The 144,179-nt window shown below is 34.8% G+C and overlaps 3 protein-coding genes across 7 annotated transcripts; 1 reads left to right on the forward strand and 2 right to left on the reverse strand.

The window, feature by feature from the left end:
• Positions 1-10,843: 10,843 nt before the first annotated feature.
• LOC125225877 lies at positions 10,844-37,805 on the reverse strand. 4 transcript variants are annotated; one of them, XM_048129756.1, is made up of 5 exons: positions 37,292-37,805; positions 35,711-36,482; positions 16,503-16,619; positions 13,767-13,891; positions 10,844-10,965 (listed from the first exon to the last, which is right to left on the reverse strand). In XM_048129756.1, exons 2-5 carry the CDS (start codon positions 35,771-35,773, stop codon positions 10,959-10,961), a joined length of 312 nt encoding a protein of 103 aa, XP_047985713.1. In that variant the 5' UTR covers positions 35,774-36,482; positions 37,292-37,805; the 3' UTR covers positions 10,844-10,958. The 4 variants fall into 4 exon arrangements, with proteins under 4 accessions (XP_047985713.1, XP_047985712.1, XP_047985711.1 ...); XM_048129755.1 differs by lacking the exons at positions 10,844-10,965; positions 13,767-13,891; positions 16,503-16,619; positions 37,292-37,805 and adding exons at positions 30,880-31,289; positions 36,619-36,702; XM_048129754.1 differs by lacking the exons at positions 10,844-10,965; positions 13,767-13,891; positions 16,503-16,619 and having other exon boundaries at positions 32,547-36,482.
• A 797-nt stretch (positions 37,806-38,602) lies between these two features.
• Positions 38,603-56,867, reverse strand: LOC125225807 (vegetative cell wall protein gp1). Its single transcript, XM_048129661.1, has 3 exons — positions 56,658-56,867; positions 40,538-40,741; positions 38,603-40,415 (listed from the first exon to the last, which is right to left on the reverse strand). Exons 1-3 carry the CDS (start codon positions 56,682-56,684, stop codon positions 39,801-39,803), a joined length of 846 nt encoding a protein of 281 aa, XP_047985618.1. The 5' UTR covers positions 56,685-56,867; the 3' UTR covers positions 38,603-39,800.
• A 21,151-nt stretch (positions 56,868-78,018) lies between these two features.
• LOC125225784 (dynein regulatory complex subunit 5) lies at positions 78,019-81,189 on the forward strand. Of its 2 annotated transcripts, none has more exons than XM_048129634.1 (6): positions 78,019-78,358; positions 78,446-78,613; positions 78,697-79,249; positions 79,348-79,475; positions 79,665-79,806; positions 80,933-81,189. In XM_048129634.1, the coding sequence occupies exons 1-6, from the start codon at positions 78,074-78,076 to the stop codon at positions 81,127-81,129; spliced, it is 1,473 nt and encodes a 490-aa protein (XP_047985591.1). In that variant the 5' UTR covers positions 78,019-78,073; the 3' UTR covers positions 81,130-81,189. The 2 variants fall into 2 exon arrangements, with proteins under 2 accessions (XP_047985591.1, XP_047985592.1); XM_048129635.1 differs by having other exon boundaries at positions 78,191-78,363.
• Positions 81,190-144,179: the final 62,990 nt, after the last annotated feature.

Genomic DNA, 144,179 nt, shown 5'->3' on the forward strand with positions numbered 1-144,179 from the left:
AAACCTTTGTCTTAAGACCTATGGTTTAGATCCCGCTCATTATTATACTGCTCCAGGATTAAGTTGGGATGCAATGTTATTTACTACAAAAATAAAATTAGAACTCCTAACTGATATAGATAAAATATCATTCATTGCAAAAAATATTCGAGGTGGCATATCGCAATGTAGTAACAGATATGCGAAAGCTAATAATAAATTTATGGATGATTTTGATTCAAACATACCATCGTCCTATCTTATGTATTTTGATGCAAACAACCTTTACGGATGGGCTATGTCTCAATGTCTCCCTACAGGTAAATTTGAATGGGTTCATGTAGATACAGACTTCAATATAGCCGATGACGCTGATCATGGTTTCATATTAGAAGTTGACCTCGAATACCCTAACGAAATTCATGACTCACATTCAGATTTACCATTCTGTCCTGAAAACGTTTGTTTGGGTAATTGTAAAGAAAAAAACTGATTCCTAATTTAAATAGAAAAACTAATTATGTAATTCATTATCGAAATCTAAAACAGTGTTTGAAGAATGGTTTGGTATTAAGTAAAATACATCGCATTCTTAAATTTCAGCAGTCTATGTGGTTAAAAAGTTACATAGATTTAAATACCCACATGAGATCGCTGGCATCATCTGATTTTGAAAAAGATTTTTTTAAACTAATGAACAATTCAGTGTTCGGTAAGACTATGGAAAATGTTGCAAAACGTGTAAACGTCAAATTATTAAATCACTGGGAAAATCGAGGGAAATCGCAAGGGGTTCAGTCTTTGATAGCTAGACCTGAGTTCCACAGTCTATCCATATTCTCAGAGAATTTAGTAGCTGTTCAATTGAAAAAAACTAAAGTCTTTTATAATAAACCGATTTATTTGGGGTTTTGTGTATTAGATATATCAAAAACTTTAATGTATGACTTTCACTACAACTACATGAAAATCAAATATCCTAACAAACTCAAACTTCTTTATACAGATACAGATAGTTTAATTTATCAAATTTTCACTAAAAATTTTTATGCAGATATAAAACAAGATCTTAATTTCTATTTTGATACATCTGACTATCCTCCTATCAATAAATATAATTTCCCACTTATAAATAAAAAGCGATTAGGATTTTTCAAAGATGAAAATAATGGTAGAATTTTAAAAGAGTTCGTTGGTCTAAAATCTAAAATGTATGCCTTAGATGTTGAAAAGTATGATGAGAATGATGACAAAAAAGGTAAATATGGTGTTTTATCAAAAGCTAAAGGAGTCAATGTATGTGTTACAAAGAAATTTACTCTAAATAATTTCAAAACATGTTTATTTAATAAAAATGTGCAACGTGCTCAAATGCTAAGATTTAAATCTATAAAACATGTAATATTCACTCAAAAAATTAATAAAATATCATTATCTCATGATGATACAAAACGTTACTTATTAGAAAACACTTGTGACACCCTTGCGTGGGGACATTGTAAAATAAAAAAATAATTTAAATTTTGTCATGTAAATGACAGAACATTCAAATTCGAATTATTGTTTGTAATATATATTTTTTATGTAAATTTGAATAGTTAACTTAAATTTAATTGTAAATTATATTTTAATTAATTGTCTAATTTAACATTTGTTCGTGTTTTGGCATAAGAATATTGTAAACATAGATTTATTGTTTTTTATGTTTAAATTTAAATTGGTGGTTGGGTATATAAAATGTAACAATAGATTATAAAGAAAAGTGTTAATATCAAAATAAATATACATATTTTTTATCAGGTTTTTTTTTTTTTTTTTTTTACTCTACTTTAGTTTAAATAGTAATATGTTTATTGAATAGCACCATTTAATGTCTATCCGCATTCATATCAACACTGTTAAACATATTACAGCATTCAAAGATGATTCATTTTTATCATCCTTTCACTACCATTGTCGCAGGTCCCAGTGGGTGTGGCAAAACTCAATTTGTTACAAATTTTTTGAATAATACTAAAGAGATATGTAACATAGAATTTGATGAAATTATTTGGTGTTATGATGAAATGCAACCTCTTTATAATCTAGAAAATGTAAATTATAGTCAAGGAATACCAGATTTTTCAATTTTCGATGGGAAAAAACCTAAACTTCTAATAATAGATGATTTAATGAGAGAATCAGATGGACGAGTTGTTGATATTTTTACTAAAGGAAGTCATCATAGAAATTTAAGTGTTTTTTATATAACACAAAACATATTTCATCAAGGAAGAGGTCAACGTGATATTTCACTGAACACAAGCTACATTGTATTTTTTAAGAACCCTAGAGATAAAACTCAAATACGATACCTGTCACGACAAGTTTGTCCTGAAAACTCAAAATTCGTGGATGAAGCCTACAAAGATGCTACAAAGGATGCTCATGGTTACCTTATGATTGATCTGAAACAAAATACAAATGACATATGTCGTTTTAAAACAAAAATATTTCCATTTGATGGACATTGCACAGTGTATGTACCCAAAAAAGGATTTAAATATGATAAAAATCAACAAATTTTAGTCAGTTCTACATGATGCATGCAAGAGTAAACACATATAAACATTTATTAGAAGCATTGCACTTGCTTAAACCCAAATATCGTACTGCATTACTTAAATCTTGTGATGATGAAGAGATCAACATTATATGCGAGTGCATTTATAATGTTCTGAATGGGAAAATTCCTTTAGAAAAAAAGGAAAAAACAAAGTTAAAAAAGTACAAAGACATATTAAGGAAATTAGTTTCAAAAGGTAAACATAAATTAAGAAAAACGGTTATAATTCAAAAAGGAGGTGCCTTTTTACCTATTATTTTAGGAGCAGTTCTAAGTGCCTTAGTTAACTCTTTATCATAAATAAACAAAATGGAAAACACGAAAAAAATGTTATTAGTTGAATCGGACTTTATTGAAAAGTTGAAACGCAATGAGAACCCTCCTGAAAATTCCTCATCTCGGCTAGATGAAGAAATGCAAAAAATTCTCAAAAGTAAAATGAACGATCGTGAAAAATGGATGCTTTATTCTCAAGCATTGCAGCGGTTTCTACATTTTATTGAAACAGATCGAAAACCGTTTAAGATACCTATAGTAATGGAGGGGTTCGATCAATTCAACAAAGAAAGTAATGATATCATAAATTCAAAGATACCCAAAAAGGAGGAGACAGAATATAAGGAATCAGCGAAAGGTGATGTAACTGAGATAGCTGCACCATCTTTGTTTAACACGACACCTGGTGAAATAAATCAAGAATCAATGCCGATCAGTCCATCAAAAATAATAGAGATATTACCTAAATCTTATGAAAAAAAGCTAGAACGCTATTAGATTACATTGTTTTAAGTAAACCTAAAATTTGGTGGAAGCAGACTGGTGAAGTTGTTATAAACAACCAGACTATTCAAAATAGCAATATTACCGATTTGGTGAGCGACACGGTTAGATGTCTTAAACGTCCTAAACCAATTGGGTGGGAAGTGTTTGCTTTACTTTTAAAAGATATCAAAGTTCCTAAGTCATGCATTGGTAATCCTACAAATTTAGCATTTATTAATGACACTCCTTTGATTGAGCCCTTTACCCCCTCTACTTCTATAAGAACACGAGCCTCGTTAGATAAAGAAAACAACACATCTACTCCTCTTACTACACGAGTACAAAAATCATCTGCAAAAACTATAAATTGGGAAAGATGGACTCCTTATTAGATATTAACAGAATCTACTATGATATCTCTCATCCCGCTGGTTATAGCAGTTTAAATAATTTAACAAAGGAAATGAAAGGTCAAATGAATAAAGAAGATGTAAAAAAATGGTTACAATCTCAAGACACGTATACACTACATAAACCTGTTCACAGGCGGTTTACTAGAAATAGATACATTCTATCTAACTTTAATGAACTTTGGCAAGCTGATTTGAGTGACATGAGTACATATAGTCAATTTAATGATGGTTACAAATATATTCTTTGTGTTATCGATGTATTCAGTAAATATGCTTTTGCAAGAGCCATGAAGAAGAAGGATTCAGCAACAGTTAAACATTGTTTTGAAAGCATATTTACTGAAGCCAACTCAGTTCCTCGTCATATCCAATCTGATAAAGGTACGGAATTCGTTTCAAAGGTGGTAAGAGATTATTTCAAAAGTAAAAATATTAATTATTATACCACTAATAACCCTGATATTAAAGCAAGTATAGTAGAAAGGTTCCAGAGAACTCTTAAAACGAAAATGTGGCGTTACTTCACTCATAAGAATACATATAATTACATAAATGTTCTACAAGATCTTCTTTATTCTTACAACCACAGCTATCATTCAAGCATAAAAATGTGTCCAGTTGATGTTAACTCTAATAATATTATGACTGTTTGGTGTAATTTATATGATCGCAATACAGATAGACAAATCTCACTAGAAACTGCAAAACTAAACGTAGGAGATCATGTTAGAATCACTAAATACAAACATATATTTCAAAAAGGTTACGAAAGTAATTGGAGTGATGAAATATTTATAATTAATTCAATTATTAAAAGATCTCCTCGGATTGTTTATACACTAAGGGATTTGGAAGGCGAACGCATAATTGGGACGTTCTATTCAAAAGAATTACAAAAAGTAACTTACCTCCCCTCCAACGAGTATAAAATTGATAAAATATTACGTTCACGTCGAGTTGCTGGCAGAAAGGAAATACTAGTGAAGTGGCAAGGTTATCCTAATAAATTTAATTCTTGGATACCTGAATCAAGCTTAAAGAAAATATGAGTGATAATAGCTTTTATTTAACTTTGTTAAGTAATAGTTCATCCGATTATTACACAGATAATACGACTGCACATTTTTTAACAAAATTACCAAAGACCATTAAATTGGATGGAGAATGGGTAGTTGGTTTGGTGGAATTTCAATACCCTTGTTCTATGTATAATGTACAAGAGCATGAAAACATAATTTATATAAAGAAAAAAGTGTTTTCGCCTGCTGACAAGACTTCAAAAATTGTGGATATAAAAACTCATATACCAGCCACTACTTACGATAATATAGATCACTTTCTTCAAGCGTTTAATGAAAACCCTCAGTTAAAAAATAATGTAAAATTTCGTTATGATGAACTAACAAAAATGATAGGAGTAACAACATCAAATAAAGATATCACTTCTATCATAACAACCCCAATACTAAGTCTTCAAATGGGTTTTAAACCAAGAACAAATTTGAAACAAATCACATTGGGAAAAAACCCAGCAAATTTATATTTAGGTTTACCATCTCAAATATTTGTTTATACAGATATCATTCATCCACAAGTAGTTGGAGATGTTATAACATCGTTACTTAGAATAATACCTTTAGATCCAACTAAGTTCATTTATGGAGCTTATAAAACACATATTTTCTCACCTGCTCACTATGTACCAGTTTTACGAAGAGAGTTTGATACAATTGAAATAGATATAAGAACAACAACCGGTGTTAGAGTACCATTTCAATTTGGGTCTTCTTGCGTGAAACTACACTTTCAACGTGTAAAATGATGTATAACAGATCATCAACCTCTTGTCCTTACGAACATTATTATTCACACCAAGCCGGCTCTGGTGTAGGAATTGTCTATAAGGGAGTTCCATATCAAAGAGGACATGGTATAGGCAGTTTTTTGGGAGGCCTATTTAGATCCGTACTCCCTTTATTATCTAGTGGTTTAAGAACCATTGGAAAAGAAACTTTAGGAGCAGGAGTTGGACTCTTATCTGATATGGTAAATGCTCGCCCTATAGACAGTTCCATACGATCACGATTCAAGGAAGCAAGTGCAAACCTGAAAAGAAAGGCCGATGAAAAAATTGATTCCCTTATGTCAGGATCTGGGTATAAAATGTCCAATAAAAGAAGGGAACCGCTCATTGCTCTAAAAGCATCGCGACGAAGAGGAAGTAAAAAAATAAAAAAGATATAAATAACGATATATTTTCAAACTAAATAATGTCATTTTTACATAATCATTCATGTGAGTGTGCGAAATCTGAATTAGATATATTTGCCCTTCCATCAACTCAAACAAGCATTGAAAGCGGACAGTGGATTCATTATAAACCAATTTCATCTTTAAGCGATGACGGTCCAATCGAATTTCAAGTACCTGGATCAGGTGATGACTACATAGATCTATCACACACAATGATACACATTACTGCTAAAGTGTTGAACCAAGATGGTACTAAATTAAAAGCAGATGCTGCAGTTGGACCCACCAATAACTGGTTACATTCTCTTTTAATCAACTTGATGTATATTTAAATCAAAAACTCATATCACCACCAAACAATACATATGCCTACCGTGCTTATATGGAAAATCTTCTCAACTACGGACCAGCAGCCAAAACAACTCATCTTACTTGTGGATTGTGGTATGAAGATACGCCGGGCTATATGGATACTGTTGACGTTAACAACAAAGGGTTTAACAAAAGGCTGGAATTTATCAAGGAGAGTAAGGAAGTAGAAATGATTGGTCATTTACATGGTGATATATTTAATCAAGAGAAATTCTTAATAAATGGTGTAGAACTACGTATTAAGTTAGTTCGCTCAAAAGAATCATTCAATCTTATTTGCCACCAAGATAAAAAATTCAAAGTACAAATAATGGATGCCAGCCTCATTGTAAGGAGAACGAGAATCAATCCTAGTGTTTTGTTAGCCCATCAAAAAGTATTAGCCACAACAACTGCGAAGTACCCCATTACGAGGGCAGAAGTTAAGGTTCTCACAATACCGACGGGGGTTCAGGGTAAAACATTAGATAATATATTTCTCGGACAAATTCCTAAAAGATGTATTATTGGATTTGTATCAAATTCAGGTTTTAATGGTAATTTAGCATTAAATCCGTTTAATTTTCAACATTATAATATGAATTCATTTAGTTTGTTCGTAGATGGTCATGAAGTTCCTTCTAAAACATTACAACCTTCATTTAGTTCTGGTACAATAGCAGCAGCATATCACACTCTATTTTCTGGAACTGGTATTCATTTCCATAACGAGGGTAATGGAATAAGCAGAACAGATTTTGGTCAAGGTTATTGTTTATTGTGTTTTGATTTAACTCCTGATTTATCTGCTAATTCAACTTCACACTGGAATCTTGTTAGACATGGTAGCGTTCGGATAGAAGTACGTTTTGATTCCGCTCTAACTAGTACCATTAACTGTATTGTGTATGCAGAATTTGATAATATAATTGAAATAAATAAAAATCGTGATGTATCTGTAGATTACAATAGTTAAGAAACATATAAATACCCCGCTCTCTTTAATTTATTTTATTTGGAATTCATCATTGTTTGCATGATCATCAATAATTTGTATATGTTACTTAACTATGGATACTAAAGAAATTCAATTTTGTATGAGGAAACTAAACCCATTGTTTAATTCAAATGTTTTTGCTGCCAACAAAATACCTATTCGGGTTAATCTACCTACCTTTATTGTCAGTAATTTGGACCCTGATTCAAAACCGGGTTCCCATTGGGTTGCTATACACATTGATGTAAATGGTGTAGGTGAATATTTTGACTCCTTTGACAGGAAACCTTTCGGTTATCATAAGTCATTTCTAGATAGAAATACGAGACGGTGGTTTTACAATAATAAATCACTTCAAAACCATTTCACTTCTGTTTGTGGTGAATATTGTTTAGTTTATTTGTATTTTAAGTTTCATGGAAAATCTATGAAACATATGCTTAACTTGTTTTCTGATAATTCTTTATGTAATGATCTAGTATTACGAAATATGTTTAAGACCTTTTTTGTGAAATAAATAAAAATACGTGTACTGGTAATAATGATTTTTATTTTTAATTCTCACATAGTTACCTTTATAAAACTACAGACATTTGACACCATTTTATTTCTTATTTATTTTGTTTGGAATGTGAAACAATGCAAAAGAATATCTTACAAGGAAATTTACTTAAATCATAAAAAGGAAAGATAAGAAATGTGAAACACTTTAACACTATCCTACTGCTATCGTTAAAAATTATATTTATCACTGTTTCTTATTATCTATAAAATATTTTACACATGTGTCCTTAGAAGCTAATTGTTTTGTAATATTATATACAATATTTCGCGTATTTTGTAATTCCAAGTCGTCTTCCAACGCAAAATACTTCAGTCTGACGTCCGCGTGCTTCCAGTGTTCCGTGGGTGGGATGTTTTTGATTGTTTGCATATCATATATCTCTATTTTAATTAAGTGAGATGAATACGCCCCATCATCTTGTCCAGATGATAAATTAGCCACGCCTTCTGGCGAACTTTTGCTTACATTCGAAGACCGTTTCAAGGTTTTACACTGCTTTTTAGGTCGTTCAAAGAAGCTGTCAATATTATTTCCAGGACGTTTCTTTGCGAGGGCTTGCTTAACTTTGAAACCAGCTGTACCTTCCTCATCGGTTGAATCACCCTGATTTTCCGGGTAGTAATAGTTCTTGAAAGTATTTTCAGAGAACTGAAACAATGAAAGACAATATTTTAAACACTATTAACAATTCTATTAATTAAATACAAAGAACACTAGACGAAACAATATTATAAAAAGGCAATATGGGTTACAGTAATTTAAAAAGAAAAACATACTCACGTCCATTGTTGGATCTGTCTATAAACACTTCACTTTTAAACGCACACTCCACTTCTCTATATACCACACTAGATACAAGGAGCTCTGGTACAGAAGGCTGCCTCTACAGGAATACTTATTCAGCCTCGACTCTCTTTGGCTTTTATACTCGTAATATGGTAGAGAGCAGGGGAACGTACCATAAATCTTGTTTCAACCAGTTCATCTTATACCTGAACGCAAACAATAAACTTTTTGTCATTTTACAATACAATAAACATCTATAATAAAGCAACTAAGTTGTTACAATAAAAAATTCAAGTCACAAGAATTACCGGTGCGTTAGTCTAAAACATGTTTACACCAGTTAATGCTTTGTTAAATATGAATACAAAGTATCATGCCTTGACATGTTCGTCGAAGGATCTCTTTACCTAAAACCCGAATTATTCAAATAAACGGAAACAATAAATATATATTATCTTTAAAAATGCACAAAAGACATTTTTATTCACATAGAATTAGCCTTAAACATGTTTTAACCGGTTCTCAGTTTCTCACGTCTTAACAAGTTTATTGAAAGTATGCATTCTCTTAAACAATACACAAGTCATAAAAAATAATAATAGACATAGGTAAGTAAATTATTCAAAGAAGGTACAATAAATAAAGCAATTAAGCAAAAACGCAACTTCACAAAATTACCGAGGTTTATTCAGATACAAAACATTGAAATATATGTAAAAAAAAAAAAAAAGTTTGATAAGATGGGAAATTAACTTTTATTAAGACGTAATCAAAAATTGACTTATTAATCATATGTACAAATTTGGTAATACAACAAAGAGATGTATGATAGAAATAGGTATAAGATATCATTGGAAAGCGGTCACCGTAACCTAATATAGACGCCTGCAACTCAAGGAGTGTCACATGCGCGTTGCCAACCCATTAGAAACTTGTACACTCCCTTTTGCTGTGTTAAGTACACGTTGCCGATGACTCAAAGGACAATAGACGGAAAAAATTAGTTCCGTAGGTCCTTCCATCATCAGCACACCGCACTTACAAATAGTGCGATAGGGACGGCCTGATGTTTTATCATTTATTGCGCGACCATCCTTGCCTGCCAGGGCATTCGGCATGGGCCTTCTACTCTAGATCCGGTCCTCATTCCAGTCATTTGGGGGGTCGGCGCAGCATCTTATTGATTTACTTCGATTAAAGTGTCACAAATAGGTATTCGCCAAACATAGGTAAATAATCCAGAATGAAACAAAGGAAGCCATATAAAATGATTATTTTATTTATGTATTTTGTTTTATTTCTGCTACATACATTTACCTATACGCTTACTAGCCAAGATGACAATCGTGTGCAGAAATCGAAATTCTAAATATTAAGTACATATTTCCATATACACTTTCATCGTATGGTGCTCCCACACTGGCTGAAACATAACGGTTATACCACAGATGTCATATATACCATAGATCAAGCAAACGTATCTACTTAGCGTGTCAAATGAACTCAGTGAAATCCACTGAGTTGTCCGTCTTTAATCGCAGCTTGCAGCTTTCGGGCGTCAATTTTTGTAAGTTGAAGTCAATCAAAACATAAAAAATGCCTCGTTACGTGATATTCAATTGCAACAACACAAAAATTATGAACAATCAAGAGCCTGAGACATATTTAAAATTACAGGCAAGAAACAATTTCAGTACAAAATTTGACAAGCTCGGCCCCTATACAAATAGATGAACTTGTTTCTTCTATCTAAATAAAGTTCTGTGGGTTATACATTTAACAGGTGTGACAGGGACAGCGTAATGTCAATGCCATCGCGCTGTCTCTGTCACACTTTGTTATATAATACTTATAACAGCCAGTGTGGGAGCACCATTAGCGATTTAAATTAAAAACGACGTAGTCATTAGGTACCACACTAGCAGTACTTTTTCAAAAAAAATCCACAGACTTTCCAACGGTGAATTAGTGAGTTCGAAATTCAAAAATCGGTCCCCAATTTCTAGCCTTACAATTAAATGTATAGAGGTTGATAATACTCAAAAACGAATGTCGCTGGCATATAAAATTGGGCCATAAAGTAGAACTCGTGAATGAGTACTCGACCCACCGTCCGGGCCATCAAGTATATCACGGATCCTTGGCAGTAGTGGAACGGGATCCGCGAACGTTTGAACTGGTACTTAGCTGGCACGTACACCTTGGCTACGACACACTGCAGGCTGAATTTCCTCAAGTTCTCTGCGTCTAGGATCTGCAAGGATAGGGACTTAGTGAACATACGTTGTGCTAATTCGAGGCACGTTCTACGGATGGCATGCCGATGTAGCCAACTTATTTTGTGGAGCACTGAATATTTATACTATTGTTACCTTTGATTGTAATAATTAAATAAATAATAATATAGAGTACAGCCGGCGTAGCGGAACGGCAAACGTCGACGACAAGAATTTTATATATATCTCTGGATAGTGCGTGCCGACCAATGAGTTGAAGCCAGGTTCATTCACCTTTACTCCTATGTTCTATCTCATTCCAACACTGTGATGTATTGCCAGATAAGTTAATAAAAAAAACGTATAAAACATTCTTCAATCAAATTGACTTACTTTTCTTTGTATTATACAAAAAAAAACTCAATCAAAAACCTTATTTCTCCGGTATTTACCTCCTGCGTACTATGGGAACACTAATAATAAAAAAATATGCCCGATATGTCAGAATTGTCAAAATTCATTCACCGATTCAGAGATTTATTTTGCAAAATAAACGTTTTTCGACGATTTACTTAAGTTCTGAGCTATGTATTGCATAGTGAACCATTGTGGAAGTAAATGGAAACCGAAATCCAACGTAAAATTTCACAAGTAAGTACTTATTTTACCAAAATGTTCATAAACCTCACTGGCAATAAATTTTCTTCTATTTTGCTTGTAATCTTGGTTAGTTCTTATCATTATATTGGTTTCATTGTCTCAAATTATATCAAAATTCCCACGAATAGGTTTAGAACGATAAATATGACCTTTAAAGAAAAATAATGCTATGTGTGGTTTTACGACTAGGGTGACCAATCTTTTTTCTTGCATGGTATTTACTCTTATTGAATGGAGCTAAATCTATCAACTTGGTACGGTTTCTATGTTCATAGTTCATATCACAGTATAATAATACCAACTTTATATAATTTATGTCTTTACAATTAACATGAATAATATTAAACTTTTCAGTGTTCCAAAAGATGAAGGAAGGAGGCAGCATTGGCTGTTGGCTGTCGATTGTACCGATAAAAGGAAATGTTTCAGAGCGTTCGACAATTTGCAGATTTGCACTTTAAGCCTGAAGATTATGACACAGAAAGAAATTTTAAAAATCAGTCCAGTAACGACGGATATATCGTGGCCTAAACATTAAATTGAGATACATATATACATGCGAAGAGAATTGAAATACGTACGAATTGAGAACCACCTTCCTTGAGATTTGGGGCGGCGCTTAAAAATAAAGATACTGTTTTAAAACGTCCTAGTATTTCATTATTTCCCCATTGACAAATACTTCCCTTATATTTTTGTGGCTATTCCCACTAGTTACCACCAAGTTTTTACCTGTCCTAACTACTGGGATTTCCCCCACATTGTTAATTACCACACCGGGGGTTGATAGCTACTGGGATTAGTTTTCCCAGTAGTTACTACCAAAATATTATTGTGATGACCAAAACACTAAAATATATATTCCATTGCATGCTTTAATAAACACAGGTGTCAGTTAGTAAAAGACAAATACTTATGTAACTCCGTATAGACAGATAAAGTCTAAGAAAAAAACTTACCTCAAAACCATACAGAAAAAGGTACGGTGAGCTAGATGGCGATACACCTTTGGGGTAGGTACGCTCAGATAGATGGCGCTAATATTAATATTTGACATTTTAACACATATCAATATCATATCAAGCTGAGAATATTGTCAAAACGGAGGTTCAAAGGTTTTAAGCCTGTGTCGAGAGATGTAATACGTCAAATTCCGCGGGATATCCCTAATGTATGCTTAATCATGGACACCCTAAAGAAAGAGATGCAAGACCGGCGTGACGTAATTCAAGGTCAAATTTTCTGGCTTCAAAGTAATGTTCGGCGTGCAACATCCATTGTATATAAGATTCTTGGTCAACGACGACGCCAGGCGCCGATAGAAATGCATTCTGGCTCTGTCGCGCCAATACGCAAGATCGATAGAAATAGATAGCTATGAAGCAGATATTATCTTAAGCGTTTGCGCATTCCGCTACACACACTGGCTTTAGTACTGGCGCCTAAAATATACTCTGACCAAAAAGAGTATAAATTAAAAAGTGGGAACATTGTAGTGTCATCCCTTTCAAATCAATGTGTGAGAAAACGGGACGACATTACGACGTAGCCACTTTTTAATTTCTACTCTTTTTGGTCAGACTGCAGCTCAGTTTTCAAGCTTTACCGCTTTCAACATTTCATATAATATACATTATATATTATTTATAGATACATAGATACAATCACGCCCGTTTTCCAGAGGGGTAGGCAGAGATCACGGATTACCATTTACTACGATCCAGACAAAATACTTTCGCTTCACACACTTTCATAACGTTTCTCATACGTGCTATTCGGTTTCGAGTAGTTCTGACCTGACCTTTTTGCAATATTTCCCCGATTTGGTCGAGAAAAGTTCGCCTAGGTCTTCCACTTCCAACTGACCCTTCCACTCTTTTTTCATATACTTTCTTCGTTAATCTCCTCTCATTCATAGTATAATATATTATTAAAAGGTTACTTTCAAAGTATGTAATATTTTTTATGAATTAGAAATATTATAGAAATATATCTGGGAGTAATACCTTTTACTCTATAATTATTTTTAAAGAGTCTAAATATTAAATCTGGAAAGCTATGGGAGACCACCTGATAGCTTTGACAGCTATTACCTATGACATTTCATAGAGTTATAATTTAATGATGTAATTATTATAATGTAAATGAAGAATTAAAAAGGAAGTGATATTGAACTTACATAAACCCATTGCGTTTGGGCATCAAACCGATGGGGTATCGTGTAGTTGGTGGTTCGAAACATATTCGCGCGGTTCGTAACATCAGCCTTGCAGTAACCGAACTTGTAGACGGAATGTAAGCTATCTGTGGACATGTTGCACATTAAAATTCTACATCCTGCAAGGTTAGCACATGATTGTCGCGAGAGTATGTCGCCGCGAGATAGACTACCCGTCCTTATGTCATTAATACAACTAGAAGATGTGTGATCTATCTCGCGGCGACATACTCTCGCGGCAATCATGTGCTAGGCCTACTGGGTACGTAGCTGAATGGCACAAACGCTCACGAAACGCTCACGAAACGAAACGCTCGTAGATATCTAAATCTGATCTATCTCTATCGCTCTTGCGTTTGGCGCGACAGAGCCATACTACTTTTCGCGGCGTTTCGTTTTCGTTTCGCGTCGCAGAAATTCCATTCGGCTACGGCACCTGACCAGAAATACATGACTACTAGCTTTTGCCTGCGGCTTCTCTCGCATTAAATTCGAACTCAATACACACTTTCACCCCTATTTCAGGGAAGTGAGAATGTATAAAGAGACAAAAAGTTAGCCTATGTCACTCTCCATCCCTTCAACTATGTCCACTTAAAAAATCATGTCAATACGTCGCTCCGTTTTGCCGTGAAAGACGGACAAACAAACAGACACACACACTTACTTTCCCATTTATAATATTAGTATATATGGATTAGTATGGATACTGATTATCAAGAGGGCGCTGTTATTCTGATGTATGCGATATTTCAGTATTATGAAGAAAATATGCAGTTGTAATGAATTCTATTCTATAATAATTCTATCGATCTTGCGTATTGACGACCGGTCTGGCGCAGTCGGTAGTGACCCTGCCTGCTGCGCCGCGGTCCCGGGTTCGAATCCCGGTAAGGGTATTTATTTGTGTGATGAGCACAAATGTTTGTTCCTGAGTTATGGATGTTTTCTATGTATATAAGTATTTATATATTATATATATCGTTGTCTGAGTACCCACAACACAAGCCTTCTTGAGCTTACCGTGGGCATCAGTCAATCTGTGTAAGAATGTTCTATAATATTATTAAAAAAAAAACCGCAATATGGCGCTTAGTCGTGGAATTCTGGTCAGACTTTACATAAATTATAATTTTTCGTAGAAGTTTCCACCTAGCAATGAACCGTAGAGAAATTTCTAAAATTGCCAATGCTTTTGGAAAGTTCTTGAAGGCATTGTTTATCGCACATGTATTGCCAAGCTTGGGGGTCAATATAGCATTTGACAAGTTGATATAAATAAGCGCCAGAATGTATCTCAAACGGTTTACTGACGATTCGCCAAAAAACGTTTCCCAAAGTTTCACATCCCAAACTATTATTCCCAAATTATCATTTCCCAAATAAACGTTTGGCAAAACAACTTATCGCAAATTGACATTTAGCAAAACTTTTTTTGGCAAGTATTTGTTTCCCAAAATATTTACTTGGTCAAATTTCATTTTACCAAATATTATTTAGTCAAAGGTATTGTTTGGCAAAATTTCCATTTCCCAAATTATTGTAATTAAATGGCGCACTAGAAATTTGTTTGTTGATTTTATACTTTGTGTCCAAGATTTGTGTGAAATAATGTGTATGTCGTAGGTACTTTTTTTCCTCCTGCTGCAAATGTCAAGGATGACATTTTCACTTACATGTCCATTCATTCTATTAATAAGAAACCTTATGTTTTCAAGACCATTATATTCTATTAATTTTTAATTACTTTAAAAAGCCATTTCCGGTTTGCTTACTGTCAACCTAACACGCTCCTCCTCGCTTCGCTCGTCGTCGCACCTAAACTGACCCTGTCACACACGAGTTTTCTGTTACAATACTAATAAAATTATTACATTACATTTATGCCAATTGTAATATTTATTGTCAAACGTGGTTTTGCATGGTGTAATTTGTAGAAACATTTTTTGACAAAAAAATAATTTTGTCCAGTAATATTAATTTGACAAAAATAAAGTTGAGCAAACTTTTCGTGTCCAACTGAAGCCTTGGGAATAAAACTGAAATTATCATTTGACAATTTTTAGTTAAATTTGGCAAAAAAATCTTCGGTAAATTAAATTAATCCCGTAGAAATGAAAATGCAAATGCCAAATATTTTCGAAATTTGCGATGTGAAATTTTGACCAAACATGTTTTTGGGATATTTGTTTTGCCATTAAAAACGTTTGCGAAATAAAGTTTTGTCTAAATAAAATTTGACTAAGTAAAATTGTGCCAAATGATAATTTGACCAAACAAAATCATTGCGAAACATACCTTTGCCAAACAATACTTTGGGAAATGAAACTATTGCGATATGATTATTGGGAAATGAAATTTGACGAAACGTTTTTTGGCGAAACGGCAGGACACCATCTCAAACGTTAAATGAAGCGATCGCGTACTGCTGATAACAATGTGTAATATATTATTGTTATTTATAGGTTTCTCCGTTTTAAACTCTCGGGTCTTTTGAGCCTGGTCATTTATAAGGCGTGCGTGGATATAGATCCAACACGTATGACGCAGGAACAAATATCTGTGCTCATCACACAAGTAAATGTCCTTACCAGGATTCAGGCAGGGTCACTACGCGCTAGATCAGACGGGTGGTCATCGTCCTTTACATGTGTGTGTATTTATAGTTCCAAGTAATGTTAGACATAGCCCTCGTACCTTTAGGTAGGTCTTGTTCATAGTCCCCTTCCTCGGTATCCCCCTGTCCCTCTTGTTCTGCGCGCAGTGCGTATGAAGCTTTATGGGCTGGTACAACTCTCCAACAGTGATATGGTACTGAAAAAAATCAATAAGGTAAAGGTCCAGAAGGAGATTCGACACATCTCCCATGGACACAATATCTGAATTGGTGAGACAGTACAAGCGACATGATTGAGTGAAGGAAAAGAAGGGAGAACTTTGCACAGCAGTGGGACATTAAGGGCCCCCCCACATCAAGTGTTTCGTGGGGCCAACTGTCTGGTAAAAGACGCCGCGTTGACGCGGCGTCAGGCTTTGCCATACTGTTGCTCCGACGCTACGCTCGCGAGACGCTACATGTGGGGGCCCTTAAACAGGCGTAAAAAAAATCACAATATTGAAAATACGGTTAGAATTATTTTAATTTAAGTAGGTGAGTCAGTGTTTTTAATATTTTTTCATCACATTTGCTGTTTAAAGGTAACATTACGTCTACGTGTACTGAAGCATAATGTACTATTTTATTCCCAAGGGAATAATGGATTTAGTTTTTAAAGTGAATACAATCCGTACAATACTTCAGGCAAAGGATGTTTCAATCTGCCAAGGATTTTTATTGCACAAACAAAATTTGTCTATTAAGCTATAAAAGACATTAAATACGGTATTAAAAATGCATTTTATTTATGTTTTACAATTCTCTCAGTGTGATTTGCATTTATTTCGTAAATTTAACTGAGATAAATTGTTATAATTTATAATCTGACAACATGCTCTCTACTCGCGCTTGACCGCGTGCGTACGCGAGGCATCCACCGTTGCCTAGCAACGGAGAGTACAACAGATAAAAATATTGAACTGAATGAAAAATAAGTGAAATTTTAGTTCAATCATATGATTTATCTGCTTTTTTGAACATTGCATTTAATTTATACGCAGTATTTTCGAGTTTGTTTTCGTTCAAAAAGTGTTTGTTATCAAAAACAATGGATTTAATATGAATAATTTGATGTAAATCAAGATACACTACCGGTCGCAACGCCGCCGGTTGAAGGGTTTGCCTTATGACTGTTTCCTCTGAAAAACATTGTGTGTAACTCGGGGAGTATGAATATTACTAACTCGAGTCTTTAAATCGCTCCGGCAAGCCGTCGCGATTTAACTTACTCTCGTTAGTAATATTCAACTTCCTCCCCTTGTTGCACAATGTACTATAAACTCACGTCGATTAACTTCAAAATAAAATAATTAAGATATTCTTACCTAAACGTAACAAAAATGGCAAAATGAAAAGTGTTCGCCAATGCATTCCGCTGAATACTTCTTTTAAATTGAATTTAATAAATATTTTTTATAAATATTTTTTTCTGTTATATTTTACTTCTTCACATACTAATGAATGGCTTTATGCATGAGAGAACGCATTTTGAATCGCGCTTCAGACTTGAATACAAGAGAAATTTACTGTTTACAAATTATGTGTGTTATTGAAATTTTTCGAGTGTTTGAAATAATTGTGAGAAGTCATTCTTTTCACACGTAAACAACTAGATTACGATGGAAACAGAGTCGCATCATAAGGGTTCCTTTTGTACCTTTTGTTACGGAACCCTAAAAAAAAACATGAAATAAGTAAAACGGGAAATTTGTAACCCGGTAACGCGAATTAGTATCAAGGTGAAGTCCGATGTGGCACAAGGCATGAACTTGGTATGGGGTCTCTATTGGTTCCCATAATTTTTTTAGTCCGATTTTTACAATCCATAACGTTGTTAGTCATAATTTTTAATAGTCATAAAGTTGAATGTCAGAAATTGGAGGTCAGATTTTTGCAAGTCATCATTATTGTTAGACATAAACATTGTTTGGCATAATAATCAAATTGCATTTTGTATTATGGACATAATGTTGAAAGCAATAAACATGTTTGTCATAATTAATGTCATATATTTTCGCAAGTAATAATGATTACTGTCCACATTAACTTTAATCATAACATTCAATGGGATCTATATTATTTTTCATTAAGTTTGAAGTCATAATGTTTGTTCGTGTTCACTATCGTTAGTCATAATTTACTTTTTCAGAGAAGATACTTTTTTCGTCTTTTACATGTTATGTGTTTAATTTTTTCATGTCGCTTTTAAGAATATTGGGCCCCGCCAGCGATTCGACGGAGCCCCGCTATGCGGGGCTCCTATTTCTGCTCTGAATGACACAAGGTAACTAACGAACCTACCCGAGAAATGAAAATTCTCTCGTTGGGCTCACTGATTTTCCCGCCATTTCGTCTTTTACATGTTATGTGTTTTATTTTTTCATGTTGCTTTTAAAAGTATTAGGGCCCGCCAGCGATTCGACGGAGCCTCGCTATGCGGGGCTCCTATTTTTGCTCTGAATGACACAAGGTAACTAGCGAACCTAGCTGAGAAATGAGGATTAAAATACTCAATGAGCTCACTGATTTTCCCGCCATTTCTTCCTTTGCATGCTGATTTTTGTAGTATCCGGCTTCGTCAACGAGTAAAAGGGGGGCAGGGGTCCTATTTCCGTTCTAATGGACGCGAGGTAAATGCGGACTACCAATAAAGTCATAAGGTATAATGTATCGATTGTCCACATTTTCGTTAGTCATAATTTGGTTTTTCTCAAAAACGCGTAACTTTTCAGGATTGCCATAAAACAAACCTAACCTAACCTATCTATAGGTGACCCTAATGAAACCGTTTCAGAATTATGACTAATGATAATCTGGCTAACAAAGGGATCCGTTTTAAATGTTATATTCATCAACTTTCTTGTTTCTAAGATTATAGTATTCTATAATATGGGTTGTTAACGTTAGAACTATTTAACGTTATTCGTAACAAAGATTATGACTTATGAGGTTTATGCCTTAAAACTGTATGCAGAACAATCAGTAGGGCTTCAAAAAATATGCCTAGTAATATTTCTGGATAATTATTGTTATGCCTTTCAATTTTATACTCATCAACTTTACCTATGACTTTTAAGGTTATGGCATCCAATATTATGGGTTGTTAATGTTAGTACCATTAAGCATTATTCGTAACAAAAATTATGACTAGTGATGTTTATGACCACAAAATATATGAATAACAACTTATGACTAACGAAATTCTGACCAAAAAGTTTATGGGAAAGAAAGGGGTCCCCTTGGTATGCCTATAACTTTGACGTTTATAAACACGCCGAGGAGTTTTAAAACTTCCCCTTCACACACTTATTTCTCCCTATTTAAAATAATAAAAATAAATAAATATTGTGGCACAGCCAATAAATAGGTAAATACATATGTATACGTATATGTCGCAGTAAGATAGATAAAGCCGTTCTACTGGGGACGCTATTGCACAACACCCTGCATTTTATGATTAAGCACTGAGACTTGGCACAGATTGTTCCTTGGGTGGCCCTGAGTAGATAAAGATCGGGAGGCATCGAGAGCCCCCCTTAATTTAGGAGGGAAGAGGGGGGGAAGGCTGGCGCCGCCGCGCTTCCTTTGAAACCATATTTCTTTAAAACTATACAAAATAGGGCATGCGATATATCATTTTCGGATAAATGAAGGACGAGGAATTCATTTTTGGAACAAAAAAATGTATTTTACAACAAAAATACAAAATAAAATGGGAAAATCTGAAAACGAGATTTTTTTTTATACATATTATTGCACGTTTTATGAAAACTGTAATGGTTTTTTCTAAATAAAAAATATTATTTAATAGCTACATTTATCTAGTTTTAGAAAATGTATAATTTGTTATAGAAATATATTATAGAACGAGTGATAAAAAATAATTTACATCGCCCGATAAGGGGGTGATTTGAATGCTCATTTCAATAAGTTTTGTCAATGATTTCAGGTATAATCACTATTTTTAACACACGAAAGCCGTAATCATTGTAGTTTATGGCTATTTAGTGATTAATGTACTTAAAATAAATAAAAATATAAAAATTTTAAAAAATATTAAAAAATATTAAAAATGTGATATTTTTTTTACATTATCCTATTTTTTCTTTCTACAGAATATATATCTAAAAGCAATAAATATTAATAAAAAGCCACATTTATACAGTTTATAAAAATATATAGTTTGTTACATAAATATATTACGAAACGCGAGATAAAAAATAATGAAAATGAAAATTTTAATGTTCGGGTCAGCTTGCACTATTCGATGAGGTGAGGTAAAGGTACTACCCGCTATGCAGTGGAGTTCGTCTAGTAATACAGAAATATACTTATTCTAATAATGTTTACACATGTAGGTATATCACGACCCAGTACAGAAAATTGTAAAACTCCTATAATATAGTTTATTTTGATTGTAAAATAAAATTGCATGTGACTTATATTGCAAAAAAATGTCTTAATCACGTTCTCCTCTCCTAAAGCAGTTCTGCATGCATAGGCTTGAAGATTTTTTAGTTTACTAGCAGAATTTAGTTACTTCCTTTGGGCCCCCTTAAATCGGTTATACCCATCCATAAAAGATAAAATAAAAATCGTCATATTCTTCCTTTCAGTATCAATGATAGTTATTAATAGTGCCATAAAAAATAAACTAGATTCGTATTAGCATTAAACATTAATGATTTTTGAACTAAGACATTGCTTTTGTACAAAGTACAAAGGAGAACCTCAAAAAATGGTCTGACGAAAACATGTGTATCGGGGCTAGTACTCAAGGCTCTCAAAAAGTGTAGCTATTTTGAGTTATTCAAATAAAACAACATGAATAGTCTGAATTTAATTATGTATATATCACAACATCCACTGCATAAGCACATCAGCTCCGAACATTTAATTTAAAAAGTCTTTTTTTACGGTTGCACCTTACGCAGCACTGTTTTTTATTACACCTGCATCCGACAATTTCGAGGCATGTTTCTGCAGCAACAGGCAACGTTGCGGGCAAGTAGGCTCCCAAATCCCAATTGTTACAGACTTTCGTCCAGCCACAAGTAGCAAATAATGGCAAATTTTGAATTGGGTTTAGTTGACCCCATAAATGGACACCTTGATATACCTATAACCCTTACAAAAATGGTGCAAGGCAGCTTTTGTCGGTGAAATGCTGTTAATTTGGCGGTCTTTTTTGGTTAATAACTATTTTCGGCACTCGTTAACCAAAGTACAGGACGCAGATCTGGAATAATAAATATGTCAAGTAAGAATTATCCATAAATTATGCAAATACTACTATTTCACAAGATGTATTAGGATCAGATGTATATATCTGACCTATCATATCAATCGATCATTTCATGTAAAATAAATAGTTAAATTCAGACTATATAGGAGTATGTTGTTTAATTTGAAGTACTCTAAATAACTACACTTTTTGAGAGCTTTGAGTACCTTTACCTCACCTCATCGAATCATACAAGCTGACCCGTACCGTACATCAAGATCGCCCTGCCACGTCACTTTCATTATTTTTTATCTCGCGTTTCGTAATATATTTATATAACAAACTATATATTTTTATAAACTACATAAATGTGGTTTTTTATTAATATTTATTGCTTTTAGATATATATTGTATAGAAAGAACAAAATAGGATAATGTTATAAAAAAGTTATCACATTTTTATTTTTTTAAATTTTTGTATTTTTTTTATTTTAAGTACATTAATCACTAAAATAGCCATAAACTACAATGATTACGGCTTTCGTGTGTTAAAAATAGTGATTATACCTGAAATCATTGACAAAACTTATTGAAATGAGCATTCAAATCACCCTATCGGGCGATGTAAATTATTTTTTATCACTCGTCCTATAATATATTTCTATAACAAATTATACAGTTTCTAAAACTAGATAAATGTAGCTATTAAATAATATTTTTTATTTGGAAAAAACCATTACAGTTTTCATAAAATGTGCAATAATATGTGTAAAAAAAAATCTCGTTTTCAGATTTTCCCATTTTATTTTGTATTTTTGTTCTAAAATACATTTTTTTTGTTCCAAAAATGAATTCCTCGTCCTTCATTTATCCGAAAATGATATATCGCATGCCCAATTTTGTATAGTTTTAGAGAAATATGGTTTCAAAGGAAGCGCGAAGGCGCCAGCCTTCCCCCCCTCCTCCCTCCTAAATTAAGGGGGGCTCTCGATGCCTCCCGATCTTTATCTACTCAGGGCCACCCAATGAACAACTGTGCCAAGTCTCAGTGCTTAATCATAAAATGCAGGGTTCCCATACAAGACATAGCAATAGCGTCCCCAGTATTCTGCCGTGTCATACCTATGTCATGTAACTTGAGTTACATGATATACGCGTAACAAGTTTAATACGTGTTTTTATGAAAGTCTTTACTTACCAAGTGAAAAAAAAATCATAAATCTCTTACCAATTCCTCATACGAGCTTGTCACTAAACTCGTGTAACTCCGTTTTTGCCCTAGTGAGCTGTGGCTATCTCCCGTAACTAACAGTTACAGTAGATAGTCACGACACGCCTTTTACGCATCGAGCAATTTGGAACTCAGTTACAGTACTTAGGCACGACAGACTTAAGTCTTATATTATAGGTAGTCATAGAAGACTTTGCCTTTATAGGCAGACATAGAAGTTTTTGTGGCAAAATAAAGTGATTGAAAAAATTAAATATTGAAAAATATATTATCGATATGATAAGAAGCTAGCTACCGTAAACGGCACGCGGTTTTAGTCTCAGTGTAGTTAATAACCTAACCACAAAATTAAAATTTTGAAAAAACCCCCGACCGCGACCTAGTGGACCGATTTTCATGAAACATGGCTAAGAACACTCCCGACTAACTCAGCTTTCAGACAAAAAAAAACTAAATCAAAATCGGTTCATCCGTTCGAGCGCTACGATGCCACAGACAGACACACACACAGACAAACAGACAGACAGACAGACAGACATACATACATTCGTTTTTGCGTCGGGGGTTAAAAAGCAACTATCATGATAGTAATAAGGTTCAAATCCATAAAAAGTCATTTCGGAGATAACACGTTTTGTCATCATCTTCGAAAAAAGTTACCTGCATACTGCGAACTGCTCCATAAATTTGAACCTTATTGCTATACGGTAGTTGTTTTTTAACTACACTGAGACTTTAGCGCGTGCCGTTTAAAAGGGACTTAGCCACGTGAATAATAGAAACAAAGGCTTTTGTTTAACAGATAACGCAACAGCTTACGAGTCATTGCTCCTTTCTTTATTATCTATCCATCTCATTGTATTGTTGAATGTGGGTTACTAGGCAAGTAGTAGTAATAAGGAGGTCACTGACCCATATTTCGCTAAACAATAGTACGGATAGATAACAAAAGATTTGGGTCAACCTGCTAACAAAAAAGGTGCATTGTTTATCTACAATTTAGGTCAGTAGTACAATCCTTTGTTAAGTTTATGCCGTAATTTATAAGAACGTAATAAATATAAATTTAACATCATATTAAGGCTAGATCTAGATGTGATCTAGATTACATACCTATATAGTTATCTGATCAAACATTCAAATACTATATACAACGTGCTTTTATTGAATTCCGACAACTTTAAGGGAAGGTTTGTTTATTAGGTCAAATACATTTTTTTAAGAATCTGCTGTGTTAAGAGGGCATTCAACGAAAACGTCGTAATAATGTAAAATTGATAGTTTTAGTCGGCAAAATGCTACACTTTCCGTCATCTAAAAGACTTATTAAGTTCAGGATTCGATTAGGACATCTTCTTAACTTACATGTTGTGAGACTGGATTTTTAAAAACTAACTCACTTAATTAATTATGATTTTTTTTCTGGTGCATGTTTAGGAAAACCCGCGAAAAGTGCTGACTTAGTCCGTCTAATTTGTAAAATTTGGATAGTTTTGAATGCTTCAAGTGGTAAATTTGTATTATGTATATCCTGTACTACAATCTTCTGAGACTACTTCTTTGTTATAAGGCTTTAGAATAGAGTAAATGAGGATATGATGAATCCAATTTATTTCAGAAATCACCTCAGAATAAGTGTCAATTTCTTCGAAAACTTACGTGTTTTTGAAGTAGTTTTAATATAAAAATAATCTGCAACGCTTACTCAAACAGATTTTATGCAAAAGTTTTCTATTAATTGCAATTTAATATTTTTGACGATTTTTTAAAAATGCCTCCTTATTACCGGTTACACGCGCTTGCGATGTCAGTACCGCGGCAGAGCTTGTAGAGGCAGGACGTATGTTAGTCCGCTCCGCACGCGGCTCGATGATCGCGAAGTGATTTTGTCATTGTGTGCGGCACCCGCCGTGTCCAAAACCGGACTTGTGTGCGTGTTTGGCTGTACTGTTGCATGTATACTGCGACCGAAAACTTTGATCCTTGGGTTGACGACTTTGGTAACTAACTAATTAACTTGACTAATATTTTTAGTAAGTATTATTTATTATTGAATATCATTTTAGGTTACTGACTCGTCTCAACAAAATCTTTGACAATAGATGGTACTCATGCAGGATCTGATGATGAAGTCAGATGGTAGTCATGAGTTCTCATCAACCAGGTCTTGAAACCATTTCGTGTTTGGTCTCGTTTGATTCGCCTCAACAAGATCTTTGACAAGAGGTGATGGTACCCAGGATCTGATGATGAAGCCGGAAGGTAGTCATGAGTTCTCATCAACCAGGTCTTGAAACCATTTCGTGTTTGGGCTCGTTTGGTTCGTCTCAACAAGATCTTTGACAAGAGATGGTACCCAGGATCTGATGGTGAAGCCGGAAGGTAGTCAAGAGTATTCAACAACCAGGTCTTGAAACTCTTCTGTGTTTGGGCTCGTTTGATTCGTCTCAACAAGATCTTTGACAAGAGATGGTACCCAGGATCTGATGATGAAGCTGGAAGGTAGTCAAGAGTATTCCACGACCAGGTCTTGAAACCACTTCGTGTTTGGGTTCGTTTGATTCCTCTCAACAAGATTTTTGACAAGAGATGGTAATCACTCTTTTATACTCTGGCGCATCCACTGTCTCAGTGTGTCAACAGTCAACTAAAGCAGGTAGGCGTAGCGTAGAGTTGTATTTCCTTACAAAAAACTAATACATAGATGTGGACCTTCCTGTGCTCCATGCAATTAAAACAACATAATATTTAAAAACCGGCCGAGAGCGTGTCGGGTCACGCTCAGTGCCTACACTGAGCGTGGCCCGACACGCTCTCGGCCGGTTTTTAAAGCCGCGTTGGTAAATAGCCGCTCGGCTCTTCCGTAGTTTTCCATATTTTTCAAAAACTATAGAACCTATCAAGTTCAAAACAGTTTTCCTAGAAAGTTTATAAAGTTCTACTTTTGTGATTTTTAAATATTTTTTAAATATATGGTTAAAAAGTTAGAGGGGGGGGGACACACTTTTTTTTCCTTTAGGAGCGATTATTCCCGAAAATATTCATATTATCAAAAAACGATTTCAGTAATTAATTTTTAAATACCTATCCAACAATAAATCATACGTTAGGGTTGAAATGAAAAAAAAATCACTCCCCACTTTACGTGTGGGGGGGGGGTACCCTAATAAAACATTTTTTCCACTTTTTATTTTTGAACTTTGTCGGCGTGACTGATATACATATTGGTACCAAATTTCAGCTCTCTAGTTCTAACGGTCACTGAGATTATCCGCGGACGGACGGACGGACGGAGGGACAGACAGACAGACATGGCGAAACTATAAGGGTTCCTAGTTGACTACGAAACCCTAAAAACACATTTTAAATATAAAAAAAAACTACTTAAAATTAAAGAAAACCGATCTTAGTTCCATTATATACTCGTATATGTACCTAGAAAACATCTTCCTTGCGTTATCCCGGCATTTGCCACGGCTCATGGGAGCCTGCGGTCCACTTTGACAACTAATCCCAAGATTTGGCGTAGGCACTAGTTTTTACGAAAGCGACTGCCATCTGACCTTTCAACCCAAAGCGTAAACTAGACCTTATTGGAATAAGTCCGGTTTCCTCACGATGTTTTCCTTCACCGAAAAGAACCTAGAAAACATATCATATACAAAATGAAATAAAACCAAGAAAACGGATTATATTCATTATACGCGATATAATCTGATTCCATAAATTTATTTCATGAGTAACTATCGCGGTGACAGAAGACAATATTATATACACAATTTATTATATTATAAAAGTTTTTTAATTTATTTCTTCCAAGGCTACACACGTTTTAATAAAAAAAACTGTGATAAGTTTAATAATTAAACTAAAAGGTCAAGTATTTATGCACGAAATCATATATGGTGGTGTTTTTACGCAAGTATCAATAATGGTTAGTCCGCAACGCTACTGACGGCGTGGCGGTACCGACCATTGAATGCTATCCCTTTCGCTCTAGCCGCACGTAAGGTTGGTTCGAAGAGGATCGCACGCTATGTCTGTACCGCAGGCTACAATCGTTATGCTTCTGGTTATAGTGTGCGTCTGCACACAGGCGCACGCCAGCGCCGCCGGCGTCGAAATGCGAGCAAGCAGATTTTTTGAAAGCGCTCTTAACTCTTATTCACAAAAAATAATTAAATTACTGAACACGGGTGGTTCAACATTTACCACTTTCTAATGTTATTTGTTTTGACATGTGCCGTCAGATAATTAACACGAATTAATTAATTTATTATGTATGAAAACGAAAAAGAATTTATTTTTTATATACTGCGTGTTTTCTGTTAATGGGCCTAACTATGTGTTGAATTTAACGGGAAACGAAAAAAACACGATGTATAATTATTAATTGATTGAATTACAACATTACTACAACAATAAACTTGTATCTAAGCCAACTGAGAAAAATATTTTAGTTAACGTGTCGTGCCCAACTACTGTAACTTGAGTTACAAGACGTCGCAAAACAGACTTTGTATGGGGAGCCTGTCGTGCCTAACTACTATATAGCCTATAATCCAAAAAATATGTTTTTTTTTGTGCATCTACATCAGCATTACACTTACTACAATGTAACTGTGTAGTTTTTTCTTTATATTTCCACACCAGTATTGAATGCAGATCGAATTACCAAAAAAAACTTTAAACTGATTTTACTCAAAACTATGTTTTTCGAGTTACATGAGATAGGCGTGACACGGCAGCGTTATATAGTTATAATCCTAGGAATATAATTATAGGTACGTCGTAACATAGTTAAACGAAAGCGATTAATTGCTATCTTACTAGGAATATAACTATAATACGTTACTAGTTTAGTCATATAGTTATATGACTGGATTCAGTTTAGTGAAATGATTGTAGGCAGGAGTGCGGCGGTGCGGCGGAGGTATAGTTACAACCCTAGGGATATAATTATATGCCGTAACATATCTAAACAAAAGCGATTCATAACCATCTTACTAGGAATATAATTATAATACGGTATTTAAAAGCGGTATTTAATACGGTATTTGCAAACGGGACTTAATCGCGTATTGCTATAAGTCACTTGCACTGATAAAACTAATATATAATAACGATATCACAGAAAAAGTGGCGAAAATTCAATAAATAATTATGCACGAAAACGCAACCGTGACGTGAACGACAACTGATGCCGATCGACTGCCTTGCGGTAGCGGGTAAGCCCCCGCCCCCATCTCCACTGCACCCTCGCACTACACTGCTACAATTATACTACTGAACTTCATCCAGTAATATAACTATATTAATTACTTAACTAGAGACGTATTATAATTATATCCCTAGACTAAGTTTAATCCAGTGATATAATTATATAACTAAACTAGTAACGTATTATAATTATATTCCTATGAATGAAAGCTGGTAAGGAATCGCTTTCCTTTAGCTATGTTACGGCATATAATTATATCCCTAGGGTTATAACTATACCTCCGCCGCACCGCCGCACTCCTGCCTACAATCATTTCACTAAACTTAATCCAGTCATATAATTATATGACTAAACTAGTAACGTATTATAGTTATATTCCTAGTAAGATAGCAATTAATCGCCTTCGTTTAACTATGTTACGACATATAATTATATCCCTAGGGTTATAACGATATAACGGCTTTATCTTTCTTACTGCGACATATACATAGAAAATATCAATGACTCAGAAACAAATATCTGTACTCATCGCACAAATAAATGTTCTTACGGGGATTCGTACCCGCGGCTTAGCAGGGACGGTCACTACCCGCTAGACGAGATCGGTCTTCTCTAGTTTTAGTATTTTTTAACCTTTTTCAAAATTTTTGTTCGTTATTCGATATCTTCCTCATTACTGAACTGATTTTGATTATTAGAGTTCTGTACTAAAAAAGTACAAAAGGAACGCTTAGGTATGCACTGCGACTCTGTCCTTCTGTCCGTCTTTCTTTCATTTTACTATATATCTCGAGAATTACTTATGCTATCGCTTTGAAGTTTGGAATAATTTTGAACATCGTTAACCTCTACCACACTACATATTGAAAGTATATTTTTTTGTTTATTATACTATTGTTTTACCAAATTTGGCTATTGTTATAAATATTTATTACAGGAAAAATAAAAGCGTACACGACTCTTGTAAACTTTTTTTTTAATTTATTAAAAATCTATTAGATTTACATTTTCTATTTCAGCACCTGTCTTGTCTTGCCTACAATGAAAGACTGAAAGTACCTGTTTTTAAATAGAGGAAAAATGGTAAAAAATAGGTAATAAATAAGTATCCCATAAAATCATCTTCCGTACTTTCAGCTCGCGCACATTAGTTTACTTAATTTGCCGATAGATGTTGCTGTAAGTTGAACGCTCATTTCCTACGTCGCGTTTTTCCTGACATAATGAGGTCGGCTCAGGAGCGTCCTTACGACATGTAAACTATTGAAGTCGAATTATCTTGATTTTCTTTGGACGCTGTGTAATAATAAGATTGTATATTGAATATTACTTGTTATGTGGAATATTGAGTCTTGGAGGATTTAGTTAAGTCTGTAGAGTTATATGAATAACATTTGATGGTTCAACTATTGAAAGATTTAATTGTACGGAACCCTCGGTGGGCGACTCCGACTCGCACTTGGCCTGGTTTTTTAAATTGAATGTATGTACATATACATTGGTCCCATGTTTATCAAAACCTAGTTCTGGCAGGCAAGCATGGTCGCGTGATACAGGATATAACGTCAGGGCGGCCTTTTCGCACTAGTTGTTCATGGCGTTAGCCCGGATTGTTAAGGACGCCGGTTCGAATCCGGCCTTCGCCACTGGTGGTGTCCGTCATTTTTTCTTTAATATTCATCTTATTTTTAATTTATATATAGGAGTGTGACTACTGACTAGGTACTTAAAAAAACACAAATAAAAATATTTGTTACAAATAATTTGATTTGTTCCCATAGTTTCGTTTTGAACTTTAATTAAAAAAACCGGCCAAATGTAAGTTGGACTCGCCCACCGAGAGTTCCGTATCCGTACAAATTTTCAATAGTTAAAATAACCTCATGTTTCTCAATATACGGCGACCAGTCTGGCCTAGAGGATAGTGACCCTGCCTGCTAAGCCGCGGTCCCGGGTTCGAATCCCGGTAAGAGCATTTATTTGTGTGATAAGTACAGATATTTTCTCCTGAGTCATGGATTTTTCTACGTTCCTCAGACACGATTTTATTTTTCCTGTAATATTTAGTATGAAAACTAATATTTCCTAAATTTTTTTTTACATTTTCCTTGAAAAAAAATATTTTCAATTTGTAGACGTTAACAATGTTTATAACTATTCCAAATTTCAAGTCGATGGCATAAGTAGTTCTCGGGATATTTAGAAATGTGACAGACAGACAAACAGACGGACAGAGCGGCGCCATAAGGGTCCTTTTGTACCTTTTTGGTACGAAACCGTAAAAATGAGGCAGCCTAGGTAAAACTTACTTTTACCTATAGTTTGGTACCTACTTATACCTTATTGTAAAGTTTTCATAATAATCATTACCCAGAATTTATAAGCTATCACACAGGGGAATGTAAAAAACACACTTCTCTTTTAATTTTTTTTAATCAAAAAAGTTTCCTGTATTCATTATAATGTGGTCATCGTATGAGATAGCTACTCGTGGTGACATTATGTTCTGCTTTACATAAGTCCGTCGTGTTGCGATCAAATCTCGGTAAACAACTGTGTGATGGTTGTATCGGTACAGATTCACACCGTCAGTGTCGTTTTTACCACTCTTGCACCATCCAAACTCGTTGATTGTATGTAAGTAATCTGAAATGTTGAAAATTAAAATTCTATACACATTATACGAACATCAGTTGAACCTTTAGCATCAGAAAAAGGGACTGAATAACAATGGGGTCGACCTGCATGATTGTGTCTAACACCTTCGCTGCGGCAATGAATAAGCCGCAGCGAACGTGTTAAGGGATAAAATGTCATATTTATGAAGGGTATAATTGAATCCTGAGCACTTTAAGAGTTATTCTATAATATGTAGAATATAAGTAGTGAGTATTGAAGTGTTTTCCTAAAATTGAAATTATTTTGGCTTTAAAACTGTGTCAAATTCGATTCGTCAATTGTACCAGGTTTCAATTTTAACTTTAACTTAATTTTACCATAGGTTCTTGTTGCGTTGGGTACGTCTATCGTAATCTGAGAAAGGTTTTCTTCATAGCTGTCCACTTCGGGATCTGAGACATTTCCTTTTTCGACTGCGTATAACGCATATGAAACTTCATGGGATGGTATAACTCGCCAAGCATAACATGCAACTAAAAAAAAAAACTAGGATATACATTTATCTCTAATATGTTTATATTATATAAAATAGCTGTGAAACACCTTACCTAGTGATAAAATAAATGGTAAAATTATAAAAAGTTTGCGACAATGAAGTCTTCCATACACCATGTCTAATTTTAAGTATAGTTATATTTCTTATCGTATTGTACTTCTTTAGGTACTTAATGCACAGCTACTGAGGTGTATTTCTTGGGATAATGCTTTTTGAATCGCGTTTTATACTAGAATCACTTGATTGACTTTAAGAAAAATGTAATGTTTACAAATCATGTGTGTTTGTATGCTTACTGTGAGATTGAATATTTTAATGCTTGATAACATTGTGAGAAAGTCATTCGTAAACAGCGTGCCAATGGGGCCAGCATTCGGCTCAGGATCGCTTCGTTCCCCCCTCTCGATAGGGGAGGGGAAAGAAACGGCGAGTCCCACACATCGTGCGTAACAGCATTCCCACTCCGTCAAAAAAAAAAAAAGGATCGCTTCGTCGAAAAGTATATTCCGTCATCTGAAGATGTCTTCTTAACTTGTCATTATTGGCACACGGTCCAGTATTCTAAATCATCTCATGAATATTAGTATTTATCGTCACGTTCTTATTTTGTTCTTATCTGATAAATCGGTCACATGTCACATACTTAAACAGATTCACTAATGTCATTGAAAGTCAATTTAATAAAATACACATATTTCTTACTTATCCAGTTTTATTTAATAATATAGCTATGAATAATATAGTCTAAAACATAAATCTAATCTAAATGAATAATAAACTCGCTCAAAGCGTTTACATCTAAAACGCAAAGGGGCCCATCACGCTCGCCGCGATGAACAACCGAATGCATCAAAGAATTCAAAGACGATCCGGAGCGAGGGCATAAATAACTAAGGACCACATTTACCATCCTTTCGCAAGCGTTTCTCCACTTCCCCGTTTATGTATCTTTATATACCTATATAATAATTCAAAATCGAATATGTAAGGGACTACAAGTGAATTTATTATAAAATATTTACTGTACATAATTTGAAATAAAATTACATTTGATGCATACAATAACCCGTACGTTACAAGCTTATAACTCAGAACGAAGACGAGTTCCCCAGCCAGTTAGAGAGAGAGAGAGAACTGGAGCCGAAGCACGTTTAGGATAGTCCTCAATAATAGCGCGTAGTTCCCAGAGGGAAGCAGGGGCTATTATGTCGGAATTTGTATTCCTATGAAAAAAAAGATAGTTACCTACCTACTACTAGACAACTTAGGTCTAGCGTGATCATGTAATCATATTATACTTATTGAAATAAATCATGAAGGTTTTTTCATAGTATATTTCATTAATATTAATATTTTATAATTATACAAGGATACCCTTACGTGTTTTGTATACAATTATTACCCCCTAGTTACACTAACCGCTACTAATACTTGTAATACTTTCTCTTGGCCTGTATGTACTCATACGGTTAGGTGTCATTAGTGAAATCCACATATTTCTCGTATTTGGATCGCATACCACGAAATACACAAACAATACAAAACCTTGTAAAGTTGAAGTTAAACAGAATAAATAAGACCACAAGTAATTATTTGTAAATGATAATATACCAAATATCCAAGTTAGTCCCAACAAAAAGAATAAAATTATAGACAGTCTGAACTGAGCTCCAATAAGATCGATATCCGTAGTTCTCATTTTACCGTCAGGGCCCCTGTATATAGAATACAAAATTATAGCAAACAAAGCAATATTCGTTGCCAGTATCACGCATATAGGAACAATTACACTCATGGTTAGAATAAAACCCGTAGGATAACAAATTAGGTATCTGCCCATATCAGACTTTGTGGGTTCTGGAATATAATTATCTGTATCAATTAATAAGATTACAGTTATTGGTATTAAAGGCAGACCCCAACCTAACACCGTACATTTCATCATAAATCTTGATGGTCTGCACACTCCTAAGACTCGCACGTACCTAACAAATTGTAAAGCTGCTGTTATAAACATCCACACGAAACTTGACAAAATAGAATAGTGCAATAGAGCACCAAGTATTATACATAATACCTCCATGTGCTCTGCAACTTTATAAATACCTTGTTCGTTTACGATTATTGTTGTATCTAGATTAAATACTACCATAAATATTAAAGGCAAGGCTATTGAGCTTGATAAATGTAATAGAACCTTTGTACCTGCTTTTTGCCTCCAAGAAGAAAAAACACAAGCCGTTATCCATATTCCTACTATACCTAATAAAGAAATAAAACTTCCAACCAATGTTATAATATTCAAGACCTTTTTGTGATGTGATTGCACCTCTTTGTTGTTTGAACTACTGCCAGCATTAATTAGTTGACCAAAATGAGTTAAATGATAACATTCACATACAGTTATGCTATTGGTTGACTTGTAAGGCAAACATCCTTTCTTTCCCCAGAAGCCCGGTAAGTCTCTAAAAGAGTTTGATTCAAAATTCCAATATCCGCAGATTTTATCATCATCATAACTAGAAGTATGTACCTCTTTAAAGACCAAAGGAACAGCGTGTTCTAAATTAGTCGAGTATCCAGGAATCGAAATACCAATAACTCGACTGTTCATTTGAAATCTCTTCAATCCAATTTCTGGAAACATTGCATCGTTATAAAATACAGTTATTACAACGTACAGTTCATTATTTGTATTAGAAACATTGGACGAGGTTGTGTTATCGGAGATAGACTGCACAGACTCAAGAATCTGATCTGAAAGCCATGTAGCAACCTCTAAATTTTTTATAGCAAGCACATCACTCAAAGTAGTATTTTTGAATAAAGGTATAATAGCCATTTCCGTAAAATCATCTGTGCTGGAATTATTAATTATTGCTATACCTGTAATGTTGTTTTGTATAGGATAAGAAGTTTGAACCACAAAGTGTGGTTTAACTGCAAGAAAATAATTACTTTCCTTGCTTTTCTCTTCTTCGACTAAGTGTTCAATTATTTCATTTACTGAATCTAATATAACATTAGTTGAGTTAAGGGTTTGGGATAAGAGTAAATAACTGTGATCTACTGACATCACTCTGTCCATCACCCATGCCGCGTTATCTATGTCGCCCAGATCCACAGAGGTATTGTTTTCAGCTAAATATAACACATGCTGTAATGACATCGACAGATAATATAAATCAGCGGGTATCAAATTGTTTACATTTCCGAGTACTACTCCTAGACCATTGGTTAAAAAACTAGTTGTAACATTACTTGGTATATTACCAGTCATAAAGTCAAATAAGAATTTGGTTGTCCAAGATGGCTCATAAGTACTATCACACAGTCCTTCAACATCACCCCATATACCTCCAAATAAATAAGATCCTAAACAATGCCTTTTTACTGGCAGACCATTAGCTTGCAAACAGAATTGTTGAGGAGCAGCAATTTGACCGATACGTGTTAGATCCCATTTTAGCCCAGAAATGTCATCACTAGTAGTAGGCAAACAATAAATTGAACTGGAAATATTGACAAAAGTATAATTGTATTTAGGGAGTTCTATTTCTGCTGTTTCTTTTAATGTAAGTAACGTGTGTTTGATATTACTGGCTGTATCATCGTAAATATCAATAATTGCTACATGCAAATGCATTAAGAGTATCATACGTTCGATAGAGAAATCCAATATGTCCATTAATAAAACTTTGTTGGCATTAAATATTTCGGTAATTCTTGAAGTTAAACTGGACATGTCGGGTTCATCCGTGTCATAAGCAATATTGTACTTTTCAAGAACAATGGCAAATACATGTTCCTCATTACAGTTAGGGTTCACGATCAACTTATCAGTAGCAACTAATGTAAAGTTTTTTGTGTGGCCTTCGCACCAATATTGAGCTGCTCGGTATGTAATTGGATCAATTTCATAAACAACTTTGTCTAGGTTCCCAAAATCATTCACTTCCCTTAATTGCTTAACCTCAAAAAACGGTTTGTCGTTAAAGTCTACGATTTTGACGAATCCCTTAGCGTTAGAAAAACACTGTACTCCCTTATCGTTATCATCGGATTTCCACAAACCTGAAGGATAATAAACTGTAAGGTACATCTTATTTTCCTTATCATTGTATTCAAACATGAATTCCGTTTCACTAAAATTCATTTCTACTTCACAAGCCATGCAAGTAAACTTGGAAGTCTTATTTCTTAAACTCAATACTCCGTCTCCATTAATTACTCCTTGTGCCGATAAAGTCGTGGATTGCGGTTTTTCAATTACATCATCACTTTCAACTGGCAACATGGTTATGCTTGCAGGAGAAAATATTTGATACCAACACCATTTTGAACTATTAAAAGAATTCATCGCAGCTAGTTTTGTGAAAACATATCTTGTCAACTCACCATGGAGACCTTGATATGTACGTGGACTAGGCCTGGAACACTTTGTATTAACGAATTCATCATACGTTAAACCAGTCTCATTGTCAGATTCCTCTATTCCGTAACAAATGTTATCATCAGACATAAAACGAAATCCATAGTACCTATCAGGGCATCCCAACGGATAACGAAACTCGTTTACGGAGAAACACAAGCTGGGATATTCCAGGCTACAAGTTTCTGTTATTACGGTTCTTTGCTCAACGTTCAAAAGCAAACAGTTTTTCATCATAGGTGCCCGCATTTGTAAGAAACTATGTTTAGTGTTAGTTTCCACAGTTCGTCCCCAATTTGGGCCCGGAACATGCCATACAACTGGATTAAACACTTTGGATCTTTGAGCCGGTAGCCAAAAATATTTATGCTTAGTTGCGTTTAATGATGTCAATAAAGAAAATATTTCGCTCTCTTCTAAATCAGTTATAACGGTAGTTTTCCCACTTTTGTAGCAAGGATGATTCCAAGCAGATCGTTTGTTGATTTGATAACAGTGACCACTATTCTCTGAAATTTGGTGGTGCCCCGGAGGACATTTTGAATATCCAAAATAGTTAACTATTTGCTGACACGCCTGCAACTGTTCATAGCTGGGTTCCCAATGAGTTCCATTGCAGTTTCTTGTAATAAGGCGTTCATTTCTAAAGCACAGTGGTTGGGACGTGGCGTTTTCTGCGAGTGAACTTGAAGGCCAGGTGACTTTAAAACCACTTTGTGATTCCTCTTGTGGGCAATCCTGCAAGAAAATTATAGGAAATATTATATAGATACTATTCACTTCACAACTATTGCAATTCCTGTTCAAAGTTTTTGTCCAAATTTATATTATTACAATTATTGATAAGTAGATATATTTATTTGTAATTCAATACCTGTACACAAAATTTTATTAATGTCACAAATATTAATGAAATACAACATATACTCGTAAAGGACATGTTGGTTGACTTGCGTATGCTCTCATATACGCTTAGGGCACTGAGTGTTTCATACATTATTTTTATCAGGAGACGAGTTGATCTAAATGAAGTGTCAACACAATATATTAATATAAATATACCAGTACCTACAGATCGAGTATAGGTTGACCTAAAATAAAATCAGATAGTGTTCAATTAAAAAAAAAAAAACAAATTCTACTTAGGTGTTAGTAACTTATTATTAATCTGTGCTTAGATTTGCCATTACATACATACAACACACATACAATCACGCCTCTATCCCATAAAGGGGTAGGCAGAACACATGAAACTACTAAAGCTTCAGTGCCACTCTTGGCAAATAAGGGGTTGAAAGAAAACGAAACTGTGACATTGCAGTGACAGGTTGCCAGCCTCTCGCCCACGCCACAATTTAACCCATACCTGCCATTAACCATATTTGCTATTAATCCATTTAATACGGTTAAATAATTTGGTTTGAATTTCAATAGCCCTAACTGAACATGTTGAGCGGAACGAGGCTAAAGATCGAAGTGAAGGTAGATTTATTTTATTGGTGTATTTGGTGTCGCTTTTGGTATTTTTTTTATTTACTTAAACTTACCATAATTTTGGGTAGAATTGTTTCTTCTCAGTCCTTCTAGATAGTTCTCTCGATAGTGCTGGCAGGTTTTTTATAATGGTTCCACATTATGGTTGATCTTTGTCCTCTTTGTAATTTGTATGGTTTTGTAATAGTTTTTTAGAAATTAGCGTTATTCAGTGTCATTACCTACGTATCATTTACTAAAATGTTATTAGATGTCTATTAAACCCGAATAAAATTACTAAAACGCGACGCTACGCCATTGCTACTTCAATAGGCGTTGCGGAGGTTTCTTCTTTATCGTCAGGAGTAATTGAAAAAAAGAACAGCCTGTACAATCCGAAACGGTAGTAGGACGTCAAGATCAATGTTGATACGATATCAGTAGCAATATCAATTAGTGAGAAAGATAGTGTAATATTGACATAGATAAGCCTTTTACCAAATCACGGCTTTTTATGGGAATACAAAAGTACGCTTCGTAATTTTTTGAACACTCATATCCGCGTATTGGATTACGCGAGACAAACAAAGTCTATCGGGATATGTTCAATGATGATAGCGGTCAATGATGTCAATAGTGCTTATTTATTACAAATGTGGTTGTAGCTGACCACGAACACTGTAAAGGGTTCAAATGTCGAAATAAAATAATAAATAAATAATTAAATATTGGGGACACCTTACACAGATCAACTTAGCCCCAAACTAAGCAAAGCTTGTACTATGGGTGCTAAGCGACGATATACATGCTTAAATAGATAAATACATACCTATATACATAGAAAACATTCATGACTCAGGAACAAATATCTGTGCTCATCACACAAATAAATTCCCTTACCGGTATTCGAACCCAGGACCGCGGCTTAGCAAGCAGGGTATTATTTTAACATACATATTTCGTTATATGCGATATAATCAGTTTCCATAGTTTTATTTCATGCAGAATGAACATGTTAGACCTACTTATTTACGTATTTTCTTTTCAATGAATGAGGCTTACGATCAAAGTCTCGTACCTCGTATTTGTGAGTAGGTAGGTACCTAAATGGTCGCGCACCGTGCGGTTTCAGAGGAATTTTCACCCGCGGACGCTCTGGCTGTGGAATGAGCTCCCTGCCGTGATATTCCCGATGAACTACAATATGGGGTTCTTCAAAAAAGGAGTGTACAAGTTTCTAATGGGTCTAAAGCAACGCCCATGTGACACCCCCTAAGTTACAGGCGTCCATATGGGTTACGGTGATCGCTTTCCATTAGGCGGACCCTATACGTGTTTGCACCGACGTTGTATAAAAAAGTTAGATAAATAAAACCGTGTTAACGATTTCAATTCGTTATATTTTTCTAAATATAATATATAATAGGTAATTGTATGTAAATGACAAATATTGATATCAATAACACTTGTACAAACATTAAAAATTATATAAACACAAAAAATATCACCAGGAACTTTGTCATGCCTCATCAATATTTAGTAAAAATCGATTTTACTGTCATCATCATCACAAGGATTATACTTGTATCATATTGACCATCGTTTGTAGTAAATGAAATGAAAATGTCAATTCTAATAGTCTGTGTGGCGAACGAAAATAGAAGATGGTATATTCTAATACTAGAGATACGGTACGATGGATTCTCTTTAAAAACGTAGTCCTCATGTCTCTTCCAAGACATTGACGCTATGAAAGTATTTTTATTTAAGTTGATGTATTTTAATCATACGCCAACCTACGTTTGATTTTTCGTAAGTGGTCTTGGGACGGTCGTCCCCTTTAATCAAGATTAGTATTTCGTTTCGTTTTCTACAAACGATGAATTGGTAATCTGGCCCAGGTTTCCAGGCATATAGGCGCGGGTGTGGCACGGTGTTGCAAAAGTTATACTTAACTAAATACCTAAACCTAAATATAATACTTAATCTCAATATCACACCCATCAATTAAACGAAACTCTGCAGAGTATAGGTGTTTTCCTAATAATTATTGTTTACTGAAATAGTATGAATGTTTTGGAATGACAATCAAAAAAATTTGCGCCTCAGAATACAAATTATTTGCAAAACCGAATCAAGCTAACTTAGCACCGACATTGTCATTGTTATTATTAAGTATTTAGAAATATGACACTTGAACTCATATTAAATGAGGAGTGTCTTTTCAAAAGGACTTATTTCTATAAGTCAACAAGGGTTATATGTCTAGGAAGACATAGATAAAAATAACCTCTGTTGACTTATAGACTTAGAAATAAGTCCTTTTGAAAAGACAAATAATGTTTGCAAAGGTGTCGAACCATCGATACAAGTTAACCAAATTATTTTGCTAGGTATACCTACGTATATTTAACATTTCTACAAATAGGGAATCAATTCAAAGTCTGAAGTTGAGTTGCATGGTTTGATCCGATTCTGCTTTCCTACGCGTGGGGTACAACTGTTCACATTTTTGTTACGTCTAGGAAGGTTACTGATTTAGGATCAAAAATCCATTATGTCCATCAAGTCTGCATCTCCCAATTATTCTGTCTTATCAGTTTTTAGTCCACCGCTTGGTAGTGGAGGCGGAGGTACATTAGGTATGGCGGGGTCCTTCGACGCGTAATTGAGGAGATTCAGGTCACTCGGCTCTGAAGGAGGCGCGTCTGCACTTTGCGCAGGAGCGGGTGCTACAGGTGCAGCCCTCGCGGGGACCAGCGCAGGACCTTGCGGCACCAACGTATTGGCCAAAGGTCTATACAAAGGTGGCAAATTCGCGTACGGATTGAAGCTAAACGGATCATACGGGTCGTAGAATCTGAAGCCAGAGTACGCGTAGGGGTAGGTGAATGGGCCGACTTGTGTGAATCCATTGTAAGCTGGATTTATACGTCCCAGTGGCAAAACTTGGGATGGTAAGCCGAATTCGTTTAGCGGTATGGGGGACTCCGTGTTCGGAGGCAGCGGTGACGCTGTTGTGGGTTTGTTAGTGTCGGATTCGGGCTGCGGTTCAGGCGCCGGTGGCGGGACTTCGCTGGAGGGGGACTTGTCCTCGGGCGGGGCTTCTGAAGGCGTGGGCGGTGACTCTGGTGATGGGGCGGGAGGAGCAGGTGCCGGTTGTCCCTTGGGAGATGGCGGAGGAACCGGTATTAGACCCTGAAAGTAAATGTATAGGCCTATTTTAGATTTCTGTTAATTACGAAATAGCATACTTGGTTCGGTATTAGTTTTAATTGTGTCATGTATAATAATAAAAAATAATGGATTGGAAAACCTACATTACTGATAGGATAGTCCCCATACACGAAGGGCGAGTATGGGAAACCGAAAGGGTCGTGCAGCACAGGCTGGTATACCGGGTAGGCCTTGCTGGGTTCCAGGTTCTGGTTGGACGTGATGAGCGCGTTGTACACCTTCGGCACTCGGCCTGGCGCCGGCGCGGGCGCGGGCGCCGCGCATGCTGCTCCGAGCAGCAACGCAATCTGAAACGTAATAGGGCATTTATTAATTTCTAGTGTTAGGGATAATCATGTTTTTATTATGATATACATAGAAGGCAATCGAGCAGACGGGTCCCCTGGTGGTAAGCTATTACCGCCGGCCATAATACGGTACCTGCAATACCAGGTACGTAGCAAACGATTACCATGATTTCGTTATTGTAACTAGCTATCTCTATCGTTCTACCGAATTGGCGCAAGAGAGCTGGACTGCGCTCCGATCGGCGTCTAGCGTCAACGGTTGTCATTGCAGCTAGGCCGGCAGAAGAGTTGGAAATGCGTTACCGACTTTTAAGCCCATCTTAAAGTACGCTCTTTTCTTTTCGCCGTATTGTAATATTACTTAACTGCAACTACTACTAAGTAAGTACCTTGTTTTACAATTCTATGTTAGTTATTTCCCCTGTACAGTCACATGCAATAATATGTTATTCTAGCTCTGCTATGAATGCAGCGAAGTAACTAATTAAGAATCTGTGGCAGCGGCAAGAATCTTGTCAAAAGATTATTTTATTTGTTTGACAGGGCGTGTAACATTTAAATGTTAGTATTATGCTAGTTGTTTATGCGGCATATCATCAATTCATCATCATCTTCAATTACATCAATAACTGTAGTATTACGAACCCGGGGTTTTTCTCAAACGAATATCGTGATCAGTATTAGTCTCTAGCCACTGGTAAATACTTTTAGCCTATAATTTACCCCTAGTTATGATGGAAACTAGTTTATTGAATCTCATTAAATGCGTACAGCAATTAGGATTTGCCTTGAACACTGCGTCAACGATTATATTGCCCGTCAAGGAATAACACCAACCTACGAGCCACGTGCATTAGTAGGTACCACTGTAATCTAGATAACCTGCATTCATGCATTTCTTATATGTAATTTATACTAGACTAACGCCTGAATTGTAGCAGTAAGCATGTTTGTAGTGTTATTAGAAAAAAAAAATCCCTAAAGGTAGGGTCAAGCACAAAATGCTCAAATTTCAATGCCACTTTTAACGGTTAAGGGGTTAAATTAACGAATTTTTTATATTGCAGTTACAAATTGCTAGCCCATCGCTCTAAATACGATTGAACCCAAATCCCACAAGCGACTTCTCCGGCACCTACAGGTATGGGAGAAAAAGGGGTGATGAAAATCTTAACCCGGTCACAATAATAATTTATTATTTTGAGTTTATATTTTGAAGTTACCTAATAAAAAAATATACCCACATTTAATGGCAGTGCAGCAACTTTGAATGTCAGTATCTTTAGAATCACACCATTCAAATTAAGTTTGCAATGAACCCGCCGTGTTATGGTCACGGTAACCCGTGACTTAAAGGTTTAGAGGTAAACGTCATAATTTAAAAGAGACGTTATATAACATTTGCACCGGCGGCGGGGCTGCCAAAATCACTACCGATTGCCAGCGACTGTGGCATAACTATTATTGTTTATTTGCGTATATTCAGCTCTATACGTGCGTTTTTCTAAACGTGCATTAGAGAAAAAATCATAATTAATTTAGTGAGTTAGTTTTCAAAAATCCAGTCTTATAAAAATCAAGATAATAAGATGCTCTAACTGGAACTTGAATTAAATAAATCTATTGGATAACGGACTATTTCACCGACTAAAACTATCAATTTTACATTCTTTTGACGTTTTTTTTGAAAGCAGCCTTAAGAAGACCTTTTGTACTGAGTAACAATACGGAAATGTTTTTTTAACCGACTTCAAAAAAGGAGGAGGTTCTCAATTCGACTGATTTTTTTTTTTTTTGTATGTTACTCGATATCTCCGAGAATCGTGGACCGATTTTCAAAATTTTTTTTTTGATCGAACGGGTATAACCCCGAGATGGTCCCATTGGCACCAAGTCAGGGTCTGATGATGGGATCTTGGAGAAATCGAGGGAACTCTTCAAATGTTATAGGCACATGTAATGTTTTTGGTGTATTTTTCAAAGGTACACCAGTATTTACGCCTGACAGTAGTAATTTTATGTGGCTGAGCTGATGATGGAAGGTCAACTCCTCAATGGTTAGGAGTTAAAGGATAATTCTTTCACTACTGTACATATATTCGGACTGATACATATAATATCACTAGGAACCACTAAAAATCAACAAATAAATTAACTTTTTAACAAAAAATAAAACCGCCTTCAAAAATAAGCGCGTTACAAAACACGGAGAAACTAAAAAGCAAAAAGTAATAAACCTTTGAATTCAGATTTCTTATCGTATTGCAATAATCTAAACATCCAAATTATAAACAAATCAATTATTTTTGGAGTCGATACCAGCCTGTGTATGGTTGGGTGGGGCAAACAGGCAATAGCAAGGCGACGAACAGGTCTGGTACCGACTACAAAAATAATTGATTTGTTTATAATTTGGATGTTTAGATTATTGCAATACGATAAGAAATCTGAATTCAAAGGTTTATTATTTTTTGCTTTTTAGTTTCTCCGTGTTTTTTAATTGGCAATAACTCTGAAACTAGACGAAATCTAGAAAAGTTTATATGACATTTTAGTCTTAAAATGTGACCAAGAATACGCTGTTAAAGTTATTTGGGTTCCTCGCGAGCACCTTGTATAAAGATTATTTTCATAAATTCTGCTAGCGGAACCTATGCTTCAGAACCTTAAACCTTAAACTTATCTAAGACATCTTAAGTTGGAGAACGCGAGCTGAGCTCACTCTATCGTAGGCCACGTCTTTGCCTTTGGCTAGTCTGTGGCCAAGAGTAAGCCCATTTATAATTTAAAAAAACAAAACGCTTTTTTAACGACGTTTGGTATTTAATTAATATTTCATTGTTACAAATGAAATATTAATTAAATACCAAAAGTCGTATCGTGAACCACGCCTAGTAGGTCACATGTTAGGTATATTAATTATAACCTTGTTTTGTCTTAAAACACCATTTGGTTTAAGCGTAATAGGTGCTTAGATTAAGACCTACGCTCATATAATAGCTTATAAAGCTATTAAAGTTTTTATCACGGTTAAATACTGTTTACCTAGGTACTTAATTAGTTTGTTCTAGTATTCGAACCAGTAAAAAAAATAACAATGTTAATATAATACATTAGGCACTCCTTAAATCTCATTAAATTGTCAAAAGGGCTCTAAATATTGGCTCTTATATTTATAATATGTACTGATAGAGTGACAGACAGATAGAACAGATGGAGTTGAATAAAAGCTTGTAAAGCCGAGCATTGTTATAAATAATTTATATATTACGTGTTGCATATGGAGCAACACCTGTAAATAAATATTTATACAATTTTTGCATACCTACCCTACCATACCATACATGTCGGCTACGTGGGTATGCATTTGATTATTTAACTTATCGAATCAATCAAGGAATTTTTTGATATCAGACTCAAGGGCTCGTTGAAGAGGAATGCTGAGAATGTACCCGCCTTCTGAATGATTCTGCCTCTCCAAGTAAATATTTAAAGCCTGGCCAAATATATGTATGACTCCCATGCGATTTTATACTGGACTGACATACAAAAAAGCGTACCCCTGAAATGTATGGGCCTGGAAGTGGCCAAAATCATATTTTACCCGAATATTTTTGCGTTTTTATTTTTTATAAGAACAAATGACATATTTCTTTATTTTAAAATCATGATATCACGCCAATACACATTTTCAAAAAAAATCTTGCTACAAGTGAATGTTATTGCTAATTTGCTACACATGGCAGTCTAACATTGTTGCCCTGGTTTTTTCTATTGTGAATATTATTACTAGTTTTTCAGAGCGTGCACGCTTTTGTTGTCAGGAAGCTAATTTGATTATAATTCAATCACTTAATTGGATGACCTTATTATTGCCAATGTGTGGAGATCGGTATGATAAAGAACCTTCATGTTACAGGCATAGTTGAGATAGTTAAACTAAGGGAAGAAACGATGAGATGAGAGTCCCTCAAGTTCCGAGTACGGATGAAAAGTATTTCATTTCGAATACAAGGAAACGAAAATACGTAGACAAAGTGCAATTTTTTTAAGCAAAAATATTTTTGGGGCATATCCAACGGCTAATCCCGTTGCTAGGACATTAGATTGCTGGGACAAAAGAACAAATTTATTGTAGCCACCGTTTTAAAAACCGCAAAAGGGATCATTAAAAAACCGGCCAAGAGCGTGTCGGGCCACGCTCAGTGTAGGGTTCCGTAGTTTTCCGTATTTTTCTCAAAAACTATTGAACCTATCAAGTTCAAAACAATTTTCCTAGAAAGTCTGTATAAAGTTCTACTTTTGTAATTTTTTTCATATTTTTTAAACATATGGTTCAAAAGTTAGAGGGGGGGGACGCACTTTTTTTCCTTTAGGAGCGATTATTTCCGAAAATATTAATATTATTAAAAAAACGATCTTAGTAAACCCTTATTCATTTTTAAATACCTATCCAACAATATATCACACGTTGGGGTTGGAATAAAAAAAAAATTCAGCCCCCACTTTACATGTAGGGGGAAACATTTTTACATGAAACATTTTTTTCCATTTTTTATTTTTGCACTTTGTTGGCGTGATTGATATACATATTGGTACCCAATTTCAGCTGTCTAGTGCTAACGGTTACTGAGATTATCCGCGGACGGACGGACGGACGGACGGACGGACAGACAGACATGGCGAAACTATAAGGGTTCCTAGTAGACTACGGAACCCTAAAAAGTGCCCGCCGTAATTAGTTAGGTTTCTTAATCGACAAAAAAAGTCTGGTGCCGTAGCCGAATGGCATTTCTCCGATGCGAAACGAAAACGAAACGCCGCGTAAGGTAGTCTGGCTCTGTCGCGTCAATACGCAAGAGCGATAGAGATAGATATCTACGAGCGTTTCGTTTCGTGAGCGTTTGTGCCATTCGGCTACGTACCCTGGTCACATTATTGCCCAGCTTTTATAATTATACTGAACCCCGTCATCGTATGAATGATACACTGAGTATTTTTTGTGCTGCGTTCCATTTCTTAGACCTTGAGGGTGCGGCCAAGGCACGGCATTGTGCCGACTTCCGGATCGCAGCCGGACACGACCTGAGACTCATTCGGTCACCGATACCAAATGTACAATTAAAGGGCACGGAGTCGATCATAATGAAATTGACATCGATATTAAACGCTTCGTCTGTGCCAATGTCCTAATATGGTCCAAATAAAATAAGTCTTGCGCCAGCGGGGTTGCCAAAATTTGCTGTCAACCTAGCTTAGTATAACCAAAGAGGATCGAGTATTATAGAGAGTTACTGCCAAAGTAAAATGTGTAATCACAGTGCATAGACACCCATCTCTCGACACAAGCTTAAAACTTTTGAACCTCAGTTTTGTCAATTTGGCCCATATTCTTAATTTGATATATGTTAAAATGTCAAATATTATGAGAGCCATCTAGCCGAGCGTTCCCAAAGGTGTAACGCCATCTAGGCCACCGTACCTTTTTCTCTATGCCTTTGAGGTACGTTTTTTTCGTAGACCTTATCCGTCTATACGGACTACGGAGTTACAATATGTCTTTGGTATAACGCTACGTTTACTCGGGCTTAGCAACTCTAAACCTCAAAAAGTAATATAATTATTATATCTTGATGCCTTTCGCAAGTCATATATTCAATGAGATTTCTAAACAATGGGATCATGTGGTCACAGAGCGTCAAATATTGACCATCTGTCGTCAAGCGTACAAATATTCACGCAACTAAGTAAAGGCTAAGGTACTATGCCAACTTTAAGTACCACATTAATTAATGTCAGGCCCCGTAGCCGAATGGCATTTCTCCGACGCCAAACGAAAGCGATACGCCGCTGGCTCTGTCGCGCCAATACGCAAGCGCGATAGAGATAGATATCTACTAGCGCTTCGTTTCGTGAGCGTTTCGTGAGCGATTGTGCCATTCGGCTAGCCACCCTGTAAACTGATTATATTTCTGCGTTAAGTTACCTGCGTGCATAAACGTGTGTAGATAATATTAAGCCACGCCAACATACTTCAAATTTTGGTTTCGAAATAATTAGTCTAGATTAATGGTCCACCCACAGTTGCAGATAATCTAAGGTTTCTCTCGTAGCCTAGTATAGGCGTATGAGTCAAAGGATTAAAATATTGTCATGGCAAGTAACGACTAACGTCAAAGCTACGTTGGTAATAAGTATCAAATGAAATTGGATACCATTTATGTAAATATTGTCTCATAAAGGACGTATTGAGATACATATAATAGGACTTTTAGTCATAAAATGTATAAGATTTATACCCAAACGGGGTAATTTTAAGATACTTATATTAGGTAAGTATATACATGCAATCAAACATCGCTAAGTTTAAAATGTCAATAGCAATACGAGTAGGTATTTAATTGATAGTAACGCACATTGGTACGAGTATCTATTAGGGTGGTCCACATTTGTATGGAAGAAAAATAAATATGACTAATCCTTTCTCCACATGGTTCCCTTTGTTCTATTATGAATTAGTAGTTTATGTATCAAATTTTAACCCATTTGCTCATTATTTACAGGTCGCTTTATTATTAAAGGCAATTCTTAAAATTTTCAACAGGTGCCATACTTTTCAATAGGTTACGTTCATAATAGGTACAGACAAAAATAAGATGGAGTGAGCGACTGAGCGATATACCAGCACATTGTGCTTTTTCACAAACCGAATCAACTTTAGTATCATACCCATCTTTTTAACAGTTTTATTTAAAACAATCGACCACTCAAATGCTATAACGTACCTACTGGATCGATGTATTTAATTACTGTAGTGATGAATGGTCACATTGGCCACATTATGTGTCTAGTTTGAGTTTCGCAACGCGGCATGTGAAACCAGCGGTCGTGGGTGCGGTAAAGAACATTGTCTGGAGATAATATCTCTGTCCTAACAATTTGAGACACATTAACCCACATGTTGATGAACTTGAAGCTAAGGCGTTGACTTTGCGGGTGATTAATTGGTCTATTGTTTTGACTGATTTGACAATGACAGCGTTTACACGACTTTGGCACGATTTTGGGGAAAAACAATAGATCTAGTTCTGTTTGACCCCCAGATTTGAATGAATGCTATTATGAGTATTATTTACAATAGGTACTATTCTGATAACCTGAGAATAAGGACTTATTTTTCTGTTACCCATGAAGATGATGTAAGAAAATTCAAAATTTTGAAAATTAGTTATGAGGAACGGATCGTACTCAGCGTTGATTCCAAAACATTTCAGGGTAAGATGAAAGGATGACATAGGTAATGGAATAGAGATTTCATTAAAGCTGGAATATCGGAATTTTCGCATTTACTTACTCGAATGAAGGTTTAACAATAAGAGTGACAGAGAAAGATCCCTGTAATGGACGTAGATATTTCGATTCTCGCAGTTCGCAGTAGATATTTAGAGTCTGTCCGGAAAGAGAAGGATCGTGTACCTAATACCTATTCTGTGATATCCGTACAGAATCTATAGCCCTGTTGTTACGCTCCTCGATCTACACAATTTGTTTTGCTTTATAAATAGTGCTATTCCATTATTGTGTACAAACGTCTCCTACTCCATGACTAATTGAAATGCCAAGGTCTTATCGGTCTGTCCGTAGTTCGATGGACTCTGGGTAGGTGTACATTACAGACTGCTACGTAAAGTAGGGTGATAATAGTTAGGTACGTATAGGGTTGTAAATAGAAAAAAAACCAAATGTTTTTTTTTCAGAATTGTGAAAAAAAAAACATGAAAAAAAACCGAACATCATGGTTTTTTTTCTAAATATGGTTTTTTTTCAGATGAACAAATAATACGACAATAACGGTTCTTCGTGAGTTGTAACGTGTTTCAATAACAATAACGTAAATTTTAATTCAATTAACATTCAGTATACAAACGTTTATTGGGGAATCCCCGATGCGGCGTGCAGCGTGGAGGCGGTGGTGTTGCCAACAGTAAATAGTGATAACTACCAACTACATATTTCGTAAATGTTACTTTTATAAGACCAGAAATTAAAGTTATTTCATTAAATTCGTTTAATAGTTAACATTAAGTCTAAAAAACCGTATAAAAGTATTAACTACTTTCAAATTTTGAGATTTCGTACTTTAGAAAAAAAACATACTCCAGAAAAAAAACTGTTTTTTTTCACGGTTTTTTTTCATGTTTTTTTTTCAAGCCAGAAAAAAAAACCGTTTTTTTGCAACCCTAGGTACGTAACAAGTATAAAATAGGAACGAGAAATGTTTGCACATTAAGCACGATGCATGGATATCACGGCAAAAGAAGGTTTATTTGATTGATTTTTGTATTGAAACAAAATTCTTGTAAAAATGAATTTTCGATAGTTGATACCTACATTCACAGGTGCACATACATTATTATGTGTTAAATATACATATGTACTTAACAGTGTAAAATGACAATAAAATACCACCTTTTTTTAGAAAGTGCACCACTTTAAGTATCTTAGTATTTTCTAAATTTAGATTCATTTTGACCCTTTAAAGTATAATCAATTCATGGTCAATTATTTCAAAAATAAAGTAGGAATCTTCTCTTCTCAGTATTAATATTACATAACGTTGAAACTATTCGATCACTGGCGACTGATTGCTTTTAAACCAAACCCACAACATAGTATGAAAGGTTCGACCATAGAAGGTTTGTTGATTGACTTGCCTTAAAATATTATTTACGCAACTCAAATCACGCAGCTTCTCCACATCAAAACTCATTCCTCTTAAGAGGGCGTTCGTGTGAAAAACAGTGAAATCGCAACCGAGCGCTTGATCATACCGTGTGTGGTATCAAATTAAAGGGCTTTGCAAGTAGTTTACAAATATATATCACATTATAGGAGTTTTTCTACTTGGTCTAACAAAATATGAGAAAATGTCCAAAAGTGCAGATTAATTAAGTTTAATTTTAAGATTAATTTTTTAATTTTAAGTAAACGTTGCAGATTAATTAAGTACAAAAATTTTTTCGATGTGATGTAGATTTTCAAAGAAATTGTCACTTAATTATAAGTAATTTCTGAAAAAAATTGAATTCGTCTTAGTTTACGCTTTTTTAAAACCTTATAATCAAAATGTAGTCTGAGAAGTTTGTAGTACAGGGTATACGAATTATAAATTTACCTGTTTTAGTAATCAAAATTGTCCAAATTTTACAAATAAGATCGACTAATTCAGCTCTATACGTGAGTTTTTCTAAACGTGCATTAGAGAAAAAATCATAATTAATTTAGTGACTTGGTTTTCAAAAATCCAGTCTTATAAAAATCAAAACAATAAGATGCTCTAACTGAAATTTGAATTAAATAAATCTATTGGATAACGGAAAGTGTAGTATTTTACCGACTAAAACTATCAATTTTACATTATTTTGACGTTTTTTTTTTAAAGCAGCCTTAAGAGGCCCGCCGTCCGCCCAGTAGCGCTTTCATTGGGAAAATTGTGTTTTCTGATAAATCAATTGGTTTATTTTATATCAGTATATTACTATTGTTCTCCTACAATTGTCATATAGTTTTATCACTCGCGTTATTGCCGTTACTGCCGTTTAATAATAGACGCGAACGCACAGACTTCATAATCTCCATACATACCATAGATAGAGAAGCCAACGCATTTAAGTATTTAGCGTCCCGAATTCAATTTGAATGTCTAAGGTAAAATTTCTAAATGTTCTGTGCGCGGACGATAAGCAAAATAAGACTAGGTATTGTGATGAAAATCATAAGTGGGGGAATGTATAGGAGAACTATAGTCATTATAGTTAATTGGTTTATTAGAAAATAATGGTTCCTATCAGTGTGTCAATCGACGGCCGATGTCCTCTTAAGGTGTCGCATTACGCATCTTGATGCAAAGATGTCATAAGACAAGGTTAACATAATTTTGCATAAATAGCCAATAAAATATTGAGAAAAATTTAAAAGTTTCCATTTCATCGTCTTCCAATGAAATCTGAGTCAGTATTCTTTGAGTTTTCTTAAACTCGTTCCGCTTAAGGTGTTGCATAGCGCATCTGACGACTAAAGATGTCATAAAACAAGGTTGAAGCCACTTTTTTTGCATATATGGGCAATAAAGTATTAAGAAAATTTAAAGGTTTCCATTTAAATTCCAATGAAACCTGCGGGTATAAGAAAGATAAATGGTGTAACATTTACAACGAGGTCTGTGCATCATTGTGCATTCTCTGTTAAGGCTAGGGGTCGCTGACCCTGCGCTTGCACAGGCTGCGCAGACGTAGACTATTGAGCGCATCTAAATCACGAAGCTCCTTATTCATTAGAATAGGGGGCTTGCTTGGGGTTTTTTTAACCGACTTCTTTTAATTCGTAGTCGAATATTTTTGTGCCTATTACAAGTAAAAGAATCTTCATTTGTCTAAGATTTAAGTTTGTTTAAGTTGTTTCTTTATTGAATAACACAAGCAAGTAAATACATAATAATAATTAGCCCATGTACGTATCAACTTTGTGGAGAGAGCTTGACATAAGTGCAAAACTTAAGTGCAAGTCCTTGTGCCTATTTTCGTATAATGTTAATCATTTATATTTAAATACACATTCATGTATAATTTTAGCTATAACGATAATTTTATTACGTTGGTTTGCGTGAACAAGCGTGTAAATTCTACTTAAACTAAGTAGCCACTTATCGACACCGAGGTAAGATTACACGTTAGTGCAGACAATAGAGCATAAAAACCCATCAGACATAGTAGTGAAGAAAAACAGAAGCGGAAAGAATGTTTTATCACTTTATTATGTCCATTTTGTTTCGGTCATATATGGGTGAATCAACTATTCCTTGCCCTCGATGAAAATATTTTGCTTAAAATAAAAATAGGGAAACTTGCTGATTTTATGTGATAAACTTGTAAGAAATATATTGAATTTAGATGTGCTGACATCAGCACCGATTTATTTTACGTATTAGTGTGGTATGTATATCTTCAATGGGAAATCGACCAGGCAAAAGCTCCACTGGGTCACTACGAAATGTTTTCTCTTAATGCGAATAAAACAACATGTAATATAAAAGTAATTATGTCCATTTTGTTTCGGTCAAAGACATATATAACTTCGTATAGTATAGACAGATACTGCAGTCTAAGAAAAAACACGTAGGTACCATCGGCTGCAAAAGTGCATGGAGAAATTATGAATGTATTCATTGGTAAATTCGCCATGCACTTTTGCAGCTGATAGTACTCGGAATCGTCAAGAAAATGTATGGTCGTGGGGATGGTGGCACCTGTGGTTGATTCTCGGCTAGATGGCGCTTTAATATTTGATAATTTTCACATATATCAAGTTATGAATACCTATGGGTCAGATTGAAATTCAAATAAAGCTTCTATCTATCCATCTGTCTATGTATCTATCAAATTCCAAAGTTATAATCCTGTGCCAGGTGATGGCGGTCTACACACTGTGACTACACATTCTACATTGACAGTATAATCCATACTATAATATTATAATTGGGAAAGTGTGTGTATCTGTTTGTTTGTCCGTCTTTCACGGCAAAACGGAGCGACGAATTGATATGATTTTTTAATTGGAGATAGTGACGACGTGATCCGTCGGTCTCTTGCGTCAGTCAATGTGCCGGCCCTTTTAGAGCCGACCGGCATATCTAGGACGGACGGTAAGAGACCGGATGGGATGTCGTTGGTTCCGTGGAATATGGGACGGGTGCTGGTTTGGGACGCAACTTGCGTTGACACACTGGCCCCGTCTCATCTCCACCGAACCTCTGTGAGGGCAGCGGCAGCAGCAGAGGCGGCCGAGAAAATAAAGGTAGGAAAATACAGCGGTCTCGGCGCCGAATATATTTTTATTCCATTCCGCGTCGAGACCCTTGGTCCGTGGGGCCCTGGCGCTCTGAGTCTCTTCAAGGACTTATCGAAGAGACTAAGAGACGCCACCGGCGACCGAAGAGCTGGCAGCTTCCTCGCTCAGCGTACTAGCTTGCCAATCCAGCGAGGAAATGCTGCCAGCGTCTTCAGTACTATGCCACAGGGGCCGTTTTTAGATTTACTTTAGTTTAATTTTAGTTTTATTTAGTTTAATTTAATTTTTATTTTATTTTATTTTAAGTTTAATTTTAGATTTAATAGTTAGTTTTTTTATTGTAAGATAATTTTATGTCCCTAATGTTTTATTATGTTATATATTAAAGTATTAAGACATTGGAGATAGTTGAAGAGATGGAGAGTGACATAGGCTACTTTTTGTCTCTTTCTACCGCGAGCGAAGCCGCGGGAAAAAGCTAGTTCTCTATATACTCGATCTTCTTTGGTTTCGGGGCTATAAAGCAGATATGTGTTCAGCCTCAGGCACTAAATGCCTTGGTCACTTTTTCTTTCATATGTATAATTTATTTCGTTTTTTTTTTAACAGATATGTGTAGTGACAAAAATATAGTACATGTCCCAGTGAGTAGGGTATTATTGGGGGTTCTGGCTCACTGCCTGTTTGCCTGGTTTTTACTTTTTACTAAACACAAGCAACGGAAAAATGAAAACCAATATTTGCGTTTTTGTGCGATTGGTAAAATGAATTGATGATATTGCCACATTCTCCATACATTGGTCTAGCTCAATTGTAAAAACCAACCGCAAATAAGCAGTGAGCCAGAACCCCAAAAACACCCTACTCCAGTGTTTGACTGGCTTAATAGTTGACAAGATGCAAACTTACGTTTAAAACCAAGTTGCTTAAGCATCTATTTGAAAACATTCGTGACTAAGTATTTGTATTATGTCTCACACTAGGTACGAAATCATTATATATATATGTATGTATAATATATATTTATGTTTAATATATATTTTATTTTATTCGGAATATGTATTTATTATATGTATATGTATAAGTAGGTTTATTGCGATAAGTATGAATACTGACTTGTGTTTTCTTATTTAATTTTTAAAATCCTGCACCAAACTAAGCTTTCTGTTTAGCCCAATGGTTGACTAGTAGAGAATGCCTCAAGGCGTTAAGTCCGCCATTTGTACTCTTTTTTTGTAAATTTGTGCAATAAAGTTTAAATAAATAAATAAGATGACAAGTACTAGAACCGGGCCCGTTTATTACAATTTCCATGACAACCCATACGATTTGACAGTTCGCGCGCTTGTAATAGTTGTAATACAAGGCTTGAACCGCGCACTTTTAATAGTTTTAATACAAGGCTTGTACCTTTCGAGAAACGGGCCCCAGATCAGATCATATAGCATGTGTATTTTTAATGGCATATTCCGAGAGTTTACCTATTTGCCTAGGTGCTTGTTGTTGACGTTGAAAACATGCACCATCCGTTTATGTCAAGAAGTTAGTATAACTGTGTGGGCATGTATGCCTGTTTGCTGGGCTTCTTGAGTGTAACAATTATTTACATATATTTTGCAGTAGTACTTATACCTAGAAACATCTACAGTTTTTTCTATAATAACAGTCTGCTTTGAGTAATGATTTTTTTAAAGTCAAGAAGTAGTAAAAAAGTAAGAAAAAAAGTGTTGAAACAAAGGAAAACCGTAAAAACATTTCCATGTAAGATATTACCCAGACGAGACAAGTTATCACTGTTATCAGTTTACATGTAATCAATCAATCAATATCATTTATTGCAAACCATGGTATTACTTACATTAAAGATGTTACAATACGAAGGAGGTCGCATGGCACCCCGGTAGGGTATGGCAAGCTAAGCTTTCAACTTTAGGCGCTTACTCTACAGATACTAATTCAACTCTATAAATTCACCTTACAGTCAAAGTAAATTGTAGTTAGGTATAGCTCGACTGTTTCGTATATAAAATCAATTTTGTATATCTACCTATGTACAGAAAAGTAATGCAGCAAAACTACGCTCATGTGACGACAGCACAACATTCATTATTTTTTCATCACCCCAGCTGGTAAAGCAACTGGTACTTTGCTATTCGAAAACAGATAGCAAAATTGCATTTTATCCACAAGAGTTTAAAGTAGTTTCATACAAATTTTAACTTGATGTCTTAAGCTGCCTATAAATGATGATTTTGAATCATAAATATTGAATAAATTGATGGATTTGATTTAGTTTGATGATTTATAGTCAGTATTTTGTTCGTGTTGGTGTGGTGAAAAATATTGTGTTTTACTCGGTGGCAAAGTTTGTTTAACCTTCTTGCCTTGAAACCCTTGCAACGCTCAAGATTCCAGTTTTTGAACCACTCGCTACGCCTGCGGTTCAATATCGGAATCTTTCGCTTCCTCGGGTATCAATATGGGCACATGCGGTTAAACAACAACTTTGCCCCCTTGTAAAACAAATAACTATTACTAAAGCATATAAGAGTTTATATGATTTACCTTTTTGCATATTTATTTATGCGGTCAACTTTCCGGGCACACTTCCTAACAACCATGACCTAGGTCAAATAGGTATTTTATTGAAATAGGCTGCTGAATGGCAGCGCGTATTCATTTTGCAAAAACGTGCGGTGCGAATTATATCCAACGTGCCACACGGGACCCCGGCTAGGCAACTGTTCATTGACAGCAATATAATGACACTGACATCTCAATACTTGTATCACATGATTAAATATATTAGAAGTAACATTGAACTATTTCCAATAAAGACATTTAAAAGTTCACGTATCACACAAAAACATCAAAACATCTTACACTCAGCATGTTGTCGACTCGCGAAATCGAATAAAACGGTTCTTATTGCGGGACCAGGTATCTATAATAAACTACCCGACAACATAAAAAATATTAAAAATGAAGCCACATTCTATAGTAAATTAAGGAAATGGCTGACTATTAATGCTTTTTATGACATCTCAGAATATTATAATAATAGTGCAATTTAATGTTCAATACGATCACATACTATTATTATTTTTTTTTTTGTAATTATTGTTCAACATCTATTTCTTTTTTTAAATTAATTATTGAATTTATTTGAGAGTATTTTCTATTTTTAAAATGTAATAGTGTAGTTATCATAATTAGGGTACAACCTAATTATGATAATTTAACTTTAACTTTGACATGTAAAATTGTTAATTTTATGAATAAATGAATATGAATATATGAATATGAATATGAATATCTATATATCTTTGATTAAGTATTTTATAATGTTACCCTTCATCTGTTTTTGTTGTACCAAAAAAATAAATTATGAGCCAAATTAATTACTGTGAATACAAGCATACCTACTAAATCTAAGGCCAAAAGGCAAATAAAAGTTATTCTTATTTTAACTAATATAGGTTACCGTGAGGTTACCTAATCATTTATTATAATGTAGGTATAAGTTACTGATGGAGGTAAAGTAAGTAATAATGATAAATATTCTAAATAGTATGAATTCCATAACTCGGCTGCTCACAGCAAGAAAACGTTGTATCTTTTGTACTTTAAGTGATATCGGGTATGAACAGTTTTCGTGTTATTTGATGAGACACCGTATAAAATGGATGTTGCTAAAAAAGACCGTCCATTTATTTTTTTAAATGAAAATTTCTCAAATCCTAATGCTTGATACTGATAAGGTAAGACCCCGTGTTTCTGAGGTCAAAAATAAGGAAAACATGCCACATGTACTTATAATTATGAGCTAAGGTAAAAAAAAATAACTGTTATTTTTTTCAAAAAATAATCATTCGGATGTGTTTTCACTTAAAAAGTAATTGTTATAGACTTTTTGTGTTGACATTTAATTTTTTTCTAAATTAATTCTGAGGGATATTTTTTATATTATCTAGGTACAGGTACAAAAGGCTTTCATCTTAAAAATCATAACATTCATGACCAAACTGTAAAACAAAAGTTTAAGTGAATAATAAAGCTTGTCACTCACGTGCAAAAGCAGGGAGAGCCGCGTCATGTTGCGCGCGAGTCGGCGAGTGGTTGTCGAATGGCGGCCGGTGCGCCCGCGCAGCCGCGGGTCGCGCGCCGCTGCACGCTGGAAGAGCCTTGGACTTATCGAAGCACGGTGAGGTGCATACACGGCGATAGTAAGAGATATGTTTACGATTTGCAGTTTGCTGTCAACTTGCACATTACATGACTCGTGTACTAGGGTTTTGTTATACGAGTATTGTAAAATGCTTCACCATCACATAAACTTATGACCCACACAATACATGTGGTAACATTACTTATTTAAAAGTTTAAATATCAATTATTAATTTATTATGCACGTATTTAAAATAAAAACGTTTAGATACGTCATACATCGACCAGCTTAAGTTTTTTCCTTTAAAAGAAAATTGGTTGGAGCCCAGGAGTCAATATTTTGTACATCCTGAAACATTTTTCCACGCTACACTTTCAGGTTTACTGATTGTTTGATTGATGGTTTACTTAAGTAGGACGTAGAAGTTTAGAATATTCTCATATTACTTGCTTATTGATTGATATGATGTCTTTAAAGTTGTATGCCAAAGTTGAAATTTGTTTGAAATTACATTAAATAAATACAATACGTTCCAAACATTGACATAAAAGTTTAAATTTCATACCCATGCGCGGTAATCTCAACCAGATATAGCTAATACCCGCATCGCTGTGTAGAGCTTGGGAACTGTTTTTTTTTAACAGTGTTATGTCGAGTTGGGTGGTAGCGTTTTCCACGAGCCAAGCAAGTGTACTGTGTAAGTACAAAGAGGATCGAGTATTATAGAGAGTTACTGTCAAAGTAAAATGTGTAAGTAATCACAGTGCATAGACTGCCATCTCTCGACACAGGTTTAAAACTTTTGAACCTCAGTTTTGGAAATTTGGCCCATATTCTTATCTGGGCAATTCCACGTAACTGTAATGTAAGTGACCACTTCATTGCATGTTTTTTTATTTATGATGCAAATTGAAGTCTTAATTTATCTCTAGATAAGCCTACTTTTAATCCTTAGATATATTGATATTTAAATTAGCACCATGAATAAAAAAACATGCAAATCACTTACATTACTCTGTTACATGGAATTACCCATCTGGATATATGTTAAAATGTCAAATATTAATATTAGCGCCATTTAGCCGAGCGTCCCCCAAAGGTGTAACGCCATCAGACAGACAAACAGACAGACATACAGACAGACACACCCACAGACAGACACGTCAAACTTATAACACCCCGTCGTTTTTGCGTCGGGGGTTAAAAAGTTCGTTGTCGCTTCTAGATCTTTAGATCTGGCGGCACGTCCTTGCTGGCGAATGCAGCGGCACGCCCAGCGGCAGTGCTTTGTCCTACTAAACTGATAAGCTTCAAATTATAATTAGCCTTATTGCGAACCTTACCGTCTTGCGCTTTGGGCTGATTTAGTAATGAGTAATAAGTGTTCGTGATCTTACAGGTTGGGAATACAATTAAGTTCTAACAATGAATAAGTAATTATGAATGAAGAGGAAAGGGTACGGTCGCCAACGTAGTCCTCGTGAAAATATACATATAATATAATATATATTATGTATTAAACGTACTTAAATTTAAAATTGTCATACAACTCAAAATTATCCTAACTTTTAAAATCACAATTAAATCAAAAGTAGTTACAGCAGAACTGTGGTTGATATACAACCAATTGGGTCAAAATATTTTAACGCTGTTCAATGAGCGACAACTGATTCTTCAGAGGTGTCTGTTGAGCTGCAGTCAGGTAATTCAATAAATACTTTCATATACAAAAACTCAACTAAACGGGGTAGGTTGAGTAGATACATGAAAGTATTTAAGTTTCAGCAATATTATTCTAGGATTTATATTATACTTCGTACTAAGAATCGTACCTACCTCGATTTTTTAATTAAATACTATCATAACTACACTGATGAATGCCTACAAATTTATTTTTTTCCAAATGTGTATTGACGTGATATTATGATTTTAAAATAAAGAAATATATCATTTTTTCTTATAAAAAATAAAAAAATTAGAACACGCAAAAATATTTGGAGAAAATATGATTTTGGCCACTTTCAACTCTTTCAAGCTGCGAAACAGCGCCGTCTAATTTTAAGCCTTAAGACGCTACAGGAGCGAAAATACTAAAATGGAAAGGAGCCCACATTTCAATTTAAGAATTTCAGTTAAATATACTAGTGTTATTAACTAGATTTATCGAAAAAAAATTGTCCATTAAAAACAACTCAATTAAAAGATATTGCGAAAAAATCTTTAAAATCGAGGTTCCGCTCTCGACTGTTTCCTCCTTCAAAACAATCAATCGGAACGAAATTTGAGAATCTGAATAGCAACAAAATGATCTGTGTCGGACCGTTTAGTTTTTTTGGCTAATTGTTACCAATCTTGTGTATCACACCTTTTTTGTCTCATAATGAAAAAGGCTGTTTTTGGAAATTTTTGATTGGCTCTAGCGTCTTTAAAAATAAAAATATCAAAAAAATCAAAACGGTCTGACAAGGATAAAAATAATAATAACCTGGGTTGAAAAAATCATTGCTCTATCTTCAAAAACCAGGGAGGAAATAGTCGAGAGCGTTTGTATGGAGAATTGACCCCTCCTGTATCGTCTTAAATGCCCATACATTTCAGGGGTACGCTTTTTTGTATGGGCTTTGTCAGTCCAGTATTAAATCGTCGTCACTCAAGGCAGTTATTGAATAAGACCTAAGATAAGCTCAAGAAGGCTTGTGTCGTGGGTACTCAGATCGAAGGTACGAGTATTTAAACATTTATATGCAAACATAGAAAACGTCCAAAACGTGGGAAAAAATATATGTGCTCATCAGTCTCATCCCTCAAATAAACTTACCTGCCCTTACTACCTACTTACCTGCCCTTACCGGGAAACAATCATGTCGAACCCAGTACCATCGGCTCCACATCTCCACAAGGCAGGGTACCAATACCCACTAAAATTAATAATCAAAAATTAATAATCATTGGCATGCTTCATTACGGTCACCCGAAACTCTAAGGTGAAATGTGATTGTCATTTGTTGACAGTGTTGTTTCGAGCGTGTAGGCATGACGTTTCGCCAATTTGTCTCTTTTTGCGCCTGACGGTGCTGCTCATTAAATTTGCTGAAGCTCTGCTATTTTCAGTGATCGGGGATTTGGATGCCACACGGGGTGAATTACCTCAATCATTATGCTAGTATGGATTGCCGCAGGGCTTTATATGGCTAGATAAAGGACAGTTTATTATCATAATCACATAATTTACCTTTATAATGTTATATGTATATTGGTTGTCAATGTATTGCTATTTGCTATTACGGGTCAATGTTTTAAATGGGACATCAAGTCATCAATGTTATTACTGCTGAAATTTTTTTCCCCTCACTAGCTCGGAAACACGTGTTTTGTCCTTTAATACCAGCGGGTAAAAACGCATTTTATCCACTAGTGGGTAAAGTAATTTGACCTTGAAGAAAGTCAAATTAACTGCTTTAAAATTGATAAAAGTAGGTGAATCTAGTAATAAAGATGATTTACCACCTATGAAACTACTGGAAGCAGTGATAAACGCATTTTCCCCTCACTAGCTCGGAAACACGTGTTTTGTCCTTTAATGCCAGCGGGTAAAAACGCATTTTATCCACTAGTGGGTAAAGTAATTTGACCTTGAATAAAGTCAAATTAACAGCTTTAAAATTGATAAAAGTAGGTGAATCTAGTAATAAAGATGATTTACCACCTGTGGAACTACTGGAAGCAGTGATAGGCCGGCAATAGACAGTCTTAAAAATTCATAATCTTAAAAAAAAATTGTATGCAAACTGACAGTTCAAACTGACACTGACAGATCTGTCAGTGTCAGTTTGCATACAAATCTTTTCTAAGATTATGAATTTTTAAGACTGTGCTGCCGGCCATAAACACATTTTTTGCGTTGTAGTTTCCTCGCTATAGTGAGGGGAAAAGTTTTGTGTTACACTCGGGTGCAAATGTATTTTACTTCTCGTGTATTAAAAAACTCGCAAGTTCAGGATTCTATTCTCGAACCACTCGCTTCGCTCGATTTTTGCGTTGTAGTTTCCTCGCTATAGTGAGGGGAAAAGTTTTGTGTTACACTCGGGTGCAAATGTATTTTACTTCTCGTGTGTTAAAAAACTCGCAAGTTCAGGATTCTATTCTCGAACCACTCGCTTCGCTCGTGGTTCAACTATATAATTTTTTCACTTGCTCGTTTTTCAATTCCACACTCGGCGTTAAAATACAACTTTGCCCCCTTGTATAACAAATAACTATTCTTAATTAGTTTAATATAGACCTCACTTACAATAAAATATGTGATTTCATATAAAAAATCAATTTATTATCATTCAAAAACACTACAAGGCATACCCAACTACATCATCAAGCCTACTTTACTAACTACTTCAGTTTTTGGAACTGTTTAATTTACAGTTTACACAAGCGAAGGTAGGCCCTAGGTCACGCGGCCGCGGTAGGCCTAAGAAGCGCTGGCTGGACGTCGTGACAGCGGACATGGATGAGAACAATCTCTCACCTCAGGATGCCGACGACCGGGTAAAGTGGAGAAGGCTGAGCAGGAAAGCGGACCCTGGTGCTAGGCCGGGAAAACGCTAGGTTGAAGAAGAAGACACAAGCGAAGGTAGTTTCTTAACATCAGGCGATCCGTCTGATCATTAAATTTGTCTACTATGACATGAAACATTATCACGAGCCAGACGGCATATCCATATATCCATATCACTGTTTCTACTTGACATTCCGTAGTGTGGCATCCAAATCCCCGATCACTGCTATTTGCCACTACGTATTACAACGCCATCTACATATTGTTATTGACTTCACGCGACTCAATGCAGAAGCAAGACGTTACGATACCTATGCGTAGCCATATCTGTATTTAACTTTTAAAGTTTTCGATAGAGGGCAGCACCTGTATCGTACATGTTTATTTAGTGTATTAATTTGAATTTTATTCGTGTATTTTTTATAATTATTATAATGTAACAAGTTTGTAAGCAATTTGTTGAAGCTATTGTGATATTTTTTAATGAATAATCATAATACAGCATAAGTACATACCTATCATAATATTTAATAATATATATGAGAAGAGTTTAATTATTTTAAAAAGTAGGTAGGTAACATAAAACGGGGTGGCTTTGGAAACATTTGGGATTACTTTGTCATGGCCAAGGACCATATGATATAATACGGGACAAACAAAGCCTATACAAAAAAGCGTACCCCTGAAATGTATGGACCTTTTAGGCTTATAACTAGATGGCGCTGTTTCGCAGCCTGGAAGTAGCCAAAATAATATTTTCCCTAAATATTTTTGCGTGTTTTTATTTTTTATAAGAACAAATTACATGCTTCTTTATTTAATTAATATCATGATATCACGTCAATACACATTTTGAAAAAAAAAATTGTAGGCATTATCAGTGCAGTTATGATAGTGTTTAATATAAGTAGATGGCGCTAAAAATGGAGGTACTATTCTTAGTATGAAGATTGTAAATCCTATATAAATTACCCTTGGTCATGGCTATAAAATTACTAAGGATATAATTCTACTAAAGGATAAGTTTCCCTATGGGATAATATGCAACCCACTTTATATTGGAGTTAATTGCAACCTTGTTAGCTCTTTTAATGACTCGTGGTCAGTGTATAAATATAATAGCTAAATTTAAAGGAAATGTGACTGCTACCAAGGTTTGTCATATTTAGACACAGGTGTACGACAATTGATATCCACAATCCATATGTAGTATGAATATGGTCCCTAAGAACATTCGAATTCGCCGCGTCTCATCGCATCGTCTACTTCCATATCGATAAGGTTTGATTTCGTATGCGTCGCATCGCCGTCGCGCGACCGTCGCCCACGCAAGCCACGGCGTAACACGTACTTACCTAATAAATAATAATCCTGTGAAATTAATTAAGGGGCGTTGTCATATCAAATTAGGTACCTAGTTCTAATTTGTTTTACATATTGTTAGAGACGAATAAATAGCATTTTATGGATTTTTTGTTAAAATCAAAAATACATAAAATGTTGTAACATAAATGTAACTGAAGTTAATGGATTTTCAAATACTTATTTAATAATAGGTATATTCGAGGTAGAACACTTAGAAGTGAGATTAATATTTCATACTCAACAATATGTCCATGTCACATCAATTAACCTACCCCATTTGAGGCAAGGCCGAATGTACGATTTTAATGGATTACAGGTAAATACTTAGGTACATAGTACCTAGAAGAGGTAACGGATTTCGCTTTGAAGGGGGTTCAAATAATGAGTAATCGAAAATTATGTTTATTCATCTTAACAACTATTTACAATTTTTACACTCTTAAATAGGTATGTATATGTATAGATAACTTCTAGATCCATCACTCATAACCCGAACAGACATCTCGCTGGCTGTTGTGACGGCGGGCTTCGTGTCAGATGTACTCGAACGGTACATGACAGAGCCTCCTCACCACCAGTAGCGGCAGCTGCGGCAGGCATACCACAAAAAATATTGCGAAAGGACTAAAAAGTATGCAAGCGCCCAGCCACGCCATCAGAAACCACGTAGGCACAAACGCAACTTGGTCCAACATTATCATTTCACGCTATATTTCGATATATTTCCAAACAGTTCATAATTATACAGTATAAAATTGAGCGTAACTATAATGATCCGTGTTGCGTCTTCCGTCGCAGTGTATCTCAAGCTGTCGGTGTGCGTGCGGCTAGGAACGCCACCTGAAACAGCAAAAGTACACGCTCATTGTTTTGCACTTTTGTAACACTTGTCGCGTTTGCGTCACAAAAAGGAGCATGAGACGATGTAAAATGTTACTCCTAGAAATCAGAAACATACATTATACATAGAATACGCTATTTTATAGCGTACCGGCACGGAAAATGTATATATATTTTGGTTCTAGTAAGTAACCGTTTAGCGTGAGTAACATATTCTACATATAACGTGAAAATAATAGGGTCTCATCGGTTTTTACTTAGGCGTATATTAAATCTTAGTTGTACGTTATAATTTCTGTTATCGGACGCTAATAAAATACGTAATGAAATACCAAATGCGTTGTTTAACCTTCACTGTCCTTTAAAGCTTCGATAAAGTGAACGTTTACCAAACGTTGTAGCTTTAATTCCAGCTATGAATAAGTAGGTAAGATAACTATTATCTACAACTATAAGTGATAAGTATGTTTCACGTTTAATACTTAGATAAGCTGGCATTCAAGCAAGTCTATCTACATTTCAAAAGGTAAACAAACGCTGGACTAAAATAAATATTACTCAAATGCGTTACACCCATCAATTACTCTAAAGTCAAATCAAGTACTCTAAAGATAAGCTGCTTATTGTAAGGATACATACTCGTAATCCTTATTTATGCCGACTCAAGGGGCTGACTCGCCGCAAGATACCATCGATACTGATGTAGGTAGATGTTTTACCTACTTACAAATATTAACACGACGCACTACAAATTTTAGCGAAAGGGATCTCGAATTATCTAAGCATTTACAAAATCCATGAACTAATTGCTTGATTAACTCGGCTGCCCTATGCAGAAATCAAGTATCTGCTTTTTGCCAAATTTTACAGTAGAGCGAAAAAACGATTTTGTTTTATTTTTCCTGATTATATGCTTATTAATTAATTGATAGCCTTTTAAACAGACGAACTTTATTATACTAGATATCATTAATAGTGTACTATAATTTTTTCTTCAAAATGGTTAGCACAATCATTTTAAAATACAAAAACAGCTTTCTGCGTAGAATGCGATAAGAAAATTTTAAAGCTTTTCTACAAGAAAGCAAGTATCTTGAACTGTTTTCATTTAGCTTTGGTAGGCTTCTTATTTTTAACTGTATCTAAAACAAAAACTACAGAACGGATTTTCATGCGGTTTTCACCAATAAATAAAATGATTCTGCGGAAAGGTTTTGGTATATAATTTGTTGAGATCTTGTTTAAATTGGTTGAAATATCTCAATTTTTGCTAATCAAGTCGGACAAAATTCTGCTGGCTGAGAGCTTTAATCGAAAACGCTGCCCAAACTGTTTGAGCTGTATCAAAACAATGTATCGCGAAATTGTGTATCTTTCATAGACATACAAAAAAGTCAGTAATAGCATATGTCTATCTTTTAAGGATAAATAACTATAACCATTTTTATGACAGCCCCGTGCGCAGCCGGGGCGGGCCGCTAGTAGATAGGTACCTATATGTATACAATGTATACATTTTAGATAGATGCCTTTAATGTAGTGTATGTCATGCTTGTGTAAATTAGGTTTTAATATAAATGCAATATTGGAGTAATACACGGAAAAGAAGCTCTGGTTGTGTTTGAATGCAAGTTGTTAATCTTAAGAAAGATTATAGGTTTAAGAGGTTTATCTGTCACGAAGAGTTCAAAAATACTCCTGAAACTTAATCAAGTACTTACGTTGTGGGAGACTATTTAAATAATAAAAAAACCTCGAAAGCGATTTCCCGTGGAACGCACAATATTAATTAAGTACAGTAGGTAGGTGCCTAAATACTCGGAAGACAAAAAAAAAATGAAAGTTATAGTCTTCCTTAATTATAATATCTAATAGGGAACTTGATTGTAGTTAAAATAAAATATTTTATACCATGCACGAAATAAAGCATAAGAATTATGAGATAAGCCAGGGTAGAAATATATGTATAAAGTTACTGAGTTGACCGTGACGTCACTCAATTCAATGTCATATAAATTCCATTATTAGCAAGTCTTTCAAATTCGTTTTGACAGTTCTTAAAAAGAAGCTGATTTGACTACGAGGCTAGTAGCCTATTTATCAACTAACCAACATGCAATAATTATGTAAACGTGTGTTCGTTATATGTATTTTCGTATTTTGTATAAAAGAAGTTACATATTAAATAAGACAAGTTCCTTGTGCTTTTACTGTTTAGATACATCTGGTTGTTTTTTAATACTAAGACAATTTCTACCCGAAACCCAAATTAATACATGTATTAGTAATTACAAGCTTTTGACATCATAACAAAATGATAGACGCCGAAGTCAAGTAACTTCGCAATGAATATAAATAGTTCTACGCTGAAGTCAAGTAACTTATCAATAAATATCAATATTTCTACGCTGAAGTCAAGTAACTTCGCAATCAATATCAATATTTCAACTCTGAAGTCAAGTAACTTAGCCATCTAATATGAATTGCAAGTATCTTTCGCAAGATACTCGATTTCAAGATAGAAATAGGGTAGATACTTGACTTTAACGTAGAATACCCCGTTAAAAAAAGATACTTGAATTTTTTAAAGTTCTGTATTTTGAAAAATATACATTATAAAAATTTCAAAAAAATACTAAAAGATGTATTTTGAAAAACTGAATCGAAAGATGTAAAAAACCATTTTTTGGAAAATTTTGAGATACTTGATTTCTGCGTAGGGCAGCCGAACTAGTTAAACATAGCATCTTCATTTTCCTAGTTGCCGTTACACAATTGCTTAACCTTTACAGCAGAGAAATTCGTCTCTAAGACGCCTCTTTCTAAACAAAGATATCAATTTTACAAACCAATGGGTCTGATTCTAGCCTGTAAAATTACCATAGACTTCAAAGCTTTAGTTGTGATTTGTTTTTTTAAACGGTAAAACCCGAAAAACATTTTTTTCTCTATTTTGCGGCTTAACGATGCGTCAGCTTAAAGGAGTGGAATTTGGAATACTACGTGTGAAAAACATTCGGCAAATTGCTCTCTTCAATCAATCTCATTCTTATCGCATAATGTGGCACCGGAGCCAAGCCCGGACCAATTTGTCTTGGATTCATTCGATCCGCGAATCGGCAACTAACAATGGATTATGAGGATTGAGGTTAAATTAGGAACATGTCGTTATCCTGTTCAGTGGCTCCTTTCTCTATTAAATTGGAATGAGAATGGGCGTGGTGCTTACAATTGTTTGGGCTGATTTTACGAGATTTTCGCATGAGAATTTCGCTATAATGTGGCATTTGATCAATTGGCTGTCCAAACACCAACTTCAGCAGATCAACGTCATCGCATGCGGTTTTCCGCACAGCGATTTTCGGACGTACATGCGACTTTAGTAACATATATTGCAGACTGTTGAAGTTGCATACCTACAAGTCAGCACACTAATCAAATACCGCACTGTTATCTTAGTAATCAATCTAGCATGCGAATTCTCGTGCTGTGAAAATGGGCCCTTACTCTAAAGGTACCGTCTGTAACAACGTATCTATTAAAAATGATGTCAATTTCTTTTGCGAGACGATTTAAATAAATTTGCTCCTAAAATACCGTTTAACGAGTTTAACGGATCACTGGTATTTATACAGTTCCGAATGTTTCTTTGCGATACAAATTAGTTGTATCAAAAAAAAACTAAATTTTAGTCCATTAGATACACGAGGTCCGATTTAAATACACGAGGGCCGACTGGTTCTATTTTAGAAACTATTAGTGTCCTCCCACGTTCTTCCCTTATAACAACGCCTTTGTCCCCAATCGAGGAAGATTTAGGTCTGTAATTTTCCCTTCCAGGAAACTTACTCGTATAAATTTTCTTCTTTTCTCATTAACATTTAATGAAAATCAATTTAAGAACAGGTTTTAAGATTCGACTAAACTAAAACCAAAGACTAAGCGCCTAAAGCAAATAATATTTTGCCAATAACTAAGTAAAATTTAAGTAATTCGTACATTTAAGGCGTTCAACGATTTTTTACAGCATTGAATTTAATATCTTTCGAATTTTATCTCATATTAAGCGAGGTGACCATAAGGTAACGTATGCGTGCCCACGAGAGCTCAAACGTGACCTCAAAATATTGACCTCTAAAGTGTTTACTCTGTACCCGAATCGCTGGCAGTGACATTCACCATTTATGTATTCGTATACGTAGGCCTAACATTGATAACTATGTTGCGATTGCGTAAAGTGTAAGCTCTTATGCTGCATTAGGTGTGCATACGTAGGTATAGGCATCTGCTATGTAAATATTTGAAATAATTGTGAAGTTCAAGGCAAGTCAAAGCGCATGTTAGACTCTAGTCGCGTCGAAAGCATTTTATCCCATATTAAGGGGTCTACCCACAGGTACGTCGCTAACGAATACTTAGTGGGCTCTGAAACGACCAAGGAATTTTAAAATGGGACAGCTAAGACTGAGAGTTTGGTTCTGAATCTGGCAGTACTTTTTAGGTGGGTCTGAGCTAAGTTAAATGAGCCACTGGACTAAATGGTATCTAGGTTCTGCAATTGCTCACCACCTGTTTAGTATGCAACAAGCGTGGTATAAAAAATAGAAACCCTTACTTTAATCCACTGTCATCAGAATGTTGCACGCGTTTCGTCATCTCAATATTACGGTGCGGCTAGACTCGCGTATGGCGTTATATGGTGTAACCATAATGGACATAATGGTACTTAACATGTAATACGAGCATTTTGCGATTTTTCTTCGTTCCTTGACCCAGTAACATTTATAAAAAAACAATGAAATATCAATCTTATGTGAAGTTTTAGTATTAGAACAAGAAACTAAAAGTGGTTTAAAATGGGGTTAAATCTACTTTTCTGCAACTTTTTTAAAGACAGACACGAGTCGAACGCGATAGAATAACATTATTACCAAAACCAAAAACACAACATATTAATAACATCATTCTCTGCAACTGGTAGGTACTTGATGTGTTTTACAAAGTAACTATGTATGATAAAAAAAAATCCACTATTATTTTCGGAGTATAGAGATCATGTTCCTTAATATTACTATTAAAGGAAATTTTTGCCATCTCATTCATGTAAATAGATATCTACTTGGATTGCCTCAAATTCAATACAAAATTGTCTAACATGAATACTTTAATTTCATACCTACTACTTGCTAGTGATTTCTTAGATATCATCAACCACAGCCCGTCCATTAAAAATGACGGACGACACAAGTGAAATCGGACCCGGTCCGGGAAATATTTTCCGGCGATGCATTTACTTATGACATGTGAGTTGACCGCTTGATGCTTTCCAAAGAAAACCAAGCTCCGGAAGCTTTTGACTGCACTCGAGCTCCATCTATCGTGTTATCCTTTATCTTATACTTTTAAACGAGCAATTCTTGTATATTTATTTATTTATTTATTTATTTACACTGACGATCTCGGAAACCGCTCTAACGATTTCGCAGAAATTTGTTATGTGGGGGTTTTTGGGGGTGAAAAATCGGTCTAACTTATCCTTAGGTCCCGGAAAACGCGAATTTTCGAGTTTTCATGCGTTTTTCTTCGCGCGCCATCTCGTGTGCAGTAGTTGTACTGTTAAGACAGAATTCTTTCGGTCCATGTAAGTACTATTTATTGCAAACACTAGATGGCGACACAGGTCAAGGCTAAAACGTATAGAAAAATACACTATTTGAGTTTTTGTGGCGAAATGCGCGCCATCTCGTGTGGAGTAGTTGTGTTGTTAAGGCTGAGAATTCTTTCGCTCGATGTAGGTACTATTCATTTTTGAACTAGATGGCGACACATGTCAAGGATACGAAACAGAACCGAGCGAAGCTCGGTTGCCCAGATTTGACATTATAGAAGAGCATGTGTTATGGTGCTCCCACACTGGCTGTTATATAACATTTATAACAGTTAGTGTCGGAGCATCATTATACCTACAGGTATTATAAATGTACTGGACGTCGATTTACAGGTATTATCCACGTAGATAAGACATCTGTCACTCTCACATGTACCAAAGCGGAAGTCTTATCCACGTGGATTGATGTTCATAATAAGGTAATTCTTTTTTAATTTCCTGAACCCTTGTCACTCGGCTGAGGATACATATTGACTGGGTTTTATTTTTGTGTTCACGGATGAATTTATGAATAAGTATTAAGAGGGGGGGGGGGGTCGCAAATGTGTCATATTGAATTTTTACGCATACCTATTTAATGCACCTAAACGGCGAAAAAAAAACAACAAATTGACCATATTTGCAGGACAGACCTAACCAAAATCTAAAAAGTTATTTCATAAATATATATATACATATATTTGAGCGTACCTACTAAGTTTTCTCAGTTTTTGTATTTTCGTAATGCGAGTTACCTACATTTGTTACGTTATAATACTTATAATTATTCAATAAACATTTATTTAAGTTTTAATTTATACATTTTGTAACAAAATAGTTGCCTTTGAAAGTTTGACTTCTAAATAATATATAGACTCCAATGCTAAACAAAGTTTGGAAGGAAATTAAAGTGCAATGGCGGCAAAGTTTGATACAAAGTAAATATTTGCGAGTGCATTGCTCTTTTATATTAGTTTTATTACTACTTAATCCCAAACTACAATTTATAGCTTTCCATTATTAAAGAGATCTTATGATTTAAGTGTAATAAGGCGTTAATCCATTTAAGATTACAACCGATATTTTGATGAATTGCTTTATTAAGGTCGAAAAGTCTAACATTTTCTTAAACACAGATGGTACTGAAAACTATCATAGATGCGAAATTTATATAATATATATTTAGGTACCTTTGCCTCGATTTAAGAGATAACTATTAAGTTTTATGCTTAGTTTTAGTTTCTATTATGTAAATTTGTTCATATAAATAAATAGAAGAAGCTAGGTAATCGCCAGGTTTCCATTATTATTGCGTTCATAATCATAGCACTTGAGCTACCTACGTACTCGTACCTAGCACTTGAATCAGGTTTACAAACAATGTTTTGCAATGAACAGGTATTGGGTACCTACAATTGATTTATAGTTACGTCTTCTGTTAACTTTGTTACTGTATTTTTTTTAAACAAAATTGTAGAAAAGGGTTATTTTTTCTCCCCTTTCCGGTCACTAATTTACAGCGGTTAGGATTCCAGTTAATACAGAACTTGTATCTGATACCTAGCTATTTAATGTTTATGGGTAAACTTACCTCTTATTAAAAATAACACTGAAATTACATAGATTTATACAATTTTACAAAACAATGCACTATCGGTTTGCACATATGACTCATGAACGGGTCAACACGTTAAACATTATTTAAACGTCTTTTCATTTCGAAACTTCCATACAGAATGCCGATTATTATGAAACAGCGAAGGATCCATAACTTATGAACTGGTTTTCATGGCATTGAATATGACGTGCAGTGACCTTTGAGACTTCTGTTTGTATAAGTAATTTTTCCAGAAATACCTTAGTAAACAAAGAGTTTTTTTTTTTTACAGTATACATACAAACACAGGTATTTTAGACAAACTAGGGGCGGGGGCGTGTCACTGCGGGCATTGACCTAATACGACAGTGCAACATTGGGTACAATGGGTACTCACTACTCGCAAAAAATGAGCCTACCGATGCCTTAAGTTACTAGTGGACGTATTTAAGACGTAATTACAGTACCTACTTATTTTGTATGTTCTGAACTAAGTAGTCCAAATCGTGATGACTATTAGTTATTGTACTATTATTAGGGTTCAAAAGTTCTTATTTTATATTCGTTATTATAACTAAAGTTACTGGAGCAGTTTCCACACAATCTTGTGAGTAGGTAGGTATTAAGGTTGTGATGTTTTCTTTTAATTGCACATGTTTATAAAGTAACATAGGTATTTAAACACTTTTAAACACAGAACTACTAACCGAAGCCATTCACTGCTCCTTATTTTCCTCCAGGAAATTAGGATTTGATATTGTTTACATCACGTCACATGTGTTTTCACTGTCACTTTCAGTTGTACGGGTTTATCGCGGTGTGGTTCAAACATACTGTGCCCGCGCAGCGGCGCCGGCTTCGCGGTGCAACCAAGGTTTCAACACCTTGCCCAGCTGACTGCTCGCAGCCATCCCTTTCACTCAACCATCTAAGCTTGAACGCACTAGAGACGGGAATAGCATCAACTACTGCAACAGCGTGGCGACTGGGCGACCTTCTGATCTACCATTATTGCTAATACACCCGAGTTGCTCAATCGCCCGCTTTAACTTCACTCTTTGTGCCACTTATGGGGTTCAGATAGTAGTTTTAGGCGATCTACAATTAACGACGCTGTTGCAAAGATTTGCAAAAGTTCTGTAACTTTGCAATCATTGCATAGGTATTGTATTGCATGCTAGGTCGTCAGATTGTTATGATCAAACCGATTAAAAATAAATTAAATATAATCGCGTGTTAAATTATTGTTTGTAGGACAGCACATGCCAATTCCTAGTTTCGTCAATATGTAAACTTTAGATGATTATTAGGAACTTGTAATAATTGTAATCTATGTTATGTACTTATTAAACACACGTTCTTTGTCAATGTTAGTAGTATATTTTTATATTATAAAAATAGTCGACTTACATTTTCATCATATTTGTATCTTCAAATGTTGGGTATTCACATACTACTGAATAATGTATAATTGTATATAATTATCTAGTCATAAAGAATCCTTGTCAATCTTGTCATATTTTCTCAGGATTCTTAATAGATATTAAGAAAAAACTGGAACTTACATCATCCACAAGTATTCCTCGTTTGACTTGCTAGTCTGCCTCTGCAAGCCTCCAAATTGATTACCTGCGAAAATTCATATTTCAAAACAAAGATTTTTTATTTAATCCCTCACTCAGCTGAATTCAAAATAAAATGTCAAAAAAATCTAAATAATTAGTTATTTCCGTTAATGCACTTTATCTGCCACGTTTTCTTATATTACTTTTAAATTAATCTTAGTTTCCAAGTAATTACAGATAAGTCTTGCCCCCCGGTAATCTCGCAGAGACCCAAAAACTTTTTGGCCTCTTGCCTTGGGCATATCAGTGTTTACATTAACAGATTCCGATATCTTACCTAATTAGCAACTGCGCGTTTTCTTAATGTTTTTAATGTAAAGCTTATTTATACCGACAAAATGGGAATAAGCTGAGATTTAAAGAGTACGGAGACAGATTAACATGTTTTAGCTTTTAAAATAATGTTTCAGTCAACGTTTATGTTTAAGATTCCAAATGTAAGAATAATTATGTGTGAGTTATATATATGAACCGTACATACAGTATGTAACATAGGTGGTAGTATGTAATCAATAAACAGGCAGTCAGTTCTGAAAACTTATAGCCTGTATCCAGAAAACATCATGACAGTTATCAGAACTTGTCTAGTTTATTTTAAATCCTGTCTGTTTCTGAATTCATAAAGTGTAGAATGTATCATCCCTTTCAAATCAATATGTGTGAGAAAACGGGACGACACTACGATGTTGCCACTTTTTAATTTCTACTCTCTTTGGGCAGACTGTAACATAAGAAAAAGGGGTGTGTACCAAACAGTCCACAACACAACAGTGAACTACCATGCAATTTCAAAAAATCGTTGAATTTGAAAAGCTAGTCTAGTTTTGATCATAAAAAACCTACAGTGGAACGCAATATGAATTATCAGTAAGTCGGGAACAGTTTTTTTTTCAGAATTTTGAATACACATGATCCGTGTATTCAAAATTGCGTACCTATTGCGACAGTTACAAGCGCACACTACTTTTCGACGTCTTTAGTTTAAGTACCTATTACCAAGTTATTACATTTAAAAGTCGGAGTCGGCACCTCTTAATTAGTTCAACGTTAACTCAACCCAAGGTCCTCCGAGATATCTAGGTCTCGGGTAAGTACTTAAAATCATGAGCTTTTTGTCTTTTTCGGAAACGCCTCCAGACTGGACGACGAACAGGTTTACATTCTCTTTTAACTGCTCGTCATACCTTAACCGCCGGCCGGTTAACCTCAAGGCGAACGGCATTTAAAAACCTTGCCTCCTAAATTGTCACGTTTTGTTTATATTTTTCATTTGATATGGCCTGTTATTGTTATGATGTGAGCATTAGGGCCACGAAACAGGAAAAGTATTAATAGACTGATGGTATGTTTCTTTTAAGTATGTAGTTAGGTGCTTAAACATTATTTTTTAACGAATATTAAATGAGGACAAATATATCAAATTAGTGTTTAGCTGTTAGACGACCTATCGAATTGGTTAACACACTATTGCACTGTGAAATATGTAGATAGTTGCTGCACAAAAAACCTTGAATAAACGTCTAGATTTGTATCTACATTATGCATATAATATTGCAGCAAGAAATAGTTAACATACACACTAACCTGGTTGGTAATTCTGCGGGTTGCTGGTGGTACTGGTCTCACTTTCCGTGCGATTCCTTGGTCTAAAAAGCAAATTCCAGGGATTATAGCTCGCAGGTGGCGCCCGATCGTTACCAATTTTGGGTGTGTTTTTATTTGTAGAATCCATTATATCCTGAGTATAGAAAAAATATTTTTCTATTTAAATACAAATATATCTAGATAAGGTGCCTAATTTGCGCAAGCGCCGGTTATTATACAACGTGTAGTAATGACAATAAAGTAGTAACTAAGTCACTCCCGCAAACCACCGGCCCAAACAGTCTTGATAGCGTTGTTTTGATCCGAACATGCCCGAACGGGCACGGAAACGTCCGAAGCTATATTTACACCGCGTAACAATTTCAAATTACCGTTTAAAGCATGCACCAGTATCTTCAACAACTTCGATAATGTGTGAAACCTTGTATCGGGCGTTGGAGCAAACGCTCCCACGGTGGTTAGTCAAGCGTTTTACCGCCAGCAAACATAAGTTTGTTCCTTCTGGAATAATAATGATGGACTTTGTGCCTTTGCTCGGCCATTACAATAAAAGATAACGTCATTGGTATGTTTAAGTAAATTACGTTTTATGGTATAATTAACTGCGAAGTAGTTATTATGATGTGACACATTATCACACAATTAAAAACCTACAATATTTTCATATAGACTTCTTGATCACACTAAGAAGAACTTTGTACTTAATCTTAACTATCAAATAAATAAATCAAGTTACCTGCAATTGATGCAGTGTTCGATGTGTTATTTAAAAAAATACATAGGTACTTAATGGAAATCATCACATTCATGAACACCATTCATCGCGTCAAGTTCAATCAATCAGACGCAAAACGAAACAGAAACGCGTTCGAATTCAGAAATCTGCCCCTGGACACCCTGTATAGGCAAAAACTTGCTTGAGACGTTAAGCCAGAAGAAAACCCTTTGAGAAATTTTGAAAGGCATATAACGCCTTTTCGACACGATGCACGTGTTCTTAAGTGGGACATTTCGGTGGTAAAAATCGTAGGCATTTTAATTTTTCCATTTTGTTGATCTTCATTATACACTATTAGTTATCTTTAATATAATATTGGTACAATAAACGTTTATCATTATTATAATCCGATATCATAAAGGTAATTTATACCTAAAACTCTTCATAAATACCTATAAGTACAATAATGTAATAAAGGAAGGAGCCTAATTATCGTTTTTAAGAGAAGTTCAATGCAAGCATAATATTCGCTGTGTCAAACCACATTGCTTTTGCAAGAAATGTAAACTCAAAGCGTTTTTTCTTAGTTGATATCTATAATTATGTAAATATGGGTTGAAAAATTACTGCTTAAAATCGGCAGTCAATTGTCAACTAGATTCACTTTAACACAATTTCAAAACATGTAATAATTATCTATTTATGTTATAAGATAACGATAGGTAGACAGACGATAGACTGGCATTAGGTAGTTTCTAATGCCACTTACTATCTGATAAGTAGATATGTCTTGTTTTTTAATTTGTTTATCAAATAAGCAAATGTTTAAACAAAAGTATATTAGCACATTGAAATGGCACGAGTTTTAAGTTTAAATTTGGTTTAAATAAAACGTATCCGATACTTTAAGAGTACGATATTAATTGTACAAAACTACTATTTTAATACATACATACATACATACATACAATCACGCCTGTTTCCTAGAGGGGTAGGCAGAGATCACGGATTTCCATTTACTACGATCCTGACAAACCACTTTCGCTTCACACACTTTCATAACATTTCTCATACACGCTCGTCGGTTTCGAGTACTTCTGACCTGGCCTCTTTGCAATATTTCCCGGATTTGATCAAGAAAAGTTCGCCTAGGTCTTCCACTACCAACTGACCCTTCCACTCCTTTTTCATATACTTTCTTCGTTAATCTCCTCTCATCCATCCTCTCTACATGCCCAAACCACCTTAACATACCCATCTCAATCTTTGTCACCACATCTACATCCACTCCACACTTCTCTCTTATCACGCTATTTCTGATCCTATCACTCAACTTTACACCAGCCATGCTTCTTAACGCTCTCATTTCTACGGCATTCACTTGACTTTGAAGTCTTTTCTCCCACACCCAACTTTCACTACCATACATAAGTGTAGGCACCAAAACTCCTCTATGCACCGCCAGACGTGCTTCTGCGACACTTTCTGGCTGCCCATAAAAGCGTTTAGTGCTCCATTCACTCTATTCCCAGCATTCACTCTCCTTTCAATATCTTTTCCATGTTTACCGTCTCTTGTAAACAACGTTCCCAAATACACAAACTCTTTCACTTGTTCCAAACTTTCATTATCGATCTCAATTTCGCAATCTGTCATAATCTCATCTCTTTCAAATACCATTACTTTCGTCTTACTGACATTCATTCTCATTCCTTTCCTCTCGAAGGATGCATGCACTCTTGTTACCATCAGTTGTAACTCCTCGGCCGACGACGCAAGTAATACTAGGTCATCGGCATATAGGAGACATTTGACCAGTAACCCTTCCATTCTCAACCCACAATCATAATCTTTCAAATCTTGCAAACAACTATCCATGAATAAATTAAACAGCCACGGCGACGCTACACATCCCTGTCTAACACCCTTTTCGATGCTAAACCACTCAGTGTATGACCCGTTTATTCTCACGCAAGCACTGGAATCCTCATAAAGAGATTTCAGTGCTTGAACGAGTTGACTGCCTACTCCATACATGGACACTACCGACCACAATTCATTCCTCATCACTCTATCATACGCCTTTTCCAAGTCCACGAAAGCGCAATAGACCTTTTGACCTTTGGCCAAAAACTTTTCGGCTATGCATCGTAAGGAAAAGACTTGATCCGAACATCCCATACCCTTTCTAAATCCCGCCTGTGCATCCCACACTTTCTCGTCGGTTACTCTCACTACTCTCTCAATCAACACTTTCGCATACAGTTTTCCGACGATGCTGAGTAAGCTAATGCCCCTGTAGTTTTTGTAGTCCAGTCGTGAGCCTTTTCCCTTGTAAAGAGGAACGATGACGGCCTTGCACCAGTCCTTAGGTACCCGGCCTTTTAATTTAGTTTTATTTAAGTTTTTTTTAAGGTATTTTTAGTTTTTATTTTTATATTTTATTTGTTTAAGATTGTACATACTAGTAACTTTTTATTTATTGAATAAATTTCTTTGTATTTATTATAATTAAATGTTTGCAAAGTAGAAACTTTTTAATAAATAAATAATAAAATAATAAATAATTTTAATGCAGTCGTAAACTAGGTCACAACAAATATTTATGTAAGTATTACAAAAAGAAAATATATTATGTCGCTGGGACTTAAGACTAAATTTCAAATTAAGCAACAGCAAAATAACATTTTTGGAATGCAAGCGATGAATATTGGGATTGTAAATTGTACTGGCTACACGATTTCGGTTTTATGTATTAGTAGAATTGAAATGCCTAATAGTGAAGACAATGGGTATTGAACGAAATATTATGAATTCGAGAATTGATAAAATAAGGACATCGCCTTTCTATCCAAATAGGATCAAGAGAAATCCCAACTAAAAATTACTCGTAGCAGATAATGCAGACTAAGTATTTGATGAATATGCGATCCGAAGGTTCTAAAGCGCTAACATAGGTCGGGCTGAATAATATATTAAGTAAGACGTACAAGGAAATGAAGCTTAGCCGAAAACAGAAGCATCTTAATGGCTGTGTTACATCCGTATCGTGTTACTTACACTTACAAAGATTGAACCCATATCAGCCCACATAATCCTCAACACAGTAACAAAGATGGAACATATGGATTGATTTAGTGGTATACAAATATACTTGCATTTAAATAGATACTTTATTTATGTATCAGCTTTTAGTCTATGGCTGTGGTAAGATTTAGTACCTCCTTTACATATATTTGTCAATGTCAACATTGTCAATACAGAAATGTCATAAAATAAAAAATTGTTAATCAAATATTTTTTGAGCACGATTTACATACAACAACCGAACAACTTATAACTCGCATTATTATATCCTACTTGTAATCATGAAGATACCTTACGTAATATCGACGAACACACGTGATGCATATAGGACGTCGGAAACCATGAAGAATTCTCCAGGCGAGGCTACTCGCAAAGTATTGGCCGAAGACTTCGAATGGGACGACGGCGTGACACCTCCTCCTTTGACGTATTTTGCTGCACTTCACCTTTCTAGGATATTCCACAGGATAAACCCGCTCCACAGAATTCTCCAGAAAGATGTCAACATGCTCATGGATTTATTTCCCGCAAATATTCCCCTCAAATGCAGTGTACCTCTTATAAGGGTACGGTTTGTAACATGGTTGTAACCTACTTTATTAAACATTTTTAGGAGACTATAAATTATACGTAATTTCTTTTGATGTTTTCAGGACGAACAATACTGGAAAAGGTCTTTTTATTATAAATTTCCTTCACGAGTGGAATTAGGAGTGACATTTTGGAAAGGAAAGTTTTTATCTGCGTGCCTCCAGGATTACCTTGAAAATGCAAATCCGGATGTTTTCTTAGAAGATGAAGCTGCGGAACTTGCAGCTCTAGTAAAGACAATTCAAATATATGTTTGTTTATGTACACACTTATCAAATAATTTATTTCTTTATTGTATTTTTGTTTTTCACAGGTAAGCCCATACATATACTTTTTGGGTTTAAACCAACTTCAAATAGTGTATCAACCGACACCTCCAATCCCAAAAGAATCTGTTGTTGAAGATACGTGTCCTTTTAGCGTCGAGAAGTTATATAACCACATCCCACTCGAACCAGTGTTGGCCAAGCTTTACAACCTTGAAGAAATATCCCTTGTATTTGGAATAAACAATGTTCAAGATGGATACTTGACGAGATATTTTGAATTCAGCCCAGCTGATTGTGAATCTTTATGTCGAGGACTGAAAGAGTTGCGACACTTGAAAATTTTTCGTATCAATCGTAGCAACTTAGATTGCTTGAAAGTGAAGATATTATTGCAACATCTTGTTGAAAAGCCGACTATTGAAGAGTTAGATTTTAATCACTGTAAGATTGGTGATTACGGGATGAATGCATTGGGGGGTTTTATTTCTATTCACACAAATGTAAAGCGAGTGCGAGTCGCAAATAATCGGTTCAAATCTGTGCAAGGCATCGCTTACGCTCTACAGATGAATCCTGCGGCGCCTATTGAGCTATTGGGTAACTTAATAATTTTTTTTTCCTTACTACGTGTTTCCTTACTACGTGTTTCCTTACTACGTGTTTCCTTCCTACGTAATAATTACATATTTTTTTAGATTTCAGTTTGAACCCCATGTCCATAGAGTGCGCGACAATGTTCGCAGCAGCGTTCGTGCGGTGCAAAGTGAAACCTCAAACACTAATAGTAAATTCTTGCGGTTTTTATGGAGTGTCTGCTGAAAAGGTATATTTGTTATTGTAGTACAAGCGTTTTCTGTACCTACGTTTAACACTTAAGAATATTTATTTTATAGAAGTATCAATCTGCTGTTAATTATTGTACTACTTACTCCTATTTTCCTCTAAAGATTCTATAATTATACGTTTTGATAAAACGGTAATACTCCTCCTTTGAAACATCAAACCTTTTTAGATGGCGGGTCTCCTTAGTCTCAATCGCGGATTAACAAGGTTGGACATGGCCGCCAACGATTTGTCTGGGGAGGCGGAAGAGACACTCATTCGCGCCTTGGAGCGAAACAAAGTTGTCCTGAAAGTGGATTTGCGTAGAACAAGTATGTTTTAAATTAAATTGAACGCAATTAAGATATTTCTAGAACCATACCAAATTATTTGATAATAATCGTTGTTAGATAATATTCTTGCAAACAGAGTTACACGGTATCAGTTGATAAACGTTATCGAAATTTTGTCATGGATTATCTCTGGCAACTCATTCCTACGATACATATTTGGCGTTGACTCTATATACTTATGTAAGTTTTATCATCTCAGTTATAAAGTACCTATCGGTACATTTAAATGTTTGTACTTCGCACTGGTAGACTCTATATTGGGATATGCTCTTGATTGTTATTGTCTCACATTTAAAACCTATATAGATAAATTAGAGTCACTGCAGATTAGGTTTTTAAAACTACTTGTCCCCAAAAAAATTAAAAACATGTGTAAAAACGACTACCGAAAACTATTTAAAATATGTAAAATACTCCCGATTAGTTTAAAACACAAGTACCTATTAGCCATCAACAACCATGACAGTCAGGAGCACGACCTGTGTGGGGCTACACACGCATATGGCACCAGATCGGTGTCCACGGGTAAATATGAAGTGCCTAGAGTTAAGTTAACAACTATTACGGTGACAGAACTCTAAAAAAACGTTTACCATAACACTCTCAATAGTCTACCTGTGGACATCCGTCTCGAACTAAACAAGCATAAATTTAAGAGAAAATTAAAAATGTATTTATTAAATAGCCTGCCATAGTAACTTGTTCAGTCCTAATTTTAAATTCATTTAGATATTACTTCCTGTAACTATTTTTAATAAGATACTCTTATCCTGCAATCAAACTGTTAAACAGTTTTGCAGAGCCTGTGATAAATTGTAATATTTGTCGACTGTATAATAATTCAATAAAATAAAAATAATAAACGCGGAAAAAGACACCATAAGAGGTAAAAGACACCATCACTTAGAAGCAAAATCTGCGCGACGAGATAAAGCTTTTGTGACATTTATCACGTATTTTATACCAATATTTTATTTGTGATGAATTGGTTATTATAACTTCTGCCTTGTCGTTTAGCGATAACACCGCCTGTTCTTTACCTCTTTTTTTAACTTCATATACTAAGTATTTATAATGAGTATTGTTATAAAATTGTGATTTACAGATATATCGGAAGCCACTCAGGCTCGGGTGAACGAGCTACTACTCCGGAATAAGCTGATGTTGGGCGAAGAAAGAGAACCTAGTGAGGAGATTCCACCGCTGTACCTTGGAGAGCCAGAGTACCTCATCTGGGAGTACAATCCGAACAACCCGGACTACATACCTGGCCGTTATCCGGAGCGGGTTCCAGAAGTGTGAATGGTACGGTTTTGATTTTTTGATTGAGGCTTATGGCTGATGCGCAACGGGTGGCGAAGTAACAATGAGCAGGGATTGTATGGCTATTTTTTTAATTTTTAATAGTGGTCTGTAATATAAACCAGTTGATATTAAAAAAAATATTAATGCATCACTTTTATTATGGTATTTTATTTTTCGCTGCCGGTCGGGCACAGAAAGTAGATCAACATTTGAGAGCCCTTACGCTCCAGAAGATTTCACTGCATTAGTGCTCAAGTCAAGCCGTCAAAGCTTAGTTAGAATTTGTAAGAAGGCGTCGCTTTGACGGTTTCAGGGCTTAACGCGCCCGGGCCCTAGCTCAAAAAAGTAAGTTTTGCTTTTGGAAGATTGTCCTCCAACGGCCGAGTAGCGTCACGTTTTTCAAACCGAATTATTTTTTGCACTTCGGCCAGGCCTACGTCACTCGCTCGCGGTCGCGCGTTAAGTACCTACCCGCTAGCAGTTGCCTCGAGGTAACAAGTGGCCGAGAGGCGCCACGCGCCCGCCTGTGTATTCGCGTGGCACGTACCTACTATTCTTCTGAGTTTTACGTATTAGTAACTTATTGGTATTAGTTAATTAAATCGTAGGTATTTGTCGTTTTGCGGGCAAGTGAAGGATCTGTTAAGTATTAATAATCTGTGCCTCGGCGCCCAACATTGTTAATACGGTCCTGGTTTTTATTCATGTATTCTCTATAATTAAAATAAATATTTTCTCAAGAAACAACCAATTGATAATGTGTCATGTGAGTAACTTACATCTGTTTGATTCCCTGAGACTGACCATCGAACCGACCTGATCAAACGATACACATTCATGTAACTAATACAAATAAGATCTTGCTTACGCGTGACTATAAATACTACATACTCGTATAATTGATTATCAGCTGATGTAGAAGGCACGAGATCTCTCATGCGTGTTTCAATTTCAATGCGGCGTTTGTTCTCTCGGCTGAATGGAATGTAACTTCATAGTCCGTAATGTACCTAAAATATCATGCGAGGTCGCGTGCGTTTTCTAAATGAGCCTTATGTTTCTAGAACATGACAGCACGTGCCTCATTCAAAGTCCGTGTTATGAAATGTTGACGCCACCATTAAGCGACCTAAACAACTGCTAATTGATGAATTATAATTTTAGTGTTCACAATGCAGTGGCCTAATATTTTGTTTTGATTTAAGTAACTATAAATACTCTACAAAATATTACACAATGCATTTCTCTCTTTTATGTTTTCTTATGTCTGCAGTAATAACTTATAAGAAATAGGTACCTATCTAAGAGAACTTGAAACACGCATTGCGACGACGTAGACTCATGAAAAAAACTGCAGCAATATATTTTAAACTGTAGAAATATTTTCAATTCCATGTTTTGGAAATTTGTGTCGTTTGAAAGTTTTCAGCGAGCATAAAGCCACACGGCGCGTTTCCGCCGGTAGCGTGCGGCGGACGCGCCAACGAGTGGCCAGTATTTCACATTTTCAGCGGCTTCCGTGGGAGTGTCCACGCCAACAGTATATCGGCCAATTCAAATGTACACAGATATCGAAGGATATTATTTAGCTATCGTGCGTCTTATAAAGCTACGGGCAAGCACGAGTGAAAATAAAGTGAAATGCACGATGTCATTTGATTTCGTAATGATTATTATATTATTGTAGATTCTTATTAGCCTTACAATGCCCAAATAGACAGAATAGGTACCTATTTGGAGAAATATTTTTTTCTTAAGAGATTGATTCTCTATACAAAATTAGTTCTCACTTTCCTTCCTGGATATTGAGATTATGGAAAATATTTTCACATAATTCGATATGTTTTAACTGACTGTTTAGAATTTTGCTTTAAATTTGTTGCGATTTTTCCGAAAAAAATATTTAGAAGCAGGCACTTTGAATGATTTTCTGTCCGGCAAAAAAATTAACTTCGGAGCCCGTGAATCTTTGTTTAGGCACCTGTTTCATTTCATCGACTTTGGGAAAATTTAATGGAACTCGAAATCGGTGGAATATATGTATAAACAAATCTTCAGCATCTCCTGCCGGCGTATCATGCTGCCAATTTTATCACTTATCCGCTAACGCTTACGAAACGAAACGCTAGAAGATATCTATCTCTATCGCTCTTGCGTATTGGCGCGACAGAGCCAGACTACCATTCGCGACGTGTCGTTTTCGTTTCGCTTCGGAGAAATGCCATTCGGCTGCGGGGCCTGAGCATGCCTTGTAAAGAGGTGAGATAAGTGTCGACTTTTGTATTTTTGATAGTGGTTTCTTAAATTTTGTTCCTTTTTTTGCGGTGGGAGGGTGGAAATATATAGCACATTAAAATAGTCAACTAAGGCCCATTTTCGTTGGTCCAAGTGGCCCTTAGTATATAATGAACTAGCTTTTGCCAGCGGATTCGCTCGCGTTAAATTCGAAAATTGCGAAATGTTCCATACAAACTTCCAGCCCCCATTTTAGGGAAGTTGGGGGTTAGGAAAAGACAAAAAGTAGCCTATGTCACTCTCATTCCTTCAACTATCTCCACATAAAAAATCACGTCAATTCGTCGCTACGTTTTGCCGTGAAAGATGGACAAACAAACAGACACATACACTTTTCCATTTATAATATTAGTATGGATTAACATTGCTGTCTAGTCAAGTTTGTGGATTAGCAAAGTACCTATTTGTGCCTAATATTTATAATCTAAACAAATCTGATTCTATTCAGAACTTTCCGTTGGAATTCATCTTCTAGATGGAAACAGGTACCGCGAATACCGCCTCGAGACATGAAAATGAACATGGGTTCGCCCTTATCCCAGCAAATATCCCGAGGGGGAAACTTATTCCGCGCCTTCGAGCCCGATATCTGAGACGTGAAACAAATCAGCGGTGTGCCCAGAGGAAGGCACTTGGATATTATTTAGTAGTTCTAACTTTATGGACAATATTTATTTATAACCGAGATCGGATTTTTGTGCGTCATCGCATACTAAAAGTCATTAAAATGACGTGAGTCGCTAAGAATATCGCAAATCCGTCCGATCTCTGTTTATAACTAATACGAGTATCATGAGACCATGACCCAATTAGTCCCTAACTGATATATTGTTTTAGATACCTACGTTTTAAGCTGTAGTGGTAATTGTGACTTATTTAAGACGATACAGAAGGGGTCATTTCTCCATACAAACGCTCTCGACTATTTCCTCCCTAGTTTTTGAATATAGAGTATTGATTTTTTTCAACACAATTTTTTATTATTTTTATCTGTGTCGGACCGTTTTGATTTTTTTGATATTCATATTTTTAAAGACTTTAGAGCCCATCAAAAATTTCCAAAAACGGCCTTATTCATTATGGCGCAAAAAAGGTGTGGTATTCAAAACTGGTAACAATTACCCAAAAAAACTATACGGTCCGACACAGATTAATTAATTGAGGAGTGTCTTTTCAAAAGGACTTATTTCTATAAGTCCACAGAGGTTATTTTTATCTATGTCTTCCTAGAGAAATAACCCTTGTTGACTTAAAGAAATAAGTCCTTTTGAAAAGACACTCCTCAATTGTTATTTAGATTCTCAAACTTCGTTACGATTAAATAAGTTTTGAAGGAGGAAACAGCCGAGAGCGGAACCTCGATTTTAAAGATTTTCTCGCTGTATCTTTTAAATGAGTTGTTCTGAATGGATTTTTTTTTTCGATAAATCTAGTTAATAACACTAGTATATTAATGTTGATGGCTAATCATCGGATCAAATTAGTCCCAATCTTGAAGCTGTATGTATCTAGTTAATTTTGATAAAGGGCTAGCTATTTTTTTCGGTAGTTACATATTTTATACAATTCTTGTATAATTGCATCCCAGTAAAACCTTACCAGCCATGTCATGAACTTATTTCTAAAATACAATCCAATTTATTTGACATTTCCTATCTATATGGTACCATATTTAACAATTTTATTCAACACATATGCATATGTAGTTTAACACAGCAGAATCGATTGATCAGATCGATTCAAGTTAATTATAAGTAGACACTGTGGGTAGATATGAGATTTGTGTATTATGCATGTGGGTAAGCGAATAAACCTTCAGTCAGTCTGAGCTCGAACTTGGTGTTTAATTTACGTCCTTAACATGGCGCAGCCGAAATAAAAGAATCTACTTCTATTATCACTGTTCGGAGTGTGTTTTACGGTTTACGTAGTTAACCTGTTGTGTACGTGCTGTAGAAAACACAATCTTTAGACGTTTTGTGGAAACAATTACACGGGCGTTAATCATGGAGTCGATTTTACCACCGCCGCCGCCATTTGTGTTCGTTAATAGTTTAGAAAATGTAACTACGGGAAATTTATCAAAAGAGTGGGAAAAGTGGAAGAATTCATTTCTCATTTACTATGAAGCGTGTGAACTATCTAAAAAAGATAAGAAAGTACAAGTAAGCATCCTTTTACATATCATCGGCGAGCAGTGTCGAGAAGTGTACGAGCAGTTTGACAAGTCATCTATTACGACATCATCGCAATTACTGGATAAGTTTGATGCATTTTTCCTACCTCAAAAAATCTCACAATCGAGCGGCACAGATTTTTTACGCGCGATCAAAAGGAAGGCGAGTCTATCGAACAATATTCGTTCGAATTAAAAAAGTTGGCAAGTTCTTGTGAGTTTCAAGACTTAATGGAAACTTTAATTCGGGACAGACTTATTTGTGGAATAAAGGATCACGCTATTCGGGAAAGACTGTTACGGGAACCGGATTTAACATTGAAGAAATCATTAGATATTTGTAATGTGGCGCAAATTTCGAAGGTGCAAGCCGGAGCTATAAAAAAAGAATCTGTGGAGCATCATGCCTATGCCATACAACGTAATTATTCTTGGAACCACGAAGTGCAAGGAACCCCTAGTGAGGGTGGTATCGATACGAGTGATGTGAATCGGGTGATGTGGGTAGCTCGGCGAGGAGCGTCTGCGCATCGAGGAACAGCGCGCGGGTGGCCCCGCGGTCGTAGCCAGCTGTCGCGGGCTCGCGCGCCGTCTGCTCGTCCTCCACTTGTGTCCGCGCCAGGGCAGCGATGGCAGCCATCGGTGCAACGAAATCAGCTGACGCACAAACACGGTCGTGGTGGTGCTAGTGAGAATAGTGTGTGGTGTTCAATGTGTGGTTATGAACATGGGAGCTCAAGATGCCCTGCTGCAGGAAAGAGGTGTTTGAACTGTAACCGGCTTGACCACTTTTCCCGAATGTGTACAGTTTACGAGATTTGTGCGGACGAGTCAAATGATCAGGTACGAGTAATATATTATCTCTCTGATTCTCAAAATAGTTGGTCTGTTGATTTAGCGATTAATAATGGTACATTAAAGTTTAAATTGGACACTGGGGCTGACGTGAACATTATACCACTTACTTGCTTGCGAGAGTTAGGCTTATCCGAGCGAGAGTTAGGAATGTCTTCAGTCCGATTAATTGCCTACGGTGGTACCGGTATAAAAGTTGTAGGGCAGTGTAATTTAAAGGTGGAGCACAAAAATCGTAGTTATATTGTGGATTTTATTATTGCAGATGTAAATTCATCACCAGTTTTAGGTCGCGACGCATGTTGTGAGTTAAATTTAGTAAAGTTGGTACTGGAGGTGAAAGGTGATACGGAATGTAATTCGAAGCATAGTATTTTTACAGACTACAGTGACGTTTTTGAGGGGGTAGGTTGCATGCCAGGTCATTATAAAATCGAGCTTAACGAGAATGTCAGGCCGGTGGTACATGCACCTAGGAAGCTCCCGGTTGCTTTAAAGGAGTCAGTAAAGTGTAAATTAGAGGAAATGGTTAAAGATGGAATTATTGCGAAGGTTGAGGGCCCAACGGACTGGGTCAACAGCATGACGGTTGCTAGAAAAGCTAACGGGGACATTAGGATTTGTTTGGATCCACGTGATTTAAATTTAGCAATCAAGCGTGAACATTTTAAACTGCCTACTTTGGACGAAATTACAGCAAACCTAGGTGGATCCAAATATTTCAGTACTTTAGATGCGAAACAGGGTTTCTGGCAGCTTAAATTGCATGCTGACAGTACAGACCTTTGTACATTTAATACCAGTTTCGGTAGATATAAATTCTTGCGTCTTCCATTTGGAATTTCATCTGCATCGGAAGTTTTTCACAAAAAAATGTATGAACATTTTGACGACATTCCAGGGGTGTGCTTATTTGTTGACGACTTACTTATTTACGCTAGCACTAAAGAGGAGCATGATCGTAGATTGAAAATGGTACTAGATAGATGCAGGGAAATAAATTTGAAGTTAAATTTAAATAAATGTAAGATTGGATTATCGGAGATTAAATATTTAGGTCACAAGATCACTCCTCGCGGCATTTACCCTGACGATGCGCATACGTCCGCGATAAGAAACATGCCCCGCCCATTAAACGTGAAGGACTTAGAGCGTTTTCTGGGCATGATTAATTATGTTGGTAGTTTTATACCCAATTTGTCAGATAGAAATCATGCTTTGAGACAACTTCTTAAGAAAGAAGTCGAATGGCACTGGACAGAAGAACATGAAAACTCTTTCGTTAGACTTAAAGAATGCTTGTTGAGTGCTCCAATCTTGCAATATTACAGTTTGGATATTCCTGTAGTAATTTCAGTAGATGCTTGTAAAAACGGACTTGGATGTTGCCTTATGCAAAATAATTTGCCTGTTTGCTACGCGTCACGTTCTATGACTAAAGCTGAGCAGTCATATGCTCAAATTGAAAAGGAGCTTTTAGCTTGCGTGTACGCGTGCGAAAAGTTTTATACGTATATTTATGGCCGTAGTGACATCACTATAGAAACTGACCATAAGCCACTTGTGAGTATCATTAGCAAGCCAATAGCATCAGCTCCGGCACGTTTGCAGAGAATGTTATTGCGGCTACAGCCTTATAACTTTAAATTGATTTACAAGCCCGGCAAGTATTTGTTTATAGCCGATACGTTGTCGCGCGCTGTAGAACCGGTCAGTGCGCCGATAACAGAACCGCGTGATCACCTAGATGCACTGGCGCAGGTGTGCGCCGTGGCAGTTAGTAACCCGCTTGTAGACACACATTTCTTACAAATTCAAAAGCTGACACAAGAGGATAAGGAACTAAAATTATTAGCAGAGTACATAAAGTATGGATGGCCGCAAAACAAACAAGAAGTGTGTGATGAGGTTAGGGCCTACTGGGGATACCGGGATGAATTAACTATGGCTTACGGTATGCTTTGGAAGGGTGATAGGATAATTATTCCTTCCGACATCCGTAGTGAGATGTTAAGGCGGGTGCACATTGGTCACCTTGGTCTTGAAAAATGTAAACTAAGAATTCGCGAAATAATGTTTTGGCCGAATATAAATTCACAGTTAGAAGACCTAATTAACAATTGCCAACCTTGTTTGTTATTTAGAAATGAGAATAGAAAGGAAACACTTATATCGCACGACGTTCCTGGCAGGGCGTGGTCAAAAATTGGTGCCGATATTTTTCACTGGAAGAATAAAAAGTATTTAATAGTGGTAGACTATTACAGCAAATATGTAGAAGTTGTAGAACTATATTCATTAACATCTGATAGTGTGATTCAACAAATGAAGATAATTTTTAGCCGTCAAGGCATTCCAGATATTGTTATGTCTGATAATGGCCCTGAATTCAGTTCCCACAGCTTTAGGTTATTTGCACAGTTGTGGAAATTTCAGCATGTTACTTCTTCGCCCCACTATTCCCAGTCGAACGGGCAAGTGGAGCGAACGATACAGACAATTAAAAAGATTTTAAATAAAACGCAAGTCGAAGGCGCAGACTTTAGATTAGCCTTATTGGAATATTTGAATACCCCAATAAGCAGTACTCTCGCATCTCCTTCTGAATTACTTAATAGCCGCAAGTTGAGAAGTATAGTGCCATGCATACCGAAGCTTCTTAAACCAAAAGTTCCGAAGAATGTCACATCTCAGCTTCAATTACGACAAAATAAACAAAAGGACTATTATGATAGGGGTGCTCGCGACTTAACTCCTCTTGTACCAGGTCAGAAGGTAAAAGTTAGGATAAATAAAAAGTGGGTCAACGGTATAGTGCAATCGATTCGTGGAATACGGTCGTATGCAATACAAATAATAGGTGGAGGCATTCTAATCAGAAACCGACGGCATCTGATATGCGATTCAGATAATCGTCCTGATTCAGAACCGGAAAGCCCTGTGTGCCTCCTGCCTTATGACGACTTAGACATTCCAACTGATAACGCCGCGATGACGTCATCCGCGAGTGCATCACTTGCGCAGCGGCCGGTCCCAGTGTCCAATGATAATAATTGTAATAATGCACAAAATAATCATTATATTACTCGTTCTGGCAGGACGGTCATACCACCTGATCGATGGAGCTACTAGCTAAACATGCAGAGTGACGACTCGTCAACTATTGGAAATAAAAGAAAATATTAAAATGTAATTACATGTATACCTAGTTATATATAAATTTAGGTTTCCTTACGTAGGTGATTCTCAGTTCAGTTCAGTGCAATGGCTTGTATTAATAGTCTTTATACGAGACTTATTTACCTTATAAAATAAAAACTATGTAATCAATTATTATAATAAAATGTCATTCGCATGCGATATTATTGAAATGCCCATTGCTCTGAATGCCTTTTTTTTATTAGTTGTATTTGATATTATATGTCTGTAATGCATGTTTATTTTTGTAAATAATACCTATATTGTAGGTATAAAAGCGAATATAAAAAAATAAAATAAAATATTATATACATCTATGAAATTTAAAATGTGTCAAATAAAATAAAAAAAAAAAAGTATTTTTACGGTCTGTATTACTTACTTACTTTCTTTTTTTTTCTTTTCAACTTTCAGATAAAGTGAAAGTACTATTCAAGTAGGTAATTATATGTAAGTATAGAAATTATGTAATTACAAAAGGGATCAATCTTTATCACCTGATTTATATTGTATTTTATTTGAAATAATGTACCTACCTATTGTTTAAAACACAACTAATGTAGAATAATAATTAGTTTAATGTGTGTAATAATTTAATGAATCCTAGGTTATTTGATTGCATACCTACGTACTACGTAGGTATGATTTAAAATGTATACATTTTAAGGTTTATTATCATATCTTTCTTTATTGTTACTAAAGAATAGATGTTGAAATAATTCTTTAACTTATAGGAGTCCTTGTTTTGCATAAGTACCTAACGTGTAGTCTTGTAACTACTTTCATGATTTTATTCAATGTACCATCAATTCGGCCTAAAAAAATGTTTATAAGAGGATGTGTAGTATATAATTAAATTGTATTAAAAAGGAGGTTGTGGGTAGATATGAGATTTGTGTATTATGCATGTGGGTAAGCGAATAAACCTTCAGTCAGTCTGAGCTCGAACTTGGTGTTTAATTTACGTCCTTAACAGACACAATTAGTTAAATTTAAGTATAATCACACATACACTTATAACGTTTAAGTCTTAATATTAACACTGACATTTTAAATACCCACAAGTGTGTACGTATTCATATTGCAATATTTCATATAGCATTTATACAAAATTAAACATCATGAACAATTGAAAATACATTACAGTTGTTTCTTGCATCTAAACAAAACATTTATAATTTCACAGTAAATCAATCGTAATATAATTTTCATTAATATGTATCAATAATAATATGTAGTTTCAGCTTACGTTTTTTTACTTAATATACAAAAACCACAAATTGTATGTTACTTTCATAATCAACAATTCTTTCAGTAGTTTCAGTAGGATTGTACTGAAAATGCATGAAGTTCATTGTTTTTCAATTTGAAACTCTTTGCAGTAGTAGGATACCCCCGTTACCAGCCCGGGTCTGGGGCCTGCTCCCAGGACCCCACCACCGCCCATCCATGGTCTTGCTAAAAAAAAAAAAAAAAAAAAAAAAAAAAAAAAAAAAAAAAAAACTAATAGCCCCCCATTTAGATTCATTGCGCTGGGTCTCGACGCTCTCAGAAGCCTCCTTCTAGTATTTACAGAATACGTTCTTTACACAATACACCTTGTGCACGACGGTCACAAAAGGATTACCGACCCTTTCTATTGTTCGATCTGGACTCGGCGCTAGACCATTGTTACCCTACCCAGCTACCTGGCAGTGTCATGCACACCTTTTCCTTGTGTCTCATACTGATAGGTATTTTATAATTAATTTTTAGTATAACTTTGTGATCATATGGATTGCGATTCTAACCTAACCTAACCTAATTAAAATACCTAACTTTTCCATTCGTAACCTAACCAAATTTAATTAAAACCTACTCTTAGTTAACCTAAGTAGTCTAGACTTACCTTTATGAAACCTAACTGAGTTTCACCTACTTTTATTTTTATTTCTATAAATGTAGGTATTTATGAAATGTATTATAATTACGTTTTAACTTAAGAACTTCTGAGTTACATTTAAGTTTATCCAAATACCTAAACTTAACGATCCTATCTAGCGTATCTTTCTTTTTCTCGAATATTTATGATATCTTATACCTATTTCTATCATACATCTCTTTGTTGTATTACCAAATTTGTACATATGATTAATAAGTCAATTTTTGATTACGTCTTAATAAAAGTTAATTTCCCATCTTATCAAACTTTTTTTTTTACATATATTTCAATGTTTTGTATCTGAATAAACCTCGGTAATTTTGTGAAGTTGCGTTTTTGCTTAATTGCTTTATTTATTGTACCTTCTTTGAATAATTTACTTACCTATGTCTATTATTATTTTTTATGACTTGTGTATTGTTTAAGAGAATGCATACTTTCAATAAACTTGTTAAGACGTGAGAAACTGAGAACCGGTTAAAACATGTTTAAGGCTAATTCTATGTGAATAAAAATGTCTTTTGTGCATTTTTAAAGATAATATATATTTATTGTTTCCGTTTATTTGAATAATTCGGGTTTTAGGTAAAGAGATCCTTCGACGAACATGTCAAGGCATGATACTTTGTATTCATATTTAACAAAGCATTAACTGGTGTAAACATGTTTTAGACTAACGCACCGGTAATTCTTGTGACTTGAATTTTTTATTGTAACAACTTAGTTGCTTTATTATAGATGTTTATTGTATTGTAAAATGACAAAAAGTTTATTGTTTGCGTTCAGGTATAAGATGAACTGGTTGAAACAAGATTTATGGTACGTTCCCCTGCTCTCTACCATATTACGAGTATAAAAGCCAAAGAGAGTCGAGGCTGAATAAGTATTCCTGTAGAGGCAGCCTTCTGTACCAGAGCTCCTTGTATCTAGTGTGGTATATAGAGAAGTGGAGTGTGCGTTTAAAAGTGAAGTGTTTATAGACAGATCCAACAATGGACGTGAGTATGTTTTTCTTTTTAAATTACTGTAACCCATATTGCCTTTTTATAATATTGTTTCGTCTAGTGTTCTTTGTATTTAATTAATAGAATTGTTAATAGTGTTTAAAATATTGTCTTTCATTGTTTCAGTTCTCTGAAAATACTTTCAAGAACTATTACTACCCGGAAAATCAGGGTGATTCAACCGATGAGGAAGGTACAGCTGGTTTCAAAGTTAAGCAAGCCCTCGCAAAGAAACGTCCTGGAAATAATATTGACAGCTTCTTTGAACGACCTAAAAAGCAGTGTAAAACCTTGAAACGGTCTTCGAATGTAAGCAAAAGTTCGCCAGAAGGCGTGGCTAATTTATCATCTGGACAAGATGATGGGGCGTATTCATCTCACTTAATTAAAATAGAGATATATGATATGCAAACAATCAAAAACATCCCACCCACGGAACACTGGAAGCACGCGGACGTCAGACTGAAGTATTTTGCGTTGGAAGACGACTTGGAATTACAAAATACGCGAAATATTGTATATAATATTACAAAACAATTAGCTTCTAAGGACACATGTGTAAAATATTTTATAGATAATAAGAAACAGTGATAAATATAATTTTTAACGATAGCAGTAGGATAGTGTTAAAGTGTTTCACATTTCTTATCTTTCCTTTTTATGATTTAAGTAAATTTCCTTGTAAGATATTCTTTTGCATTGTTTCACATTCCAAACAAAATAAATAAGAAATAAAATGGTGTCAAATGTCTGTAGTTTTATAAAGGTAACTATGTGAGAATTAAAAATAAAAATCATTATTACCAGTACACGTATTTTTATTTATTTCACAAAAAAGGTCTTAAACATATTTCGTAATACTAGATCATTACATAAAGAATTATCAGAAAACAAGTTAAGCATATGTTTCATAGATTTTCCATGAAACTTAAAATACAAATAAACTAAACAATATTCACCACAAACAGAAGTGAAATGGTTTTGAAGTGATTTATTATTGTAAAACCACCGTCTCGTATTTCTATCTAGAAATGACTTATGATAACCGGAAGGTTTCCTGCCAAAGGAGTCAAAATATTCACCTACACCATTTACATCAATGTGTATAGCAACCCAATGGGAACCCGGTTTTGAATCAGGGTCCAAATTACTGACAATAAAGGTAGGTAGATTAACCCGAATAGGTATTTTGTTGGCAGCAAAAACATTTGAATTAAACAATGGGTTTAGTTTCCTCATACAAAATTGAATTTCTTTAGTATCCATAGTTAAGTAACATATACAAATTATTGATGATCATGCAAACAATGATGAATTCCAAATAAAATAAATTAAAGAGAACGGGGTATTTATATGTTTCTTAACTATTGTAATCTACAGATACATCACGATTTTTATTTATTTCAATTATATTATCAAATTCTGCATACACAATACAGTTAATGGTACTAGTTAGAGCGGAATCAAAACGTACTTCTATCCGAACGCTACCATGTCTAACAAGATTCCAGTGTGAAGTTGAATTAGCAGATAAATCAGGAGTTAAATCAAAACACAATAAACAATAACCTTGACCAAAATCTGTTCTGCTTATTCCATTACCCTCGTTATGGAAATGAATACCAGTTCCAGAAAATAGAGTGTGATATGCTGCTGCTATTGTACCAGAACTAAATGAAGGTTGTAATGTTTTAGAAGGAACTTCATGACCATCTACGAACAAACTAAATGAATTCATATTATAATGTTGAAAATTAAACGGATTTAATGCTAAATTACCATTAAAACCTGAATTTGATACAAATCCAATAATACATCTTTTAGGAATTTGTCCGAGAAATATATTATCTAATGTTTTACCCTGAACCCCCGTCGGTATTGTGAGAACCTTAACTTCTGCCCTCGTAATGGGGTACTTCGCAGTTGTTGTGGCTAATACTTTTTGATGGGCTAACAAAACACTAGGATTGATTCTCGTTCTCCTTACAATGAGGCTGGCATCCATTATTTGTACTTTGAATTTTTTATCTTGGTGGCAAATAAGATTGAATGATTCTTTTGAGCGAACTAACTTAATACGTAGTTCTACACCATTTATTAAGAATTTCTCTTGATTAAATATATCACCATGTAAATGACCAATCATTTCTACTTCCTTACTCTCCTTGATAAATTCCAGCCTTTTGTTAAACCCTTTGTTGTTAACGTCAACAGTATCCATATAGCCCGGCGTATCTTCATACCACAATCCACAAGTAAGATGAGTTGTTTTGGCTGCTGGTCCGTAGTTGAGAAGATTTTCCATATAAGCACGGTAGGCATATGTATTGTTTGGTGGTGATATGAGTTTTTGATTTAAATATACATCAAGTTGATTAAAAAGAGAATGTAACCAGTTATTGGTGGGTCCAACTGCAGCATCTGCTTTTAATTTAGTACCATCTTGGTTCAACACTTTAGCAGTAATGTGTATCATTGTGTGTGATAGATCTATGTAGTCATCACCTGATCCAGGTACTTGAAATTCGATTGGACCGTCATCGCTTAAAGATGAAATTGGTTTATAATGAATCCACTGTCCGCTTTCAATGCTTGTTTGAGTTGATGGAAGGGCAAATATATCTAATTCAGATTTCGCACACTCACATGAATGATTATGTAAAAATGACATTATTTAGTTTGAAAATATATCGTTATTTATATCTTTTTTATTTTTTTTACTTCCTCTTCGTCGCGATGCTTTTAGAGCAATGAGCGGTTCCCTTCTTTTATTGGATATTTTATACCCAGATCCTGACATAAGGGAATCAATTTTTTCATCGGCCTTTCTTTTCAGGTTTGCACTTGCTTCCTTGAATCGTGATCGTATGGAACTGTCTATAGGGCGAGCATTTACCATATCAGATAAGAGTCCAACTCCTGCTCCTAAAGTTTCTTTTCCAATGGTTCTTAAACCACTAGATAATAAAGGGAGTACGGATCTAAATAGGCCTCCCAAAAAACTGCCTATACCATGTCCTCTTTGATATGGAACTCCCTTATAGACAATTCCTACACCAGAGCCGGCTTGGTGTGAATAATAATGTTCGTAAGGACAAGAGGTTGATGATCTGTTATACATCATTTTACACGTTGAAAGTGTAGTTTCACGCAAGAAGACCCAAATTGAAATGGTACTCTAACACCGGTTGTTGTTCTTATATCTATTTCAATTGTATCAAACTCTCTTCGTAAAACTGGTACATAGTGAGCAGGTGAGAAAATATGTGTTTTATAAGCTCCATAAATGAACTTAGTTGGATCTAAAGGTATTATTCTAAGTAACGATGTTATAACATCTCCAACTACTTGTGGATGAATGATATCTGTATAAACAAATATTTGAGATGGTAAACCTAAATATAAATTTGCTGGGTTTTTTCCCAATGTGATTTGTTTCAAATTTGTTCTTGGTTTAAAACCCATTTGAAGACTTAGTATTGGGGTTGTTATGATAGAAGTGATATCTTTATTTGATGTTGTTACTCCTATCATTTTTGTTAGTTCATCATAACGAAATTTTACATTATTTTTTAACTGAGGGTTTTCATTAAACGCTTGAAGAAAGTGATCTATATTATCGTAAGTAGTGGCTGGTATATGAGTTTTTATATCCACAATTTTTGAAGTCTTGTCAGCAGGCGAAAACACTTTTTCTTTATATAAATTATGTTTTCATGCTCTTGTACATTATACATAGAACAAGGGTATTGAAATTCCACCAAACCAACTACCCATTCTCCATCCAATTTAATGGTCTTTGGTAATTTTGTTAAAAAATGTGCAGTCGTATTATCTGTGTAATAATCGGATGAACTATTACTTAACAAAGTTAAATAAAAGCTATTATCACTCATATTTTCTTTAAGCTTGATTCAGGTATCCAAGAATTAAATTTATTAGGATAACCTTGCCACTTCACTAGTATTTCCTTTCTGCCAGCAACTCGACGTGAACGTAATATTTTATCAATTTTATACTCGTTGGAGGGGAGGTAAGTTACTTTTTGTAATTCTTTTGAATAGAACGTCCCAATTATGCGTTCGCCTTCCAAATCCCTTAGTGTATAAACAATCCGAGGAGATCTTTTAATAATTGAATTAATTATAAATATTTCATCACTCCAATTACTTTCGTAACCTTTTTGAAATATATGTTTGTATTTAGTGATTCTAACATGATCTCCTACGTTTAGTTTTGCAGTTTCTAGTGAGATTTGTCTATCTGTATTGCGATCATATAAATTACACCAAACAGTCATAATATTATTAGAGTTAACATCAACTGGACACATTTTTATGCTTGAATGATAGCTGTGGTTGTAAGAATAAAGAAGATCTTGTAGAACATTTATGTAATTATATGTATTCTTATGAGTGAAGTAACGCCACATTTTCGTTTTAAGAGTTCTCTGGAACCTTTCTACTATACTTGCTTTAATATCAGGGTTATTAGTGGTATAATAATTAATATTTTTACTTTTGAAATAATCTCTTACCACCTTTGAAACGAATTCCGTACCTTTATCAGATTGGATATGACGAGGAACTGAGTTGGCTTCAGTAAATATGCTTTCAAAACAATGTTTAACTGTTGCTGAATCCTTCTTCTTCATGGCTCTTGCAAAAGCATATTTACTGAATACATCGATAACACAAAGAATATATTTGTAACCATCATTAAATTGACTATATGTACTCATGTCACTCAAATCAGCTTGCCAAAGTTCATTAAAGTTAGATAGAATGTATCTATTTCTAGTAAACCGCCTGTGAACAGGTTTATGTAGTGTATACGTGTCTTGAGATTGTAACCATTTTTTTACATCTTCTTTATTCATTTGACCTTTCATTTCCTTTGTTAAATTATTTAAACTGCTATAACCAGCGGGATGAGAGATATCATAGTAGATTCTGTTAATATCTAATAAGGAGTCCATCTTTCCCAATTTATAGTTTTTGCAGATGATTTTTGTACTCGTGTAGTAAGAGGAGTAGATGTGTTGTTTTCTTTATCTAACGAGGCTCGTGTTCTTATAGAAGTAGAGGGGGTAAAGGGCTCAATCAAAGGAGTGTCATTAATAAATGCTAAATTTGTAGGATTACCAATGCATGACTTAGGAACTTTGATATCTTTTAAAAGTAAAGCAAACACTTCCCACCCAATTGGTTTAGGACGTTTAAGACATCTAACCGTGTCGCTCACCAAATCGGTAATATTGCTATTTTGAATAGTCTGGTTGTTTATAACAACTTCACCAGTCTGCTTCCACCAAATTTTAGGTTTACTTAAAACAATGTAATCTAATAGCGTTCTAGCTTTTTTTTCATAAGATTTAGGTAATATCTCTATTATTTTTGATGGACTGATCGGCATTGATTCTTGATTTATTTCACCAGGTGTCGTGTTAAACAAAGATGGTGCAGCTATCTCAGTTACATCACCTTTCGCTGATTCCTTATATTCTGTCTCCTCCTTTTTGGGTATCTTTGAATTTATGATATCATTACTTTCTTTGTTGAATTGATCGAACCCCTCCATTACTATAGGTATCTTAAACGGTTTTCGATCTGTTTCAATAAAATGTAGAAACCGCTGCAATGCTTGAGAATAAAGCATCCATTTTTCACGATCGTTCATTTTACTTTTGAGAATTTTTTGCATTTCTTCATCTAGCCGAGATGAGGAATTTTCAGGAGGGTTCTCATTGCGTTTCAACTTTTCAATAAAGTCCGATTCAACTAATAACATTTTTTTCGTGTTTTCCATTTTGTTTATTTATGATAAAGAGTTAACTAAGGCACTTAGAACTGCTCCTAAAATAATAGGTAAAAAGGCACCTCCTTTTTGAATTATAACCGTTTTTCTTAATTTATGTTTACCTTTTGAAACTAATTTCCTTAATATGTCTTTGTACTTTTTTAACTTTGTTTTTTCCTTTTTTCTAAAGGAATTTTCCCATTCAGAACATTATAAATGCACTCGCATATAATGTTGATCTCTTCATCATCACAAGATTTAAGTAATGCAGTACGATATTTGGGTTTAAGCAAGTGCAATGCTTCTAATAAATGTTTATATGTGTTTACTCTTGCATGCATCATGTAGAACTGACTAAAATTTGTTGATTTTTATCATATTTAAATCCTTTTTTGGGTACATACACTGTGCAATGTCCATCAAATGGAAATATTTTTGTTTTAAAACGACATATGTCATTTGTATTTTGTTTCAGATCAATCATAAGGTAACCATGAGCATCCTTTGTAGCATCTTTGTAGGCTTCATCCACGAATTTTGAGTTTTCAGGACAAACTTGTCGTGACAGGTATCGTATTTGAGTTTTATCTCTAGGGTTCTTAAAAAATACAATGTAGCTTGTGTTCAGTGAAATATCACGTTGACCTCTTCCTTGATGAAATATGTTTTGTGTTATATAAAAAACACTTAAATTTCTATGATGACTTCCTTTAGTAAAAATATCAACAACTCGTCCATCTGATTCTCTCATTAAATCATCTATTATTAGAAGTTTAGGTTTTTTCCCATCGAAAATTGAAAAATCTGGTATTCCTTGACTATAATTTACATTTTCTAGATTATAAAGAGGTTGCATTTCATCATAACACCAAATAATTTCATCAAATTCTATGTTACATATCTCTTTAGTATTATTCAAAAAATTTGTAACAAATTGAGTTTTGCCACACCCACTGGGACCTGCGACAATGGTAGTGAAAGGATGATAAAAATGAATCATCTTTGAATGCTGTAATATGTTTAACAGTGTTGATATGAATGCGGATAGACATTAAATGGTGCTATTCAATAAACATATTACTATTTAAACTAAAGTAGAGTAAAAAAAAAAAAAAAAAACCTGATAAAAAATATGTATATTTATTTTGATATTAACACTTTTCTTTATAATCTATTGTTACATTTTATATACCCAACCACCAATTTAAATTTAAACATAAAAAACAATAAATCTATGTTTACAATATTCTTATGCCAAAACACGAATAAATGTTAAATTAGACAATTAATTAAAATATAATTTACAATTAAATTTAAGTTAACTATTCAAATTTACATAAAAAATATATATTACAAACAATAATTCGAATTTGAATGTTCTGTCATTTACATGACAAAATTTAAATTATTTTTTTATTTTACAATGTCCCCACGCAAGGGTGTCACAAGTGTTTTCTAATAAGTAACGTTTTGTATCATCATGAGATAATGATATTTTATTAATTTTTTGAGTGAATATTACATGTTTTATAGATTTAAATCTTAGCATTTGAGCACGTTGCACATTTTTATTAAATAAACATGTTTTGAAATTATTTAGAGTAAATTTCTTTGTAACACATACATTGACTCCTTTAGCTTTTGATAAAACACCATATTTACCTTTTTTGTCATCATTCTCATCATACTTTTCAACATCTAAGGCATACATTTTAGATTTTAGACCAACGAACTCTTTTAAAATTCTACCATTATTTTCATCTTTGAAAAATCCTAATCGCTTTTTATTTATAAGTGGGAAATTATATTTATTGATAGGAGGATAGTCAGATGTATCAAAATAGAAATTAAGATCTTGTTTTATATCTGCATAAAAATTTTTAGTGAAAATTTGATAAATTAAACTATCTGTATCTGTATAAAGAAGTTTGAGTTTGTTAGGATATTTGATTTTCATGTAGTTGTAGTGAAAGTCATACATTAAAGTTTTTGATATATCTAATACACAAAACCCCAAATAAATCGGTTTATTATAAAAGACTTTAGTTTTTTTCAATTGAACAGCTACTAAATTCTCTGAGAATATGGATAGACTGTGGAACTCAGGTCTAGCTATCAAAGACTGAACCCCTTGCGATTTCCCTCGATTTTCCCAGTGATTTAATAATTTGACGTTTACACGTTTTGCAACATTTTCCATAGTCTTACCGAACACTGAATTGTTCATTAGTTTAAAAAATCTTTTTCAAAATCAGATGATGCCAGCGATCTCATGTGGGTATTTAAATCTATGTAACTTTTTAACCACATAGACTGCTGAAATTTAAGAATGCGATGTATTTTACTTAATACCAAACCATTCTTCAAACACTGTTTTAGATTTCGATAATGAATTACATAATTAGTTTTTCTATTTAAATTAGGAATCAGTTTTTTCTTTACAATTACCCAAACAAACGTTTTCAGGACAGAATGGTAAATCTGAATGTGAGTCATGAATTTCGTTAGGGTATTCGAGGTCAACTTCTAATATGAAACCATGATCAGCGTCATCGGCTATATTGAAGTCTGTATCTACATGAACCCATTCAAATTTACCTGTAGGGAGACATTGAGACATAGCCCATCCGTAAAGGTTGTTTGCATCAAAATACATAAGATAGGACGATGGTATGTTTGAATCAAAATCATCCATAAATTTATTATTAGCTTTCGCATATCTGTTACTACATTGCGATATGCCACCTCGAATATTTTTTGCAATGAATGATATTTTATCTATATCAGTTAGGAGTTCTAATTTTATTTTTGTAGTAAATAACATTGCATCCCAACTTAATCCTGGAGCAGTATAATAATGAGCGGGATCTAAACCATAGGTCTTAAGACAAAGGTTTCTAAAATTTTCAAATACGTCAGCCAGTAACAAAACATCTGTTTTTAGGTATAAATCGGAATAATCGCCCATATTTTTGCAACGAAAGTGGGACCAAACATCTTTTGCATGATTATAATCATCTTCTGAGATGTGACTATCAGTCAAAGAACTAAAAAAATTGTCTTTAGAGGGAAGATCAGTTAACTTTAAAGAATCGTATGATGTCATGTATTCATACGGATACACACCCTTTCGTAATAAGCGTTTAAAATCGTCCTCACAAGTGAAATTCAATTTTAATTCATGAAATTGTTTAGGAAACAAGTTTTTTGCTAGTTTATCAAGACTGCTGGGCATAAATTTAAGTGAATCTACAAACCTCAATTTGATTGTGCGATTATTTATTTGTAACTTCTTAGAAAATGAAATGTATTTTCTTTGTTCTGTGGAATCAATTCAATGTCCCCTTCCACCAAACCAAGTCCATGTACTATGAAATGACTATCATAGTTACTCAAATTATGAAAAAATACAGGTATAAATTGAGGTGCTTTGTATTTTTCAGAACAAAATGTATGTGCTACGCCTTCGTAAAGACCAGTATGGAAATTGTAGGAAATGATAGAATCACTATTTAAATTTCTATCACAAATGTAACATGTCCTACTCTGAGCAATATGTTTATTATTTTCAGTGGATAAAGGCAATGGAGTTTTTCCGAAAGTATTCCTCTTACAAATGCTTTTTAAATCTTTTTCTATGTACTTCATAAATACCTGGGTGCAATCTTTACCTTTGTATGTTCTATACACAGACAATTTATCATTATAAGAACACTTAATATAATATCCAAAACTATATACCTCATGTTTTTGAATATTTGTAGTAGAAGATGTTGTAGGGTTATTTGACTGTGTTGCTATTGGGTTTAAAAAGGCTTCAAAATCAGCATAAACAACAAAAGGCACCCTTAATTTACGTTCGTAATTATCGAAGGTAACTTCATTGGTGGGGACGTTTTCATTGAACCAGTTTTTCTTTTTATCTTGTTCTGAAGGTAAATGTGTGCAAACATGGAAACAATCGTTTCTTTGATGTTTCATTAAATTTTCATGAGTTGTGAAGTTGGATAAGCATCCATCGCAAATATGAACAGCATGCTGTGTATTTGATAATTGCTTAGATACTAATCTAGATAAGTTTTTGATAAAGCAATAATGTCCGTTACTATTTTTGGATATATACAATAAGTTCAAATGGATATCTTTTCTACACTTTGTTAAATGCAATGGCCCTACTATATCATGTTTTTTATTTTGAGAATTGTATTCAATTCCAAAAACGTTTATGCTCATATTATTATAATTTTCAAATTTTGGAATATCCCCCAATTTTATTGGAAAAGTTAAATCTCTAAAATTCAATTTATTTTTATGAACAATATACGATTTAGTACAGTTTGAACGATGGTTTGTTGGGGGGTATAATCCTGACAATACTGCCCATCTAAAACATTCTTGATCACTATTTTTTACATTAATAACTGCTTTTTTATTTTGAATATCTCGTGGTAACTCAATATAAGAAGAACCGCGCAACGGATTAAATTTGTTAACATTAACATCTAGATAGTTAAATTTTACTAAACCCCACCCACTGTCTTTTCTTTCAAAGTTAGATAATTTTGTTAATATATCCTTAACCACGGACTCGAAAATTTCATCCTTGTCGCTACTAGTATCAATAATATTGTTACATAGTTGGAAATCAAAAGTATTATTGATTTGTTTGCTCTCTTGTGTAAAATCGGCATTTAGAATAAAGTTAACTTTCAATGCAAAATGATTACCAAGGGAACGATCCAATAATGCAAAGATTTTATCTCTATTCTTTTGTAAAATAGTTTCAGGTGTAAAAGGTTGGTAAACTTTTTCATTAAGTAGTATTCTATAAGTGGCCACCCTATTCTTAAACGCATTCTCAATTAATTGAACATCAATCCATTCTAAGTCAGATCTTATAACATTATTTTTATGAAGATTACTGTTTAAATGATTTTTAAAATATCTTTTAGACACTAACTTTTTACATACAGAACATTCAATTTCAGCATTATTATTTGTACTTACAATGACAGAAGGGGTTGGTTTAGATGACGTTGATGATGTAGGCTCAACAGCTAGGCGACTTTTCTTAACAGATACTTCTTCTTCTTCTGTCTCTAAAACTGTAGCCGACCTTTTCAATCCACCTCCTATTTGAGAAGATCTAAAACAACGAAAACATATACATTTATAAATACTCTGATGCGAGATATAATTAAAAATATTTAAATGTTACTTCATTTATACTAACTCAAATCTTTTCGACACTGCTGACAATAGGCTTGCATCATTAAAACACCGTCAATTACATCTTCAGATACAGTTTTCTTCTTGGAATCGTTGATATAATGACCACTACATGGTGTAAAGTATGGTTTAATATCAAAATCTTCCACTAATGTAGAAGGTAACTTATTTTCTGTGTACCAGAGCCTTATACTGTTATGGAAACATTTTAAAATAAATTCTTTACTTAATTGTGCAATCTTGTCACGAGGTAAAGTGGGACCAATATGATAGTAAGTAAAAACCATTTTGGAAATGAACGTCACAAATAAGTATTACAATTATTGAAGCACGGTGGTAAAACACTGAATGATAACAATCTCAGATACCCCGTTTATATATGTGGGCTCTCCCACCTTACCATCAACGTAACAATAAGATCAAGTATCGCCTCGTTAAAAAACTATCCTATTGTTCAGCAGGTAATGGAATAATCGCTACAAGTAGAAACAAGATCCGGTCATAACAAGTTAAAACTCAACATGAAGCAGGTATTCGTTAAATGGTTTGAACATGCAGGAACATGAATATTTTAAGTGAAAATAACTTACGTCTCTCCGTGACATTGGCTCACAAGTCGGGCGGCTTCATATAACTCTTCATCTAGTTCGATTACTTCACAGAGTCTTATAAGTTCCGCATCATAAACATCACAGTTCAGAGAATCCATTGTCAAACGAGGCCGCCTCCCCACATTGAGTTTCTGCGTTAAGTAATTCAATAAAGAGTATACATTTTATAAAACAAAGAGGGTTATTACATATTAACAAATGTAGTGGACCGACTTAACACTTTTCGTCATTTTTAATGTGAAACAATGCAAAAGAATATCTTACAAGGAAATTTACTTAAATCATAAAAAGGAAAGATAAGAAATGTGAAACACTTTAACACTATCCTACTGCTATCGTTAAAAATTATATTTATCACTGTTTCTTATTATCTATAAAATATTTTACACATGTGTCCTTAGAAGCTAATTGTTTTGTAATATTATATACAATATTTCGCGTATTTTGTAATTCCAAGTCGTCTTCCAACGCAAAATACTTCAGTCTGACGTCCGCGTGCTTCCAGTGTTCCGTGGGTGGGATGTTTTTGATTGTTTGCATATCATATATCTCTATTTTAATTAAGTGAGATGAATACGCCCCATCATCTTGTCCAGATGATAAATTAGCCACGCCTTCTGGCGAACTTTTGCTTACATTCGAAGACCGTTTCAAGGTTTTACACTGCTTTTTAGGTCGTTCAAAGAAGCTGTCAATATTATTTCCAGGACGTTTCTTTGCGAGGGCTTGCTTAACTTTGAAACCAGCTGTACCTTCCTCATCGGTTGAATCACCCTGATTTTCCGGGTAGTAATAGTTCTTGAAAGTATTTTCAGAGAACTGAAACAATGAAAGACAATATTTTAAACACTATTAACAATTCTATTAATTAAATACAAAGAACACTAGACGAAACAATATTATAAAAAGGCAATATGGGTTACAGTAATTTAAAAAGAAAAACATACTCACGTCCATTGTTGGATCTGTCTATAAACACTTCACTTTTAAACGCACACTCCACTTCTCTATATACCACACTAGATACAAGGAGCTCTGGTACAGAAGGCTGCCTCTACAGGAATACTTATTCAGCCTCGACTCTCTTTGGCTTTTATACTCGTAATATGGTAGAGAGCAGGGGAACGTACCATAAATCTTGTTTCAACCAGTTCATCTTATACCTGAACGCAAACAATAAACTTTTTGTCATTTTACAATACAATAAACATCTATAATAAAGCAACTAAGTTGTTACAATAAAAAATTCAAGTCACAAGAATTACCGGTGCGTTAGTCTAAAACATGTTTACACCAGTTAATGCTTTGTTAAATATGAATACAAAGTATCATGCCTTGACATGTTCGTCGAAGGATCTCTTTACCTAAAACCCGAATTATTCAAATAAACGGAAACAATAAATATATATTATCTTTAAAAATGCACAAAAGACATTTTTATTCACATAGAATTAGCCTTAAACATGTTTTAACCGGTTCTCAGTTTCTCACGTCTTAACAAGTTTATTGAAAGTATGCATTCTCTTAAACAATACACAAGTCATAAAAAATAATAATAATAGACATAGGTAAGTAAATTATTCAAAGAAGGTACAATAAATAAAGCAATTAAGCAAAAACGCAACTTCACAAAATTACCGAGGTTTATTCAGATACAAAACATTGAAATATATGTAAAAAAAAAAAGTTTGATAAGATGGGAAATTAACTTTTATTAAGACGTAATCAAAAATTGACTTATTAATCATATGTACAAATTTGGTAATACAACAAAGAGATGTATGATAGAAATAGGTATAAGATATCATAAATATTCGAGAAAAAGAAAGATACGCTAGATAGGATCGTTAAGTTTAGGTATTTGGATAAACTTAAATGTAACTCAGAAGTTCTTAAGTTAAAACGTAATTATAATACATTTCATAAATACCTACATTTATAGAAATAAAAATAAAAGTAGGTGAAACTCAGTTAGGTTTCATAAAGGTAAGTCTAGACTACTTAGGTTAACTAAGAGTAGGTTTTAATTAAATTTGGTTAGGTTACGAATGGAAAAGTTAGGTATTTTAATTAGGTTAGGTTAGGTTAGAATCGCAATCCATATGATCACAAAGTTATACTAAAAATTAATTATAAAATACCTATCAGTATGAGACACAAGGAAAAGGTGTGCATGACACTGCCAGGTAGCTGGGTAGGGTAACAATGGTCTAGCGCCGAGTCCAGATCGAACAATAGAAAGGGTCGGTAATCCTTTTGTGACCGTCGTGCACAAGGTGTATTGTGTAAAGAACGTATTCTGTAAATACTAGAAGGAGGCTTCTGAGAGCGTCGAGACCCAGCGCAATGAATCTAAATGGGGGCTATTTTTTTTTTTTTTTTTTTTTTTTTTTTTTTTTTTAGGTTTAGCAAGACCATGGATGGGCGGTGGTGGGGTCCTGGGAGCAGGCCCCAGACCCGGGCTGGTAACGGGGTATCCTACTACTTGCTTAATCGATATTTGTATATTTCATTTTAGTCTATACATCCATACATAGGTACATACAATCACGCCTGTAACCCATGAAGGGATAGGCAGAGCACATGAAACGACTCAAGTTTGTGTCACTTCTGGCAAATTTAGTTTAGTCTGTGTAATTGAGTAATTTTCATATTTGAAATAAAATGCATTTGTTATCTATAGTTAACTTTTTATGATAGATTTATGTAGTTAAAAAAGTTAAACTAAAATACTTTATCTGTACGAAATATAATTTTAATAATTGAAAGTAATTTACTGATTGACTTTTTAATTACACTGATTCTTTTGCCTTTGTCTATTAGGTACAGTTAAATTATGAAATATTTAACCTAAATTTGTTCTCTGAATAATCTGGTATAAACTAATAGAAATACTAAAAAATATATAACACATATTTAATATTACTGTTTATCTTGTTTTTATATTCGTTTTAAATGGCATATTTACTCTTACACGTCCAAACTAAAATCTTGTGGTCTGAACAAAACAAATTTACTAGGTATCAATTTTTGTATGAAAGCGGTTTAATACCTACACCATGTGGTGGTATTGTAAAGATTCAATTTACCATTATCTGTCATTTCTTTACGATGCAATTATTTGGAATGTATAGTTTACAAACTAAGAACAAATACTTTAATACTTTAAGACTAAAACATATTGCTTAAATCAGGGAGGGATAACTCCCAATATTATTAGGTTCATGTAGTCCACTTAGACTTTGCGTAACATATTCGATAGTCAGTATCACCGCAGGCAGTTAATTCACCCACATAGACTATTCGTAAAACGTATTTTCAAATACTCCAGACTCAAGGCAGTTGAACCTCCAAACCTTTAGACGAATGTGGTCTCTCTTTAGACTGTTCGGAAATCTGAATGTCAATTTAGAGTCTCACATAGCTTAATGTGGTCTTTCGTTAGACTATTCGGAAAGCCGAATGTCAATTTAAAGTCTCACATGGCCTAATTAATGTGGTCTTTCGTTAGACTGTTCAGAAAACTGAACGTCAATTTAAAGTCTCACATGGCTTATTTAATGTGGTCTTTCGTTAGACTGTTCGGAAAACTGAACGTCAATTTAAAGTCTCACATGGCTTATTTAATGTGGTCTTTCGTTAGACTGTTCGAAAACCGAACGTCAATTTAAAGTCTCACATGGCTTAATGTGGTCTTTCGTTAGACTGTTTGGAAAAACAAGTCAATCGAATTTCTAATTTCTTCAGTCTCATGTGGCCTAATCTTAGACTATACGGAAAACCGAATGTCAATGGAATTTCCAATTTCTTCAGTCTCATGTGGCCTAATCTTAGACTATTCGGAAAACCGAATGTCAATGGAATTTCCAATTTCTTCAGTCTCATGTGGCCTAATCTTAGACTATTCGGAAAACCGAATGTCAATGGAATTTCCAATTTCTTCAGTCTCATGTGGCCTAATCTTAGACTATTCGGAAAACCGAATGTCAATGGAATTTCCAATTTCTTCAGTCTCATGTGGCCTAATCTTAGTCTATTCGGAAAACCGAATGTCAATGGAATTTCCAATTTCTTCAGTCTCATGTGGCGTAATCTTAGACTATTCGGAAAACCGAATGTCAATGGAATTTCCAATTTCTTCAGACTCATGTGAAAGTCACTAGACACACGTGGCCTAACATCTGTCTTTTCAGATAAAATCTGAAAGTCAATATTGGAATTCTTTGCTGGCTCACATGGTCTAACGTCTGTCTTTTCAAGAAAACTCTGAAAGTCAATATTGGAATTCTTTACCGGCTCACATGGTCTAACGTCTGTCTTTTCAGAAAAACTCTGAAAGTCAATGTAGGAATTCTTTACCGGCTCACATGGTCTAACGTCTGTCTTTTCAGAAAAACTCTGAAAGTCAATATTGGAATTCTTTACCGGCTCACATGGTCTAACGTCTGTCTTTTCAGAAAAACTCTGAAAGTCAATACTGGAATGCTCGTAGTCTAACATGACCGATATAAGAATATCTTGTAAACACCGTAAAAGTGATATTGGAATGTCCTTTAAAGTGCTATCACTAACTACACTATCACTTTTCTCACACCTTTGGTATTATAATTATTTGTTGAGACAGCAAAATACAAACCACATATTTGTTACAATCAGAATCAAATACCTGCAGTATTTGTACGTGGCCTCAAAGGTGTATTACAATTAAACCAGTGTTTCAGTGAGCTTTTCATATTCACACAAGACACAAATTCCGGTTATTTACTTCACTCAAGAACGACAAGTCAATAGTAAATTGACAATCAACATCAGTGTCATTTCGTTTCTTTTTTACGAATATTTGATATGGACACTTATACACCGTGTTTCACTTAACACTAAAAACCTGAAAACCGTTTGTTCAGAATCGAGAGTAGAATCGATTGAGCTATATCTTGATGGGGGTAATATTTTTTGTTTTAACTTGTATAATTAGTTATTGTTTACGTGCCCATTCTACAAATTCGTAATACAACATTGTGCATATCATATTGCTAGAGGTTGTATACCTTTTTCAGTATTTAGGGGTATTAATACTGGCTGGTTACTTGGACGATTATTTTTTCCGCTACGAGTTTGACGTTGTGCGTCACTTTAATTTTAAAGTTTATCATAAGTCATAACAAATTGAACTCTTACCTAATTACAACCTTGTCATTTTGAATTTTAGGTTCAAATTTGCTTACTGCGTCACCTGTCCAATTTGAAGTTTAGGTACTGTGACACAGTTTAACGTGCTTTACAGTGACATAGCTGTCTATTGGTAAACCTTATGTCGTTACAGTAACATACACAATTAATCCGTTTTAAGGTTTTCGATTATTATATTTTATTGAGTGTAGAGTTAAAAGTCGAGTAGAGCTGCACAGAAAATTAAATATTCAATTTAAAAAAATAATAATCATCAAATTAAAAAATGAATATTCTAGATACGTTTAAAAAAATAAAAATCAGTTGGGGTGTCTGAGGTTTTGAGTGATACCGGAAACACGGTGTATATAATAAAAATACTGCCATATATATATATATAGCAAACACACTGTAAAGTCAAAGACTCTTTATGATTTATAAATTCTTAAACATCTCAATCTGTTCTTGATAATATGATAAATTTCAAACAAATCTATTGCAAAAAAAAATACTTTCAAGTATCGAGCGCTCCAAAGTACCCATTCAACAAAAAACATGTTTTTTTTTTTATTCTTAAGAGTCAAACAAGCGACATCATTGGATACCTTGTGTCAAAAAAAGCATTACTTGTAATTAATTATTTGTGTTCTGAGTCAAGCAAATAAAACTAAAACAAATTAATACATATGTATGTAGTTATGCACTGTCTTCTAAAACTCACAATTGTTTAAAATTTTACTTTGAATAGATACAATATCTATTACCTATGCAGGTTATTAAAATAATAGCAAATATAACCATACGTACCAAACCTTACACTCACTGTGTAAGCCAATGCCATTGTTGGATTTGATGGTATGACTGTCATCATATAGAGGTGGTGTCAGCATGCTCAAGGTAGACAGAGAGCCACGTAGCACTAACATCTCGCCGTTACCACATACGTTACCAAGTACGTGTGTGCGCATATGTTGCACGTTGAGGGTTCCATAGTCGATAGTCTTATCTGGTCACAATGATGTTTCTTGCTCATGTATGTAACAATTATTTATGTTCTATGTTACTCTGAAGAATTGCTCATCGAACTCGTACTGCGATGAGATCACATATTTTTGGATATTCTATGATATATGAGGCATAGTAGCAGATTAATCGTTTAGCGCTGCGTGTTGTAAGTACGTTGTCGGCGTTTAAGATTCCTTTGTTATCGGTTTGATGGTCGTATTAAAAATTGGTCCCAATATAGCGCAGGCGTCAGGTAAAATAAGTCAACGTGGATTTTCATGTTGTGTTCATGTACAATGTACATCTTTGAGTAAGTATTTAGTATTCTCACTCAAGTTTATTCAAACTTACTCGTAATTTCCAGCGTTATCACTGTTATCAGTTTGCGAACTTCTTCGTCGACATAAGTCAGCTGCATCTTCAACTTGGTTAGACATTCTACCGCTTGTCTTGATCCAATTTTAACGGGTCTTTCATAAATGCCATTAAAATGATTGAACGACTTCAAAATTTCAAATGAGTAACTTCCGCGTACTTAGCTTTTCACCACAAAGGGATTAATGTTCCGTTGAATGGTTAAATTGTTCACAATCACATTAACATCACTTAAATGGTCCGAATCTCACAACACTATTTTCAAAAGTCTGTTAAATGTGTCTGGGCCCATAACCTATTAGATTTGGGACAATTAATTAAAAGACACATGGCGATTTATAAGAGTTCAAATATATTATCGCAATATAGTAAAGCAAGGTGTGCTCCTATTAATAGCTACCAAGCGACTAAAGTACAAACGAAGTCCTTAAGATTAGGAACTATGGGCTGTTGTTTTTTATTCAATAGTTTACATGTATGAGAGAGAAAGTATAACAATATACTTGTTAGAGTAAGATAGATTTAGTTTTGTTAATTCCAACAGCATCCGTAAAATATCGCACCCGTAGATTAGGTTCCTAGTTTGCAATACTCTTACCTTATCTTATGTCTATTACACAATAGTTATTTATTATACAAGGGGGCAAAGTTGTATTTTAACACACGAGAAGTAAAATACATTTGCACCCGAGTGTAACACAAAACTTTTCCCCTCAGTATAGCGAGGAAACTACAACGAAAAAAATGCGTTTATCACTGCTTCCAGTAGTTCCACGGGTGGTAAATCATCTTTATTACTAGATTCACCTAGTTTCATCAATTTTGAAGCAGTTAATTTGACTTTATTCAAGGTCAAATTACTTTACCCACTAGTGGATAAAATGCGTTTTTACCCGCTGGTATTAATGGACAAAACGCGTGTTTCCGAGCTAGTGAGAGGAAAAGTAATTTACCTTGTGCCTCTCCCATTACAAACAGTATTCTGATAACTTAATTTCCTTGTTACAAATAGCCCCGTGACGGTAGATACGTTTTCAGTTCATAAGGGCTCTGTGACAGGTGCCATCTCAGTACAATTTATAACTTCAAAGTAAAATTGTACCTACTGGTGTGACAGCTGTGACAGAGCTCATATTTTCTTGTGAGATTTATAACTCTAACTTCATGCTTAACTATCGTCACAAAACTGAAAGTGAGTTAATTTTCGTTAACAACTTACGCTAATTGGGGGGTCCCAAATTCTGAAAATGCTCAAATATAGATATAAGTACAACTTTACCTACACAGTAAGTATATCGTCGCCTAGCTCCCATAGTACAAGCTTTGCTTAGTTTGGGGCTTAGTTGATTTGTGTAAGGTGTCCCCCCAATATTTATTTATTTACATTTACATTTACACATTTGATTCGTTATATCTCAATTGGTATAGATATGCTAAATAAGTCAGTTTTCCAACAGAAACTCAGAGAAATTAGAAAAAATAGAAATAATGAATTTCAGTGGATCTGTCTCCTATAAATATTGAACAAAATGACTTGTAACTTATAACAAAGTAAACGCCTGCTGGAATTTTATGAGCAAACGTTTACCTGGTGCCGTAGCCGAATGGCATTTCTGTATCGCGAAACGAAAACGAAACGCCGCGAAAGGTAGTCTGGCTCTGTCGCGCCAATACGCAAGAGCGATAGAGATAGATATCTACGAGCGTTTCGTTTCGTGAGCGTTTGTGCCATTCGGCTACGTACCCTGATCACTTAAGATTTTATAAGGATATTTTCCGAAAATCGACCATGTGTCACAGTAAGTTTATTAGTTATTTGTTATACAAGGTGGTAAAGTTGTATTTTAATGCCGAGTGTGGAATTTAAAAACGAGCAAGTGAAAGGGTCATATAGTTGAACCACGAGCGAAGCGAGTGGCTCGAGAATAGAATCCTGAACTTGCGAGTTTTTTAACACACGAGAAGTGTAGTACATTACATCAGAGGCCGGGAAAATGAGGATTTCCGGCCAAGTGGCTATATACGGATAGGGATACGAGGCCGGGAATCCGTTTTCACGCCGAGGCATGTATAGTGCTTTTCTCAAACATACAATGAAATAAATAAAAATGCTCTAAACGACAATATTTTATAAAAAAAAGTTACTTTGCAGGCCTAGGCCTAAAAAATAATATGAAATCCCTTTACAGTCCTCTCGAGTTGTTGCGCCCAAAAAGCGATACTTCCCAGCCCATTTTAAGGAACGTAAAGACAATATTTCATTGCATGTTTGAGAAAATACATTTGCACCCGAGTGTAACACAAAACTTTTCCCCTCACTATAGCGAGGAAACTACAACGCAAAAAATGCGTTTATCACTGCTTCCAGTAGTTCCACAGGTGGTAAATCATCTCTATTACTAGATTCACCTACTTTTATCAATTTTAAAGCAGTTAATTTGACTTTATTCAAGGTCAAATTACTTTACCCACTAGTGGATAAAACGCGTTTTTACCCGCTGGTATTAAAGGACAAAACACGTGTTTCCGAGCTAGTGTGGGGAAAAATATCTAGTTTAGTATTGTAAGACATAAAAACATGTTTGAATAAAACATCGTTAAATTATCAGTAACATTAAAAATAAATAATTACCTATTTATAAGTAGTATTCATGATAAGTACAAGTATGTACTTAGGTGGGTAGGATGCCGAGTCTTATTTGATATGTGAGGCAAATAAATATGAATACCTTCAATACCTTCATCCTTTATTTGTTTTGCATTTTATGGGTACTGTACATTGACTTATGTATTACTTAGTAAGGACGTATCAAACGGACACCAAAAAGGTGTCACCACGGTGTAGATGTAGTAAAAGCACGTAATACCCTATCCATGTGCACAATTGCGAGCCAAGCCTGCAGTCTATGCGACGAAATGCGCGTTGTAGAGGTATGTAGTGTTCCACTAATTGTTTAAATTATATGAATGCTCTATCCTTACTTTGAAATCTTTGGCGAGGTACCTACTTTTGTAGGTTAATATGAATTTCAAAATTTCAATTTTTCATTAATTATGGATTCATGCCATGATTTGGAAACGGATTTTTGATGTTTTATGATTTGAATAATCTTATGATGTAAATAAGATTAATTTATTCTAGAGTCGTGACAAAGACGGATTGCAATAACTTCACCATTACACTGCCACTTTTTACGTTATTAGAAAAAAGAAAACCTGACTTCAAAAAGGATAAGATAAATATCATAAAACACCTATATGGTTTGAAGTCTTAACTTTATATTCACGTGTTGTGATACTTCTTCTTAGATAGTTTTTGGTTATGTCCTTATACTGTAACTTTAGTTATAGAACTGTGTTATGGATGTAATGTAATGTATTTACTTCATTAGAAATTATAATAGAGGTCAAATAGGTGGCCAACCAAATGTTTGCATTATTTGTTGTTGCGTTTTTTTTGTAAGGAGTTTCGCCACGCCTAGTAGTTAAAAAAAAACCAGTGGGACTAATTTTAGTAAGTTAATTTGAGTAATACCTATATTACACTTATTTTCCCATCAACCATGCTTCGTTTTTCTAATGTATATTAGACTAGGTTTTGCCCGCGGCTTTGCTCGCGTTAGAAAGAGACAAACAGTGGCCTATGTCACTTTCCATACTGCCATATATATATATATAGCAAACACACTGTAAAGTCAAAGACTCTTTATGATTTATAAATTCTTAAACATCTCAATCTGTTCTTGATAATATGATAAATTTCAAACAAATCTATTGCAAAAAAAAATACTTTCAAGTATCGAGCGCTCCAAAGTACCCATTCAACAAAAAACATGTTTTTTTTTTTATTCTTAAGAGTCAAACAAGCGACATCATTGGATACCTTGTGTCAAAAAAAGCATTACTTGTAATTAATTATTTGTGTTCTGAGTCAAGCAAATAAAACTAAAACAAATTAATACATATGTATGTAGTTATGCACTGTCTTCTAAAACTCACAATTGTTTAAAATTTTACTTTGAATAGATACAATATCTATTACCTATGCAGGTTATTAAAATAATAGCAAATATAACCATACGTACCAAACCTTACACTCACTGTGTAAGCCAATGCCATTGTTGGATTTGATGGTATGACTGTCATCATATAGAGGTGGTGTCAGCATGCTCAAGGTAGACAGAGAGCCACGTAGCACTAACATCTCGCCGTTACCACATACGTTACCAAGTACGTGTGTGCGCATATGTTGTATTCCTTTTTGTGATTTACAGCAGCTGTTTGTTTTGCATTTTATGGGTACTGTACATTGACTTATGTATTACTTAGTAAGGACGTATCAAACGGACACCTTATGTAAAAGGTGTCACCACGGTGTAGATGTAGTAGTAAAAGCACGTAATACCCTATCCATGTGCACAATTGCGAGCCAAGCCTGCAGTCTATGCGACGAAATGCGCGTTGTAGAGGTATGTAGTGTTCCACTAATTGTTTAAATTATATGAATGCTCTATCCTTACTTTGAAATCTTTGGCGAGGTACCTACTTTTGTAGGTTAATATGAATTTCAAAATTTCAATTTTTCATTAATTATGGATTCATGCCATGATTTGGAAACGGATTTTTGATGTTTTATGATTTGAATAATCTTATGATGTAAATAAGATTAATTTATTCTAGAGTCGTGACAAAGACGGATTGCAATAACTTCACCATTACACTGCCACTTTTTACGTTATTAGAAAAAAGAAAACCTGACTTCAAAAAGGGTAAGATAAATATCATAAAACACCTATATGGTTTGAAGTCTTAACTTTATATTCACGTGTTGTGATACTTCTTCTTAGATAGTTTTTGGTTATGTCCTTATACTGTAACTTTAGTTATAGAACTGTGTTATGGATGTAATGTAATGTATTTACTTCATTAGAAATTATAATAGAGGTCAAATAGGTATAGATATACCAACCAAATGTTTGCATTATTTGTTGTTGCGGTTTTTTTGTAAGGAGTTTCGCCACGCCTAGTAGTTAAAAAAAAACCAGTGGGACTAATTTTAGTAAGTTAATTTGAGTAATACCTATATTACACTTATTTTCCCATCAACCATGCTTCGTTTTTCTAATGTATATTAGACTAGGTTTTGCCCGCGGCTTTGCTCGCGTTAGAAAGAGACAAACAGTGGCCTATGTCACTTTCCATCCCTTCAACTATCACCACTGAAAAAATCACGTCAATTCGTGTTTCCGTTTTGCCGTGAAAGACGGACAAACAAACAGACACACGCACTTTCCCATTTATAATATTAGTATGGATTACGCGTAAATTTTATTCTAATATTCTTCTATGCAGATTAATCACGCCATTAGTCCAATAAGAAGTGGACGTCAAGGTTAAATGAAGCTATTTGACTATTAAAGTAAGCTGACACCGCTTCTGTCCTCTCCAAGGGGCGACCATCTCAAGTGTTCCTTTGTGGCTGTCACGCCTATTATTCAACACATTTTCAACGCCTCACTACCAGTTATCCAGTAGAAGTTTGTCCTCTGAGAAGTGTAAGTAGATCTAATCTAGGGATCAACTTATATTGGATGGTTTTTCAGCCGAGAAGAAGAAATTTCTGAATGATACGAACTCACCCGCATAATAGCCTAAAATTATAGATACTCAAGAGCCTCAAAGTTACGTTTCACCTATTTGTTTTGAAGTAATGTGGGCTGTATAATAAGGTATTACTTATCTTACTTTTGCGTTTCTCCAGAAATTTCCTGCCCCGCACAGCTAAACTGTGGAATGAATTGTCGCCTGCGGTAATTCCGGACCGATACGACCTTCAAATCTTCAAGAAAAGAGCGTACACCCATCTTAAAGGCCGGCAACGCACCTCCAACACCTCTGGTGTTTTGAGTGTCCATGGGCGGCGGTGATCGCTTACCATCAGGCGACCTGTCTGCTCGTTTGCCTCCTATCACATAAAAAAAAAAACTTTGAATCCATTCGAATTTCTCATTTCAATTTCGATGATGAGAACTGAAATAAAATAAAAACGGTCAAACCGCCTGTTATATATTTCCGGTACAATTTTGAACCTGATATTTTATTAGCTAGGGAGTCTGTCTGGAACAGGGATCTACTTGTTAAGATCAAGCACAAAAACAATATTTTGATGGCAATTTTTTTTTCTGATAAAAATTTGTCAATTTTCGAACTGGTCCTTATTTGCAGGCTTGCATATAGAACCTATTAAAGTTACATAATTACATACTTAAATTCACATCTGTAATACCTGTATTCCCAAAAGACTCCATTTTCAGTGCCAATCTTAGCAATTAACGGGTTAATATAATACTATATGCCTGAAGAGGGGCCTCCAAATTGGCCCGAAACATGTCACAGAAATAGCGATATAATAACGTGAGTACAACCGTAGATTCATTAATTATTTGGGTTAATATAAATCGAAATTGTGATATTGCTGTGCACAGTGTCAGGTTGCTACAGGTCATCGCCCAAACTACAATTGAACCCAAATCCCGATGACCCAAATCGACCTCGACGACAATCACGGGAAACCTTACTTACTTACTTACTTTAATATTATAAGTAAATGGGAAAGTGTGTGTGTCTGTTTGTTTGTCCATCTTTTTTAAGTGGAGGTAGTTGAAAGGATGGACAGGCTACTTTTTGTCTCTTTCTAACCCCCACTTCCCTAAAATGAGGAATCGAAATTTGTATAGATGGAGCATTTTTCGAATGCAACGCGAGCGTAGCCGCAGGCAAATTTTCGGTCGTCATTCGTACGCAAATCGGGATATTTTGCGTGCACACAGATGTTCGTGTCTCCATTCTTAGTCGCAGTATGGTCGTCGTTTAGTCGAGGCTACCCAAATGGGGACGATTGGTAACAGGCACAAGTGGTCACAGAACTGTGCACTACCCGTGCACAAATTGTTACCGTTTGGCGACTATTTTCCCAAAATCATTCGTTCATTTCATTCTTTTCAAATGGCGAACTGTCAGAGACGTAAGAATGAAAAATAAATAAAACTATATGACATTAACGTAATGGCGTAAGAATTTGCAAAAGGTAAATATTAATTATTTGCATTTGTTTCATAATATGGGTTAGTTACCACGGACAATTAAACTGCTCGAGAAATAAGTCTAAATTTATCAACGCGCCAACAATTCACCTCAGTTTAGTGGGTTTAACCAGCAATAATATTATTTACTACTCAGTGTTTATGTACATAACTAGGTATATTGATTGTTGAATTTTTAGTGCTCCGGTGCATATACTATACTGAAATAATAAAAATAATGCTTAGAAAACCAGTAAAGTTGTTAAAATATGGATTAAGTCTGGGAAATATTCCAGTTAAAAAACAGTCAAAAATTGGTAGCAAAATGGTCCTGGAGTACACGCGTGACGTGACTGTATCGCGCGCGCGCGTTTGTTACCGTAATGAGTGCGTACGGCGACTAACAAAGTGCAGTTAGAAAACACCTGACAGTGACATTGACAGCCACAAATTCGTACACATTTTGTTATCGTATACAACGACTAACAAAGTGAAGTAAGAAACCGTTCTGACAGTGACATTAACAGTCAAAATTTGTACACATTCTATTACAGTAATGCGTGCATACGTCGACTACATTTTGTTATTGTATCAGGACCGCACATTGTGTGCACGACATTACCACACGTTATGTCACATTTGACATTTAGTGACTAATTTGAAGATTTTGCGACCGAAATGGTTGTATGGGAAAATAAAAGCTAAAAGTTTGAAATAATTGTCATTCATTACATTACTACGAGTAGAGTCTGTTTGGAAAGAGGAGAGTCGTGGAATGTATTAGACCTCATACATTTCACGACTCTTTCCAAACAGACTTTATATAGTTGCTAACTCAAAGAAAAAGAAACAAAACAGACATGTAGTTACACAACAGACATATCGCTAAGAAGTAATCACTTCCGCTCTTTCACTAACACCAGATTAATGTATTAGTTGCGTTATTAGGGACACACATCTTTTGTTATCCGTATAATTAACGTCTTTACGACTTTTCCTTACCGACGTTCACCTTAGACCATTATGTGACAAGATATAAGTGTAAATAGTTGAAAGTTTACGCTTTTGGACATCTTAGCCTTACGCCGTGGCTTGCGTGGGCGACGGTCGCGCGATGGTCGCGCGACGGCGATGCGACGCATACGAAATCAAACCTTATCGATATGGAAGTATGAGACGCGACAGTGCCACCTAGTGAGATAATAATTAATTACATTGCCGAGTAACCACATCTGAATATGATTCAATATTTTGAGCCGGCGGCACCTCGTTTTTTGGCTTAGGGGTTAGAGTATCTGACTTGCATTTTTGAGATCTCAGGTTCGAGACCCAGCTCCGGTTTTTTTTTAATGTGTTTAAAAAGAATTATGTTAGCCTTTACATGGCGCGCAAGTTTGCATACGATTTCAGTTACATTGCGGACTGTTCAGGTTGTTGATACTGTTAGCTTGCTTTTAGCACACTAATCAACTACCACAATGTTTTGAAATTCATATACAAGTTCTCGCACTGTGCAAATAGACTCTTGACGTGTATCAATCAGGTTTTCGTTAAACGGAGTTTAAAAAAAATCGCAGTGCTTTCTTGATCACATTATTTTTGTAAGAGACGATTTACTTACAGTTTTACTACTTTTTGATTACTCCGTTTCTAATAGCCCGATTGTACTATGATATGAACCAGTATTGTTCGAATCGGGCCGCTTCTCGTCAAATTATCCCCTGCGATTGGTGGGAATGAAGCAATGAAATCAATTTTTCGCTGACAAAACGAACTGAATTGAATTCCTTCCTTATTTATTGCTTTCTTTTTGACAAATAGATTGAATTATAATTCAATTTCTTTTAAAGTGATTTGCTCTGATTATACGAAAACCACATGCAAACAACGTGCAAACAACATAATTATTTTAGCGGAAAATAAAATTCTGCATAGATTTTTTTTTGTCAAAATATTTTTTATTATCAATTCGGTTAAAGACCAATCTTCTGAATGAGTAGTTAGTAATTCTAATTTCGTATTCAACTCCAGCTTTATTATGATAAATAAACGATTATCAGAGTTACAAATACCAGTAAACAATCTCTCGCCCTATCGCCTTTGTCAAGTTTAAAGCAAATCCGAGACCTTTTTGCAAGAGAGGGATTTCATAAACATAGCATTCATCCCACTAAGCCTCCGAACCCGCCGCCAGCTAACGCCAGACGTTACCGACTTGATATAAACTCAACTAAATGTCTCCGCAAATATTCCCGGCAGCGTGGCGGAATTTTTCAATCTACGTTGATATGCCTAAAATTGCAGTTGAAGTAATCCTTAGGAATAGTGGTGCATTGGCGATCTTGAGCGAGAGTGCAACGTTCCATAAGGGACGTCAGCGATTTCAAGATAGGCACCACGATCGAATCGCGCGGTGAATGCCCACATTTACTTGCAGATCTTATCATATTTTGCTCGGCGAAATAAGATGACTGAAATTGTTTAATACACCCGGAGACTGGAATTTCATATGTCCCGGTATTTATTTGTGTGGTAAGCATACTTATTCGTAATCATGAGATACCTATGTAGGTATTTGAGTTTAATATATTATTTAGAATTTATGCAATGTTTAATGGTACCTATTATGGAATTCAGACGAATTAGGGGTATGTATAATTTCGCATTTGTGAAGTGTTTTTTTTGCATTAATTGTAATTTATAGTATTTTCGTTATTTTATCTGTCTAAAAATACAAAGACTGCTTAATAGATAATAATCTGGTTTATAATGCTTAGCTTTTTCATATTATATTACTGTTTAGAAACCAAAATATTTCATGTTCCTAATGTCAGTATAATATGATTTAAGTCCCGTGATATTTTATTTAAAAGGCTTATATTTAATATTAGGTTTTCTAAACATAAAAGAAAATCGTCTTGGGTCTCTAGACTAGTCTAATGTAATAAACAGTCGTTAAAAATTAAATTTAGTAAAAGTAATATACATTAGGTACTTCTCACGCGGCTGTCCAAATGTCTGTGAAATAAAAAATAAATTATTCAACGAAAACACGAGAAACATTCGCATTAAAGACAAAAACGCGCCTTTATGAAAATAGCTCCGGCCGCCAGATTCTTGAATAGGTACATTAGGTAGGTATACAAACAAATACTCCACTCCACAATATAGGTTGTGCCATCTTTTCGCCCCGTAGCCGAATGGCATTTTTGCGACGCGAAACGCCACCGAAACTCCGCAGAAATATAGTCTGGCTCTGTCACGCCAACACCAAAGAGCGGTAGAGATAGATAGCTACGAAAGATATATTATCGTGAGCGTTTCGTGAGCGTTTGTGCATTCGGCTACGCATAAGGTACCTAACCAACGTCCCATTCGCTGACGCATCGTAACCGAATTGTAGCTAGGGCCCCTATCGCTCTTCTGTAATGGCACGACAGAGCCAGACTGTGATTCGGACGCCACGTGACGTCAACGATAGTCACTACGGATAGGCTGGCTGGAGGTGCTTTCGTTTTTCGTTCTTTTTTAATCCGGCTTGAGAATAACTTAATTCAGTTACTGAACGAAAATGTGTAGGTAAGACGGGGCTACAGAAATTTGGTGAGATTTGATGAGTTACTAATCGAATGTAAAGATTAATATTAAAATATACCGGGAGAGCTTTTTGTAGGTAATTTCTGAAATTGCAATTTGATTTGATTTTGATATGATGCGAAACAAACCAAAGCTGCACTTCATCTTTATTACAATGCCGTATAAGTAAGAGTAAAATAAAATTACACAGGTAGCACAGTGTACGGGATAGTAGTGAAACTTTTTAAGGAGTAGGTAACTTATTCTACGAAATTGTCTACTATGTATCTCGTACAAATACATTTTGTTGAGAACTGAATTGAATATTTATGTAGATTTGCCAATGTTTTACGCTTGTTTTTCGTGGTATAACAGATTGATTATCTATCTATCACATCTTTACTCTGTTCCGTGTGTCCGAGTTTTTAACATTGATGTTATAAAAAGTAATACTTATCCCTTTTTATTCAAAAAACATATACAAAACACGTATTGAGTGGATTACCATTCCAATGCGTTTCGGAAGTCGAACGTTTTTCCCGATTTGGACAACCAAATCACGCCTGACTGTCCCACTTCCGAATATAATCCCGAGCAAACGCTTTTCATCTTTTTCCTGTTCGAAAATTGCCTCCAAACATCGTTCCCTTCGAGTTCCATGCCAATCGAGTTTCCGAAAGTTAAAATGAGGTTTTCCGACGACATAATTATATCAATACGCTGAAACTCGTCCAGTCATTAACAGCTTGGTCGCGATAGAACTAATTTCTAGTATAATTAGGGTCTCGCCTGGGCAAGTGGGCAGTGCCAAATGAAACAAGAGCCTGAACTTTTAGGGTAATTGAACGTTGTGGCGGTAGGCAATTAAACTAGCGGTTATTAAGTGCCTACTTGAATATGTTAACTTTGGACGCTCGGCGTCAAAGATATGTTAACGTTTTTCACGTTAAAGGTTTAACAGTGTAATAATATCTTAAAGCTCAGCCACACATGCGCGTTTTGAGAGCGGAGCGTTAGCGAAGCGCAATGATAGCGGCGGACGCCTACGCATAAGCGTCATTGTGGCAAATATATAGCCTACTAGCTTTTGCCCGCGGCTTCGCTCGCGTTAGAGAGACAAAAAGTAGCATATGTCACTCTCTATCCCTTCAACTATCTCCACTTAAAAAATCACGTCCATTCGTCGCTCCGTTTTGCCGTGAAAGACGGACAAAGAAACAGACACACACACTTTCCCATTTATAATATTAGTATGGATATAGATAGGCATTATATGAAGTTTACGAGGACATGTTACTAGAGAATATTTGTAAAGTACAAGCAAAGTTAAGTTACGTTCCATTTTATAGTAGGGACAAAAATTAGCATAATAGCATGATTTATGATTATATTTACAATTTAATTATTATATAATAGGACGCTTGATAGGTATGGTATCAATAAAAGTTGGTTTGTGCTCTCACTTAATTTGATTGTAATGACAATCAAATTATGACTTCACATTTTGTTCAGGCATTAATGTTCCTCCCAAATTAATTTATTCAGTGACTTTAGATAGTATACGGCTTTATGATGAGAGTCGAGCGCTTGGAAATGAATATTTACTAAAAATATCAAAAGTAGTGGTTACTGTTAGTCCCCCAAATCATCTGCAGACTATTAAGTAGGTATATCGTCACTACTTTTTAAAAATCTCGTATCTCATGCTTCTGCTCAAAGTTAAAACGCAGTAAGTCTATATGCATTCCATCCATACATACTTACTACAATTGTCTTTTCATAACATAGAATAGAATAGAATAGAAAACGTTTATTTGGTGAAAATATACAAGTAAAACAACAATAGCCTTAATCTATATACATCTTAAACTAAAGTCACCAAAAAGGATGCCACTCAGCATATGCCAATGGCTAATTTGTATTAGCCACGGCGCTGGTTTTCAGGGCAACCAAGAAAACAGGGTGGGATTTCAATATTTTTAAAATTAACATATGTTGGACGAGGTCGCAATAAATACAATTATAACAGTCCACTTACTCATACATTTAAAAGTAGTATCTACGCAGATTAAATATGCAGTAGTAGAGCAGGCAACATAACTATTTAAAAACAGAAAATAAATGAAATGAAAGATGAATTGATCTATTAAATTAATTTGAATTTAAATTTAAATTAGCACGATACGTCTGCTTATGTATTAGAAATCTGAAGAGCTGTAAGGTAGTTTTTCATCTTAATTTTGAAGGTTCCTACCGATGTACAGTTTCTGATAGGTGGTGGCAGATTGTTCCAACACTTCGTGGCAGCGTAACGAAAGCTGCCACGAAAAGCAGACGTATTGTGCTTCGGACCAATGAGTCGTTGGGCGCCCCGGACGTGACGCGTTGAAAATTTCAATTTATCATAAAGATATGTTGGTTGCTTGGTATGAATTATTCCAAATAACAAAGAAGATAAGTGCAAAGTGCGTCTTGCCGCCATATTGAGCAATTTATTCTTGTTTAAAAACGGCGTGATGTGGGAACGAGGAGGAACATGGAAACAATATCGTGCACAAGCGTTTTGTATGCGTTGTAACAATACAGAAGTACGTGCCAACAGGCAGCCACCGAAGACAGCATCGCCATAACTTAATTTGGATAGAATTAGCGCGTCACATAGATTAATTCGCAAGTCAACATTAATAAATTCTCGAAACCGGTATAGCACTTTTAGCCTGTAGAAACAATTACGTACGAGTTCCGAAATGTGCTCTTCAAAACGCAGCTTACTATCCATAGCAAGGCCTAAGTTCCGTGCGACGTAAACACGCTCTAAAATATCACCCATGACAGTTACTTGTGGCAAGAAAGACTCAATGTCATTTAAACTTTTCTTTGAAGCAAACATTATTAACTTTGATTTACTAGCGTTTAGAACTAGATTATTTGACTCGCACCACTGTACAATGCGTTCTAAATCAGAGTTTAGTTTATTAACTGCGGAATCAGTTTCACTTGGCTTAAATGAAATATATAATTGCATATCATCTGCGTACAAATGATAATCACAGAATAATACAGTATTTACTATGTCTGCACTGTACAAAATAAACAGAAGTGGTCCCAAAATAGAGCCTTGCGGTACGCCACGTGAGACCGTCTCGGGATCAGACGCAGATGTCAAACCGTTTCCATCACGCACCTCAACATACTGAGTACGTCCTATAAGGTAACAAAAGATAACTTAGAAAGCAACAGCGTTGTGTTAATAGTGTCGAAGGCACGTGAAAAATCCAACAGTACCAGCATCACAATTTCTCTATTGTCTCTAGCACTCAAGATATCATCGACTACATCCAGCAAAGCAGTTGTTGTGCTACGAGCTTTCCTGAAACCGGATTGTTTCTTAGGCAGAATATCATTCGCATCTAAATACTCTGTCAGTTGTAGGCTCACTACTCTTTCTAGGATCTTAGATAAGAAGGGTAGGATGCTTATCGGACGAAGATCCTTGAAACTCGTTATGTTAGGTACTTTCGGGATAGGTTTGACTACTGCAGTCTTCCAGGCTTGAGGGAAAACACCCGTTTCAATAGACTTGTTAATTATATAAGTAATAAGTGATAGCGTATGAGGTAGAGTCAACAAAACCATATTTAATGTAATTCCATCAGCTCCCTGTGCATTGCTGGAAATAGATTTAATAATGTTGAATACATTCGCCTCTGTTACAGACTTAAGAGAGAATACCGAGCTGTTAAATCTACTGAACTCGTATCTGGTTAAAAGAGAGATATCAACGTTGTTACTGCCAGGCAACGTAAGGAAATAATCGTAAAATTACTCGTAGTTCTGTCACAAATCTGACACTGGCGGTCATTTATATGAAAGAGGCGCGTTCCTAGCACACAGTCTAAGCTCGTGTAGGTGAACGCGTACTATGCTCGTATGAGTGAAATATGACAGGTCGACGAGAGGGGGTGGGTGGGCATCATTTTCAGCGGGGAGCGGGAGTGGCCATACTATGGCTGGTTTTAGTGTCACGCGGACCGTCCGCGCGGAGCAATCCGCGTGACCAATTTGTATGAAGTTGATGTTGTCGTCCGCACCACTCCAAAACGCTCCCTGAAGTTAACACATATTAGTCCAGTGCGGATCGCTCCGCGCGGTCTGTCCGCGTCACATTAAAACCAGCCTGTACGATAGGTAGTACTCTTTATTATACTGTGCTTCTGTTGTAATGGATAGATAAACTTATTCAGCACTGACCCCTATAAGGTCTATAAAAAACAGTGTGAAACTATAAGCTATTATTAAAATTGTAATACTTGATACTTGTTTTACGTACGACTTCAATATGTACAGCAATATTTTCTAAATTTTACCCAACACAATACAGTTTCAGGTTAGTTTTCAGTTATTAATCTAGAGATACAATCTTGAACCAGCGGGGCCGGCTCACGATTGTGCAGCGGACGGAACGCGGCTCCGATGAGGTATTGAAGTTTCATCTACGAGGTGGTTTGCTGCCACTATTGTGCTGTGTTGTGGCCCAAGAAATAGGAAAATATTGCGATACAATATGCTTATTTATTACAATATTTTTCCATATTTCATGTTTAGTATTTGGTGGCTACGTGTCTCGGGCTAGGCATATTCTTCTAATAGAACTTCATAGGCTTATTGTTTCGTGACGACTCGATAGCACGAGAACTAACATAAATATGAAACGCCATTGGTGTCCAAATGGCGTTTGTGCATTTTTACATTGAAATGAAAGGGCCCGTCCGTTCTTTTTTACTTTTATAATCGATGCGATCATTTGATTTTGTAGAAAGGTTTCATCTTTTGAGTTAAAGTTGCACATGTAAGCACCTACATTTCTTTTTGTGGGGTGATAATTACAAACATAATTTATATTGCAATACAATAGGTACACTCAAGGACTTTAATTATTGAGCCATTAAGGTGTCACAATAACTTTGTTATGTCATAGTTAAGCTATGATATGTCCTATAAAATGAGCTAGAAGTGGATCAACAATTAAAGTCCGTGACCGTATTACAAGAAAAATGGTCAGATTTAATATTCATTGTATAACAATTTCTATATTACAGTATATAGGTAAGTACGATCACACTGGTTAAAAATGTACTATTTAAGACCTTTTTATTACTTGATGCGCGGTACGGTGAGAGCCGTATCTGATAAAGAATGTATGCAGTAAACATTTGTTGACATTTAACTTTCCAAGATGCAATAAAAGCAATGCAACTTTGTGACAGCCTCGGCTTGTTTTTCAAGTAAAACTCTAAATTATATTGGTACATATAAAGTTTGTAAATTCAGGTTCATTTTACGTTATTAATGCTCAGAAATTATTATCTGTGTGCGCGCGCGTAAATGTTTGATACCATGCAATCCAAGGTTAAGCTTTTAAGCTTTTCAGTCAGTCATAATATTAACAGAACTGCGTGCGTAGCCGAACGCACACACGCTCACGATAATATCTCTTTCGTAGTTCTCTATCTCTATCGCTCTTGCTTATTGGCGCGACAGAGCCAGACTACCTTTCTGCGACGTTTTGGTGGCGTTTCGTGTCACAGACATGCCATTTGGCTACGGGGCCTGAAAATGTTATCACTTTTAAAAGCGACTGAACATATCTTTGTTTGAAAAGTGCAATATATATATGTTTTGATTATTTGCTCACGTTATATGAAACAGCCGGGGTATAAAAAATGTAAACTGAAATACCGAATTGGCACCAGGGGATCGATTTTTGATTTTCGAACACACGCATTCGATGTTCGTGTTGTAAAACGACGTAATGCTATTTTTGAAAAAGGATGGCTAGTGATTTTAAAACTAGTGGTAATGACCACTCGTTTTCGATTCTGTTAGTAGAATTGAAATCGCTAGTAGTGGAGATATTATTGAACGAATTTCACGAAATCTGCACGAGCACCGGTGGACGTGGTAATTTTTTCTTAATGATGAAGTATTTTTCATTCATTTATAAGCGATGCGTTTCTTACTTTTTTTTTCGATAATTTTTAAGTGTATTTTATGTAGCCTAAACTTTTACTAGAGTCTTTTCATGTGGTATATTATATTACCCCTTTTGTGAATTAAATACAGCTGTGAGTTAATGTATGTATTTATGTATATTTTTTACTTGACTGTAACAGTGTCATTTGCACCGCACGTAAAACGCACGTGAGCCAGTTTTAATCTAGGGACGATAAGCTAGTAGTCGGACTACATTTTGCCTTTTTATCCGACTACTTTTCCCAGGGGAAGGTTTTTGTGTTTCTGAGTGTAGTGGATAATATTCTAACAAATAATCCATGCTAAGGGAGCATAGTTGCTTACTTACTAAGTACTACTTTAACTGAATACCTAGTTACCTGTTTTTTATGTACATTTTTCATGAGTATTTCTCAAATATTAAGTGTTAAAAATGTAACTTTTAGTTTTACTACTTAGAAGTTTAGTTATGTGTTACATCAAAGAGAAATAGATTGATAGAGACTTATTGTAAAATAACAAGTTTTGGTTAAAAACAAATCATGGAAAATTTTTAAACCTCAGTTGACAACTATCAACAGTATCAACCATTTTGATTCACCGATTTGTGGTAAAATAGTTAAATTACACGAGTGTGATCAATATTCCCAACAAACCAAGTATCAAACAAAGTCATGGTGCCATATAAAGAAGCATATCGTCACTACTTTGAAAAAATCTCGTATCTCACGCTGCTCCTCAAAGTTAAAACGCAGTAAGTCTATATGCATTCCATACATACTTAATACAATTTTCTTTTCATTGACAGACGAAGATACAAGTTTTTTTAAAAGTAGTGACGATATTTATTTAGATGTAGTTTTTTATAAGATTTTAATGGTCTTTCATGGAGTTATGAATAGAGAGCGGATCTCCGGTAGCGGTTTTTAATATAGATATGACAAGTGCATTTTTTAAATACCTGTCATGGTTTATAACAAGGTCTTAACAGTCTATTATTATTACATCGCACACCGCAATCTTCACTGAATAATTAGATTAAATAAATGTTATTTTCGCAACAAACTACAGAAAAACTAAAGAAAAGTATTTTTATTTCTAAATAAACGAGTTTGTGTACAGAAAGCGAATTATTTTTATTTTTCTATTCCTTGAGTCGTAAATAGTTGTAATAGAATTCATGTTTTATACCACCTTGTAACAATTGTTATTAACAAATAAATTTAATTTCATTTCATTTAGCAAAACGCAGACGAAATATTAAAGAAGAGGAAGAGGAACTTACATTAATTAAATTATTTAAAGAATTAACAAACAATCTTTTATTTATTTATCATCATAATCTTTGCCCAATATTCACAAAACCATTTTATGTTCCGATACATTTTTTTGTGTGTAGAAAAAATAATAAATTATGCGAATCATATCCATATTTACAATACAATACAAATACTCTTTATTGCACACCTCAATACACGAAACAACATAGCAAGTATAAACAACAACTTAAGAGGTAAAACAAGAGGCGGTCTTATCGCTAAAGAGCGATCTCTTCCAGACAACCTAGGTAGTGGAGAATAATAAATTTAACCTTGTAAGTAGGTGTACTAAATGTAGACTTAGAGGAAATCTAGCACAAACTATACTACGCAAAACAATATACTACACACATAAAAATAAAATACAATACATAAACATACAAATACATATATATATATAACAAATTACATGCCAGCTATAGGGGACATAAGTCTATCAAGGTATCATTGATCAATGATCAGATAAAAAGTGAAGCTTGAGAAGTATCTTAAAAGAAGTAGGAGATTGAGCGCGTCTAATATTTAGGGCTAGGGAATTCCAAAGCCGCACAGCTTGAAATGTAAAGGAGTTGTTATAGAATTTAGACGAGGACGACGGAACGGAAAGAAGCAAATTCTGAGAGGACCGAGCAGAACGGAGATAGCTGAAACGGTTCTTAAGATAGCGGGGAGTCGTTGGGTTAAAAAGAATGGAATACAAAAGGGACAGCACGTGAGAGTTACGACGAAAACGAATAGAGAGCCACTTGAGCTGCGAACGAAATTGAGAGACATGGTCATATTTGCGTAACCCAAATATGAACCGTATACAGACATTTTGGATACGCTCAAGCTTATTAAGCTGCTCCTCGGTGAGATCGAGATATGCAACGTCCGCGTAATCCAAAATGGGAAGGAGGAGAGTTTGAGCTAGAGCAATTTTGGTAGGAATGGGAAGAAAGTTTCGTAATCTTCTAAGCGAGCCAACCGCCGCGAACATCTTCCTGCTGACCTCGCCCATCTGAGGTATCCACGATAAGGTACTAAGGTAATATTTAAATCGCTACCTGAAATCCGCTCTCTAGTTACGAATGACATTTACTTTTAACGGCTTTCAATTTATTCTTTATTAAGTAAACTAACGAGAGAGAAAACCGTTTAAGCAATTTTCTATTCATGTTTAATAATAGGTGTTGTTTTTATTTTAATTTATAGTCTTTAAAAGGTCTCTAATTTAATCTATTTAAAAGGTACAAAGCTACAAGGAATACTTAATTTATCCAACAATATATACTCGGAGACAATACAGCCTTAGTTATTTAAGAGTCCTTCCCAGCCATTAAAAACATAAATTTCGTAGTTAATAGGTTCGGCGTTTTCTTACTTAAATTAACTTTCAAGATTGCGCTATAAATTGTTACATCTCTTATATGTTTACTTGTTATGGAGTGTATTTTTATACAGTATCGGTGCGAGGATATTGTTTTAATTACGTTAAGTATTAGTTTTATAAGTTATAAATTTAATATCGGTGTTAAAAATTACATCGTTGCTTGGTGGAATTTTATTTTTGACAGTGAAATATTCCATCCATGTACGCAGTATCTATCTCAACGGAAAGCAAACACAAAAACCCGTTAACATTTAGCTAATACTGAGCGGCTTTTACTATAAGACCAACTCCGAAATTCTAAAAAAAAATATTTAGCAGTTTCTTACATTTTGGTGTGTGAAGTTGATTTTTTCTACGGGAGCTTTAATTTCAACAAAAACGGGTTCAAATGTTTGATCATCGTTCAGATATGTACTATGTATTTCTTAAAGTTTTTATCGCGTCATTTGTTTGTGTTTATCAGTTTTAAAATATGTTAAAATAATAAGTTAAAATTCTGCTATAGCCTCCCTCTTAAAAGTTGAACATGATTTATTCGACCAACAGAACATCGTATGAATAGTCGTGTTGGCAAAGTGCCAGAGCCCTTATCACTCACTAGGGCTCTAAAACTGCTGCCAGTATGTTTTAGGTTTCACAAATAATATCCAGTCAAGCGTGTTACGTATCAGATGTGATTTGAGCCTCTTAGGTTTAAAAATAGTGGAATTAAGTGCTCGACCTTCTTCTATTTATGACGGGTCGTCGAGTTGTATTTTTTTTTTAATATTTTAAGAATTTGTTAAGTATTCCTCATAAACATTTTCATATTAAATGATGCCAAGACGATATCATAAGGATTTCAAAAAGTTATCAGATCTCATGTAGAGCCAAGATTCTAACTCTGCAAACGCTAACTTCACAAAATCTACACATTTGTCAAATTTTATGTTTTGGCCGTATTTTTTTTATACTACGTCGGTGGCAAACCATCATACGGTCCGCCTGATGGAAAGCGGTCACCGTAACCTATGGACGCCTGCTACTCGAGGAGTGTCACGTGAGAGTTGCCAACCCTTTAGAAACCCTGTATAAATATTTTTGTATGACCGTTTGTTTCATATCAAAAAAAAAAAATTGAAACTTCTACCTCTCTTTAGCTGTGATAAGTACACAGCAAAAAGGAGTGTACACTGTACAAGTTCTAAGGAGGATTCGGGTTGCCGACGACTCAAAGGACAATAGACGAAACAAATTAGTTCCATAGGCCGTAGGTCCTTCCGTCGTGTGATACTATACAGCACGACCACGGATGATTTTATTAATTCTGATGCGGTACAAATTCACGAAAAAAAATGTACTTTTTTGTACTGACGTTTAAAAAAAATGTACCCTCATGATTTTGGAGTTTCGACATAGGGCCCGGGGTCGTGCTAGGTAGGTACTCCCTGGCACGACCACACTATATTTAATGAGATTTTAAATTTCTGTTGCAGTACAAATTCACGAAAAAAAATGTACTTTTTTGTACTTACCTTTAAAAAAAAATACCCTCATGGTTTCGGAGTTTTGACATGGGGTGTGGTCGTGCTAGATAGGTGGTACTTCCTGGCACGACCACACTATATTTATGTTTAATTTTATGGTGAAATGAATACTAAACAAGTGTTTTGAAATTGTACTATGTAAATTACTTCAAAAACTTAGTGCGGTCGTGCCAGGAAGTACCTATCTAGCACGAACACAACCCATGTCGAAACTCCGAAAACATGAGGGTACTTTTTATAAAAAGGTAAGTACAGAAAAGTACATTTTTTTTCGTGAATTTGTACCACTACAGAAATTAAAAAAATCATTAAATATAGTGTGGTCGTGCCAGGAAGTACCACCTATCTAGCACGACCACACCCCATGTCAAAACTCCGAAACCATGAGGGTATTTTTTATAAAAGGTAAGTACAAAAAAGTACATTTTTTTTCGTGAATTTGTACTGCAACAGAAATTTAAAATCTCATTAAATATAGTGTGGTCGTGCCAGGGAGTACCTACCTAGCACGACCACGGGCCCTATGTCGAAACTCCAAAATCATAAGGGTACATTTTTTTTAAACGTCAGTACAAAAAAGTACATTTTTTTTCGTGAATTTGTACCGCATCAGAATTAATAAAACCATCCGTGGTCGTGCTGTATAGTATCACACCTTCCGTCACCAGCACACTGCACCCTCGTTGATCTCTGGCAGCCTTACTCACCGGCTGGAACACAACACTATAAGTAGGGTTTCGTGCTATAAGTTATAATAAAATAATGATCTAATCATATCATTTCTATGCGATTATTTTGTAAAAATTGAGTATGACTATTACAGGTTCATAGCATAAAATATTATTAAAATTATAATTATATTCAAATTTATATAAATATAGATACAAAAACTATAAAATGATTTGTTTTGTATATTTTGTAGCTGCGCTCTTTCGGAAGGGTCTCCACGGAAGACCAGCGTCAGGGTCCTCCAGGGTCCCTTGGCATGAAGCTGAGTGGAGACCTTTTCAGTTACGCTTTAATACAATAATATTTATTATGTTAGTGTTATTAGTTAAGTTTAAATTAAGCGTTTTTGAATAAAGTTTCTTCTATTCTATTCTATTCTATTCTAATAGTAGAATATTCTTGTAGTAACAAGGCTGATGGGGCACCGTGCCACCAGTCAAACTAATACATGATAAAAATAAACATTATTGTGCAATTTCTAAGAAATAACAAAACAAATAATACGTAAACGTATTACGCCCCTTCAAGCGTCAAAAGAGAACACACAATGGGCAATGGATGTGAGACCGTGTGAACAAGAGCGTTGGCTGATTCGTAGAAAACACCCACATTCAATGACCTTAATTAAGCAGGTTGTTCCCTTTGTGTTAAGTATGTTTCCTCTGTACACTGTAAAGGTCAAAGATTTGTAAAAAAAGGATGAAACAAGTCACATAATCTTGACTGAACATTATCGTTTGATGAGACTTGTTGGGACGCTACGAGGTGAGGGGTTGATGAGGTCGCATCACGCGCGATGGTCGCAAAGGCTGCGCGCTTGGCGAACATTCGCGTACGTAACACCGCTGTGATGGTCTGCTGACACCATTTGTGGTGCCTGTATGCCACATCCTCATTGAAGTGATATACGTCACTGAAAATGGTACAGAAGAATACAAGTTGTTAAAAATATCCTGCTGTAATTCTTTAAAAATGAAAGATTTTCCTTGAAAAACGACCTCTAGTAGATATTATTCTACAATCACATTCAATTAGCCATAGTAAATGCCGGAATAAGGCCATATAACATACAATACAATACAATACAAATCCACTTTATTGCACAACCTCAGAAATTTACATAGGAACACACACATTACAATAAATTGTATTAAAGAGGTAAACAACAGGGTGCGTAGCCGAAAGGCACAAACGCTCACGAAACGAAACGCTCGTAGATATCTATTTCTATCGCTCTTGCGTATTGGCGCGACAGAGCCAGACTAACTTTCGCGGTGTTTTGTTTTCGTTTCGCGTTGTAGAAATGCCATTCGGCTACGGGGCCAGGCGGCCTTATCGCTAAAGAGCGATCTCTTCCAGTCAACCTTTGGGTAGTGGAAAAATGGTATTCATAACTTTAACTAATCAGAAACACACACACAGGTGCTTGTATCACATTAACATTATACTGATGTGATACAAGCGTTATAGATGTTACAATGCGTAAGAAAACAGCTTTGTACTGAGCAAGGGATTGACGACGTTAATTCACATGACACATCTGGCTGTAAATTGAGACCGGCACCCAAATGAGAATTCAACTCACAACATTACGAACTGCGGGCCTAGCCGCAGTGACAAGCGTTGCCGCTACGTGGCGTTCAAAACGCAGTCTGGCTCTATCGCGCCACAGCAGAAGTGCGATAAGGAGAGCTAGACGAAGCGTAAGCGATTGTGAAGTTGGCTAGGTACCCTGTGGGGTAAATTACTCCTGCCACAATTACAAGTAAGTACTTAACTCGGGTGAAACAAACCAGGAGTAGAATGTCGACTACGATTTGTACTTTTGTAGCAACGGTGAAGTTCAGGGGAATATTTAGTTATTGCTGATGCTAATCTAACGTAGGACGTTATTGCATACATCAAACATATTAAACACATTTAATTTGTACATGATCAGAATGTATCCTTAATACCAATATTAATTAAAAGTTATAATATTCCAGCCACACTATTACACAATTAGTAAGTACAGAGAATAAAATTCTTCGTATTCTTACGGAAACCTACAGAAAAGTCATGTCATTTCAGTCAGTGTCAGTACAAGACGTACTGACACTGTCTGAACTGAACTATTTAGCATGACAAATATGAACGTTTCCGTAATAATTTTTAAGAAAAAAAAACCGCCTTCCTTTGGGGTTTTGGTGATAAATACTTTCAAATGTTGGATTATGTTATCAATTCGTCTGTATATTTTTTAATGTTTGTTATTAAAAAAAAAAAAATTAAAATTTAAACTGTTTATTTCTATAAATAATTACAAATAACATGTTTTTTCTTAACTACTAATCTTAACTAATAAAGATTATATCGATTCGATATCTCCGTCATTTCTGAACCAATTTTGAAATTTGGATGATTCTGAAGTACTTACAGATGATAATGATTATCAAAACGGAACTCTAACCAGGGGTGGCTCACTCTTCATCAGCAGTTCCACTGCACCAAATGTTACTGTTCTGGATGTAAGTGCATGCTGTTCTTATAAAAATACCAAAGTCACTATAAGTGTGCCGTTTAGATTTGAGGAGTTCCATTCTGACCATCATCAGGAGTTCCACTGCACCAAATGTCACTGTTCCGTACGTAAATGCATGCTGTTCCTTTAAAAACACAAAAATCACCATATGTGTGCCTTTCAGATTTGAGGAGTTCCCTCGATTTCTCCAGGATCCCTTCATCAGAACTGGGTTCTGAGAAAAATGGGACCAATCTGTATGCATATACATTCAATCAAAAAAAAAATTTCAAAATCGGTCCAGTAACGACGAGATATCGAGGAACAAACATTAAAAAAAATAAAAATAAAAACAAAAAAAAATACAGACGAATTGAGAACCCCTTCCTTTGAGATTTGGAAGGCGGTTAAAAATAAGAAGGAAAAGCTTTTCGCACTACATCTGTATGTCATTTGACTGTTAGTTGTCGTTGCCCGTTACGTGGTCGCTTTCTTGGTTGGGTGCCCGTGCGGCGACGGTGAATCACAATAGATCAATACTATCAATAGTGATCTCATCAAACATTAACGTCATCTGGATGCTGATAAGCAACAATGTGTCAACCCACACGCCAACCATTTTGAGAAAATGGCGTCTAAAGATTTTTTCTCATTTTTTTGTGTTTCTCTTAAAAAAAAAATGTTTTTATATAGATTGTTGTGTTTTTCAGCTATAATACGTTCAGTAGTAGTGATTATTGTAGCTTAATTTCAAAACAAACTTCAATTTGACGAAATAATGCCCTTTTCTTTTATTGCGAATTGTTCGACGACGTCAAACTTTTTCAAGACTGTGTTATGATACTTAACCCACTTTTGCTAATTGTTTAAAAATATCTATGAGTCTTAAATAAACATGTTAAAGCACATAAATTATTGTTGTAAAATACTCTACCTATGCATATTTTTAACTTTATAAGTGTTAAGTAACATATCAGTCATGGTCACTTATGTTATTAGGTATGTAGGAATCAATACATTATTTATTAATCAAACCTTTTAATGATTTTTCTACTCCCGAACTGTTATTCGTCATTTACAGGATTGTGCGTATCGAAAAAACTGAAAATGCATTGTTTGGTTCTGTAATCATGGCAACGCATTGCATTAACGATACTGCGTGCGTGCGCGGGAAGGCTTTGGGCAGCTGAGCTGACAGTGCAAACCTTTGCAATACAGGAAACAGTGTGAATTTCGCGAGAATTATTAAAAAAAAACTATTAAAAACTAAGTGCATGGTCGTTGTAAAAGTATTGTATGCAATGGTGTTTAACTGACTCCAAAATACTCGTGGAAAGTACGCCACTCATATTTCTTTAAACGCCTGTTGAATAAAATACTATAAATTAACTAAGAGTAATGATCATTTCTAGAATCATCTTTAAAAAAAAATAAACTACGTATCTAAAATATACAACAAAATATTTTTTTACGCTAAGAAATAGACTAAGTCATTTAAATTATGAATAACTCATGACTTGTACAGGAACAAAACATAAAATATCTTTAACAAAATAATAAACTACCATTCAGTAAGTATTCAAAAATCAAACAATATTTTTATGCATACATTAACACGTCTTAATGTAATTAGTAATTATAAAAAAATAGTAGCTTAAAGCATAGTTAACATAGTATTGGCACGCGTTTAGCGACGAATAAAAAAAATATATTTAAAAATTAAAAAAAACTGATAATCACATCTTAATTTTAATACGTTGATAACTCTATATTAGAAATTTGGTTGATCTAACTTTTTGCGTTTGTAAGTTATTGATGATGGACGTTGACCGGCGAAAATGCACTGTGAACAAATACGTGAAAAATCCCCTTGGTCTGGGTCAATGATTGCTAAATTGTTGAATTTCCAGAAAACTACTAGGCAATAATTATTGCCCAAATAATTATTTCATTAAAGGACAATTAAATAATAGTGGCAAAATAATTCAAAATATCCACTCCTTGCGGACTCCACACGGAATCAACAGACAAAAAAGATGGATGAAAATCTTGTTCAGAGGATGATGAATACTATTTTCAGAAAAGTCCGTAATTTTGTGCATAAACATACTGAATGATTGAAATATATGTGACACGCTATAAATTAATAAACGATCTTTTATATTCTGCAATAAAAAATATTGTTTACTTTTTTCTTTTCATTTAAAAATTAAATTCCTCCCATCGCGTACCAATTCTAAATTAACTATGCTTTATATTAGATTTTTATATAAACACGTGTAAAAAATGTTTGCAAATTATAATAACGAATATGTATATTCATGACTTAAAATGTTCAATTTCGTACTGAATTTACCATTCATGTGCAAAAATATACTAATGGACTAAGTCATAACTTATTCAAACATAAATTAATATGAACAGTTATATTTTACAATATAGTGTCATGGTACTTACACCAAAAACGAACAATTTATGACCCGAATATAATTTAACAATAATGACTTATGTTTTATAACACGGGTCGTAGCATAAAACAACGAATAAAATATCATTTTGCAATAATCATTCAAGTCTCATAGTGGGTAACTATATAATTTTTTGCGTTTTGCAAGAATGAGTCAAGTGTAAAAAAATCGTTGAGTCAACCCTCATAACACATTATTGTAATTTAAATATGTCTTCTGCCAATTACTATAATAAGTTAAGGTTCTTGACACATTATTGCAAAACAGGCAACACACGATAAAGGATTTGTGTTAACCTATTTTTTTACTTTTGGGATAGTGAAAATTTTCAAAATGAAAAGGTCATTTTTGCAAATAGAAGTTTAAAAATCCAGCTATAACATTGCATCAAAATCTAATTTTTTTAGTTTTTGTGGGTTGACACATTATTGCTTATCACCATCCATCTATCAGATCAGAATAAAGCACTGTCATGGCACAGTACTCATCTCATCTCCGCCGACCTAGCCGAAGTGACAGTCGTTAACGTTCAAGGATTAAACAAATGGGATAGGTACTGTAGAGGTAAATAGTGTTGACGTTTAATATTTGCATATTTGCTAGTTCGGCCTGACGTTAAAAAAAACATTAACTTTCCTTTATACATATGCGTGTTTAAATAAAGGGTGTGAAGCTAATACGGGTAAATCTCTTAACGGTGGTGAGTATAGGACAATAAGGAATGTCATTATATAAGGTCCTAATTTATTAGTTGCAGATATTTTAACACATGATACTTTACATTAAAATAATTAACTTTAAATATAAATTAAGAAATCTTTTCATGTAACTTTTTTGATTTCATTTTCCTAACAAAAAAATTAATTATAATTTCGTCTAAAAAAAATCATCATGTGCATTATCACATGTCACAATAACACTGTCTGTCATGTCAACAATTGTTTGTTGTAAATGTCGTAAAGGTTCGGCGGGAAAACTGCACATGTCATTGAAGTGGCCAGTTACAGTTAAGTGGTACGTAAAAGAGGTACTAGAATCTGTTCAATGAGTTTTCATTTAATAATCACATAAACAGGCTGTTTTTACGTAGCAAATTTGTTTTTCCGTTTTCTCCAAAAAAACATCGTAAAAGCTATAATGTTTCACGGTTTAATATACTCCAGAGACCGAGTACTATCAGCTGTAAAAATATCTGCATCTAATAAATTAGGACCTTATATATAACTTTTACTTAAAATTGAAACAATTTTTTTTATCCATATAAAATAATTCTGCCCGCAATTTAATGCAAATACGCTCGCGGTAAACGCCCGTTGACAGTTGTCAGTGACTGCCATCGCAACCATGTTTACAGTACTTTACTGCTGGGTAATTAAAAAAAATAGGGGGTGAAAATTAAGAGAACCTAAAACCTAACCCAAAAACGCCTCTCAGTTTATGATAAAACTAATGAAATCTATGCCTGGTTTCATTTATTACTCGTATTGCGTTTACAGGCTGTATACTCTTAGGAATTGACAATCATCATTGCCAACGCCGGACCATTTCCGCCAGCCGTAGCTTGAGAAAAATAAGGAAAGTTAGAACCTCTCGTGGTAGAACTTAAGTAGGTAAGTGAGTGTTTTTTTTTACTTTGTTGCGGAATAATGGCCGTCGGGCCGAACTAACTAATATGCATCTTTAAACGTCGATACTAACTCCACATTATCCGATAATAGGCTAGTTTCCTACTAGTCAAATCAGCTTCTTTTGAAGAACTGTCAAAACAATTTGCTAATTAATATGGAATTACTATGAAATACAGAGGAGTGACGTCACGGTCAATTCATCTACTTTGTATCTTTTTTTTGACTTATTAAATAGAAATTATGTTTAAACATAACTACTGTCCATATTTTTCTTCTAATTACGTGGTGCTTTATTTCGTGTACTGCATAAAATATAAATTTATTTTAAGTATAGGAAACTAGCCTATTATGTTTAATCTTCGTGAAAACAGGGAACGTCTGTCTACTTCAGGCTCTTTGTCCATAAGCGATCGTGACGTTGGCTAGACCGCACAGTGCGTCGGTGTACCATTCTCATCTGTTGCTTTTCTGGAGCGTTAAATATTTTCCCGTGGTAGAAAAAAGGAATCACTGGGAAGTGAAGACACAGTTATTTCCGGCTGCGGAGCGGACGCTCGCACCCTTTCTGTTTGTGTACTGAGCTGGATTTTACATTTGTCGTGGCAAACTATATCTTTATTTTTTTGTTTGTTGTGTTAGTTGACATGATATTAATTATATTTTTATTTCATGATCTGTAATATTAATGAATTACCTACCTTTTATTTATGAAAACGTCTGAGAAACTATTTTATGGGTATTTAGTAGGGATGTACCGACTAGTCGCCGACTAGTCGGGAAAGCCGACTATCCGGCCACATTTGTAGTCGGCGATTAGTCGGCGACTAGTCGGCAAAAAGGGCCGATTAGTCGGCACTTCATTAGTGATAGAAAAACAGTACAAAATTAAATTACCATCTGAAAATTATGGTTGTATTATGTAACTATTCGTAATTCCTATTTCTTTTGTCTAAATAACAAATATCTGTATTTATCCAAGAAATAAATATCCCACCTAGGATTATCGACTTCATAGGCAGGATCACTACCCACTAAGCCAAGCCGGTTGTCAACAATGGAAAATGTATATAAACATTGTCATGAACCTTTGAACTTGCAAAAAATCATGAAAAGCGCGTTCGAAGGACCAATAATGACATTCAAAATGTGAATTTAGTCGAAAATTAAGTTTTGGCCGACTAGCCGACTAGTCGGCCGACTAATCGGCCACCCAAGCGCCGTATTGAAAACCTACACATTTTGAAATTTTCAAGCTGATTAAAATTGCCTTTGAATTAGTTTAATGAGTTTAAATTCCCAAAGTTTCATAGTTATAAAATGTAATACTATCTTACTAAATTAATTAAGTCATATTTTATAAAACAAAGGAATAAACTTAACATTATTTAAGTTTATTTAATTTAGCCTGCCTCCGCTTCTTATAATGGGACGGAAATCTACGATTGCAAGTTGATGCTTACTGCGACTTTCGCTTCTCAGCTTACGATAAACTTCGACGAAAATTGAGAAACTTTGCCGCTGATACGCCTTTTAATAAACAAAACATTATCGAAGGCTCGATAAAATACTGTATTAAATATAATGGGTTTCATTAATCAATAGACTTATATTAACCGGGATATAAACCGTGATTTATACCTTTGTGATTTTTATTGAGGTCCCGATATTTCGACGCAGTTGAATGCATCATGATTACGGGAAATGCAACTGCGTCGAAATATCAGGACCGAAATAAAAATCAAAAAGGTAATCACGGTTTATATACAGAGTGGGGCCTGTAACAAAGGCGATATTTCTAGGCTATTCTCCTTATACTGATCAACATTTGTTCGGCGACATTTAAAAATAACTTGTATTTTGACTTTTATCACCCTTGAAAGTTTTTTAAGAGGTAATGTATGCGAATTCTGTTAAGTCTAAGGTGTCAGACAACGTCAATGACAACAATAATGGCGTACCTAATATTTATTTTGTATGAAAAATAAAAATTTAAAGACTTCATAATTTTTAAAGTCACTGAACAAATGTTGATCAGTATAAGGAGAATAGCCTACAGTTCAATTCTTCGCTTTTATTACAGGCCCCACTCTGTATAAGTCTTATGAAACTAACCGTGAATCATTAAAACTTTCATAAATCGTTTTCAAACAATGCTCCAGTACGTAGGTATGTATTACACATTTACGGGTAATGTTAAAACTATTCCTATTGTTAAACTTACAGTATTATTTTGGACGACGACGACGACGGTGGCCTAGTGACAGACAGTGACCCTGCCTGCTAAACCGGTGGTCCTGGGTTCGAATACCGGTAAGCATAACTGGATGCTGATAAGCAACAATGTGTCAACCCACACGCCAACCATTTTGAGAAAATGGCGTCTAAAGATTTTTTCTCATTTTTTTGTGTTTCTCTTAAAAAAAATGTTTTTATATAGATTGTTGTGTTTTTCAGCTATAATACGTTCAGTAGTAGTGATTATTGTAGCTTAATTTCAAAACAAACTTCAATTTGACGAAATAATGCCCTTTTCTTTTATTGCGAATTGTTCGACGACGTCAAACTTTTTCAAGACTGTGTTATGATACTTAACCCACTTTTGCTAATTGTTTAAAAATATCTATGAGTCTTAAATAAACATGTTAAAGCACATAAATTATAGTTGTAAAATACTCTACCTATGCATATTTTTAACTTTATAAGTGTTAAGTAACATATCAGTCATGGTCACTTATGTTATTAGGTATGTTATTAAAGGTATGTAGGACGCCGGATCAAAATACGTCTTGGGGTGACGTTTTTTCCTTTAATATAAAAATGTTTATTAATCTTAATAAAAATTAACCATTATTTTTAATGACCTTTTAATGATTTTTCTACTCCCGAACTGTTATTCGTCATTTACAGGATTGTGCGTATCGAAAAAACTGAAAACGCATTGTTTGGTTCTGTAATCATGGCAACGCATTGCATTAACGATACTGCGTGGGTGCGCGGGAAGGCTTTGGGCAGCTGAGCTGACAGTGCAAACCTTTGCAATACAGGAAACAGTGTGAATTTCGCGAGAATTATTTAAAAAAAACTATTAAAAACTAAGTGCATGGTCGTTGTAAAAGTATTGTATGCAATGGTGTTTAACTGACTCCGAAATACTCGTGGAAAGTACGCCACTCATATTTCTTGACCTCCTTTAAACGCCTGTTGAATAAAATACTATAAATTAACTAAGAGTAATGATCATTTCTAGAATCATCTTTAAAAAAAAATAAACTACTTATCTAAAATATACAACAAAATATTTTTTTACGCTAAGAAATAGACTAAGTCATTTAAATTATGAATAACTCATGACTTGTACAAGAACAAAACATAAAATATCTTTAACAAAATAATAAACTACCATTCAGTAAGTATTCAAAAATCAAACAATATATTTATGGATACATTAACACGTCTTAATGTAATTAGTAATTATAAAAAAATAGTAGCTTAAAGCATAGTTAACATAGTATTGGCACGCGTTTAGCGACGAATAAAAAATATATTTAAAAATTAAAAAAAACTGATAATCACATCTTAATTTTAATACGTTGATAACTCTATATTAGAAATTTGGTTGATCTAACTTTTTGCGTTTGTAAGTTATTGATGATGGACGTTGACCGGCGAAAATGCACTGTGAACAAATACGTGAAAAATCCCCTTGGTCTGGGTCAATGATTGCTAAATTGTTATTAAAGGACAATTAAATAATAGTGGCAAAATAATTCAAAATATCCACTCCTTGCGGTCCACACGGAATCAACAGACAAAAAAGATGGATGAAAATCTTGTTCAGAGGATGATGAATACTATTTTCAGAAAAGTCCGTAATTTTGTGCATAAACATACTGAATGATTGAAATATATGTGACACGCTATAAATTAATAAACGATCTTTTATATTCTGCAATAAAAAATATTGTTTACTTTTTTCTTTTCATTTAAAAATTAAATTCCTCCCATCGCGTACCAATTCTAAATTAACTATGCTTTATATTAGATTTTTATATAAACACGTGTAAAAAATGTTTGCAAATTATAATAACGAATATGTATATTCATGACTTAAAATGTTCAATTTCGTACTGAATTTACCATTCATGTGCAAAAATATACTAATGGACTAAGTCATAACTTATTCAAACATAAATTAATATGAACAGTTATATTTTACAATATAGTGTCATGGTACTTACACCAAAAACGAACAATTTATGACCCGAATATAATTTAACAATAATGACTTATGTTTTATAACACGGGTCGTAGCATAAAACAACGAATAAAATATCATTTTGCAATAATCATTCAAGTCTCATAGTGGGTAACTATGTAATTTTTTGCGTTTTGCAAGAATGAGTCAAGTGTAAAAAAATCGTTGAGTCAACCCTCATAACACATTATTGTAATTTAAATATGTCTTCTGCCAATTACTATAATAAGTTAAGGTTCTTGACACATTATTGCAAAACAGGCAACACACGATAAAGGATTTGTGTTAACCTATTTTTTTACTTTTGGGATAGTGAAAATTTTCAAAATGAAAAGGTCATTTTTGCAGATAGAAGTTTAAAAATCCAGCTATAACATGGCATTAAAATCTAATTTTTTTAGTTTTTGTGGGTTGACACATTATTGCTTATCACCATCCAGTGAGACTTGTGAGTGAGAAAAAACATTTAGTAAACCAGAATCAGAAACGATTAAGTAAATCTTCCCTAATCACATAGTAACTATGTGATTAGGGAAGATTAAATGTTTTTTTCTCACTCACAAGTCTCACAACTCACAACATAAGCTTTCTTTAGCTTACCATGGGTCTCAGCCAATCTGAGTCAGAATGTTTATGTCCTATATTAATTTTTCTGATTAAGTATATGATAATGTGAAATTAATGAATATTATGATATAATATAACAGTAGACAAGAAATAGTAGTCAAATCAAAGTTGGTCGCCGGCCGTCTCTCGTGGAATGGCAACTTAAAGTGTCCCAAAACTTAATTGTTATGGCATTGTAATTAATCCCTTTCGGTTTAATTAATGTGGTTTTGATGGTCGAGCTCTGTAAAGTGTCCCAAAACCTGGCGTTGTAAGTTTAACTTGTAGTAGTTGTCGGTATTTTAATTAATTGTTAACTCAGTCACAGGACATCTAT

Source organism: Leguminivora glycinivorella, chromosome 4 (genome assembly GCF_023078275.1).
Source record: "Leguminivora glycinivorella isolate SPB_JAAS2020 chromosome 4, LegGlyc_1.1, whole genome shotgun sequence".
Taxonomy (NCBI): domain Eukaryota; kingdom Metazoa; phylum Arthropoda; class Insecta; order Lepidoptera; family Tortricidae; genus Leguminivora; species Leguminivora glycinivorella.

Coding starts and splice junctions, on each gene's coding strand:
- LOC125225784 (XM_048129634.1), top strand. CDS start 78,074: ATGAAGATACCTTACGTAATATCGACGAACACACGTGATGCATATAGG. Junction 78,614..78,696: donor CTGCGGAACTTGCAGCTCTA/GTAAAGACAATT, acceptor TGTTTTTCACAG/GTAAGCCCATACATATACTT. Junction 79,250..79,347: donor GGCGCCTATTGAGCTATTGG/GTAACTTAATAA, acceptor ATATTTTTTTAG/ATTTCAGTTTGAACCCCATG.
- LOC125225877 (XM_048129753.1), bottom strand. CDS start 36,684: ATGTCCTTTACGAGTATATGTTGTATTTCATTAATATTTGTGACATTA. Junction 36,483..36,618: donor TAATAAAATTTTGTGTACAG/GTATTGAATTAC, acceptor ATTTTCTTGCAG/GATTGCCCACAAGAGGAATC.
- LOC125225807 (XM_048129661.1), bottom strand. CDS start 56,684: ATGACGCGGCTCTCCCTGCTTTTGCAC. Junction 40,742..56,657: donor GGCTCTCCCTGCTTTTGCAC/GTGAGTGACAAG, acceptor ATTACGTTTCAG/ATTGCGTTGCTGCTCGGAGC. Junction 40,416..40,537: donor GGGACTATCCTATCAGTAAT/GTAGGTTTTCCA, acceptor ATTTACTTTCAG/GGTCTAATACCGGTTCCTCC.